A 144179-nucleotide genomic window follows, 5' to 3' on the forward strand; every position below is an offset into this window, starting at 1 on the left:
AAAGCAGTCCTTATTTCTCATGCCAGTCTGAATCTGAGCATAAGGCCAACCGTGCAATGTCTTGCATGTTTGTATAATCATGTACACTAGTACTGACCATTAATTTTTTACAACCTACACCCCTTTCTCCTATATGAAGCCTTCAGCGATGTAAGGTAGTGAAGTCTGACATTCTGACACGGGTGACTGGTGCCTCCTGGTGGGGGGAGGGGGTGGGAGGGAAATCCCCCCCTGACTGGACAGTCAGCAACTGTCCTGAGCAGGGGAGGTCCCCCATGGCCAATCCTGGTGACCTGAAACTGGCAGCACCGTGCCGCTGGCACTTCCAGGTTGGCAGGATTGGCCATGGGGGGGGACCACTTCTCCTGGAGCACTCCCTCCCAGCCGGTACTCTCAGCGGGGACATCAGCACTCTCGCCTACCACCCTGCCCAGGAATGCTGCCTGACAGGGGGTGCACCAGCACTCTCAGGGGGTGCACATGCACCCCCATGAACCGCCTACACATTGCCAGTGCCTTTGGAAATGTGGATAGCTTGACTCTAGGCAAGGATCTATACAGGTAACCCCCACTTAACGGTTTTGCTTAGTGCTATTTTGCTATAACACTCATTTTAAATTCATACCTGATTTCACTTAGCACTCAGCAAGTTTCGTTATAATGCTCACTTTCACCACATTCGGTCATTAAAAACAATTGTGGCTGCTACCTTGGGTCGTCAGATACTTTTGGTTTCACTTAACCCTTGTTTCACTTAACGCTTGCTTTTTCCAAGCGTTAACGAAGTAAGAGTGAGAAGCGGGGGTTGCCTGTACTTCAGACACACGTAAGGAACATGGAGTCTCTCTTCCCCTCCTCTTGGGTTCTCTGTTCACACGCGGCCAAAGGCAGCGTGATTTCATTCCACTCGGAGCAAGGAGGAAACCCATTTTCTATATCCTTTTTTCTTCACAGTCTGCACCGGCAGGGAGGAGCACCTTTCTCAAGTTGTGCTGCAAATGTGCGCAATACCTTTTGGACCGGGGCCGAAGTCTTATGGAGACCAAAGGACTGCAAGCTCACCTGGGGATATACTTTTCACTCCCTTGTCTCTATCAATAAAAACAAAGTCAGTTGGCAACCTGCGATCACTTCTTCGTACGCATAACATCGTTTTACCTCGTGAGAAGACCGGGGCGGGGCCACCGCGGCGCTGGGCCCCACCCGCCGCAGCGCGCCGAGGCTGCCGGGACGGGGGCGGACTCATGGCGGCCCGGGAGATGGAGGCGGCTGTGGATTTGGGCGAGACGGTGGCGTTGAGCGCAGAGCCTGGCTTCCCCGCGCCCTGCTGCCCGCACGGTGGGTCGGGCTGCGCGGCCGTGCTCCTCCCCGGCTGGGCCTCGGCCCCTGCGCTGCTTCCAACCCCGGGAGTCCGCTCCGGTCCCTCGGCTGGGCCCGGGAGTAACAGGACCCGTCCCCAAAGACGCGCCCGCCTGGCGGCCTGGGTCTGCCCGACGTGCTGGTCCCTCCTGTTGCGTGGGGGTGGTTAGGGTCGGGGTCGGGGGAGGTCTCTCCCAGACCCAGGGGATGCAGTGCAGGACCTAAGCGAGTTTCCCTTGGTCCCAGCCAGCAAACATCTCGCCCTAAGAAATCCCTCCCGGCCTCAGGGCTGCACCATTGTGTGGGCACTGCCCCGTGTCTGTGTGAAGTATCCAGTCTCGTGGGCTGAGAGAATCCAGAAGGCCATGGCGGTGGCTCTCAAGAGCTGAAAATATACTCTGAAAAGGAAAGGCAGGTTTTGGGTATCAGTGTAGTACCATAGATGTCATTGGGACCAGCCTGCCAACGGCATAGAAAACTTGTTGTTTCTCTCTTTTTCTGGGCTTTTGTTTATCGTAGTTTTGAGTTCTCTAATGTCAGCATGTTTCTTCTGTAGGTCCTGCTCTTCTTTTTGTCAAGATAAGCCAAGGGAAAGAAGAAGGGAGGAGGTTTTACGCTTGCTCTGCATGTAGGGATAGAAAAGACTGTAACTTTTTTCAGTGGGAAAATGAAAAGGTAAGAATAGACTGCTTAAGGCTGCAGTGAATGTTATTTTGTCTCTTGGATGTATATTTGGATATATATTTGAACTGAAGATTTCTGATCTGGCAAGCAGGGTGGTGATTACTGGCTCCAGTACAAAGCTGTCTTTGCTGCAAGGACACCAAGATAATGTTGTGCTCTGACCTGAATGGACACAACAAAAAGAAGGTCCCTGCTCCAAAGAACTTTTACTCCATGTTTAAGACAGGAGATGACAGATGGGTACAAGCATTTAGGAGAGAAAAGAAACAAAGAGATATTATTGGTCATCTTGATGGCCAGTGATTTCAGAGCCCCAGCCTCCTCCCTCCCCTCATTCGCTGTCTTTGCTCAGACAGTCGTGACCCAGTATTAACTCAAAATCTATGTATGCTTGTGGAAATATCAAGAGCTTGGCACCCTCTCCTAATGCTGAGAGCTTTGTTTGGGAAGCGCAGCAAATACATCAAATAAATAGATGATACTCTTTCGCATGTCAGTATGCTCTGCCTTTTACTGATACAGGATAATTTGGGAATTTCATTTTTTTCCAAGTCTTTCACTGCTAAGTTACAGTTCAAGCCCAGCTGGTAGGTAGTGATAGGAAAGCTGTGTGGTGATAGGAGCTGCTGGGAGGAAACTAATAAGAAAGCTGTGTGGTGACTGGTCTCTAGTTTATATGGACTGGTGATGCAGATGCAACTCCTTCAGGCATGTCTCACTAGAAGCATCACAAATCCTACTGCAGACATTGTTCTACTGAACTTCAGTGCCTGCCTTTAGGGTTTTTTCCAGTGGAGTTGTTCTCTGGCTTCTTTGTAGACGCCTTGTTCTTACATTTACAAGACTTTTAAAAAAAAAAGTTTCGGGAGATAAAATGAAGACTTAAAACCCTTGGGGAGGGACTCTGACCTTCACAACAGCTGAAGGCATTGAAGCCAGTAGCAAACTTCCTGTTTTCAATATTGTAGGATCAGGCCGTAACTTTTTAACCTGATGAGGATCCTATTTTGGCTATGGAAATTCTTTGACAGCACACCCTTCTCACACACCATTGGAAAAGAGCATTGTTGTTTCTGCTTCCTGGCTCTACTCACTGTTGAAGAATTAAAAGATGGGTAGTCATCCTTCTGCACTATTTTTAAATTGTTTCAAATACTTTCCTCTGGAGTATGCTGGATGCCACTGTCATCTCCCCAGAAAATATGGGATTCCTGGATGATGGGGTGTTCTTATGCCAGGAGTATTCCATGAGGTTGTTTCAGAAAGTTGCGATGATTTTGAAGTAAAACCATTCTGTGTGTAATGAGTGGAAAACTACCATATTTACTTGAATCTGAGAGGCGTTCCTCCACCCTACCCCAATCTGCATAGGGGGAAAAGCCCCTTGTATTAGATTTACGTACGAAGTGGGGGCGTAGGGGCAGGCAGCTCTGACTCTGGACCTGAGCCTAGGTTGGGGCCAGAGTCAGACTCACAGCAGCCTTTCCCCCTCCCCTCCATTTGCCCTCTGTAGTTTCTACCCCTGCCCCTTCCCTCTCCCATTACTGTCAGGTGCAGCTCAGCTCCAGCTCAGGCTGGACTCCATCCTGCTCAGTCTGGACAGTCAGCAGTGCTGTCGCTGCTGCATGGCCCAGCAAGAGCAGAGCTTTCATGTGCTGTGCTGTGCTGTGCCGTGCCGTGGGAGGGAACAGGGTCCAGGCAGCATCTGACAAGATGGGAGGCAGAGGTGAGAAATGAAGACTGGGGGGGAGGGAGGCAGAGATTATGGGGAGCTTGGGGGATGGGGTGCAGGTGGCAGGGTGGGAGCGGCCTGGAAGACTGCAGGGGGAAGAGGTGGGAGTGCAGCAGAAGGCAAGGGTGATCCCCTCAGCCATCTGACTCCCACAACCACTGCTTTTCCAACTGTAGCAGTGGGAGGGGGATGCGTTTAAGACATGCCTCCAATACTTGGTTATATTTCTAGAAAATTATAACAAATTAGTACATTTTCCATATGTAGTTAGTTTTTAATTATTGGGTGTTGTTTTACATTCAGGTTCGACTTGAATTCAAGTAAATATGGTACATAACAGTGGGGTACATTGGTAGCAAAATCAAATGTACCTGTTGTTTACAGCTGTGTAAACAAGTGATGTGGTCCAGTAAATTGTTGTTGCGCACACAATGGCTTTATTTAAAAACTAGCAAATTGCCTGTCATGAATTATGGGGGAGGGGACACAGAGTGCTGCCATCCAGTACCCCGCAGTGCTGCTGCTCCACCTCTGGCCCTATGTGTCCTGCCCCACCCCACTCCCATTCCTATATGCCTCCCCAACCCCTGCATCTGGCCCTATGGCCCCCCGCCCCTTGCCATTCCCAGTGCAACCCTGTTTGCCCCCCACCCCCTGCCGCTCCGTTCCATGCCACCGCCGTCTCCAAGGAGCAGGGCCTGGAAGGGTGGGGGCAAAGCTAGCACATCTGGCCTCATTCCCCCACTCTGGCCCCTTAGTCCCCGTTGTCATGGCGATGCTCCGCTATGTGTAGCTGTTTGTGCAGAGCACTCTGGTTGCCAAGACAACCAATCGGAGCGCAAATAAAGTGTTACGGACAGACAGATGAACAGACTAAGGTTTTTATTATATTATAATTGCCATTACTTTCTGAAACACCTTGATAATTTTGAAACTTGTGAGTTTTTTGTTAACCCTTTCCTGATTTAAGAAATTATGTGAAATAGATCCACATCTGTTTGTTATTGGAGCTTTTGCATCTTGTTTTGCAGGTGTCAGATGCTAGACTTGCAGCACGAGAAGAATTTAATAGAAGTAGTCAACCCTCTTTGTCACACAGACAGAATGTGGAAAGGTATTATGTTGTTCATTTACCCTTCTAAATATGAGTCTGCTGTAGGGTTAGTCGCATCAGGGGTTAGTTGCATCATACATAGAGAGCATTCCCCTTTCACATTAATAAAAAATAAATAAAAATCCAGTGAGTGAGACTTAGAAAAACAAGATGTGGTGAACTATGGATGGAAAATAATAGGAAATATTTCCTTAGATCACAATCTTTTCAGGGGCAAGTACTGTATTTTTCTCAATGTGGTAGGGCCTGCATATGTGGATAGAGCACTGCTCTAATAGAAATAATTTATTACGTCAGTAGCAATTGTGGGTTGTGGTGAATACTTTTAGAAAACTCTTTGAAAAGGAAAGTGTGTTGCTTAGTCATGTGAGAGATCGTAGAGTCCAAAGGAAATGTAAACTACTAAGTAATTTAATAAAGGTCTTGCTGTCATTCTGGTCACATTTTCTGGAAGAATTTTTTGACTAGCTCACATTAATTACTGATTTGTATCTGTCTCTTTAAACTTTATGTTGCAGTCAGATGTATGGGCCTACATCTTTAGTTACTATGGCTATTCATGCCTTCACCAGTGAAAATATGAGCTTCCACACTTTAATTAAATAAGTAGTACTTTTTCTAGGAGAAATAAAACAGCCCCAATAAACTTTGACAATATGTAATGTTCTTCTCTTGTCAGGGGATACTATTCCCAAGAGTTCTTTTAAATATTTTTTCTTAGTTATTAATTCAGTGGTCTCCAAACTTTGCTCCATTTGTGGCCAATTGTATAGTGCAAGTAACATGCTACAGACATGCTTAGCCTGTCAACTTGAAGGAACAAACATCTTTGGAAAGCAAATTTCCCTTGGATCCAAGCAGCTTTGGTGGGTCTGGCTAGGATGTTGGGAACCCTTGCATTCAGTGATTCAGAGGTAGCTAATGTAACTATAAAATAGTGACCTTAACATTTCTAAGGTGCATGATTTAGAGTTTGCTAAAATACTAACATTGCACCTTTTTCAAGGTTCTGCTTTGTAAATGAGGTTCTTATTATTTTGTTTGAAGGTATAAGAAGTTTGTTCTGTTGCCGTTATCGAAAAGGAAATTTTGTCAAGAATGCCAGCAGTTATTACTGCCAGCTGAGTGGGAAAATCATTCTGGACATGAAGTACTTACTGACATCACCAATGCTCAGTTAAAAAGGCCCAGTCAGATTCTATATCCACTGGAGAATAAGAAAACAAATGCACAATATTTGTTTGCAGATAGAAGCTGCCAGTTTTTGCTGGATCTTATTACTGAACTAGGATTCAGAAGAGTGCTGTCTGTTGGCACACCAAGGTATGTTAGCAAGCATCAGTGTTCAGCAAGGTATATTTGTTACTCAGGACCTAGTAATTTCTTAGGTTTCCTTAGTATCTAATACAGTGGTTCTCAGTCTTTTTAGTCTTGAGATGTACCTTATTTGACCTGAGACACCCCTCCAGAACTGTGAATGGAGCAGCACCCCATTTAAAAAACTAGTTTATTATAGTACCTTAACTCTTTGCAAAGAATCCAGGCAGTGGCCAAGAAGGGGTAAGTCTGAGCCTGCCCTTACCTCCTCACCCCTGTTTATCTCCTCCCACCTTAACCCTCATTGAAAATCACTAATTTAGTAGAAGGGATCTTCCCTCTGTATGTAGTATAAAAGTGCTTTAACAAACTTAGGTTTGAGGTTCTTGGTATTGTCTGGGCAGCTAGATCTTGTTGATTTTTATAAAGACACAAATAAGGAGGACCTCCTAAATATGGCAAAGCAGCCATTCTTCTTTAATTGGTAAAATAAGCAGTAGATTGACCATTAGAATTGAGCCTATTAAGCAGTGTGATGGATTCAGTAATCTTCACTGATCTATCATCTTATAATGCTCTATTTTAGAGAAGGGTATTTGCATATTAGTGAAATTGGAAAATTGGTTACACCAAAATCTCCCAAACTATGTCCTTATTTCATCTGAAAAACAAGTTGGTTTGTATTCTATAAAAACTTTGGTCTTACTCATCTTGCTGAATATTTTCTGAAACGCATTGTATCCATTAACTTGTTTGCTTTAATGATTTCAGGCTTCATGAACTGATCCAAATAAATGGATTTGAAGAACAGCAGTTCAATGTTAAAAGCCTTTTGTTAGACATTGATTTCAGGTAGGCTTTTTACGTGCTTATCTATATAGGAAAAAGACACAGACTACTCTGTGCACATTTTATTTTATCTTTAGTTTGTGTCATCTACTCCCTTCCTGCCCCTTCCCCCCTGCTCCTGCCCAGCCAAAATCCACACTGTATGCTTATTTTTCAATTCGCTCAGTGGTTTGCCACTATAAGTACTATAAGGACAATCAGTGCCCCAAGGTGATAGTGCTTAATGATTTTTTCTTAATATATTTTCACCAAAAACGTTGTTTCTGGCAGACAGGAATATATTTGTTTTCCATTACATTTAAAACTTGCTTTACAGGTATTCACAATTTTATACAGAGGAAGATTTCTGCCACTATAACATGTTTAACCATTATTTCTTTGGTGGAGAGGTAAGGGCCAGTCAAATTCTCTGAATGTTTTCTCTGAACTACATATAATGTTTATTTAGAACTTGAAATGTTAGATAGAAATGTATTACCAATCTGGTAGAAAATATTGTCATGATCTGAAGATGATCACATTCTATCTTGGCTCAAAGAATAAATGTGCCTGTTTCTTTAATAACTATATACCATTATATCTAATGGTAACACTACCTATAAAACTAATTTTACTTACTGCTTCTTAGACTTTTTAGGAAGCACTTTACTGATGCAAATTGCTTTCTTACAGAAGCAGTGGGAACAAGCATTTTAAATACAAGACCACAGAAATTCAACAGAGTTGGGAATCTTTTAGCTTAGACTACTAGTGCATCCGTTCAGTATTCTGTCTGACTGTGGCCAAAGATAGATCCTTCAGAAGACAATGTAAGAAACTGTATAATATACACTGACCATGCATAGGAGAAACTCCTTAATTTCAGGCAGTTTGTGGTTGGCTCTCTGTTACTTGGTAACACTTGAAAAGATCAATTCTGCTATAGTAGAGGTCGGTAACCCTTGGCACATGTGAAGACATTTTACTTGGCATGACGGCCCTTGGGGCGGATAGTGGCAGAGCTGTGAGCGGCCTGATCCTTCTTGTGGCAGTGAAGCCCCGACCCCTTCCCCACTGTCTGCCCTAAGGCATATATGCATCTGCTGCTGGCAATGAGGCGGGCCAGGGGTCTGCAGACCCTGGTGCAGCTGCTTGTAGTCTTGGTGCAGCTGCTTGCTCTGCTTGCAAGAGCCTGAGTCAGCTGTGAGAGGCAGCTAGGAGGCTGCAACCAGCTGCACCAGAGTCCACAGAACTCCAGCTTGGCTTGTTGCTGGGGGCAGGTACACGTATGCCTCGGGGTGGGCAGTGGGGAAGAGGCTAGACTGCACTGCTACAGAAAGGATTGGGTTCCTCACGGTTCCCCTGCCATCTACTCCTGGCACACCAACATCTTACCGATAGACCTTGTGGGTGTTTTTGGCACTCTGCCCAAAAATATTGCCAACCCTTACCTTCCTGTTTCTGTTAACTTACACTGAGGGTCCAATCTGAAATTTATTTTGTAAAAATGGCACTGCCTTTGAACAAAGGACTTGTATGTATTTAAATGCCTACTATCAAGAGTTGCTTTTTGCTGTCAACCAATGTAGTTAAAAGGAAATGAGCGTCTCTCTTGTACATCATCCAAAGAATTGTTCGGCTTTTCAAGATTTTCCCCAAAGCCAGCTGAGCCATGCTGTTGCCTTTAGTACAGGCATTTGGCATCCTTTAGCACAGATGGGAAAGGGCAGAATAATTCAGTTTGAGAGTTAGAAACTTAGCCCCACAGTGTCATGTCCACAGTTGTTTGCAGAATAAAATCTTACAGTAATACGTAGTATTACATAATATATTATAGTATGCATTATTTTTGTCATTTTAATATATAATTATAGTAACATAGCATTATAACAATATGACAGTACATCTTACAATATATACTATAAAATAATGTAAGTTATACATTGTTTAAGATACTGTATGCATATTTGAAAACCCTCATGTCACTAAACAGTAGATGCTGGTTTCTTTTGGGGCCATTATTACTGCAACCATCAGCTTACCGACACAAACATACTTTTTAGTGATGCCCTGTAGCGTGCTCATAGTGAGTTTCATATTTTTTTCATCCTAAATCATATCTTTTAATATATTCTTATAAATAAAGAAGTATTTTCTAGAATGAATCAAAATGAATTTTCTTGCCTCTCTAGTTTAAATCTAATCTTTTTTATTTTCTTTTAATGTTGCTTTGATTGAGAGAGGACAGTGCTCTGCTGTCTGTCACCTTGTACAGACATTCAGTTTCTCTTTGCAGAGTTGCTGCTCTCCCAGGAGAAATCATGAGTGTACGGATGTTCAGGCTTTTTCTCCCAGGGTAATAATGGCCCCTCCAGGAGAAAGATAACCTGGGAACAACCAGGGTTAAATCACTCCCAGGGGAGTTTCTCCAGTGAGAGTGAATAACTGTATGTGTTAATAGTTTACTGTAGTTATTTTAATTCTGGGAAGTCTGAGGTGGCACTAGAGAAACTTCCCATCTTTGTAATTTGCATGGGAGCGAATATATTTTTATAATTTTGTACAAATTGCAGGCCAAGAGAAAAGAACAGCTATTGACTGAACTGTTCTCTCTTGCCTAGTAACCCCCATTCCTTCAGGTCAATTTTAGGAAATGTAAGAAATTTGAACTGCAGCCTTCCTTGCTGTATCTGCTTTGACTGTGGAGAACTGGTTGCCTATACTCTTAATGTAGTGTTTTATAGCTGTTAGGATGTAGAAGGGACCTTAAAGATCATTGAGTCCAGCCCTCTGCCCTTGGGCAGGAAAGACTGCTGAGATCAGATGACCCCAGCAAGGTGAGCATCAACACACTCTTGTGAGAAATGCTGACTTCACATTTAAAAAGTAGCATACATCTTCATTTTTTAAAAGGGAATTACAAACAATAAACTTACCTTTAAATTGTCCAGTATTATTTAAATGTACTCAACCTTATTAGACTTGAGCCAGCCCTTGTTAGACCTGGGGCACCTCTTGGAAAATGCCAGCACTTAGCTTTCATTAATTTTTCTCCTACGGAAAAATGGAGCAATTCTTCTGTTGGAGAAAACTCAGGAAGACCACAACAGGTCAGAATATTTTTGACACTAGATTTCTATTTGGAATACCTAGATTTATCTGATGAATCACTTTTAGGTGTCTGCCCATCTAGCACAACACCCTGTAGCATGCTTATGAATCTTGTAGCACCTTCATTGAGCATCACTGGTTTAAAAAAAAAATTTTGTGCCTGTTTTCTGGTCAGTAACCTTTATGTCTTTTAGGTTGCACAAGAAGTATGTAGAAAATTCTTGCATGAGGAAAAAGGTGAAGGGGTCATAATGGTGACTGATCCTCCTTTTGGAGGTTTGGTGGAAGCACTGGCTTTTAGCTTTAAGAAGCTGATTGCAATGTGGAGAGAGGCACAAGAGGAAGGTATGTATTAGAAATGAGTAAGATGATGGGAGTTGGTAACTTCGTCCATAATAAATGACTTTATTGATGTTGTGCATACTTCCTACTTGTGAGATGAGTGTTCATCCACTTACATTCTAGTTTCTAAAGCTACAAGAAGCCAAATTACATGTACATTTTAAGTAATAATTCAAATACTCATATTTAAAAATTAAGAGACTGATGCAAATCACTTTTTTCTTAATTCTGTATTTTTATAGTGTAAGATATAAACCAAGGTACTTTTTATTCATCTGTCATGATTGTCTAGGTAGACAATACATATCCAGTGAAATTTACTGATAATGGCTAAATATAAGTATATTGGGCTGACCAGCATCCTGCTTTCTTAATGGAATTAGTTCTAATTTCTGTGGCTGTAAGCAATTGTCACATGTATGGCAACTGGTCTCAATGCACATATATTTGTAAAACCTCACATTGTGCATTCTGCTTTTCTTGATTAAAAAGTAAAAAATTACATCTGAATCTCTCTTCGTTATTAGCTCACAGCAGCAAGGAGATGCCTATATTTTGGATATTTCCATACTTTTTTGAGTCACGCATTCTTGAATTTTTTCCAAGCTTCACTATGATGGACTACCAGGTATGGCCAAATCTAATAAATGCTCCTTAATATCTTGTATAGCAAGTGAACAGCGATTCGGAGGTTATATTCTAGGAAGTGTGTGTATTTCAGATGACCAGACTTCTGTGGAGAGGACCACTGATGGTCAGCATAGTGTGTTGGTGGTGAGCAGCAAATGTTTGTCATTAACTCTGAATCTGATGCATCTAATGATCCATTTATACTGGTTATATTTTTCATAAAATGTGAAGCAGTATGATACCACCTTCTCTTTCTACTAATCTTAGATTTCATAGACATTTGGGCTGGAAGGGACCTCGGAAGATCATTGAGTTCAGCCCCCCGCCCAAAGGGCAAGAAGTCAGCTGGGGTCATAGGATCCCAGCAAGATAAGCATTCAATTTGTTCCTGAAACTGTTCAATGTAGGTGCTTGAACCACCTCTGATGGCAGGCTGTTCCAGCCCTTGGGGGCTAGGACAGTAAAGAAATTCTTCCTTATGTCCAGCCTGAAACGGTCTTGCAGTAGTTTATGACCGTTTGACTTCGTCATCCCTTGAGGCGCTCTTGTGAACAAACGTTCCCCCAGATACTGTGACCACCCCTGATTAAACTTGTAGGTGGCCATCAGATCACCCCCTGAGCCTGAACTTTTCCAGGCTAAAGAGCATCATGGCTCTCAGCCTGTTGTCGTAAGGTCTGTTTTCCTCACCTCTAATCACGCGTGTGGCTCTTCTCTGTACTCTCTCAAGCTTCTCCACATCCTTTTTCAATTGTGGGGCCCAAAACTGGATGCAGTACTCCAGCTGCGGCCTCACCAAGACCGAGTACAAGGGGAGAATGACGTCCCAAGATTTGCTTGAGAAGCATCTATGGATGCAAGCCAGCGTTTTCGTCGCTTTACTAGCTGCAGCATCGCATTGCAGGCTCATGTTCATCTTGTGGTCAATGATGACCCCCAAGTTTCTTTCTTCCGTAGTGCTAGCCAGCGTAGCACTGCCGAGCCTATAAGGATGCTGCAGGTTTTTCTTCCCAAGGTGGAGAGCCTTGCATTTTTTGGTGTCAAACACCATCAGATTCTCATCCGCCCATTTGCTGAGCCTGTCCAGGTCAACCTGCCTGTCTTCTGGCATGGATGCTTTGCCCCAAAGTTTGGTGTCATCGGTGAACTTGCCAGTCCGCTTCTGACTCCAATGTCCATATCATTAATAAAGATGTTAAACAATATGGGTCCAAGGACAGAGTCTTGGAGGACCCCACTGGTCACAGGACACCATGATGATTGACTTCCATCAATTACTACCCTCTGGGTCTGACCACAGAGCCAATTTCGCAGTCAGCAGATCATGGTGGACCCAAGGCCACAATTGGCCAGTTTTGCCAAGAGGTGGTCATGGGGTACCAGATCAAAGGCTTTTTTGAAGTCAAGATATATGACATCAATCTCTTCTCCCTTGTCTGGTGATAGGTCACCTGTTTGTAGCAGGAAATGCGATTGGTCAAGCAAGACCTACCCACAACAGACCCGTGCTGGCTATCCCTTAGGATGTTGGTGTCAGCCAGTCCTTTAAGGCTGGCCTCTTTAATAAACTTTTCAAAGATCTTCTCCAGGATAGAAGTCAGGCTGATGGGCCTATAGTTAGCCAGATCTACTTTCCTCCCTTTCTTGAAGATAGCATCACATTGGCCTTCTTCCAGTCTTCAGGCAGTACACCAGAGCATCAGGAGTTTTCAAAGATCCTAATCTGTCTCACCTCAAGTACTTTTTAAATACAGTTTTGAGTTTGTGGACACCAGTCAGCCATTTCCTTTTCCTCAAAAGTTAAATTTCGCTTGCCCATCAAACCTGTAAAATTTTGAAAGACTCAATCCTAGTCTCTTGATAAGCTCAAACTCAGTTATATCAGAAGCAGTCGGGGTTAGAAATGAAAGTTACGTATAACAGAATAAGCATTTTCAAAAAGAAAATTTCAAAGTGAGGTGCCAGGGGTAAGGCAATGAAGTGATGTCAGCTTAAATAATGTACATTATTTTTGAAATTGTGTGTTGTACATGTTTTTTCTGAATAAATACATCTAGGGACATATCCCTATGAGATTAGTCTTGTCTATTAGAAGTATATTAACATTTATTCTTGTGAAGCAATCATAATATATACAATTTGTTAAATTACACTTGTATTTTTTTAGCCCATTGCCTAAAATCATTCAGCCATCACAATGAAATATTGCATTACTGAATTATTTTCTTATAGCAATGTACTTATTATCATATTTGAACATGTCATGGTACTCGTACATAAACGTATGTGAAGGTAGAACTCTTCTCATCTTTTCAGTTGACCAAGTTTCCTAGTAACAAAGGTGTAATATTTCCTTCTATGCAAGCTTTCATATGGTTGTTTGGAGAATGCAACACACTTTAAAGATGAAAAAAAATATTTTTCAGCTGATCTTTCTAAAATCTGATCCACAATTGCATTTTTTTAATTTTGCCTCTGACATTCTGGGAGTCCTAGGCAAGGAACAGTAAGCCAGTATCCAGGCCAAGCAAACATAGCAGCCCTCTGTACAGCTCAGGTGCCTGCCAGCCCACCTGCTCTTGCAGCCTTACACAGGAGCTCCCTTTCCAGTTCAGGAATAGTACTTATATGCCTCAGTCCAGCCCTCTTATGGCCACCTGATTAGTTGTTTTTGCCCCTCTTTCCCCAGGGCTAGGTGTAGTTAATTACCTCATTAGATGCCTGACCCCTGGTGATTTACTTACTCAGGCCCTTGTGGTAACAGGGGTGGGGGTTCCCTGTTGCACAGACCAAAGAAGGGGAAATTGAGAAATAAAGGTAAAGTGCAATATTTGAAGTGTCAAGAGCCTGTTCTCCATAGCACCGTGAAAATATAATCATATTAATTAAAAATATGGATGACCAAATGCCTGGTCCACAATATTCAATTTAATCTGGGCTTTGTAGTTTCCCTAAAGAATGGAATTTTTAACATAAATATTTTGGAGTGTATAGAAAGAAAATAAGTAGGCTAAATCTCTTTGTCAGCACTTCTTCAATCCTGTGCTTATTAGGCACTTTGGGCATTTATACATATGCTCTGGGAGGTGGTGGTGGGGGCAGAGCGCTTTAATTAAAATACCCAGAGCGTCTCATGTATCAGCATCCTCGCACTGAAAAATAACGGCAAGGTTGCTTTAACTAAAGGTCTTTTGACAGGCTGTAGCTAAAGCACCCACGTTGCCTCTTTCAGCATGGGGACACTGATGGATGAGATGCTGGAGTCTTGTTACCATGAGCATGGAGTAATTACCATGCTCCAGCAGACTTAATTAATCGAGCCTGTTCCAATGTGCTGTAATTATAGCATATCACTGCTCATGTATAGGCACTCTTTAAAGATTTTCTTGAATTTGTTCTTTCTGCCTTCATTTTTTAGGTAGACTATGATAATCATATGCTTTATAAACATGGAAAGACAGGCCGTAAACAGTCTCCTGTTCGTATTTTCACCAATCTATCTCCAAGTACGATAGTACTTCCTATAGAGGAAGGGTACAGGTAAGAGCTCTTAAAACACTCGCACTCTCTTTTAAAAACCATACAGAGGCCTAGATCTGGAGTTTCACAGTGGTACCTTTAGGCATCATGTTCCTCAAATAGAATCAACAATCTTATTTTGACACCTGAGTTCTCCATACAATGGTAGGCACCTTGGGATTGGATCCACAGTGGATAGTATTTGAGAAGAAAGCGGGAGATTTGGATTTGAACCACCTCAGGCGGTGGAGGCCCTAGAATGCAGATCTTCCACTTCCTGGATCACTGCCCTAACAACTTTATTATATAAAAGTGGGCACAATGATCACCTCCACTCCTTGTGTTTTAGAACAAATGTGGCCATTGTTGCTATGTTTTGAGCAGGAATCAATATAGTTAGTGTGTGGTGTTCATGTTCCAGTATTTCCCCACACCTACAGGATCAGCTCTTCGACCTACCCATAACGGGACTGACTTAAGGTTAGGAACATTATCGTGATTCCCAAGTGACTGTAGGCCTAAAATAGACATGCTGACTATGTAACTAGTGCTGTTGTTCCTGGATTTGCATATTTGTGGAATCTTAGGTACATAGGTAACCCTTCTGGCAAAACCTTCAGTGCCTATGGACTTTCAGGCATATAAGTGGTTATGTGGGGTTTTGTGGTTTATTCACTTGCACTTGAGTACTTATATTCTACCTGATTTTCACTTTAGGTGCCTATGTGCTTTGTGGAACTGGAGTTAAGGGATTATTCTAGAGCTTAATAGTGCTGGGTTTTTGGTTGTAACTATATTGGTCTAAGGACATAGGCAGGCAAAGTTCTTTGAGAAGCTGTGATATTTTTTTACTGCACCAACTGAGTATTTGGAAAAAAGTTCTTAGCAAGCTTTTGGACACAATCACCCTTCTTCAGACATAGGGCGTCTGCTGTTTTGAGACTCTCAAAGAATGAGAGAAACTACAAAGTGTGGCAGGATGTCAGTGAGAATGTAATTTCTATTTATTTACATTCTCACTGACATCCTGCCACACTTTTTTTTTTTTTTTTTTTAGCTTCTTTCATTCCTTGGAGTCTCAGAACGGCAGAGACTCCCTATGCCTAAAGACGGGTGATTGTGCCCAAAAGCTTGCTGAGAACTTTTTTCCAACTACTCAGTCTAGTAAGAGATCACATCTAGTCAGAGCGCTTGATTAGTGAAATGTGAGATACAAAATAAATTTGCTACTCTCCTATGCATTGCTTGATAAATTTGTTCATTTATAAGGCAGGCAAGGATTTTAGTGATTTCTTTTATTGGACCAACTAAAAATTTCCTCAGGTCACCTGAAGAAGTGCACTTAATACCCAAAAGCTTGTCCATCTGCTATCCCAACCATGCAGTTGGTCCATTAAAAGATAGCACAGAGAACTCCTTGCCTCTTATCTATTACCTAGAGCAGGGGTGGGCAAAATGTGGCCTGTGGACTGTATGCAGCCTGCCAGGCAGTTTAATTCAGCCTGTGGGTGCCCACCAACTAATTGTACCCCACCTAACCCTTCTGCCTACGAGGGTAGGAGTGAGGTGCCCACATATACCACCTTCCCCACACAACATACCTTATTGCACCTTGTTCTCACCCATGTGCGGAGAAGGGTTTGGTTCAGCCAGCACACAGCTTCTGGGTGGGGATGCTGTTGCTACTGCTGGGGGACCTGCTTGGCTTTCCTAGTGTCCCACTCAGTCTGGGCACCAGGTAGAGAAGTAGTGACAGTGGAGCGGGGATTATGGGGCTGGAGCTGGTGGCAGTGCAGAGCCCACACCAAGAGGTGGGTGGAAGAAGCACGTTGCTCAGGTGAGCAGGGTGTGAGTGTGAGGGAGGGGTGGGGTGGTATGGGGACCCTTCACACACTTCCTTTCCCCCCCCCCCCATGGAGTAAAGCTCCCACTGACGGGAGCAGCAGGCAGGGGTGCTTGGGGTGCTCGTGTGTGGTTCAGGCAATGCCACTGGTGGTGTGCAGCTCTGGCCAGCGCTGCACACGGAGGTGAGGAGTGCAGCCCAGCCAGCCTGGCTCTGTTGCGTGGGGCTCCCTGTTGTGCACGTGCAGCTCCCACACTTGCACATCACTGGGGGAAGCCCCATGCAATGGAGCCAGCTGCTTTCACCACTGCCTGCTGTGCAGGTCACAAGACTCCACCAGGAAGCAGGGGCCGGGGCTCCCCTCCACTTCCAGCACAGTCCCAGGACCTGCGTAGCAGGGAGTGGCGAAGGCAGTCGGCTCCATTGCATGTGCTTCCCTTGGTGCTGTGTGAGTGCAGGAACTGCACATGTACCGTGGGGAGCCCCACTCAATAGAGGCGGGCCAGCTAGACTGCACTTCTTGCTTCCATGTACAACGCTGGCTGGAGACGTGTGCCACATGGTGCCTCGCATCCCACCGTATACACACCTCCACTCACACCTCATGCCTCCCTATACAATATACAAGAGTAAGACTTTATTTTTGAGTTATTATGCAGTCATTTCTATATATATTATGCAAACATAAATCATTATAACAAAAATATTTTTGTAATAAAATTAAACTGTTATAGTAGGTGTTTGACTCTTAGTGTATGATTTTTTTTTTTTTTCTGGTTCCAAGATGGCAAGCCCCTCTCCCAAAAGGAGTATTTCCGTGTGGCAAAGGGCGGGACTTCAGGTGGCAAAGGTCGGGGGTTAGGGGTGGGACTTCTGACCCCAAGATGGCAGTCATGGGGCAGAGCCACCTGCCCCCCCCCCCCCCCCCCCCCCCCCCCCCCCCCCCCGGTCAAGGGGTGGGACTACCCTTGCAACCCTTGACAGCTCACCAAAACCTATTAAGTGGCCCTTCAGCTAAAATAATTGCCTGCCCCTGACCTAGACCATCATGGCCACAGTAACACTTCAACATTATTACTATGTCTTATAAGGCTTTTTCAGCAAGCAGTAGGCCGATACTTTGTAATATTTTTCAGGTTTTGTTCTCTTTGTCAACGATATGTGAGTTCAGAGAACCAGCACTGTAAAACGTGCAATTCATGTACATCAAAAGTAAGTGTGTTTCCTCTCTTTGGACAGACATTTCAGTGAGAGAGTTTGTGGTTTTGCTTGGTTATAAACCTCTTTTGATGTTAATCCTGCTAGTATATCTTTGGTAGGGAGCCATGGGCAGCTCAGTATGGGTATTGTCTTGATTTCTGTGGGCTGCAGATTGGGTCTGGTGGGATTTATTTTCTCTTTCCTAATTGCTTTGGGTTGGAATGAGGACACCAAAAGTTTGTGCCTGTCCTTGTACGCTCCAGACCCCATTCATCAAGAGCCTGCTGCCACATGCTGTTTCTCCTGTGATTGGGAACGTGCAATACTTCAGGGGGCATGGGTTATGCTAACTGTTGCCTGGGGTGCTAGAGCTCACTGTTTGTAGGAGAACTTTCTGACCTTCCCCTCCAATACGCAAGCCATCTATGAATATCTAGGGAGCATGAATATGTAATAGCTAAAAATTGAAGCATTTCATTGGCGCATAATATCATTTTAAAACATAGAGTAAATACAATAAAAGAATAAATTAGTAGTACTTGAAAAGAGCCTGTTTAAAATTAATACACTTCTTATGATTTCATTTTAGGATGGTAGGCAATGGAGACATTGTGTTCTTTGCCAAAAGTGTGTAAAGCCTTGTGAGTACATAAATATTTTTTGTAATTAGTGTTTCTTACTGTGCAAGTTACAATCCAAAGAAATCAAGGCAAAAATTGGGAATTATGTTAAATTTCAAGCCATGATTGACTATGAAGAGAAAAAAGAAATGTGTAACTTCCATTCAAGCCCCCATTGGTCTACTAGATTTCACTATGTAAAAATGTGGTGTCTTGTCAAATCAGGGTATACTAAATTTTCCTTATTCACTATGGCAGATCTTTATTAATTCAATATCTGCTGTCATCCTGATAAGAATTTTGTATATATATTCTTTCATATTGATTTTTTTTTCAGCTGCATTCTGTAAACATATCAAAGGCTTCTAAAATAGTTTTGTGGGAGCAGTCAGGTAAACTCTGATTCTTGAAGGCAAGTGTCCTTGCTTGGAGCTGTTTCAAATAGTTGAGAATAATCATACTTATTAATGTAAGGCTGTAGCTGCCTTTGCTGCTTTTCAGTAACACCAGATTGTTTTAAAAACTGTGCCATATTTTTGTGATTAAAACTGTCATCCTTTTAATGATTGTGTGGCACATGATTGTATTATATCTGAAGAGTGTATCTATTTACTATATTTATAAAAAAGAAAGCTAACTAAGCTTTTTGATGGTGGGGGAAAATTTTGTGACAGCAGTAAAATAACCCAAAGACCTCAAACTGAAAAATAAAATGTAGCCTCCTCTTCCTTTCTTTATCCTACTGCAGCCTGGGTTCACTGTAACGCATGCAATCACTGTGCTCTTCAAGACCATGCTTGTGAGAGCGTGCAGATTGGATGCTTTATCTGTGGCGGAGCAGATCACAAACGCAGCACCTGCCCTCATTTTTCTGTGACTAGAAGAGCTTACCAGTAAGTGTGATGGTGCAGGAATATTTATTTGGAATGCTTCTCTCAAATATGAGAAATGGTTGCTACCATTTGTACTTAAATATAAGATGACCCCCCAATAATTAGATTTATGTAAGAAACATTTATGTTTGTTATAATTTTTCCAGGTATAGAATCTTAAGTATTGGGGAGGATTGTCTTCAATTTCCCCTATTGCTACAGCGGGGAAAGCAGTGGCTGTAGAGGAGGAGGTCAAGTGGCCCTCTTGCCCCCCTGCCACCTTCACCCCCAGCTCCCTCAGTTCTGTCCCAAATCTCTGCTGCTTCATCCCCTGCAAACTCGCCTCAAGTCTCTGCTCCTTCCCCTCACAGTGCCCAGCTCTCTGGTCTCTGCCTCTTTCCTCCCTGTTCTTACTGTCAGACCACCCAGGCTGTTCCATCTTGTCCTTGGAGTACAGCATGTGGAAGCTCAGCCCGTTCTTGGCCATGTAGTGGTGTTGGCACTGCTGATTGGCCAGGCAGGCAGTGCTGCAGGTGTTGGCACTGCTGATTTGCAGGTAGGGGAAGGAATTTCTACATGCTCCATGCTTGGGTGAAACCCCAGCCCAAGCTGAAGTTAAGCTGCACCTGACACTAAGGGGGAAGAAAGTGGTGGACAGGGTGCAAGTAGAAGCTGCAGAGAGAAAGTGGAAGGGGCGGGGGCAGAAGGTTGTGGGTCTGACTTTGTCCCCAGCCTGGGCTCAGCGCAAGAGTCAGAGACACAGCAAGCCTCTTGCTGCTGCTTCTTCATATGCAAATATAAGACAGGTTTTTTCCCCCTTTGCAGATGGGAGGAAAACACCTCATATTTGAGTAAATATGGTATTTAATAAATGTATGGGTACAGTTGTGGAATAACCTCAAATTGCTGCCTTGCTGCATCTGTACTTACCCTTGCTGCAGAGGGGATGGGGATTAGCAACAAGGGTAAGTGCAGGCAACTGGCTGTTCTGGAGGAGTGGAGATTTGTGACCCGTACTGGAGGGGCTGGGTAGCAATGGGTGGCCCATGCTGGCAAAAGGTTTCCAACCCTTGCCTTAATCATTGAGTATATTAAGTTCTTTTTTGCCTTGAAGAGGAGCATAGTCCTGAAAAATGCTTTCTATGTGGACCTTTTTCCCAAAATACAATAAAAAGATCAGACGTTTTTATTTAAAAATATTTCTGTTACACATCTTACTTACCTGAAGTTCTCTGAAAAGCAGTTCCTGCTGTTTCTAAAATTACTTAGCCAGTGCTCTGAGGTTATGACCTGGTTTGGGGTCTCCTTAACTTCTTTAACACCTAACCCTCATTGAAATAAGTTTGATCTGTGGCTTAGACTCTTTCTTCCCCTGTACTTTGGGTCAGTTGCTGCTGCTTCAGCTTATGGTGGAAACATCTTTTACTCTCACCTCTATCTCAGCCTGTTTCAGGATTTTTTCACTTCCCTTCTACTCCAGAGACAACAGCATCCCCTTGAAAAGAAAGGGGAAGCCTCTTTTAAGAATATAGCAACAGCACCCTTCCTCAGAATTGTTTCTTTTATCCCCGAACCAATCTATGAAAGTGATTTTGAGAAGAGTATCATTTTTAAAAAAGCCCTTAGATATCATGGAGTCCTCTTCCTTGACCACAGATACCATACGCAGGTGGAATACAATCTTGGCCATACTGGCTTCTATGGACTTGGCTCATTTTACTCCTCCATTTCCATCTAGGCAGAAGTATGTCCTCTTCTGTTGTGGAGTCTGCAAGGCCATTACAGCTGCTTGTATATTTATTTTCTGCAAGTACTACACAAGGCATCGAGTAAAGAGGGGACAGTAATAGGAAATAGTATGTTCACCCTCAGGTTTCACTTGATATTTCTTCTTTTCTGAATAAGAGTAATTATTCTATTCCTTCTGCTGAGGCTTTAAGAATTCCTTTAGAAGTGGTGCAAGGAGGTCACTCTTTGATATTTTAGCCAAGCTAGATAGTACTTCCTATGTGGTATTTGGAGAGGTCAGTAAATGAGGCATTCTTGATTCAGGCAGAGACCTTTGGTAGACTTCTTAGCCATGTCCAAAGGGTATCAAGTACCATAAAAAAAAAAAAACTTTGACTCTCCAGCTGTGTCCGAAAATTATCTAGTTCCAGAATTAAATTGCAAACTCTTAGGCTTTACTAGCCATGTCATCTCCACTGACGTAAGTTTGCTCAATTTCTGGAGCAACGTGTACAGTTATGTCTCTGTATCTGATAGGCCTGCTAATTGCAAAAAATGGCTCTTCAAGGTCATTTCCAACACCACTATGAGATAAGTGACTACAACTAGGATCTGTTATCTCCTTCTGGGCTGTGCTTCTTAGCTAACTCAGCCTGGATATTAAGAAGTGCAGAACTTTTTCATTTAGAGCAGGCTTGCTTATATAGACAAATGGATGTGTTTCAATGTATACAGCTCAATATGATCCTTCTTCTTGTTAGTCTCCTCTGTATTAGGATTTTTTGTGATCTTTGAAGCACTCAGATCTAACAGTTAGCTCAGGTAGTGCTATTTAGCAGCAATATTTGTTTGCCGTCTTGCGTTACTCAGTCTTTTTCTAATCAAGCAATGACTAAAGTTCCATCAAATGTGTTTCTGCTACTTGATGAATTTTCCCCTGCCTACTACTAAAAAGCAGTCCTTCTGATAGAGCCTCTGTTAAAGCTGCAAATTGTACTCTGGGGCATGCTGCATGCAAAATATGGTATATGTCACTAATGGAGTAAAAGTAGATTAATTTATGAATTAGGAAGTTAATTTAAATCTCACATGCACTTAATCTTTTTTGTTTTTCTTTTTCATTTAGCTTTTTTGTGACCACACTTTTGAATGGTAGCTTCAGTTAATTGTGTTTCTGTGTGCATTTACCCTATTGTACAATTTACTATACTCTGACAATGTATTTGTGATTTGATTTTGCAGAGCTGACGGAAAGCAAAGGCAAATGAAAAACAAGAAGCTAAAAATGAGTACCATTAAAAAACCATCTGTGAAGCAGAGGAAAATGAGAGTCTTGAAAGGAAAAATAAAAAACAAGAAAGAGTGAATCATTTTTTCTTCTTGGCATCCAGTTACTCAAGATTTTTGCAGCTAGTCTTTGATTTAATTTACAGCAAATGTTAGTATGATCTTTCAGAATAAAATCTAGTTGAATTGGAAATTATTACCCCTTATATAATTACCTTAGCATTTCAATGGCACTGGGACAAAAGAATGAAGCTTGTTTATTCTGTTCATGAACTATTTCAAATGAGAGAGAGAAAATAATTTATATATGTCAGCCCATACTGTGCAAAACTTATAAGTGGAATATTATTATAAAATATCACTAAAATAAAGGGACAAAAATTATAGTAGTTTTGGTTAGTTTGGTATTGCCCACAGTTTAGGGAAAAAAAAACAATATATTTGTAATGTTGTCTCTTACAAACATCATTCTACTTCACCCCCACACGCTCACTCTTAAAACCCACTATCCAGCATGGTCATATAGATAACAAATGTTATATAATCCTTTTGCTAGTTATCCACTTGTTTGGTTTTGTCTCTGCAGGCCTGGAAACTAGTTCCAGATAAGTTATGACTTAAGTATATGCTTATATCCATAGTGGATACATTTAGAAAGATAATAGGAACACAGGACATTCCTGCTCAGCTTTTATAATACTTTATTATAAGCTGAACCAAATGTCTTTATTTATTTTCATTTATGAAGAGAATTTTAATAACTAAACTTTAACGTATAATCTTTTCATTGCCCAGTGGTGATGGAGGTTCAGCTTCAAGGCCAGCTTGCCCAGATTATTTTTGATGTTGTCCTTAATGTGTGAATGTCATGTAAAAACAAAATGAAAACTAAATAATAAATAAAATGCAATTACAAGAATGTATTTTTTAACTATAGGTTTTTCATTCAAACCAAACATTCTACAGTACTTAGCTACAACAAACTCCCACCTGCCAAGCCACAATACACAGCCTTTCAGAGAAATACTTAATTTTTTAAGGAACGTACCAAGAGGAGTTCCTCTACTAATTTTCAGACCTAGGTCATTTTGCTGTTTTGTGGACACTATGACTGAAACATATATGAAATGAATAGAGAAAAAATAGTCATAACTAGGGTGACTCTTTAAGACTCAGTGAATTTCATGTCACCTGTGTTCTATTTATAATTTTAAAAGATGTAGTGCAATTGCTGCAGACTCATTGGAGGGGTGTTTTTCTCTTTTGTGTATCTTCACCAGCAATGAAGGTCTTTTACTATTATTAGTATTAATAATAATTCAGTTAGTCATGAATAAGTGAAACATCCATTTTATTACTTCAGACCTGTATTGGCTCTTCAGGACTGAAACATTGGGAAGACCTGGTAGATAAATGTGTGCTCTGTTTTATGCTTACGTGTCACATTTTCTTAGTTTCAGGGGTTTTTTTATGTGAGAAAATTGAGGAAGTTTATGGATTGCATATTTTTTCCAAAATAAGCTGTAGAGCCTATAACTTGGAGTACAGTTCTAGTGTGTGTAAATCCTTTGAGGGGCAGACTTGCATAAGTCATTCTGTGCCTGTCTCAAAAACCTGCCTCAAACAAGACATTTTTCTGAGTTCATTAGATATCTTGAGTTTTTGGAATTGTGAGCAGAGCAGATAGGTTGTGACCACTTGTTGAAGTGTAGGATTGAGGACACAGCCCTACTTACTCCTCTTTCTTAACTGAAGAGCAGTATTTTGTAAATTGTTACACCATGCAGTCCTACCAGTCCTATTTTGTAGCAGTGCAAGACCCAAAATTGTTTGCTAGACCAAATTAAAATGTTGGTTTTATATATATGATACCTAGTGGGAAAATATCTATTCTGAATCCTTAGACTCAAAAGGGTTATGAAAAAGTGCTATCTTTTTATCACAATATACTTATATCTGTTGTATAAGTGATATGAAAACAGAGGAGGGCAAAAATTGCACTGTTAAACAACTAAAAGACTATTTTCCTCAACTTCAAGAGAAGGATTTTTTCCCCCATTTGACATGAAATTGCCTGCCTCCCCCCCCTTCTCAGTGGTGCACTGCCTGCCCCTCACCACTTCTGCGGCATCTGCCCTTGCAGACTTGGGCCCCAGCCCTGCCCCGCTCCGATCTCCCTCCCATCCCCTTTTCCTCCTGTCCCTACTACAATCTCGGGTACCCCTCTCCCCCATGGGGCTAGCTTCACACTGTTGCTACAGGGCTGGGCTGGGGCCACACTGTGCCCCAAGCTAGAGCTGGGATTGAAGCTGCAAGGGCTGGAGCAAGGATAAGCAGAGGGGGAGGAGAAATAGAAGGAAAGGAGGATGGAGGAGCAAATAGGAGATGGGGCAGAGGTTGGGGGAGGGAGGCAGGTCAGGAAGGTAGAAGCCTTCCCCTAACACCTGCCCCCCCCCACTGTCTCCTATATGCCAATAAAGGACACCTGTGGGGTGGGGGGATAATATGATGGGGGAACAGTTTCTAACTGTTACAGTAAATGTAAAACAAAAATAAAGCCACAGCCCACCCCCCAGTTCTGCCAGTGCCCCTCACTCCTGACCTGTAGCCTCTTACTCCCCACAGTCCTGCTAAAGGGGGTCCCCAGCTACCTCCAGCTTGACCAGGCTGGAGCACAGTAGCTTTGACTCATATGGGTGGCAGTGGAGGGAGTTTGGTCCAGCCCCCAGGCTGGAGGGAGGAGGGGATGCCTATGGCACCCTCTGCCCTGGGCAGGGGCTCCTGCATCACACCAGGTGTCCTTGCCATGGCCCCCTGGCAGCACCTCCAGGGTGCCATGCCCCTGAGAGCATAGGTGCCGACCCCGGTGTTGCCAGCCTGGCCATGCAGCTCCCTGGCTCCCTGCCCCTTTCTCCCACTGGAGTGGCAGGGCCCCCCCGCCCCGCTTGCTCTCCTGCCCTGCTGCAGCCCCAGCGCTCAGCCACCTTCCCCCAGTACTACCAGGTATGCCCCCCATCCTCCTCCACACCATATACCCCTGCCACTCCTCCCCCTCCCCCCAGACAGTCCCCAAGCCCTGCTCCTCCAACCCCCACTATCCATAGACTTACCTGCATCCAGCTGCTAGGGCTGCGCCCACCACCCTGCTTGGCTCTGTGCTGGCCACGCATGGCTGTATGCTGTGTGCATGTGTCTCCAGTCATTCCAAGGAGGTCCTTCCAGGCTGGATGGCTGCTAGCCTGCAAGGTGAAACGCTAGGTTTCCTCTAAAGAGGAAAATCCAGGTTTTTCCACAGCACATGGAAAATCTGGATCTCTAATAAATGCATGCTACAAGGGCAAGCTGGGAAATGCAGTTCTACCAGCACTAATTTTGAAAAAGGAGTAGTGGAGCAAAATCCCAGATATTTGTTCATATTTGAAAAAAAATGCCTGAGCAGAGATTGAAGGATCCAAGAAGAGGATGTCCAGGAAAGTCTGAACTTGTGGTAACCATACTCTCCCACCCCCTTCCACTGTTTTGTGTACACCCCCCACTGTCTCCCCTGTTGCCTGACCTCTACTCCAAGTCCTGCTACCATTGCTTTTCATGCTGCAGTGGTGGGGATAAATTTAAGATGATCCTCCAATAATTAGATTTTATACATGGAAAATTATAGCACATTTATACATTTTCTGTGTATAGAACCTAAATGGGGGGAGTCACCTCAAATTCAATGTGAACTTGAATTTGGGTAAATGCCACGTGCCTTTATCCTATTCTCTTCCCAGCAGTGAAAAGAGGTTCCAATCTTTTGCTGCTTTAGGCAAAGGTAAATAAATACTCAGAAAACAGGAATTGCACCAGAAAGGACTGCAGAACACACTGAGGACAATTTACTGTCCTAATCAATGCATGCAAAAGCATAGTTTGATGTCTGCGCTGAGAAGGAGCCGCATGTGATCTCACTACTACAAAATGCTGGAAGATCAAAAAATACAATATCAATTTTTGTAAAACATTTTACACAAGACTTGAACCATCTGAAGTTGTGTGTATGTCCATGTCTGCGTGTGCACGTACGTTTCTCAGATTAGGTTCTTTGGGTTAATATATCTTTTATTAGACCAACGTAATAATTGGAAAAATTGTTCTTTGGAAGCTTTTGGGTACAAACACCCTTCTTTGGGTATAGAGAGAGTCTGCTGGTGTTTTGTGTCCAGGGTGGAACGGAAGCCAATATGCAAAACTAAGGTCAGTGAAAATGCAAATGTGTGTCGGTGAGGATCCAAGGTGATGGCAGACAATAGGTATGGGACAGGTAGGTGGTGGGAAGGGAAAGAGGGAAATGTTGACCTGGTGATAGACTGCTGCTGGTAAAATGTAGAGAGGTTATGAGATGGCAGGTAGGTTATAATAAGCCATCAATCCAATGTCTGTATTTAGTCCAGGGTTCATTCCAACCAGGAATGGCACACACCAACTGCAGAGGCTTCCTCAGCCTGATGAAGGGTTTGGAACAAATTTTTTTAGCAAGCTTTTGGGTTTACAACTATTTAAGTTGGTCTAATAAAAGATATCAGATTCACCCAAAGAACCTTGTCTCCCTATATTTAGTCCATTATTTTTTCTATTCAGTCACTCATGAAGTTCATTGGCTACTCTACCAAAGGTGCTTTGTAAATTCTCTTTGAGAACTAGAAGTGAGAGATTGGAGAGAGAGCGGGTGCCTTGTGAGACGTGTGCATCCACAGGTCCTCACGTATTTTTGTCTTTGACAGATTTTCGCTGTGCTTCATTCTGGAGCTCGGTTGTTTGGTTTCTCCTGCAGGGCCTTTAGTGCACTGGATGAGCTGTGTTACATTTCTGGAGGCACAGGTGTAAGTTCTGTAACTGTTGGTGTATAAGTGTAGCAGGACTCGCAGTAGAGGTGATCTCTTTTATTAGACGGACTAGATTTTTGCAAAAAAACCCCACCAAAATCTTTCATTGCAAGCTTTTGGGCACAAACACCCTTCTTTAGGTATAGGAGAAATCTTAATTTTGTCCTTCAGAGTGCCTAAGTCCCACCTAGCTTGATGGCATTTGTAACTGTACAAGTTCTCCTAGGGAGAAACGAAAGGTGGTATTTCATAGGAGAGTTGAGGGTGTAGTAAAATCTCCTGTTTGCAACAGGGTTTAGTTGCAGCCCTGTTCGTCTCAGGACACGGGCAGACAAGGCTCTTTGGGTGAATGTGATATCTTTTATTAGACCAACTTCAAGAGTTAGGGGGAAATTTTGTTTAGCAAGCTTCCGGGTTTTGCTCAAACGAACTGCTGCTCTTTACAACAGCTCATTTCGTGCGCGTGCCCTGGAGCGAGCGACGCCGAACGAGCCGCCAGGCCCCGCGGTCAGGGCGGGGCCGCCGGCGGGGCAGGGCGGGGCTTTCCCTGGCGGCTGCCGAGTCCCCGAGCAGGGCCAGCTCTCGGGCCAGGGGCGGGAGCAGCGCGGGGCGCAGTGGAGCTGAAGGGACGGGAGCGGGCGGGCGCTGCAGGCCGCCATTATGCCCGCTTTCCGCCAGGTGGGCGAGAAGCAGTTGCCGCAGGAGGTGGCGCTCATGGCCTGGTCCCCCAAGCGGGACCTCATCGCGCTCGCCAACCGCGCCGGGGAGGTAAGCGCGGCTGCGGGGTTTCCCCGCCTGGGGCCTCTCCCATGCGGCAGCTCAAGCCCAGTCCCTGCCCTGGCGCCTGGTCCTGACCCAGCTCCAGCCCAGCACAGCCCCAGCTCGCGGGCTGCGACCTCTGCCGCCACGGGCCGGGCCGGGCCTTGCTCTGCTCTGCTCAGCCGCGGGCTGCAGCCGGGGGGGAGGCTACACGTGAGGGAAGAGGCTGCGGGGGGGAAATGGGTGCAGGGCGGGCAGCTCCGGCCCTGGGCCACAGCAGCCGCCTGCCCCCTTCCTCCACTACCCATATTAAATACTGAACTGCTAGGGACTAGTGCTGCCCAGCAGGGTGTCCAACTTGGCCTGTGATTTCACCCATGTGTCAAAGCTCATCTCTACCTGAAGTTTTGAGACAAGAAATACAAAAAACTAGAGCTCTTGGTTCCAAAACAATACCTTTCATTAGACCAACTGGGCACTGAAAGTGAAGTGCTGTGGTGACACTGGAGCCAGCCGTCCCCAGGTTCTGATGGGTTGTGCACCACCAGTTTAAAATGATACAACCTTAAGTACCACCAGCAAATGTTTCAGTTCAACTTTAAGTATCACCAGCAAGTTTTTGTCATATAAAGGAATTATAATAATTCTGTTAATGCATACCACTGACACATTGTCTGCGTACCGCTAGTGGTACCCATACCACAGATTGGGAACCATTATTTTAACTGAATTTTCTAGATGATTATAGAAAAATAGGGGAACCTCAGTATACCATCCAGTTCAACCTGCTGCTCATGGCAGGATAATGCCAGGCAAATGTTTGTCAGCCTGAAGTGAAAAGACCACCACTGCAGAGATCTACAAGTCCCTCTCTGTGATTGTTCCAATGCCTACTCATTTTCATGGTTATAAAGCTTTCCCTCAAATTCAACTTACGTTTTCCTGATGTCAGTTTAAGCTCATTACTTCCTATCCTGTGATGTATAGACATGGGGGAGTAATTGCCATTCGCTAATTGACTTGCATACAGCTCTCCTTTTAATACAGCCCATTACTGCAGAGAGAGGGGGTTGCAGCAGTATTACACTGTTGACTCCAACTTCTGATCCAGGCTGAAGTACTTCAGGAAAGGCCATGATTCCCTGTGTTGTATTTTGTGCACTTGGCTCTCCCAGCCTATGTTTAGTTCTTTGTACTTGTTCTCACTGAATTTGTTCCAGATTATTTCAGGTCTTTTGTTCCAATTAAGGTTATTTTGAATCTTAATTTTGTCCTTCAAAGTGCTTTAAGTCCCACCTACCTTGGTGGCATCTGTAACTGTACAAGTGTACATTCAGTTCTGCTCTCTGTGTCATTAATAAAGAAACTGAACAGTATTGGACCCAGGACAGACCCTTGGGAAACACCACTTGATTCCTTTTTTCATTTGGTTTGGAACCACTGATTATTGTTCTTATGTTTCATAGGCATTAGGGCTGGAAGGGACCTTGGGAGATCATCGAGTCCAGTCTCCTGCCCCAGGGGCAGGAAGTCAGCTGGGATGAGAGGAACCCAGCAAGATAAATGTCCAAATGTCTCTTAAAGGAGTCCAGATGTAGGTGCTTGCACCACCTCTGGCAGCAGTCTGTTCCAGGCCTTGGGGACTCGGACAGTAAAGAAGTTCTTCCTTATGTCCAGCCTGAAGTGGTCTTGGAGGAGTTTGTGACCATCTGACCTTGTCATCCCTTGGGGCGCTCTGGTGAACACATGTTCCCCCAGATCTTGAGCCTGTGCTTTTCCAGGTTGAAGAGTCCCATGGTTCACAGCCTCTCCATAAGGCCTTTTCTCTTGCCCTTTAGTCATGCGTGTGACTGTCCTCTGGACTTACTCTAGCTTCTTCACATGCTTTTAAAATTGTGGAGCCCAGAATTGGATGCAGTACTCCAGTAAGTACTGCTTAATCATGATTATCTAACCAGTTATACATCCATCTTGTATTTAGTTTATGTATGAGTTTGTTGTGGATGATGGTGTCCAGCACCTTATTAATGCCTACTGCCCCCCCTTTTCCCTGTCTTCAGGTCCCATCGCTTTATTAAGGAATTATTTTCTCTGAACAGATTTTTGGTGGCTGTTACTTATCTTGTTATCCCCCAAGTAATTACAAATTAATTGTTTGAAGATACCCTCCAATATCATAAAATATAGACTGACTGGTTTGTAGTTCCCAGAATCTCTTATACTTTTTTAAAAGATAGGCACCATATTTTTCCAGTATTTTGGGGGCTCACTTGATTTACATGAGTTCTGAAAGACAACAGTTAATTCATCCAGTTCCTTAAATGCTTTAGGAGGGATGTCATCAGGCCTAAACGCGTATCTGACTTGTCATTTTAGGTGCTTCTTCCCCATCTCCTTTCATCTCCACTTACCCCTGCACCCCCACTTTTTAAGCTAATCATGCAGTCATCTGACAGTTGACCTCCGTGATTATTTTCTTTGGCATCTTCCTTATTTGTTAATTCTTGGAGGCAGTACTATTAGCTGATGTTTACAGGAAGGACCTCACCCACTAGGGAAGGCTTATTGGGTCTTACTCCATTTCTTTTTGTGTTTTTATTAAAACAAACCTTTCTTTCTGTGCTTTGCTGTCTCCAGGAGGAATTTGGCCAAGGATAGGATATTCAACTGTAATGTTTCCATAAGACAGTTTCTGTCTAAGTTGGAATGGGAGCTCTCATTTTAATTACAGTCTTCAGGTCTACACAGGACGGTTTACTTTCATTGCTTCATAGTAAAGAGTACGCTCTCAAACTATGGAAAATAACTGGTCTTTCAATGGGAACACTCAGAATACAGGATTTGTTTTAGCCCAACAGAAAGTGCTGCTTTAGTTGCTGGATTACAAGATTCAGTTAAAGGAAGAATGTGCTTTCTTTGACTAAATTTAGGCTTTTTTTTTTTTTCAGGTTTTACTTCACCGACTAGCAAATTTTCAACGAGTTTGGAGTTTGCCACCAAATGAAAACACAGGAAAAGAAGTGACAGCCCTTGCTTGGAGACCAGATGGCAAAAGTAATAAAATCATGATGTCTTCATCTGCTGTAAAAATGTTGTTGGGAATTAGTGGATAACTTTAGGGAGTATAGCACCACTTATTTTCTTATCATCTGGCTACCAGTTAGTGATGGGGGAAGGTGGATTCTTCATCCCTACATAAGCTGAGCCACACCACAGAAAGTAATGCAAGATTCATGATGCCAGAAACAGAGAACAGGGTGGGGAGCCTGACTGCATCCTAATGGTTAGGATGCCTGTTGGCAGAAAAGGAGGTGGCTGTGGGTTCTGGTCTGTGCTCCATCACTGTTCGTGCATTTTACAGTAAATAGTTAATGAAAAAAACTGAAATAACTATGGGAGCAAGAGCCAGAATTCAAAACTTTCTCATCTCAAGTAAGCTCTAACCATTAGGTAAGGGGTTGTCAACTGGGGGGTACACATACCTCTGGAGGTAGTTGGAAAGGTGCTAGGGGGTATGTGGGTGGGTGGGGATGGAGCGCTGCCACCACCCTGTACTGTTGCCCCCCAAGAGCAGAGCTGGGGGGCACAAGGGCAGTGGCTTCCCTCTGCAGGCTGCACAGGCACCACCCAGCCAGCCAGACCAGGATGAGTGGAGGGGAGTGGGGACTTACGCGGTGGCAGTGGCCACTGCCATCCACCACCTTCTGCCATGTGCAAGTCGTCCAGTCCCACCCCCGCTCTGCATCCAGCAGCTGCCACTAAAAGGGGTACACTCCTTAAAAAAGGTTGAAAACCCCTGCATTTAGGGCACAGTCAGTCTCCCTCTTGGATTCTGTCTTGCTGGCCTCATTGATTTTGCATTCGTTGTTGCATCATGGTTCTGTTTTGAAAAAGGAGGTATCCAGTTAAGCTTATGGCCTGGTGGTTGGGCATTCTCTTGGGAGGTGGGAGTTGTGGATGCGTCACTACTATCTCTTCCAGGTGCATTTTAGTAATTAAGCAATTTAAGCTTCCTTTTGTGGGGGACCCAGTAAAGCAGAGTGTTCCTACTGGATTAGACTTCTTGGGTGATGTCTACATTGCTGTGCCTCGGTTGTGGGTTGCAATGGAGTTAGTTAGGAGTTGGGTTCCTGTCTGTTCAGGCTGTAGCAGTTCTGGGTATGCTGATCTGCAAATACTTTCAGGCAAAAGGGGAGACAGCTAATGAGATTTAAGCATTGTGAGTGTTAGGTGGCTGCTGAGCAGGGTTTTTTAATTACAGTCCTGTACTTGGGAGAAAGGCAGACTTTAGATGCCTGTTTTATGTGCATATCTTTTTTTTTGGAACTAGTTCTTAAGATTACAGACATTGACACAAAATAAATTGGTATAAATTAGCCATTAATAAATTTCATAAAGGACTTTGTAGTTTTTCACTGTTTCAGATATACTGAAATTGAAATTTTGAACCCCACACACTGAGCCTGCAGGTGGAGGGTAGCAGGTCAGGAATAAGGGGCACTGGCCATTGATGTTCACAAATGGGTCCTGGTATGGAAAAGGTTGAGAACCACTGTTTTAAAGTATGTAAGGCTCATTCGAAGTATTAGCATTGAAATTTGAAAATGCAAGTTGTTTAACTTTATACTGCTTTCCTCTAGTTTTAGCTTTTGGTCTTGCTGATACTAAGCGGGTCATCCTATGTGATGTAGAAAAACCTGAAAGCTTGCACTCTTTCTCAGTGGATGCTCCTATTACTTACATGCATTGGATGGAAGTAACTGAAGAAAGCAGGTAGCTCTAAGGAAGTCTGCAATTAAATATACATGTATAGTATAATATCACCCTATCAATAATTTATATATAATATAAATTATATTTCTATATAATATAAATTATAGTGGTTAAGCAGGAAAAATGTAACTTTGTCTCGAAGATCAGTAAATTTTCTGGGCATGTCATAAAAATCCTTATAGATTATTTTTAAATATACTTATAAAAATGACATGCTAATTACATTATAATATTTATGTAGTTTTATAAGTTATAAAAAGAAGAGCACCCTTAAAAGGACCTTGTAATCTAGGTAATATTACAGATTATTTATTTAGATTTGTGAGTTATTATTAACTTGCATAATTGCTACCTCTAACTCACTGTCATCTGCTACATCTGTAACCCCCAAAGAGGTTGTGATTAAGACTGGGTTATACTTTGAAGGGTCCTTCTGGCTGACTTCAGTGAGCTTTAGAAAAGGAGCAGTTATTTCTTTGATCTGTGGTTGTATAGTACACAGTGGGGTCCTGGTTTATGACTAGGGCATCTCAACAGTACTATAAAAACTAAGTAATAGAAGGTCTGGGGGCAAACCTCTGAATTGGCACATATCAGCTTAACGTTCCTGTCTGGAGAAATGGAAAACTAAGACGACAGATTTTTAAAATTAAGTGGCAAACTAGCAACATAAACGTGACATATTGAGTCTAAACTTCAATCTGGAATTGGAAAAAAATATTTATTGTGGTTTTCCTTTTTTCACTTTGGAAACAAAGACAAAAAGTTCTTAATCACTTTTTCTTTTTCAGTGTCCTTACCTCATTTTATAATGCTGAGGATGAGTCAAATCTTCTTCTGCCTAAATTACCTGCACTGCCAAAAAAGTGAGTTTTAGGTTAACAAGACTAGAAATCTTCATGTTTCAAGTATTGTCATCTTTTTGGCTCGTCATGTTTAATACTCTGCACCTGTTATGGAATAAATGAAGCACTCATTTTCTCACACTTATACTTTGTTCTTTAATTTAGCTATAGCACCACTGCAAAAATCTTCAGGTAAGAACTGATGTTTTTTTCTTTCTCTCTCTATTTTTTTAGGAGGCATATGAATGTCTATTGCTTGTTCTAAACATATTTTTATGCTTTCAGTGAAGAAAAATCAGATGAAATTATGAAACTGCTAGGGGATGTAAGGTAAATATTCTTTGAGATCTGTAAAATAGTAGAGTGTTTGGTTAAAAATTACTTTAAATCCATGTATTTGGTGATAACCTACAGAAATGGGGAATGTTTCTATATTGTGTGTCTAAAAATAATGCAAAGAAGTCAAATCTTTGCTTTTTTTATTAGAGGATTCTGTGAGGCTCATAAAGTGGGAACTTTGTTCACCTTAGCTTGGAAGGAGTTGAATCTCCTTCAGTTTTCTTTTTTTTAAGTTAAAAATATGATAAGCTAAACCAGAAAGCATTACTTGCTGGCCAAACTATGAATGCATCTATCTACATTCTGCACTCCCTTGGGCAGCAGAGCTCCAAACTAAATGTAAAGATGCATATAAAGCTATAACAGCTAATTCTACATTACTGTCGAATGTAACACTTAAAATACTACATCAGGATTTCTTTATTTTAGGTACTATAATAATATAATGAGACAACCGTAAGCCTCAAAGACTTTACAATTGTAAACAGGCAGACAAGATTAGGGAGGAAATGGGCACAGGGCGATGAAATAAGTTGCCCAAGATATCACAGTGAGTAGCATCAGGATGTGAAGAACATGCAAGCCTATTCAGTCTCAGTCCAAGGATCTATTCCCTGGATGATTTTCTCTTTTCTAGCGCTGTTAACATGGGTGGCTGTCCTCGGATGCTATATTTAATTTAAATTTTCATCATCTTTGTATTTGAACTAAGTAGTGCCGCTTGACTACCACAGAATAGCAGTTAGTTTAAAATTAGCTAAATAAAAGAGTAGTTTTAAAAGAATAAATACGTTATAGTCTGCTTTTAAGAAAGTGGATTGATAATTGCATATAAAATAGCTAATATTTAGTGACATTAGAGTTAGTAACTTTGTATTTTCTAATTTCTGTTTAAACAGTGTTTTAAAGTTACCTTTGTGGTTTTTTGTTTTTTTTTTGTAATGACAGCTACATACAAAAATCAATATTCTTAATGTGAGCTTTACTTTTAAGCATGACATTTTGGAAAAAGGTATTGAAATGCAGTAGAAACTAACTATTGCCTTACAGGCTTTTCTTTTTGGTTAACTGGACTGATTGATTTAGATACTTTACTTATTACTAGGCTTAATGCCCTCGTCCTTGGTGGAAACTCTGGTTTTATTGAGGTTTATGCTTATGGGATGTTCAAGATTGCAACAGTAACAGGGGTACGTTTTACTTTCATTTCTTAAAATACCACAAATTATGAGTGAATTTAAACATTGCTTTGGAATTCAACTTTGTGTGCAATAGATCCTCTGTTAAACATAGCTGAAGTGTTAAAGTTGCAAAGTTTATTGCTCTTTATTGCTGATATAGCGAAATTGCTATTCTGACAGAAAATTTTCTGTTGATGAATATGCTAGTGCACTGTATGTACTTACCCACTGAGAAGATATGTGATATTTCATCATCTTAAACTTGGACTTTTTCAGGTGACAGGTTCTTGTCGGGGGTTGTGTTTGTCTAGTGATTTGAAATCACTATCGGTCATTGCAGAGATGCAAAATTCCTCAGATGGTCCATTGGAGATGATGTATTTTCAGGTAAATAAAATACAGACTGAAAACACGAAAGTGACTTTTGAAATATCTTTTTAAAATACTTCTTATTTTTTCACTAGTATCAGACAATTCTAGCATGCATATCTGTTTCTAATTTGCCATAACTATACATTATTTTATTTCCAGGTTCTGTAATGTTCATCTTTTTAGTTATTAGGTTCTTCCTGTTTACTTAAATTCTGATTGTTGTAACTGGGATGGTATTTAAAGCTAGGAGGTGTCTGAGAAGTTGCACTAGATATACTATTATAGGAACTCAGGTTGCTAATTTGATGTTATGATATTTATGATATACTTTATGATGTACTTTAATGATAGTGCATAAAAACTTGGTATCTCTCTCGTATGTTGGCTGTCAGTCGTAGTGTATTAGAAACACTGGTCACAAATTTTCCAGACAATACATGAATGTTGGCATAGGTATATTAAAACACATTGAGTTATTGAATGTTCTAAGGTTAGGTGAGAGAGAAATTAATGTAAAATTGTCAATTCTTTGTGGAGTTTCTTTTTTTTTCTTTGATGCACGTGATCCAGGTTTATCATTACAGAGAAGAGAAAGACATCTATCTAACAACAATTGTCTTTCATGATATAGCTGGATACCAGTCTACTGTCCACCTATTTACCTGAAGTAACTCGAATGGCCAGAAAATTTACTCACATTTCTACTCTGCTACAGGTAAAGTTTTGTTGTGACTACTTTTTAATACTACAGTTCTTACAGGTTTGGTAATGTAAAGCACTCTTCTGGTAAGAGACATAAGGGGATTCTAAGTTAATACAGAGCACTGATTTAGAAATGTAGCTTAAGATTGAAATGCATGTTAGCATGATTGACTGTTTAGTGAAAAATGTTAATATTGTTTTTTAAGGAGAGAAGACTGACTTTTAAAATGTTTGTATTGTAGTATATAAAATTGTCACTGACCTGCATGTGTGAAGCATGGGAAGAAATTCTGATGCAGATGGATTCGCGTCTAACCAAATTTGTCCAGGTATTGTATAGGGAATTATTTGGGGAAGGTGGAAAATTCAAGTATATGACAAAGCTATTACATATTTTGGTTTTGATGCATAGTTGCTCTTCATAATATCCTCTGTAAATTAGAGAGGCAAGTTCTTTGAGGTTAAAAATACCATTTAAAGTTTAAGTAGTTTTGTCCTGTGTCTATATTCCCATAATATTGATTTGTTTTGTTTTTATTAGTTTAATGGATTCAGCATCATGCTGTAGTTGTGGCTTGTACTATTTGTGGCTAGTGGCTTTCTCGTTAGATTTGCATCCTCTAACCCAGGGTGTCAGACTCACCCCTCTTCTGAGCCAGATCGGACCATAGGGCTCTTTCTAGGCTGAATCCAGCCCAGGGCACAGGGTGACTCTGGAGGTTTTTGCAGTTCAAGCCCCCTCCCCATGCATGCAGTAGCAGCTCTAGCTGCTGCCTCATGCCAGAAGTGGAGCTGCTGCTGCTGACACATTTCATGCCTTGGCAGCAGCTCCCACTCTGGCACAGAGCACACAGTGGCAACAGCTCTAACTCCAGATCTGGTATGAGGCACACAGCAGTAGTGGGGCTGGCAGCTGTGGAGCAGTAGTGGTGGCAATAGGTGAAACTGCTGGAGGACGACTGGATCTGTATCAGCCCTTGTTTGCCCTTCTGCTGAAAATCTCCAGGTCCACCAGGGCCCAATGGCCCTGGGTTCTTCAGCAGACAACACCCCCAGCTTCTAGTGGCCTGTTGGCTGCCCAGCAGGCTGGACAGAGCAGCTCCATGGGCTAGATCTGGCCATTGGGCCATATGTTTGACACCCCTTCTTTAACCCGTTGAATATATTGCTCTTGACAGTAAGCTATCCTTTCCATGAAAATACATAGCTTCAGTATTATGTTTGAAGCTCTAGATTTCTGAGTGGCTTAACTTTATTTTTCTAATAAATAAATATTCCTGGGTAATTAAGCCCTCCTGTTGTAACTACTGTAGCTTTTGAAAAGCAGCACTTGGAGCCTGCATCATCTACTTCAAGTAAACAAGTAGAGCAAAACATGCATAATGGAGCCATGACCTAGATACCATTGAGTGATTTAAGTTTTGTAGTAGTTGTTAGACTTTAATTAAAAAAAAAATAGATGAAAAATTGTTTTGTAATTGTAGGTTTTAAATTAATTAAAATAATGCTCAGAACTAACTCTCTTTGCTGGAGAAAATTTAGAAATAATGAATTCTTTTTATTTTAGTCATTGAATTTCCAATGATTTCAAATCTATTTTTAGCATTCTATGAAGTATTTTGTTTGTGTGTATTGTAAACTTTAAATATAACAGTAAACTTATGATTTAGATACAATTCTATTTATTTTATTAATTTTGACTGACAGGAAAAGAACACAACCACATCTGTTCAGGATGAATTTATGCAGCTGCTGCTTTGGGGAAAAGCAAGGTAGTTGTTTATATTCTTAAATTGAATTATACCTCAACATTGTAAATGAATATTCTGATAAAAGAAAAAAATTCTTGATTTTTTTTTTTTCTTCCCCGCTTAGCCCTGAACTTCAGGCACTATTAATGAACCAACTAACAGTGAAGGTATGGTTCATCTTTATAGTTTTCAAATGATGTTTCAGTACCGTATGACACTGTTTTTACATACTTTAATGCAATGTCTCTTCTGTCAGGGTTTAAAAAAGCTTGGTCAGTCCATAGAGTCTTCCTACTCCAGCATACAAAAGTTAGTCATAAGTCACTTGCAGAGGTATGTCATGCAACATCTAATGGATTACAGATATAAAATGTCGTAAATATGTTGCTCTATGTTTGTTAAAAAGAGGTAGCAGCTGCAACTAGCAGTTATGCATGTTTTAGGCATATTGAAGCACAGGTATTGCAGTACTTTTTATTGTAGTCATGGAAAATGTTTCTACTGGCTTAAGACCTGGAGGTTTCTGGTTGGAGGATCTTGCCCCTCTGTTTATAGATTCATAGGAAATTGGGGTTGGACCTTAAGAGGTCCTCTAGTCCCTGCTCAAAGCATAACCATCCCCAGCTATACCATGCCAGCCAAAGTTTTGTCTAGCTGGGTCTTAAAAAACCTCAAAGGATGGAGATTCTACAACCTTTCCGTGTAACCTGTTCCAGTGTTTTCATAGATTTTATAGACATTAGGGCTGGAAGGGACCTTGGAAGATCATCGAGTCCATCCCCCCACCCAAAGGGCAGGAAGTCAGCTGGGGTCATAGGATCCCAGCTGGATAAGCATTCAATTTGCTCCTGAAACTGTTCAATGTAGGTGCTTAAACCACCTCTGCTGGCAGCCTATTCCAGACCTTGGGGGCTCGGACACTAAAGAAATTCTTCCTTATGTCCAGCCTGAAACGGTCTTGCAGGAGTTTATAACCGTTTGACCTCATCATCCCTTGGGGCGCTCTGGTGAACAAACGTTCCCCCAGATACTGGTCGTCACCCCTGATAAACTTACAGGTGGCTATCAGATTGCCCCTGAGCCTGAACTTTTCCAGGCTAAAGAGCTCCATGGCTCTCAGCCTGTTGTCGTAAGAGCTGTTTTCCTGACCTCTGATCACGCTCATGGGTCTTCTCTGTACTCTCTCAAGCTTCTCCACATCCTTTTTGAATTGTGGAGCCCCAAACTGGATGCAGTACTCCAGCTGCGGCCTCACCAAGGCTGAGTACAAGGGGAGAATGATGTCCCGGGATTTGCTTGAGAAGCATGTATGGATGCAAGCCAGCATTTTGGTTGCTTTACTAGCAGCAGCATCACACTGCAGGCTCATGTTCATCTTGTGGTCAATGATGACCCCCAAGTCTCTCTTCTGTAATGCTAGCCAGTGCAGCATTGCTGAGCTTATAAGGATGCTGCAGGTTTTTCCTCCCAAGCTGGAGAACACTGCATTTTTCAGCATGAAACACCATCAGGTTCTCATCCGCCCATTTGCTGAGCCTGTCTAGGTCAGCCTGGATCGCCCTGCTGTCTTCAGGTGTGGATGTTTTGCCCCAAAGTTTGGTGTCATCGGCGAACTTGACCTGTCCGCTTCCGACTCCAGTGTCCACGTCATTAATGAAGATGTTGAACAATATGGGTCTAAGGACAGAGCCTTGGGGGACCCCACTGGTCATAGGGCACCATGACTTGGTTTTCCTGGTTTGCTCCCTGCAGGACTGGACCAGTGCAGTATATTCCTCCTTGAAAGTGAATCACATCCTCCATTGTTTGTAGGCCTTTCTTTTTAGCCTCAGAAGGTCTGCTAGATCCCTGGAGAGCCAGGGGGGCTGCTGTTCCTTCTTGCTGCCTTTCCTCCGAGACGGAATAGAATTAGCTTGTGCGTTGAAGATCGCTTCCTTGAAGAGCAACCACTCTTCCTGAACTCTCCTCCCCCTGGGGTCATGGTCTTTTAGGGCGTCACTGACAAGCCTCCTGAGCTTGTCAAAGTCGGCGTTCCTGAAATCAAGGACTTCAGCATTGCTGACTGACTTGCCATCTTTATGGCAGATGGTGAAAGTGATCAGCTCGTGGTCACTGTCACCCAGGTTCCTTGTCATTCTCCCCTTGTACTCGGCCTTGGTGAGGCCGCAGCTGGAGTACTGCATTCAGTTTTGGGCTCCACAATCACTAGGTCGCCTATTAGGTCATCCCCAGTAGCCAGTATGAGGTTGAGCAGCACTTTACCTCTCATTGGCCTGTAGACTTCTTGAGTCAGGTAGAGGTCATCCACACATGATAGGAAGCTTTGTGACCTCTCAGATTTTGCTGAGTGGTCCTCCCATGAGATGTCCAGGTAATTGAAGTCACCCATGACAACCATGGTCCTGGAGTATGAGGCAGCCATGGTCCTGGAGTATGTGGCCTCAGCCAGTTCCCAGGCAAACTCCTTGTCAAGCTCTTGACTTTGGGTGGGAGGTCTGTAATAGACTCCCACTGTTGTGTCCCCTGTGCCATGTTCCTATGGATTTTAACCCAGAGGGTCTCCAGTCGTCCACCCTGGTCACCAACATCGGCTTGCAGGGACTCGTAGCTTTCCTTAACATAAAGAGCTACACCTCCACCTCTTTTATCTACTCAATCCATCCTGTACAGGGTATAGCCATTTATACCCGTGGTCCAGTCATGGGTGGAGTCCCACCAGGTCTCTGCTATCCCTACCACGTTGTAATTATTTTCATGAAGAAGGAGGACTAGCTCCTCCTGCTCATTCCCCAAGCTCCTGGCATTTGTGTACAGGAGGCAAGTGTCCCCTTGGGGGCTTTTGCCTTGCCCCCAGATTGTACCAAGGCTGGGGCAGGGGTGGGCTCCCTTAAGTGCCTTGGCCTGCTGGCTTTTGCAAGGGTTGCTCAGAGGGCCAGCAGTGGTGGTAGTCTCCCCACCCCCCAGTGGGCTTAGTTTAAAGCCCGTTGGAGCAGGTCAGCCAGTCTGGCTAAGAAGAGCCTCTTCCCCAGCAGAGAGAGGTGGAGGCCATCTCTTCCCAGCAGCTCGCTGCCTCTCTCACCAAAGAGCAGGCTGTGGTCATAGAAGCCAAAGCCTTCCCAATGATACCAGTGCCACAGTCTTTGGTTTACTACCTGGATCGTCCTCTGCCCCCTCAGCCCATACCCCAAGACTGGAAGGACACCACCTGTGCCCCCAGACCCAAATCCCTGTAGTGCCTCATGACCCGGCTGGGAGTGCTCCAAGCTGTGTCATTGGTGCCCACATGAATAAGGAGCATGGGATAGTGGTCTGAAGGAGCTTAGGGATCTTCTCTGCAGTGTCTCGGATGCGGGCCCCCAGGAAGGAGCAGACTTCCTGGGCTAAGGGGTTGTGGTGGCAGATTGCCCCCTCAGTCCCCCCTCAGGATGGAGTGTCCCACAACAAGCACTTCATGTTCTGCTGCTGGTAGGCTGGCTACGGCTGGGACTGTCTACCCTAGGGGGCTTGCAAGCAGGGCCTTGGACCCTCCCACGCACCCTCCCATGCAAACTCCATGCTAACTCGTGCGCCGGCAGACAAGTGCACCTGTTTGTGCAGCCTGTTCACGCAGCGATGGTCGCATGGCTCCCTGGGGGGCTGGGTAAAGTAGGGGCCTGGGCGGGGCGAGACCCAGCTCTGCTCCCACTCAGCCTCTGCCTCCCACTATCTAGGGGTTAACCTCCTCCCACCATGGGCCTCGCTTACCTCTGGCTGTGCTGGGGGTCAGCGGGGAGCTCCACAGCTGCTGGGAGGTCTCTGGGGGGCTTCAGGGGAGCGGGGGCACAGTGGGCTTTCACTCACACGTCTTGCAGCTCCTGGAGTGTAACTGCAGCTTTTTTGGTGTTGGTGGGCCCTTTTAAACTGCGTGCATGAGCAGTGGGCCCACCCTCAATGAAACTCCTCTTGGGCTAGGGATTTGGGGGACCCTGCCCCACTGGAGAAGGACTGTGAGTACCCTCCCCCACCTCTCTCTCTCCCCCTGGAGGGCTGGGCCAAGTAGGGGCCTGGGCAGTGCGAGACCTGGCCCGGCTCCCACTCAGCTGCCTCCTCCCACTCTCTAGGGGTTAACTTCCTCCTACCATGGGCCCCACTTACCTCCAGCTGTGCTGGGGGTTGGCAAGGGGCTCTGCAGCTACTACCCTCCTAGTGAGAGAGTTTTTTTATAATATCTTACCTAAACTTCCCTTGCTGCAACTTGAGACCATTGCTCCTTCTTCTGTTATCTGCCACCATTGAGAACAGTTTAGCTCTGTCCTCTTTGGAACTGTGCTTCAGGTGTTATTAAAGACTGTTATTAAAATCTCCCCCCATCCCCACTGTCTTCTGTTTCCCAGACTAACTAAGTTCAGTTCCCTCAGCCTCTCATAAGTCATGTTCCCCCTAACCATTTTTGTTGCCCTCCACTGAAGTCTTCTAATTGGTCCATATCCTTTCTGTAGTGGGGAGCCCAAAACTGGATGTAGTACTTTATATGTGGCCTCACCAGTGCCAAATAGAGGGGAATACTTACTTCCTTCAGTCTGGCAGTACTCCTGCTAATGCAGCCCAGTATGCTGTTAGCCTTCTTTGCAACAAGGGCATGGTTTTGGATCATAGCTTATTGTCCACTGCAACCTCCCAAGTCCTTTCCTGCAGAGCTCCTGCTTAGCCAGTCAGTCCCCAGTCTGTACCAGTGCATGGGATTGTTCTGTCCCAAAAGCAGGATTTTGTGCTTGTCCTACTTGAACTACATTCCCCACCAATTATTCCCTGGTTGTAAGCAGCAGATCAAGAAGAGCACTGCCCCTAGTTGGCCTCCCCAACATTTGCACCAGGAGGTTGTCCCTAGCACTCAAAAAACTTCCCGGATTGCCTGGCAAGGCTCTTTGGGTAGACGTGATATCTTTTATTAGACCAACTGAATACTTGGAAAAATGTTCTTTGCAAGTTTTCAGACACAAACATCCTTCTTCAGGATTGCTTGTGCACTACCTTGTTGCCCTCCTAGCAGATATCAGGGTGATTTTGAAGTCCCCCATGAGAAACAGGGCCTCTGATGGGAAAACTTTTGCTAGCTGTTTGAAGAAAGCATCATCCACCTCATCCTTCTCATCTGGTGGTCGATAGCAGACACCCACCACATCCACATCACACTTGTTGATGACCCTAGCATAGACACTTTGAACAGGCCTGTCTCCATTTTATACTGAAGCTCTGAGCAATCATACAGCTCTTTTGCATAAAGAGCAACTCATCCTCTTTTCTCCTGCCTGTCCTTCCTGAATAGTTTATCCGTCCATGACAGTGCTCCAGTCACATGAACTATCCTACCAAGTCTCACCGTAGTTCTGTGACTGTGTGAAGACTTCCGATTCTTCCTGTTAGTTTCCCAGGCTCTGTGTATTTTGTATACAGACACCTGAGGTAACTAGCCAATTGTCCTACTTTCTCAGGAAGAATACAAATGAGTCCCCTGTTGTCCCCTTGCTTGTGCTTCCTCCAGGTCACCTGATTTGGCACTTACCTCAGGGCTTTGGTGTCCATCCCCTGGTGAACCTAGTTTTAAAGCCCTGCTCACCAGGTTAGCGAGCTTGTTTACAAAGATGCTCTTTCTCCTCCATCATGTGCATACTATCTCTTCTTAGCAATCCTTGGAACAACATCCAGTAGTTGAAGAAGCCAAAAGTCCTGCTGGCAACACTATCTGCACAGCCATGTATTGATATGCAGGATGCATCAACTCCTTCCCAGGCCCTTCCCCTTGCCCAGGAGGATCAAGGAGAACACCACATGAAACCCTCTCCCTCTCACTGCTGTACCTAGAGCCCTGTAGTCAATTGATCTGCTCAGTCACTTGGCAGTGTCATTGTTGCCTGCCTGTTGAGCAGCATGGAGTAGCTCATGATCAGATCATATTTGGGATCAGGGCTGAATTATACCCTATAGCCAGATTAGTATGGTTTGTGTTAGGGTTTTTGCCTTCCTCTGTAGTGGTGGGGGACACTGACAGCTCATATCTCTCTGCTTTTTCTGTGACAAGTCAGGGTGCTCGTGTTTTTGCGCAGTGTGACAGGTTGATTTGTTTAGTTTTTGGAATAGTGTAGGCAGGCACTTATATGGGATGGTTTGGATAGAGATAATCCTGCCTTGAGCAGGGAGTTGGACTAGATGACCTACTGAGGTTCCTTCAAGCATTATGTTTCTATGATCATTTGCAAATTAAACTCATTTCACTGGTGTTTCAAAGTAAAACTTACTTCCTGGAAGACTGTGAGGGAAGAAAAACGTGGTTTATATGAGTGTCTAATGAGAAAAAATTGATATATGCTGTAATTAAGGTTAATGCCAGAGGTTATATTCAAAGTATGGATAACATGTAGAGTTCAAAAAAGTTTTTTTCCTCTGTAAAATGGGAATAATAATAGAGTGCTTGAGGTACACAAATGAGAGAGGTGCCAAATAAGAGTTAGATACAGTTGATAAAAAAAAAAATCTATGTGCAAAGAATAGACTGAAAATTTATGCTTTTCTCTCTCACATTAATAGTGGTTCAGAGGCCTTGTTATATCATTTAAGTGAACTGAAAGGAATGGCATTATGGAAACAAAAATATGAGTCGCTTGGATTAGATGCAGCAGGAATTGAAGGTATAATAATTAGCTTACTACTTGCCATACTGATGTTAATGTTAAAAACTGAAAGTAACAGTTGTTCTCTTTATAGATGCTATTACTGCTGTTGGTTCTTTCATCCTAAAAGCAAATGAGCTTCTTCAGTAAGTATTAAGCTGGAAAGTTGCAAGCCAGTTTGTTTTTTTTAATCATAATGTAATGCACAATTGAATTGAATAAAGATTTTTTTTCTAAAAAAGTAATTATTTATTGGAAAAATTTACTCCAGTAGCTGCTAAAGCACCCTTCTTATTCAGTATGTAACTTCAGTCATGGTTGCGCAACTGGCAGCTTGTGGGCTCCATGTAGCCTGGGAGGAATTAATGTGCAGCCTCTTGGCTCTTGTGCAGTTGTTGTTCCCCTCATTGCTTAAGCTACAATAGCAGCCAGAGTCTCCAGGTTTCTCCTTCCCTCCTCTGGTTGCCGCTTCCTGCTTTTGCCTCAGGAGGCAGAGTGGTACAGGAGTTGGGGGTGCAAAGGGTGAGTTTGGGGTTGCGTGCTGGGGGTTGGGATTGTGCTTGTATAGTAAGTCTGGGAGAAGCCCATGTGGGTTCATATTGCAGCAGGGGGAGGGATTGTGCTCTTATGCCAGTGTGATGTAGCAGTGGAAGCAGGTGCTTGCATGGGCACGTGGTACAGTTGTGAGTACCTTGGGTGGCCTGGGCAGCCATTGTACATAATTGCATGCTGTTTTTTCTATAGGACCCCTTCCTCACTTACTGTACAGGATGGATGGTACTCAGTTAATACGATTTATTCAGCATTTTCTGAGTCCTAAGTCTTAGTATGCACTAATCAGGCAGTTAGTGAAAACTGACTTATTTTCTTGTGATCTTTTGTATGGTGGCTATTAATGTATCTTAAGGATGTTTCGTATGTATTAATCATGCTTTTCATTGTCCTCCCTGTGTGTGGTAGTGTGTGGTTTTATCACTATTTTGCAAAGGGGAACAAGCACAGAAGGATTAAAGTCAACTGTTTCCATTAAATGTAGATATTTCACCGGAGATGACTTTTAGGACCTGTTTTTTCAGACCCCTGGCACATGTTAAAATAATGGTACCATTGGGATCGGAGAAACTTTATGCCCCATCCTAATACATATCTAGCTATGCCTGACATGCATGGCTGCATACTTGTTTGGGAAGAGCCATAAAGTACCCTGCTATCCCAGTCACACCACTGCATGGCTGCCGTGTGTCTGATCCCAGCTAAGCAATGGTGCCAGTCCTGCTTATACTGAAGTTGAAACATCTACTCATCCTGCAGTTGCTTGTGCTCTTTGTTTAGATCTAATCTTTTATCTTTTTTTCATACAGAGTTATAGACAGTAGCATGAAAAATTTCAAAGCATTTTTCCGTTGGCTTTATGTAGGTAAGCTTAATTATATGCTAAATGTTTTGCATCTGTTTTTAAATAACTTGGTTTGGTGTTGTCCTAGCATCTCAAAGTATTTGCTCATGAGTTAAAAGTTTAGCATATTTTAATTACTTCATGTGATAAGTCCCTTGATAGTGGGCTCTTTAAAATTAAGACGCGTGTTGAAGATATAGCTCAGGGGCTAGATAGATCCAGCCCACCAAGCCCCATCTTCTGGCCCCTGGTGCTGCCTCTGGGTCTTGAATTGACCCAGACACGACATGCAGGGCCTACTCTGGCGAGTTTGAGCCCTGTGCTGCACACAATGTCTACTCTAGCTGGTTTGGAATCTGTGCTGCATTCAGTCTCCCCCATGGGTGCTCCAGGGCAGGTTCCTCATGCAGTGCATGCCCCAGGCTGGACAGAGTGGGTGTTGTATGGTGTGTGTACTCCCGACCAGGCCTGCACCAGATGCTGTGTGTGATGAAGTCCTGGACCAGCCGGAGTGAGTGCCATGTGCATTAGCAGGGCAGTGATCCATGGACCTAGTCTGGCTTGTGGGGGCAGTCACGTGCCATTCGTCTGGCCCCTGAGGCTAAGTGAGATTGACACCCCTGAATGCAAGGATGAAGTGAACCATATTTACTTATTATCATGCTGGCAAAAGTAGGTTAACTAAATATATTGGTAAGTATTGCAGTTATGATTTTCTATACTGCCATCACTGGAAACTCAGAAAAGGAGGTAGTCACTGTGTTTTTCCTTGTATGTTTGTAGCTATGATTTTCTTCCTGAGTGTCAGTTCTTAGCCCAGCTACATGAAGGTCTCATCTTCTGTCTTTGTGCTAAACGCATGATACTGAACTTCAGTGATACTGCTGTTAAAACACTTTCTTTTCCTTCCCAGCTTTACTTTGGCTGATTTTGCAAATGTTTTAGTCAAAGTTAAGTTAAGCACATGCTTAGTTTACTACTTTTTAGTGGTCTCCTGCATGTGCACATAAATTTAAGCATATATACATATACTGAAGGCAATAAACAGCCTACTGTGCAATATTTTGCCATAGATATTTCATACTTGAACTATTTTTGGTCTCAAGTTACATATAGATGCAATTCTTATTGCAAACTTTCCAAAAATTTGGAATATAATCTAACTACTTTTTATCCTGTCATTCCTACTTTTCTCCAATGATATCAAGTTCTCAAGGAGAAGGTTTTAATACATCAATAGTCTGGAACTGTGTGGTAGGCCTAGCCCTGTGGGGTGGGGGCCATATATCCCAGCAATTTAACTAGCCTGCTCCTTTCCTTTCTCTAGCTTCTCCAATCTGATCCACCTACTGCCCTCTATCTCGCCTGCCATGCCTTGATGGAATCAATTAAGCAGGAAGCATCTGGAGCCTTTGAAGTCCCTTGTGTGGCTTAGCCTCCCATTGCACACTTGCCCAGGCCATACCCTCTCAGCTGGGGCCTGATGTGCTCTAGCTGCTCCCTTTAGCCCTGGACCTACTCAATCCAGCCTCAGCTCTCTGGTAGCAGCAGCACAGCTGGGAATTAGGCTCCACAGTAGGACTCTGGCCTTCAGGTTCCCCAGCCTGAGAGAAGTTAAATCTCTCACTCTCTTTTTCTCTTGTTTCTTTCAAGAGCTTGCAGTTGTACACGCACTTTTTCTCTTGTTATATGACTCCTTGCCTTGCAAGCAACGTCCACCTCCCCTCAGTCACTCTTGGTCCTCTGGCTCTCCAATACAAAACAAAAAGGAAAAAATCCCAATGGAAAGTTCTTCCTCTGCTTCAGGGTAACAAACACAGTCTTTACTCTGGGCTTTGCTCCATGGGCCTTCTACCTAACTCAACCAGAAACACAAAAGGAAAACAGCAGCAAAACTCAGTCCCCCTTCTGGGGCTGCTTAGTGTCCATATGCACTTTCTCTCCTTCTGGCAGGGAGCCTTCTGCCCTCTCTGTGCTCAAGGCTCCACTGCTGCTCCAACTGGAGTGTAGGCCTATTTATCCCCTGAGCTCTGCCTCTTCTGGCCAGCCCAGCCTACTAGCTATCCGGAATACAGGGTGGTCCCAGGCTCCAAATCCCTTCTCTTACAGGGCCTTTGCCAGTTCTGCTGGCTTTGTAGCCCTGTGCCAGTAACAGGGTGAGGGTTCCTTGTTACAAACTGCCAACTAAACTTACAGCTAGGAAGTCCTAGATACAACATAAAGAAATAGGAGTTAAAAGTTTATTCTTGTGTATTTTTTTTGGTGCGCTGGTCATGAAATCAGTGTAATCATTTTACATTGTTTGCTTTTTATAATTGTTTTCTTAATTATTTAGGAAAACAAGACTTTACCAGTTTTACTATGCAAGCATCAGAAATGCAGATATTTAGCAGAATATAGCATTTAACAAAAAAAAATTAATTGCTACTTTCAGTTTACAGAAATGTAATGAAAGGTATCTGATTTTCCTATATTACTGTGTCATTAGCTTTATAATGAATACATTATTTAAATGTTGCTTGGACAGATTTACTCAACTAAAGTAAGTCTTACTCTCTAATTCCCAGTAACAACATTATTTCTATGCAGTGTTCTAATACTTTCATATTTTGGTCCACAAGAGCTAATGATATATGTTAAACCTCTGTTTTTAGACGAGTTGCATACTTTTTTTTATAAACATCACTACATTTCATGACATCTTTGTATGAGAAATTTTTTATTTCATTTTATAAAAGAGACAGTGGAGATGTAAAGGGAAAGTGAGTCGTCCCTCCATTCCCCACAGTCAATTTTAAGTGAGAGGCAGAAATAAGACTAAAACAGAAATCTTTCCAAGTCCTGGGCTCCAGTCCATAGTGCCTCCAATAAGAGAAAATTCCACTCTATCATCTGGGTCTTGCTATTTTGCAATAGGCAAATGAAATATGGAAAAATCTTTTTTTTTTTTTCTTTCCTTCTTTTTTGTTGTTGTTAAACTGTTAATTTTCCTTCCAGCTATGTTGAGGATGTCAGAAGACCATGTGCTTCCCGAACTGAACAAGGTGGTAGCAGCATTTTTTTTATCAGCTATTTTTATAATATTTCTATATCAGTTTAATTCTGCTGGTGGTCCATTCTACAATGCAAATAGGAACAAAAATAAGCCATGGGTGGGTTTTGGGTTTTTTAGTATTTAGATTTAATAATCATGATCTTGCTGTTCTTCTGGAATAATTAGTGTATTAAGTACCCTCAGTTTCACAGTAATATACATGCTCAGCCTTATATTTAATGCATTAAAAAAATTCTCACTTTTCTCTTTCTGAAGTTTAGTAACTAAAGTCTGGTGACAATATGGGTGGGGTGGTTATATAGACAGTCTTTCAGTGGCTTGGATGAATGTACTTTGTGTTCCACTCTCCAGTAATAACCTGCTTTCTTCCCTCCAGTGATAAGCTGATGTCATGCTTTTCAATGGTCACTTTTAGCAGCTCCACAAGCACTCTCACAGTCAGTCCTGTCCATTCCTTTCTGAAGTGGTTTCTAGGCCCTGTGTCGCTAGTACACATCGTCCCCGCAAAACTAGAAATAAAATTTTCACTCCAGTGTGTTCACCTGGGCCAGGATTTCACACAAGGGGCTCCCATGGTTTAATAAGGCAGAAAGTAAGGCAGGGTGGCACCTTATAATACCTAATAGTTCAGAGAGTAATGAGCTTTCATAAGCAATCCTCATATCTGATTTAAATATGTATAAATAGATACAGATAAATAAAATAGATGTAAATAATCCTTATATGCCAGATACAAACGTATTTTTACCCAAGCAAGTCCCCTAGTGCAAAATGCTTTTAAAGGAAAGTATATTATTGTAAGGTATGTTCTCTTTTGGCTGAAGTAGAATATTTATTGCAACCCAGAAAGTGGCAGTAAATGAAGTAAAACTCCATGTGACAGGGAAATTGTGTCAAAAGTATAACAAGGTTCCTACCCTATCGTTTACTGCTGGCCCATATCTACAATGGCCAGTTCAGTTCCCAGCGGACTGGTGTCCAATCAAAACTTTATTGGCAGAAATTCACTTTAAAGTGCCTTTAAAATAATTCACCCTGATTCTGAAAATGGATGGAAAAAATATTCTTCTGGCTCCAGGCTTTGAATGTAACCATCTATTAATAGTTTCTGTCTGTGAAATTCCTTCTTTCTTAAAAGATCACACAAGCTTTTACTAATGTATAGCTGTTTTTAGCATTCAGTTTTTCTTAAGTGAAATTGTTGCTTCTGTATATTCATAACCAGATGGCAAAATTACTACATTGCTCTCACGGTGAAGCACATTATATATGTTTTGAATTGAATTTATTTTGTAGTCTAATTTTTCCCATTATATTTCTGCTAGATGACTCAGAAAGACATAACATTTGTTGCCGATTTTCTTACTGAACACTTCAATGAGGTAAGGTATATTAGTTTACTTAAAGTTTTTATGCATGCAACCTAATTTTAGTTTTTCCTGTTGATAACTGAATTGGAAAGACTAGTTGCATTATTTATCATATTGAGAAATATGGATTTTTAAAATTTAATTTCATGGACTGCAGTATTGTCAAGTCAATACTTTTGCATTTTAAAATTCGGCTTTACATTTGTTTCAGGCACCAGAGCTCTATAATCGTAAAGGAAAATACTTCAATGTTGAGAGAGTTGGCCAGGTAAATAGTGAATTATATACTGAGACAAGAAACACAAAGGATATGAGTAAACACAAGCTGGGATAGATGGACAAGAGAAGATGGGATCTACTAATAAGAGAATGTGGTTATTGAAACTATATGTGCTGTGCTTTAATTTTCCTTCATGCTCATCTACCTGCAAAGAGAGAAACTGGTCTACCTCTTATAGGAAAGACTGTTTTTTTTTATTTTCCTCATCTCCATGGTACTTTAGAAAAGCTGGGGTTGGTGGGGTCAGGAATAATTTTATAACTAAAAATGGTCAAATATAATTGAAATCTGCTTGTGCAATGCCTTTAGATCATGAAGCCAGTAGTATTAGAATTTTAAATTGTAGGTACATAGAGCAGATTTACAATCATATTTGATTTGTTACACTTGTTTGGATAGCATGACGTTGAGAAACCAACAGTAACTCAATTAAGAATTTAGAAGAAATGTTATTATCTAGACATTGTACAAAGGAAGCATAAAATATGAATAATTTTTTATTAAAAAAAATCAAAGCTAATTAAGTGAAAATATTTTGACATTTATCCAGGGAATGAATCCTAGTTATCTTTATAATAACTTCTTGGTATGAATTTATTATCTGATTCCAGTACTTAAAAGATGAAGATGATGACCTAGTTTCACCACCTAACACAAAGGGAAACCAGTGGTTTAACTTTCTTAAAAATAGCACACATCTCAAAGGTATTGTATTCTGTTCCTATGCTGTGAATTGGAGATATGTTTGCAAACTTGACAAAATTAAAATCACACTTGTATAAGCATGAGTACAAGCAGTGTCAGTTTTTGAATCTCTGTCTGTGTAGGACAAAATATAAGGGCTTATTTGTTTCCATACAAGAACAACTGTATAAACTGTTCTACAGCATTGTCAAGAAACCTTTGATTGAGCTAAGCCATAGTGTGCTTCATGTTTTCTCTATGGATTAGAACATTTCTTTTCCTATACTTAAAAAGAATGAATAAGTAGGTCTGGAAGGTGCCTCAAGATGCAGGGCAAATTATTCTGAGGTAGGATTTGTGTGTAACTAGACCAGGGGTGGACAGTTATTTCAGCTGGAAGGTTGTTATTTTGCAAGTGGTAGGCAGACCTGCTCCCTGCTTCCCAGTGAAGTCATAGCAGCTGCATTTGGCGGCAAGGAGTTGGGGCCAGGCTGCCAGCTCCATTACATGAGGCTTCACCCCAGTGGCATGAGAGTCCTGGGAGCTGAACGTGAGTCCTGCGTGATAAAGGTGGGCTTGCATGGCCCTGCTCCTTGCTGGCATGTGCAGCTCCTGGAACTGGCTGGAGCCATTTGTCACTGGGTGGCTGTGCCTGCATGGGCCTTGAGCACCCCAAGGGCCCACCACCCATAGCAGGGGCTATGCACCATAGGGAGGGTGTGTGGGGTGGTCTCCACCCCCTCCCTCCCCACACACCCTCTCTCATACCCCAAAAACCCCACACCCACATTCTGCCCACCTGAGCTCCATGCTTCTGCTGCCCTGCTGGGCATGGGTGTTGGCCTCTGGACTTCTGCCCAGCTGTAGCTTCCTTACCTGCAAGTGCTGCAGCTGGGACATGCGGAGGAGATGCTGGAGGCCAAGGAAACTGAACAGGTCTCCTGGTGGCTGCAGCAGTGGAAGCAGCAGCCCTAATGGAAACTGTGTACTGGCTGGGGCCCTCCCATGCATTAAGGTGGTAGTGAAGCGTGCGGAGTATTGGTGAGTGCCTGTGGGCTAGATGAAATCACCCCTGAACTAGGCCATTCCTGACAAGTATTTGTATGACTTATTTGTAAGCCTTCACTAAAGAGGAGTTTACAAACTTTTTAGGTAGCACTTCTACATCTTTTTGTAAAGTACTAAACCCCAAATTGGATGTGGCACTCTAACTGAGGTCTCATTAGCACTGAGGGTAATTATCATATGCAAGGCACAGGAGATCATCTCACTAATTATCTCTGAATCATACGCTTGTTTTCTTTGCAACAGTATTATATGCCTGGCTTATATTCTGTATGCTATCAGCTATACCCCCAGGTCATTTTCTGCATCATGGTTGTTTAGTGAGATATTCCTAATTTTGTATTGGTGTCTTTGATTATTCCAGTGAACTGCTGATAACTGCTTCTTCAGTATAGTTTTTCAATCAGCGTGGTACCTGCTTCATTGTAATTTCACCTAGGCCAAATTTACTTCGTCCTTGTTATTGTATACATTAGACAGAGCTGCATTATGATGAACATCAGCTACTAACTATATTGGTGGTAAAAAATAGGGATTCTAATTTTCACATTATAAGAGAAACTGTCCCTCAGACCACTGTCTGATCATTCATGATTTACTGATATCCTTATGGCAACTATATCAATTATTTACATGGCAAAGCAATAGCAGGGTCATTGTATATAGAATGCATTTATCCAAGATTTGACTGGAAAAAATCTGTCTATATAAAACTCTTAAGTAGTAAGATGTATGTCAAAAATTAGGAATGAATGCATTTTAAATATATCTTCCTGCAGCATAAGGTAACTGAAAACAAGGAAATCCAAGCTGAAAATTATTCCAATGTATCCAGACAATAGATACTGTGAGAGACAAGAAACCTTTTTTGTTGTTGTTGTTCAGCAGTGTGCTTGATGACATTGTACATCCTAATTTTTTGTTTGAATTAACTGACATGGAAGATGTCTGCAAAGAGAGTTCAAGTTCTGATTCTTGGATTCTGTTCCATATTCCAGCACATTGTACTCTGACTGGAATGGAAACTCATATAATTGTAGCTTTGTGAAGAACATATCTTTTACTAATATTAAATGATTTTTCTGCAGAAAGCCCATTGCTGTTTCCCTATTATCCCCAGAAATCGCTACATTTCGTCAAAAGGCAAATGGAGGGGATCATTGATCAGTGTCTACAAAAACCAGCTGTAAGTCCTGATCTGAAAAGAGTATTCAGGGTCTTTTGAGGCCAGCCATAGTTGGTACTCTGATCATTTACACAAAAGTGAATTAAGCCCTTTGGACACTGTTAGCCTCGTAGGCTGAGGTCCCTTTTTTTAGTCACAAAACAGCCACAAATGGCAGTATTGCAGCTTTCCCCTCTCTAGTGTTTCAGTCTGCCCTGGTGCATTCAGAAAAGGTAGTTAAGTCTCTCTGCCTGTTATGTTCTTTGCATCTCCTGAGCATCATAAATGATCAACAACCATTTTTAATTTCAGTTAATTTTGTTTCCTGAGGAACAATATATTACTTTGTACACTTAAATTTAAACCAGGAACGTCACATGATAATGGCTTTTGTAATATAGACATCTCACTAGAGGTTGGGCTGGGTTTTTTCCTTTTTTTAGTAAGAGAAGAATATAATAAAAGAAACTATATGTGAGTAGCTGAGTAATTTTATTTTCAGTATTTTTGTAATGTTTTGATTATATGCTGTAGGATGTGATTGGAAAGTCAGTACATCAAGTAATCTGCATTTCCCTCTACAAAGTGTCTCAGAGGTATATATTTTCACATTATATCTAAGTTTTATTTGCACAAAACTTGTTGTCTTCTAACTTGTTTTGGTTTTCCTTTTTAGTGAGGAATCCATACCTCAATTATTTAAATTACCTTTCCTGTAAGTATATTGCTGATTTTTTTTTCTTTTCCCTATTGTATTCTATTTGTAAAATATTGAATTTGATCTAAATATTATTTAACGTTTTAGGTGGAATAACAAATCCTCCAGTACACATTATGTTCTCTTCACCATGGCAGAAAGTTCCATTTCGAAAATTTACATTTTGAGGAGACATACGGATACTTCTAGGTAAGAAACTGTCTGGACTGTGATACTGCAGCCAGGTCCATGTAGATCCAATCATGCTAAAAATAACTAATTGCCACAGTATTGAGTTTAGTTGCATAGAAATTAGGGACTGGAAGGAGTCTTGCATTTGCAGGCAACCATTTATTCAAAGCATCCACGCAACTCTTCTTATACATTGCAGCTGGAAAAAACCCAGTAAAAACCTAGGAGGAACAAAAGTGCTTCTCATGTCTAATTCACTGGAATGGAAAGAGTTATGTAAAATAAGTTCAAATGATCCTAGGAAGTGGACCTTCCCTATGCTAGAAAAGAAGGCAAAAACACACGAGTGATCTTTGCCAGTCTGAGCTGACCTGCCAGAAAATTCCATCCTGATCCCAGATCTGGTAATCAATTTGATCCTGGCCACAAGAGCAAGATGAGAGGGTTCTTAGTACTATTAGGAGTTCTAGTTTATCAACACTGCAGTCATGATAAAGAAATGGTTCCTTTGATAAGGAAATGGCTAAATATATGCTGCCCCTTCACATCAGTAAGCAACAATGGTAACCATTGCATAGGTTTATCTTCCTTAGTAAGTATTCATTTTGTGAACCCCAGGTAGCTTGTGATTATTATTAAGGCTTTTCATGATTGTTATAGAGCTCAGCACATTGAAAAAGGAACTCATTTATACTAATAAAATTATGCTTATTGATTTCTTAGAGTAAATGCCAAGATTCCAGCATAACTTTGTAATTTTGGTCCTTTTTTCCCATGTTGCCATAATCAACCCCAACTCCATTAGAGCTGTTGGGTAAATGATAAGGCTTTACTAATCCTGTTCAGCAGCTGATTTACGAAGAGAAAATACATAGTCTAACAGAACTTGGTTCAGAGTATTTGAGGTTGGGGTGTAAGACAGGAATTATTGTTTGGTAAGATCAGTTATGTTTTTGAGGCGAAGCCCTTTAGTATAAATTTGCCTGAGGCTCTGTCCTTTGCTTCTTCCCCTTGCACACTGCACCCATTTCCTTTAATACTGGATGTCCCTTATGCACTGAGTCTCTGTCTAAATCTAAATAGGCTGCATAGTCTCTTCCAGCCGCTTTCAGTTTTTGAATTTCCAGTACATTAGTATGATTTTTTTAGGAACTATTCACATAGATGAGGTTTTTTTCCTCCTCTTCCCTTTAGGTCTGTTAACAATGGGCTACTTGCTGTGGAGTTTGGAACCTTCTTGAACAACAGTATAAATGAAAGCTCAGAATCAAGGTTAGTATGTCTGGAAAGTAGCAGCTTTGTTAACTTGTGCCCGGGTTCTTTTAAGTCTTGTTTATTCTACTTGTTAATAGCTCTTTTTTCATATTTATACTTTGCCTCTGATCCTGCAAGTTGCCTTTGGGATCCTCTTCTTAGTTGCAATCCCATTAAGTCAGTGAAGATCTTTTTGCTGGGCTTTACCTACATGCAGTAACTTGCAAGAGTGAATGGAATTATTTTGTACTTAAATTATTATAGTTATCAAGATAGAAACGCAATGAAACTGCTTTTGCCTAAGCATGGAACGCTTAAAAACAATAAGCCAAAATGAGATCTTACCTTCTAATAATGCACTGCAGAATTTTGTAGTGATGCTGGTGACAATGATACCATATTTACTTAATTCCAAGACCAAGTTATTTCCCCATTCAACATAAGGAAAACCAGCCCTCATATTTGAATCTGGTATCGGATGGCTCCAGCTGGGGAGCTGCCTGCTCATGGGGCAGCATCAGTGGCACTCAGGTTCTTCCTTCCAGTGTCTGCTCCCTTTCTGGCTCCTCTCCCAACTCCCTTACTGGAAGAGAACAGATACTGGAAGTAGGAATCTGTGTGTTAACTGTTTCAGTCCACAGGTGAGCTGGGCTCCCTGTACAGCCAGTTCTCCCAGCTCCCAGCTAGAGTAGTCCAACTCCCAGCTGATTTGGCCATGGGGGGAGCCCCAGAGCCACTTCTGCTCCCTGAAGCTGGGCTCCCTGCACAACTGCTCCCTGCAGTGCAGGGCAGAAGTGGCCTTGTGGCTCCCTCCATGCCTGCTTCAGCAGAGGACTGCAGCATTGTCGCACATGTTCCTCCTTCCAGTCCCTGCTCCCCTCAGCAGGGGGGACACACGGGGTCAGGAAGGGAGCTGGGCCAGGAGCAGGAGCTGGAAGTAATAATGTGTGTGTGTTGACCTTCCCAAGCTGAGCTGGGCTCCTAATACAGGTGTTTCATGCAGTGCAGGGCATGAGGAGCTCAGGGGCTTTCCCTGTGTCTAGATAAGCCAGGGACAACAGTGGAAGTGTGGTGGGGCAACAGGTAGGGGGGAGGAGAGAGGGAAACTTTGATGGAGGGCTCCAACCCAGGACTGTCCTTTTTTTCCCTCAGAAAAGCTATGTCAGGTCAACTTACCCTTCTAGCAAAGAAGGGATAATGATGGTGGCTGTCAGAGCCCACCAACCAATGTCTCTTTTAGCAACTTCAAGAGTTTCCTGCCCTTTTGGAGGAAGGGACAAGCTTTGTACCTGCCTATTACATTGCTGACTAAACAGTAGGCTAGCCAACTCTAAATCTTTCTATATTAAAGTATATTAAAGAATATTAAATGTAATGAACATTCTGCAACAGGAGTCAGCAAACTTTTGAGAGTTAAATTAGGGCAGCTTACTCTAAAGGCAGGATGTTACTTTCAACCCAGCTGCCACCTCTCCCGCTGCCACCAACTGTAAATACGGTAAAAAGCTATTTATACTTTTTGTAAGGCATTATGGAATACAATTAAATACAGCATCAGTTTTGTTATAGGATCTACAGTTGTTTAGATGCCCATTTTTATGATGATGAAACTGTAACTGTAGTTCTTAAGGAAAATGCTGAACAAGAGGGGAAAGAGAGAATCTTGGCTCAGTTGCCTTTATCTTCAGTGTACATTGAGAACCAAGAAAGGAAATTCAGCTGGGATCTAAGCAAAAGGTATTGCATTGCTTTTATTAATTCCATGAAAATGCAGAACTGAAAGTAGAATTAACTAAAATTTCAGCCATAATTATCTGAATATAAAAATAAAATACAATTGCTTAAATATTGTCTAAAATATAAAAGGGTTATATTTGCAGGTTTACAGTATGCACATTTTAAAGACAAGACTTTCTTTTGGGAGGGAAGCAGGTTACATAGTTTTTATAGTTGTAGGGTTGGAAGGGACCTGAGCAGATCATTAAGTCTGACCCCCTGCCATGGCAGGAAAGAGTACTGGGGTCAAATGGCCCCAGCAAGTCGATTGTCAAGCCTTGTCTTAAAGACCCCCCAAGGTAGGAGCCAGCACCACTTCACTTGGAAGTTGGTTCCAGATCCTACCTACCCTGACAGTGAAGTAGTGCCTCGTGATGTCTAATCTGAATTTATCCTCTGCAATCTGAATTAACCCTCTGAGTTACGTTTGATTATAACTTGCAAATCAATTTTTCAGTCTGTTTATGTATGTTTAAAATCATAGCTTGTGTTTGTGTGTTCTTATCTGCTCTTCTGACATGGGGGTACCAATTTTGAGAATGCTTTGAGGAAGCAAGAACTTTTCCCACTTCTGAATACAAGGGCTTTAGTTTGTCTACTCCTAGCACTTCTAGAGGCTCTTGAACAGGAGTGGGTGCACCAAATTTGCAATGGCACTGATATCAACAGGATAATATAAAGTTGAGAGAGATTTCTTGCTTATTCTCCCAGTGGTTGCCAACTGAATATCATCCACATCTGGTGAATAGAACAGAATGAAATAATCTGTAAAACAACTTAATCCATGCCTTTCTACATTTATATTGATATAATAGCAGATGAGAGAAATATTGGAGGAAACTATAGAAAAATCATATATTATTGGACAAATGTAGTATTTATGCAGCAAGAAAATTATGGTCTAAAATGGTTAGAGATGTTTTTCTTTGACACGCTTAGGTTGGATGAGCAATGTGATGATATTTCTACACGTACTGTCTTTTTGGAGAGTCAGTGGAGAGTACTGGAGAATATGAAAGCCCAGTATGTTGCTGTAAATGGCATTAGAAAAGTTTCTTGTGTGGTAAGTACCACGTTTAGAGAGAGCATGGAATTCTTTTAGATAAATATTTTGCTTGTTATGACTAAAGAAATTGATGCTATATTTTTTTTTGTTGACTTCACTTGAAAAAAATATCAATGTCCTCCGTACTGCAACAAAATCATTAGAAGAAGTAACGATAAATTTTTCTCTAGTCCATGATGCAGAAAATTTATTAGAATATTTGTAACTTCTATTTAAAAAAAATGAGAGGGAGGGATGAATTGGTTTGTGTAGACATACTTACCTAGCTCTAAATCACTAACGTGCATGAAGTAGCAGAAATTTTAAAACAAGCTTACTTCAACTTTTTACTCTGGTACCTCAGGACTCAATTTAAAAGAAAATACAGCTTTTGGTAAACATTAATTTTAAAAGCATGACCCACATCTTCAAGACGTTTGTGTCACGCACGCATGTGTGTGTGTATGGTAACACACTTCTTTGTTAATGAAAAGTTTTAAATATTTCTATAGCTAAGTTCAAATCTTCGTCATGTGAGAGTGTTTGAGATGGATGTAGAAGATGATGGAGAAGCAGAGGAAGAGGAGGAGGAGGAAACTACTCAAACAGGAGGTGGAGAGCATGAGCTGAATCAGTCAACAGATAACCAAGACAATGTGTGTGGTGATTCTGCTGAACTGACAGAAGAAACTGGAGAACTTGAATCAAACTTGGATTCTGGACCTGATCCTTGTCATTGGTACAAAGATGTAGGGGCAACCTCACTAGTTTCAAACAAATGACACTTTTTCTTTATACTGTATCCATGTATTGAGCATGTGAATCTTGTGGATATTTTAGAATATACTACTTGACTCCCTAGATAAAGCCATTTCTTTTTTCTTTTTTTTTTCAGTTCCACCTATTGAATGTTCCTTCTCTTAAAATTTTAAACAAACAGTATTTTTTTCTGGAGTAATGCAGTGTGGGTGGGTGGGAAGGAAGTGAGCCTGGAAACCACCTCAGATACAGCTCCCCTGTTAAGTATGAAAAACATATCTGCCTTCAGGTAAGGGTCAAGTTTTCATGTATGTAAACCAGGCATCTGTTTAATATTCCTGTCAAATTTCAGAGTAATTAAAATTTGGACTCCATAGACATAGACTTGTTTGGTAATGCAAACTTGTAGAAAGTTTAATCTAGCTGTAAACATTTGGCATACGTTTTTAAACCTTCCTTAGGTTACCAAGAACACAAAAACAAAACCCTCACCAACTAGTTAGGGTCTTTAGACTGTCTGTGTGTATATATTGTGACACAGAAGTATGTAGTTCTGAAAATCCCATTTTCTTGTATTTAATGTAAAATTATAAAATTGCAGAGAATATTTTTTCCATTCTGATGTCTGTTTATGTGCCCCACAGTTTTCATCAGTTTTACCATATTCATTTTCTTTACTAATTTATTTGTATTTTAGAAATGTTACAGTGCTAACTGATGAAAGCTAAAACCTTTTAAAATGTGAAATTTGTGACTCCTGCTGACTAATTTTACTTCCTTTTTATAAGTGTAGTTCAGCTTTTTGAAATAATGGTTTTGCTAAATACTTAATCCTCCCTTAGAGTGGTAAAACTGTGAACTTGAGATGGGGGGGAAAAAGCGTTTTAGGTAGGTTTGCTTCTGCATTTCTTTCAGTTAAAATACCTAAAACTTAGAGCTATTCTAAACCTCTTGTCTTTGTCTACCTGATGCTCTGAACTGACAGCAGTGAGTAAGTCTAGAAGTTCCTGTTCTCCATGATAGTAATATGTTAATTTAAAAGTTGACCCTCCTTACCTGCTGTATAATTTTGAGTTTTAAAGTTTCTGAATTCTTTCATACAAAAAGAGCCTCATTTACATGAACTTGAGCTCCTTAAAAATCACAGTATAACGATGGAAGGAGATAGTAAGTGGGCTAGTTACATAAGAGGCATGGGATGTGTCCCTTAGGGAAAGACAGAGGGAGATGTAGGCAGACTCCCTCCTCCTCTTGTATTAAGAACCTCCTTGGAGAAGAGAGAGTTGCAGGGAGGATGAACCTCAGTAAAGGGAGTGGAAGAAACTAGTAATTGACAAAGCACTAACAGAAGGCGTATGGCCAAACTAGACTGATTGCACCTGATCTCGGAAGCTAAGCAGTTCTGCGCCCAGCTAGTACCTGGATGGGAGACCGCCTGGTCTTTGGGCAGATGAGAATAAGATGGGATTCAATACTGACAAGTGCAGGGTACTGCACCTAGGGAGAAAGAACCAGCAGCATACCGACAGGCTGGGGCACTCCCCTCTCGTCAGCACAGAGGCAGAAAAGGATCTTGGAGTCATTATAGACTCCAAGATGAACATGGGCCACCAATGTGGGGACGCAGTCAGGAAGGCTAACTGCACCTTGTCATGCATCCACAGATGCATCACAAGGAGGTCCAAGGAAGTGATCTTCCCCCTCTATGCGACACTGGTCAGGCTGCAGTTGGAGTACTGCATCCAGTTCTGCGCACCGCACTTCAGGAGGGATGTGGACAACATCAAGAAGAGGGCCACTCTCATGATCAGGAGCCAGCAGGGCAGGCCCTATGAGGAGAGGCTACAAGACCTGAACCTGTTCAGCCTCCACAGGAGAAGGCTGAGAGGGGATCTGGTAGCTGTTTGTAAACCGGCCAAGGGAGACCAGCAGGGAAGGAATAATGGCCATAACTTGACTGAGAGTAGATTCAGGCTAGATATCAGGAGGCACTACTTCACAGTCAGGGTGGCCAGAATCTGGAACCAACTTCCAAGGGAAGTTGTGCTCGCTCCTACCCTGGGGGTCTTCAAAAGGAGGCTAGTAATTCACAAAGCACTAACAGAAGGCCTATGGCCAGACCAGACTGATTACACCCCATCTTAGAAGACCCCTGTCATTTGACCCCAGCATTCTTTCCTGCCATGGCAGGGGCTTGGACTTGATGATCTGCTCAGGTCCCTTCCGACCCTACAAACTATGAAACTAAGAGAAGTGGAGAGGAGGGCGATGAGTTAGAGGGAGAGGGCATTATGGAGCTGAGAACGCTAGGTCTGTGAGGTGTGTTTAATTATATTCCCCTAACATTTACCTGAGGTGACGTAATAAAGGTAATCATATCCAAGAGAGCCACATGGGAACTAGACAGTCCCACAAGAGAGACTTTTGGTCCTAGCAAATGGCTGATTTTAAGATCAATACTTCACTTCGGGCAGAAATGAAGCCTGGCATTCTCCTTTCCCCCAGGGGGCACCAAAGGGCTGCTGCTGTGCTTGGGAAGCTGCTGCCTGAGAGGATGCGAGCACTATTGCGGCATGCCCGCAAGGCCTTCAGGTGGGAACACTAACATTATTGCCTCAGGTGAGATGAGAATCCAGTGCAGCGAGACAAAGGGCATTCATAGGAGGACCAAAATAGCAGTAGCCCCCGCCTTCTACGCTGTCCCCTTTAACTTAGGGCAGGGCAAGTAAGGGCTAGTTAGATGGAACAGTAGCAGAAGTGTCTGGCCGTGCGGGTAAAAGCAGCCCAAGTAGGTGAGTGGGCAGCCAGGGCTCAAGCTGCAAAGGGATTCATGCACAGCAGTGCCTGACTTCTGGGTGCCGTGCTGGTCTGTGGGCTCTCCAGGCTGCATGGAGCAGTGTGGGCAGGTTTGGCCCTCACAGAAATGTGCTGACAGATACCAGTAAGATGAGTGTGGGAATGCTGAGGTGAAAGTAGGCTTAAGCCCCAACCCTCAACGGTATTTAGGCCCTGAAGTCCAGGCCAGAGAGGGCCCTGCCTTTGTCACAATGAGTGACCAATCCCACTATATACAGTAGCTCTGTGGTCAGGGCTACTGCTACACATGGTTCATGGCCCTGCCAGCAGTTGTCAAATGGCTTGAAACCAGGCTTAATTACCCTGATTAAGCCATCAATCCAAGTTTAGTAATGTATAGATTAATGGATTAATCCCTGAGCTTAATCAGGATAATTAAATTATGGTTTAGGGCCAGCCTCTATCAAGCAGCTGCACCAGACTCTGCAGACCCCCAGCCCAGCTCAGCTCCGCTCCTTGCCAGCAGTGGGTGTGCATATGCCTCAGGGCCTACATCGGGAATGGGGCTAGGGCTGTGCTGCCCCTGGCTCCTCTTCCTTTGGCCCTGAAGGGCATGTGCACCTGTGAGCAGCAGGGAGCTGAGATGGGGCTCTGTGGTTCCCAGCACAATCATTTGCAGCCTCCCAGCTGCCTACCACAGCTAGCCCAGGCAGCCCCTACTGCCAGCCATGGAGCTCAGGCTGCTTATAGCCTCTCTGTTGCCTGCTGTGAGCCCCACCCCATGCTCCAAAACTGTAGGGCTTCTCTCTGCTTACCAGTAAGTTTTCATGGAGCCTGCCATTTTTCTCAGAAAACATCTGATTACTTATTTTCTGCACAAATCACATAATTACGCTTTTGGTAAGACCCTATCAATGCTTATGTTCTGTATATTTAGCCTGTAAGCTCATTTGATTATGTTTTACTTTTAATTGAATGTTTCACATTATTGCAATCTCACAGAGTTGAGCTGGAATTGGCTCTGAAAGTGTCAAAGCAGCAGTGTTGAAAGCAAAAAAAGGGCAAAAAAATCAGAGAATCTTTATTAGGTAAGTTGTAATACTTAATTAGAATTTCCATATGGCTATAGCAGACTTAAAGAATAACGTATCATTAAGAATAATACATCACCTAAACAAAATACAGTTGATTAGGCAATTAGGTAATTCAAGCACTGAACAGATAAGGGTAGAATCTGATAACTTGCTAAGATATATTTCAAGTCAAAGATCCCATTTTAATGCTGCTATATCCCCATTTATGTTACATGGCCTATTGCATTAAATCTATCAACACATGCTAATATAAGTTAAGAATAAAAAAGGGAAAATGTAGGGGGGAAACAAGTTATATTTTAAACCTTGCCAGCTGCATTTTTATATATGCATTTATTTATTTACCAAAGATAAATCAGTTCTAAAATTTCTCTTATTCTAAAATTGAAATATTCTTGCTTCTTCAACTTTGCTTTTTATTTAACCTAACTCTTTAGCTTTACTAAACCTGTACTCTATAAATAATTTAAGTTAAACATAAAACTTAGTTTCTCTTAAACTTGCTTGGGCAACAGTGCACAATTCCTAACATGAACAACTAGATCCCACTCCTTCAGTAGAGGTGGCCTTTTCATAGTTTCATAGTTTCTAGGGTTGGAAGGGACCTGAGCAGATCATCTAGTCCAACCCCCTGCCATGGCAGGAAAGAGTAATGGGGTCAAACGACCCCAGCAAGCTGTGCATCTAACCTCCTCTTAAACACCCCCAGGGTAGAAGCCTGCACCACTTCTCTTGGAAGCTGGTTCCAGACCCTAGCCGCACTGACCGTGAAATAGCGCCTCCTGATATCTAACCTAAACCTACCCTCTGCCAGCTTGTGACCGTTATTCCTGGTCACTCCTGGCGGTGCTCGGGGGAACAGTGACTCCCCCAATGCCTGCTGATCCCCCCTGACTAGTTTATAACAGGCCACAAGATCCCCCCTCAGCCTTCTCTTTTGGAGGCTGAACAGGTTCAGGTCCCATAGCCTCTCCTCATAGGGCCTGATCATACAAGTGGCCCTCCTCTGGACCCTCTCCATGCTTTCGACATCCCTCTTGAAGTGTGGCGCCCAGAACTGGACGCAGTACTCCAGCTGCAGCCTGACCAGTGCCGCATAGAGGGGGAGGATCACCTCTTTGGACCTGCTCGAGATGCATCTGTGGATGCATGCCAAGGTGCGGTTGGCCTTCCTAACTGCCTCCCCGCACTGCCGGCCAATGTTCATCTTGGAGTCAGTGATGACCCCCAGATCCTTTTCCGCCTCCGTGCTGACAAGAGGGGAGTTCCCCAACCTGTAGGTATGGTGCCGGTTGTTCCTCCCCAGGTGCATCACCTTGCACTTGTCTGTGTTGAAACCCATCCTATTCTCGCCCGCCCACCCTTGTAACCTGTCTAGGTCTGATTGTAGCCTGTTGCATCCTTCCAGTGTGCCCACATCCCAACACATCTTAGTGTCATCAGCAAATTTGAACATGGTGCTTTTTACCCCCTTGTTCAAATCACTGATGAAGATGTTGAACAATGCGGGCCCGAGGACCGAGCCCTGTGGAACCCCACTGCCCACGTCCTTCCAGGTTGAGAAGGACCCATCTACTACCACCCTCTGGGTGCGGCCCTCCAGCCAGTTGGCGAGCCATTTGACTCTGTGGGTGTCTACACCACAGCCCCCCAGTTTCTTAATGAAAACGGGGTGAGAGACAGTGTCAAAAGCCTTCCGGAAGTCCAGGAAGACTATTTCCACTGCTACCCCTGCATCTAATGATCTGGTGATCTGATCGTAAAAGGCCACCAGGTTGGTCTGACAGGACCTGCCACTGATGAACCCATGTTGGTTGCCCCTAAGCATGCAGTCCCCTACTGGGCCCTCCTGGATGTGGGGGACTTGGATTCCTTCTCTTTCCCTACAGATTTAAAATGAGTTGGGTAAGATCAAGGGTGAGCTCCTATATAAAGAAGTCCTGTAATGAATGCGTAGACCTGTCCTAGGATGCACTCAAAACAGCCTTTACCTTGTCAACAACTACAGATAAGAAGGTAAGGCAAAGGTTTGGCTATTCTGGTAACTTATTTATTTTAGACCAAATGGATGAATAACCTACAGTTTCCTTAGGTTAACTCAAAGAGCAGCTGCTTAAAATGCTTCAGTAAAATGAAAAATAAACTTTCTGTCTTGGATATGGAATAAGCAGAATTTCTATTTACTGGTTTGTGAGGACTTAGATCTGAAGCACACGATAAAGTTTTTCAGTTTTCTCTTTTAGAAATATATGAAATGTCTTGCCTTTCTAGAGTGTAATAGTGTCAGGACTAACTTTTAGTTAGTCCTCTTCCATCTCCCAGTGTTCTGAGAGGTTTGGGATTTGCAGCATTTTGATGCAGTATTATTAAAATATGATTTGTTGATTGTTTTCAAATAAATTGCTGATTTAGATAATTTATTTTGGAATGTATGTGCAATTAACATGCATTTTTTCTGATAGTTTTAAGAAAAGTATCAAGATAAAAGAGGGAGTTGGCGAAGTGAAGCAGATAAGAGGTAAAATATGTAAATTGGTCTATCTTCTAGAGTTTACTCCAATATGCATTAATCATTTGAGATCTTTAAGTTATACTATACAATCAAGATAGATATATGTAAAATCTCATGGGAAGAGTGTTAGATTAAAAATAATTGTTCAGGGGTAGATGGCCAAATCCTGTTTCCCCATTTCTCACTCTTAACAGTGTACAGGTAAATTAAACATTTTAAAGATCTATTTTGCTTCACATTAGCTGTGATTGTAGTTCACTGGTTAGTGTTCACTAACCTTTGCTATCCATCAAGGAAGGAGAAGGTTTATTATTCTTCATTTCACTGAAACATTTTAAACAGCTGCTCTTTGAGTTCACCTAAGGAAACTGTAGGTTATTCATCCATTTGGTTTAAATTAAATAAGTTAACAGAATAGCCAAACCTTTGCCCTACCTTCTTATCAAGGAAGGATGGATAGGGATGCAGTGGAAACAGTGAGAGCTGGCTAGAAATCTGATGACTTAGATTGCTGTTGGAAAAATGAGTATTTTGGGCAAGAGGGGATATAAAATGAAACTGGAGACCTGGAATATGAAGCAAAGCTTGTTAATGATGCATTCAGTGAGAGAGAGAAATGTTGTCCAAGATTGTTTTTTCTTAGCGCTTTTTTTATAGTACCTATTGGTTTCTAAAGCTTAGATCCACAAAGGAAATTTTCTAGTTCTTAGGCATCCAGGTCTCTGAAATTAGTTCACAAAACCCTGTTTTAGGCACCTTAGTTCTGCTATACAACTGTAACCCTTCTGCCAGGCTCTGGTGGCAGTATAAGGGTATATTTCAAGTTTTGGGGGTTTTGGCTTGAGCCTCCGTCCAGAAATGTGGGAAAAATCTACCTTACTGGAGGTCCTAAACAAGTAACTTCCACACTCCCAAGCAATTTTGTACAAATACAACTGTTTATTTAAAGGTAAATTAAGTAATTAAGCTTTATCCAACCTCCCCCTTTAAATAATATGTTTACTATATACCCCAAAATATCAAATAACACTCCACATAAAAAAAACATTCCAAATGGTAAACTCACCCCAAATGACAAATCCCCTGTATCTTGTAGGTTTCAGTTTTAGAGTTCCCCACCCTGGAAGCTGTACCTTGCCCAGGGTGGTTGAGGGGTTGGGGATGGGAAGATACAAGTCTCCCTCTGGATTGCCAGATGGAGATCCTGTAAATATCCACATGCCACTTCTTAGGATTGCCTGCTGCAGCTGCTTTGGTGTCGCTGCTCTGCTGCTTTATTACTGCTGCTAGGGAGGTTGCGGCCACCAGCACTTAAGTGCTACCACTACTGATCCACCACCCCACCGCTGCTGCTCTGCCTGGGAAGCACCACAGGATTGCTGCTGCTGCTCAGGTCAGCACTGAGGTCTGCTGCCAGCTGCCTTTCCAGAAAATGCCACCTCATGTCACTTGGTTGTAGTCCCTCGAAGTCACTGCTCAGGGCGCCCCCTCCTGGATTTTAAAATCCTCGTAAAATTGAGAATTTTACTAGCCTCACCAAAATGATCTCAGAAGGGAACTCTACACTGGGGTCTCTCTGGGCTCTCAGTCACAGCCCTGAAGCTTTCTTTCTCACTCACCTTACCTGCCCCTCGGGTCCTGCTGCGGCCATAGTCGTTCTGTTCCCCATTTCTTCCCCACAGCTGTCACAGAACCTTCCAGCCCCCACACAATTATCTCCTTCAGCTTGCTGTGTGCCTTCCAAGTGAAAAAAAAATCAAGGTGTGAGACCTAGTGGCAAAGTTTTGGCTCTTGGTTGGAGCCTTGTATTTAATCTTTTAAGGCACAGTTCACTGGAAGGGCACAAACAAGCTTTTTAACCTGCATACCAAATAAAAGCATGAAAATTTCAGAACACAACAGTGGAACAGAGCTCTAGTATCAGAGCACATGATCCAAAACATTCATTTTTATTTTTATATATAAATATTTAGTGTGTCTGTGTATAATATAAAAGCAGGTCTACAGTATGAATAGAGTTCAGAATGGGTTTTCCAACAGCCAGCACAGTGAACAGGAGGATGCCTGAAATGGCTCACAGAAAATAATGAGTAAAGTAGTATGTGAAATACTGTTTCTTTTGCAGAATTGGGCACCTGGGTAAGAGTTGAATTTGCAACTGTCTATTATATAGAAGCCACCACTTATGCTTCCAGCCTTGTTTTTAAATGGAAGTAGCTATGGCTGCTGCACTATGGGGACAACTCAGTACGATTAGTGTGTGACTAATAAGTTGTCAAAGCATAATTATCACATTGTGTCCTTGTGGGAACACATGGCTTGTGAATAACCAGTGAGAGAGAGGGTTTGAGATGAGCAGCAGCCCTCTTAATTGTCAGTGTCTATGTAAAAGCTGTACCAGTAGCAGCACTCCCAAGTGCTCAGGGAACTTTTTTGACCAAAACTTAGATGCCTAAGTTTTGAATATTTTGTGAATTATTCACTTGGATTTGGTGCTTCAGTTCTGCTCAAATGGCACTTTAGTTGTCCAAGTCCTTTCTCAGATTTAGGATGATATTTTAAACGAGTGAATCCCTACAAGCCAAATTCCATCTTCAGTTACACCTGCAAAATCTCACTAAGGATGCTTGTGTGTAACTGAAAGCAGAATGTCCTTACCCTTCCCATCTTTATGACAGCAATCTGCTGATTATTTCATTTTAGTTACACCTAGCCAGTTTATCAGCCTAGGTTCTCTCCAGCGCCAGGTAGGCAGTACTTGTTGCTATCCAGAGTCAAGGACACAATAACTTGTAATAAAACTGAACAAAATAAACAGTTTGCTAATCTCTTTATTATCTCATATCCCATATGAATATCCAGACTGCAATGAAAATATAGAGGTAAAACAGACCTAAGTAAATCTCTCTAAATTTAAAAGGCTTCTAAAATATTGAGTTACCATTGTAACAAATGATCACCAACACCTTTAGTTCCCGATTACACATTCTGCTTCCAGTTTTCTGCCTTTGCAGATTAGGCCGTGTGTTTTCCTGCACGCAGATACTTTGTGCAATTTACTAAGGCTTAAGAGCTGACAGGCCCTCACATGAGGCTTATCTGTCATTTTACCCTAGATATTTTTGTGATATCTAATGGACCATTATTTAATATTTATTATATTGCAGAGGCACCCAGAGTGGTCTCAGTGTTGTATAGGCAAATGGGAAGACACTATCACAGAAATCTCGTAAAAGCCAAAAAATCAGATGTAGGGTGGTGGAAAGGGATCTAAAAAACAAGCAAAGCATGTAGTGCTTTAAGCACTAGTGAAAGTGAGTAACTGCAGAGGAGATTACTTCTGTTTTCTTTCGTAGAAACCAGTCACGTGCGTAATTTTGCTTTAGTGTGCAAGTGTGTTTCCAAGACTGGATCCAAAGAAATCAGTGTCATAAATGGTATGAGTCTACTCGCCCTGGGAGGGCTTTGCTTTTATTATATATCTAACCATTTCCAGTGGCTTGCTAACCTCTGTCAGTACTGGGTATTTTTCTTTAAGGAAAGCACATATGCAGGAGGTTCTCTCAGCTCAGCTTGTTGTGTACTTCTCAGTGAGGCAGTATGTTTTAATTACAACTAATGTAAGCCAGAAACTAGTAAAAGAAATAGGTAGGACCTCAGAGTAGCCCAGTCTGGTAGGCATGCTTTAACAGGCCCTCACATGAGGCATGCATTGCCATTTTTAAAATGTAGCTGGAAGAAGAGGAAGTAGGTGGTGATGGTAAATTCACTAAAATCTACTATTAATCCCCACATCCACCCCATTAAATAATAATCCATGAAATCTATGAAACCTCAAATTAAGTAAGTCCCTATCTATTATGTAAAATGTTGGCACTATCTCCTCTTTCAGCACCTTTTAAAGGCATCTACATATGCCGAAATAAGACACTTCAGCCCAATTGAAGGCACATTGAGGGTACATGTCTACTCATATGCGCCCTTAATGCACCTTAAAAATGGAAATTTAAGGCTATTCGCACCTAAACTTGATTACCTGCAAAAGCGAAAATTTAGGTGTGAATAGCTAAAGCGCTTTAACATACATGCAGATGTGTTAGATACATTAATGCTACATATGGACTGATGTGGGACCATCTTTAGCCCCACATCAGTTTGTACACACAGCACTAATGCACTTTAACGCATGCACGTGTAGACGCAAGCCTAAATCACCTTTATACACTTGAAGCTAATGCGCATTAAATTTAGGCACACCTAAATGCATATGTAGACATGACCAGTAGTCCTATTCACTTCTTTCCAAGAACAGGTGCAGTTGTCTACCCTTGTGAGAGGATCCTGGGCTCTGGGACCAGAGTGGACAGAGGTGCCTCCCTTCAGCTTCAACTAAGGTGCTACAGCTCTGGAGACAGGCAGTGTTTGAAGCATGCCCCCCTCACTGACTCCTGTGAGGGCCTGTCACCCACTGTGAAGCATTTAACTGCCCACGTACTGTTCAGGAAGCCCAGGCACCTAATTCTGAGCTCTGGATTTTACTCTAGGAACAAGAGGCCTAAACATTAGGGGTACCTATACATGTGCTCTGACTCATTCTGATTAGAGTGCATTGGAGCAGACTTCATTCAATCTAGATTCATAGATGTTAGGGTTGGAAAGGACCTCTATAGATCATCGAGTCTGACCCCCTGCATAGGCAGGAAAGAGTGCTGGGTTCAGATGGCCCCAGCCAGATGCCATCCAATCTCCTCTTGAAGACCCCCAGGGTAGGGGAGAGCACCACCTCCCTTGGGAGCCCATTCCAGATTTTGGCAGCTCTAACTGTGAAGAAGTTCCTCCTAATGCCCAGTCTAAATCTGCTTTCTGCAAGCTTATGGCCATTATTTCTTGTGACCCCCAGGGGCGCCTTGTTGGGTAGGGCCTCGCCAATTCCCTTCTGCACCCCCATGATGAATTTATAGGCAGCCACAAGGTCGCCTCTTAACCTTCTCTTGCGGAGGCTGAAGAGGTCTAGGTGCCCTAGTCTCTCCTCATAGGGCTTGGCTTGCAAGCCCTTAACCATAAAAGTAGCCCTTCTCTGGGCCCTCTCCAGGTTATCAACATCCCTCTTAAAGTGTGGTGCCCAAAACCGGACGCAGTATTCCAACTGCAGTCTGACCAGTATCCAGTAGAGGGGAAGTATCACCTCCTTGGTTCTGTTTGTCATACATCTGCCAATGCGTGATAAAGTGCAGTTAGCTTTTCTGATGACTTAGTCACATTGATGACTCCTGTTCATCTTGGAGTCCAGATTAGGGGTCTAGGATCCCTTTTCCGCTTCTGTGCTGCCGAGCAGGTCATTTCCTAGGCGGTAGGTGTGCTGGACATTTTTCCTCCCTAGGTGCAGCACCTTGCATTTCTCCTTGTTAAATTGCATTCTATTGTTTTCTGCCCATTTGTCCAACCTGTCCAGGTCTGCCTGCAGTTGTTCCCTGCCCTCCGGTGTGTCCACTTCTCCCCATGGTTTTCTATCATCCACAAACTTGGACAGAGTACACTTCACTCCCTCATCCAAGTCACTGATGAAGACATTGAAGAGTATCGGTCCAAGGACCAAGCCCTGCGGACCCCACTGCTCACTGTCTTCCAGGTCTATACCAACCCATCCACTACCACTCTCTGGGTACGACCCTCTAGCCAATTTGCCACCCACTGGACTGTGTATTCATCCAAGTCACAGCCTCTTTTAACTTGTTCACCAGTTTGGGGTTGGATACCGTATCAAAGGCCTTCCTGAAGTCTAAGTAAACGATGTCAACCCCTACTCCTGCGTTCAGGTGTTTTGTAACCTGGTCATAAAAAAAGACCAGATTAGTCGGGCATGATCTACCTGCTACAAACCCATGCTGGTTTCCCCTCAGCATAATTTTTCCTGCTGGGCTCTCACATATATGAGCCTTAATAATCTTTTCAAAGACTTGATTAATCGAGCCTGTTGGAGTGTTCTAATTAGAACACTCCAGTGTGCTGCAGCATCTCGTGTATTCAGCATCCCACATCTCAGAATGGTGGCAGGGCTCTTTAAATAAAGCTTGTTGAATGACCTTTAGTTAAAGTGCCCCCACCACCATTTTGAGACTTGGGATGCTGAATATATAAGACACTGTGGTGTTTTAATTACAGCAGCTCCTGAGAGTCGCTCTAATTAAACATCCCATCCCTACCCCAACCCTGGAGCATGTGTATAAGCGCCATAGATTTTTACAGTACCCCACAAGCAGATGCCTAAATCCATTTTTGGCTAAAGTTTGAAAATAATTCAGTATAATTCAGGTTTTATGATGTGTGTAACTACTTCTCCACATTTCTCTCATTTGGACTTGGGACTGACTACATGTTATAGTTTGAAAGCCTGGGCACTGTTTAAAAGATGTTTAAAAACCATGGTAGTGTTGCAGTGATGTTGTAGTCCTGATGATCCAGGAATAATGCAGTAAGGAAGAGTTTTTTTCTGGGTGATATCTTTTATTGGACCAACTGCATAATTGGGGTGGACTTAGACCAGCTTTCTGGTCTCACAGTACCTTCCTCAGGTTTCTGTGAAAGAAACAGACACTTTCTTTTTCAGACTATCTGTAAGGGTACTGTGATGCCAGAAAGCGATTGGCCTATATAACAACAGCACCCACAAAAATTCTTGCCCCTCACATTTGAAAACTATAATTTGTCGAAAAGTTTGAAAGCAGCTCAGTGAGTTTTAGAAAATTGGTTTATGGGACGTATCCAGAGAGTGGTAGTGGATGGGTCGGTTTCTGCCTGAAGGAATGTGGGCAGTGGCATCCCCCAAGGCTCTGTCCTGGGACCAGTACTGTTCAATATCTTCATTAGTGACTTGGGTGAGGGAGTAGAAAGCACCCTGTCCAAGTTTGCTGATGACACCAAACTATGGGGGGAGGTACACAAACTAGATGGCAGGGAGCAAATCCAGGCTGATTTGGACAGGCTGGGGAAATGGTCTGAACAGAATAGGATGCAGTTTAACAAGAATAAGTGTCATGTGTTGCACCTGGGGAGGAAGAATCATCGAAACTTCTATAGCCTGGGAGGTACCACTCTAAATAGCACAACGGTGGAAAGGGATCTCAGAGTCATAGTCAACTCCAAAATGAACATGAATCACCAGTGTGATAGGAAATAAGTAAAGCTAACCACACCCTTTCTTGCATAAGTAGGTGCATCACAAACAGGTCTAGGGACGTGATACTTCTGCTCTATGCAGCATTGGTCAGGCCGCAGCTGGAGTACTGCATCCAGTTTTGGGCACCGCACTTCAGGAGGGATCATAGAATCAATGAGCCGGAAGAGACCTAGATCATCGAGTCTGACTCCCTGCCAGGGGCAGGAACAAGCACTGGGGGTGGGAGGGGTCATAAGACCCCAGCCAGGTGCCTGATGTGGATGGCCTGGAGAGGGTTCAGAGGAGGGCCACTCGTCTGGTTAAAGGCCTACAGAAAAAGCCCTATGTGGACTGATTGGGAGACCTGAACCTTTTCAGCCTTCACAAGAGGAGGCTGAGAGGTGATCTCATGGCCACCTACAAACTCATCGTGGGGGGCAGCAAGAAATAAGGGATACGATGTTTACCAGGGCGCCTGTTGGGGTAACTAGAAATAATGGCCACAAGCTGGAAGAGAGCAAATTCAGACTGGACATCAGGAGAAAATTATTTACAGTGAGGGTTGCCAAAATACGGAATAAGCTTCCAAGGGAGGTGGTGCTGTCCCCTTCTTTGGAGGTGTTTAAAAGGAGATTGGACAGACACCTGGCTGGGGCCATCTGACCCCAGCACTCATTCCTGCCCAGGGCAGGGGGTCAGATTTGATGATCTAATAGGTCCTTTTCATCTATGAAATATCACCCTTTAAAATGTAACTTGTTTAATACATAAATAGTGCCATTGTTTATGTTAGACTACTCTTAAGCAGCAAAAAAGATCTACACCAGTGACCATCAACCTTTTAACAAGCTGCAAGCCAGATCCAGCCAACTGCCATATGCTGCCAAACCCTAATCTGTACAATTGCTTCTGTTGCCCTGTATTAAAAAAAATTACTATTCCTACATCTTGACATTTTTATAGGTTTCATAGACAGCACAAGGGATGGCCATCCCATCTCAGAGAAAAAGTAGCAAAAGGGTGCAGCAACTCCCTTGACTCAGCAGGGAACTTGAGGACCTCCTTCCCCTCAAAAGAGAGACTTATAAAGGATGGAAGGCTGAAGTTACCACCAAGGAGGAGCACTCAGCACTGGTCTGTACCTGCAGGGAGCGGATCAGGAAAGCCAATGCTGCAACTGAGCTCCATCAGGCTTTATGTATCAAGGATAACAAAAAGTCATTTTTCAGATATGTAGGGAGTCAGAAAAAAGCAAGGGTAACATTAGACCCCAGGTGAACCAAATAGGACAGCTGGTAACTGACACCCAGGAAAAGGCCGATCTGCTTAATGGGTACTTCGCCTCAATCTTTCATTAGTCCAGTGGGACTGCTCTGCCTAGCAAGATATGGGACAGCTAGGGTGAGGGTGTGTTTATATCCAGGATCAGTGTTGATTTAGTAAAGGATCACCTTGAGAGGCCGGACACCTTCAAGTCAGCTGGTCTTGACAGATTACACTCTAGAGTACTCAAGGAGCTGGCAGCTGTCATAGCCCAACTATTGCGAAAAATATTTGAAAACTCATTGTGCTCAGGTAAAGTACCTGAGGACTGGAAGAAGGCTAGTCTGGTACCCATCTTCAAAAAGGGGTGGAAAGTAGATCCTGGGAATTACAGGCCAATCAGCTTGACCTCAATCCCCGGTAAGATTCTGGAGAAAATTATCAAGGAGACCCTTCTGGATAACCTGGCTGAGGGCAACATCCTGAGGGACAGCCAACACAGGTTTGTCGTGGATAGGTCTTGCCTGACTAATCACATCTCCTTCTATGACCGGCGGACCTATCCCCTGGACAAGGGAGAAAGATTGACGTCATATATCTGGACTTTAAAAAAGCCTTTGATCTGGTGTCCCATGACCTCCTCAAGGGAAAATTGGTCAACTGTGGCCTCGGCTACACCACAGTCCAAGGTCTAGGAAATTGGCTCTGAGGTCGGACCCAGAGACTAGTGGTCAGTGGTAGCGAATCATTATGGCACTCCGTGACCAGTAATGTCCCCCAAGGCTCTGTCCTTGGACCGGTTCTCTTCAATATCTTTTCAGTGATGTGGACATTGGAGTCAGAGGCCTACTGGGGCCAATGACACTAAACTTTGGGGCATAGTGTCCACACCTGAGGACAGGTTAGTGATCCAGGATGACCTGGATAAACTTAGTAAGTAGGTGGATACCAATCTGATGACGTTCAATACCAATAAATGTAAGGTACTCCACCTCGGGGGGGGGGGGGAACCCGTGGCATACTTATAGGCTCGGCAGCGCTACGCTTGCTAGCACCACTGCTGAAAGAGACTTGAGGGTCATGATTGACCAGAAGATGAACATGAGCCACCAGTGCAACGTCACAGCTGGAAAAGCAAACAAAACTCTGGCTTACATCCATAGATGCTTCTCAAGTAAATCTCAGGATGTCATCCTCCCGCTGTACTCGGCCTTGGTGAGGCCACAACTGGAGTACTACATACAATTCTGGGCTCCACAATTCAAGAAGGATGTCGAGAAGCTTGAGAGAGTCCAGAGGAGAGCCACGTGCATGATCAGAGGGCAAGAGAATAAGCCTTATGGGGAGAGGCTGAGAGCCATGGGACTCTTCAGCCTGGAAAAGCACAGGCTTACGGGGGACCTGGTGGCTGCTTATAAGTACATAAGGGGTGTACATTAGGACCTTGGAGAACGTCTGTTCACCAGAGTGCCCCAAGGAAAAACAAGGACCAATGATCATAAGCTCCTACAAGACTGTTTTAGACTGGACATAAGAAAAAATGTCTTTACTGTCCAAGCCCCCAAGACCTGGAATAAACTCCTTCCAGTAGTGGTGCAGGCACCTACTCTGGACTCATTGAAGAAATGTTTGGAGGCTTATCTTGCTGGGATCTTATGTCCCTAGCTGACTTCCTGCCCCTGGGGTAGGGGGCTGGACTTGACCATCTTCAAGGTCCCTTCCAGCCCTAATGTCTGTGAAATCTATGAAATTTACTGTGCAGTAAATTAGTCCTTGTTGGCTGTTGTGTGTCCTGACGGTCATGGGGCCAGGAGAGCTCCACCTGCTGCAGTGACAGCTCTCTCTGCCCCATGCACAACAGCTCCCCTCCCAATGTGCATGGAGCCAAGAGACAGCTGCTGCTGCATTCAGCAGAGCTCTCCTGTGCCCCTTGCCTAAAGGTCCTCCTGGCTGCTGCAGTGGGGAGAGCAGGGTGGGAGCAAATCTGCTCCCAAGAAGGAGGCATATAGACAAGCTCCCAGGAAGCTTTTACTGTGCAGTAAGCCTACTGTGAATTAATAGCATGTGTAGACATGCCTTGATATTACTAAATATGGATGCTACTTTATAGATATAAATACTCAGATGAGCTTAAAAAGGAGAAAGGGGAAAAGTATTTCTGTAATGTTATAAATAATGAAATCATCAATTAAAGTAGGGTCCACATATTAGCTCTGTTCAGATTTAAATTCATACAAATATGTACTGTGATTATGCAAGAAACATTAGTTTCCTTTGAGGAAAAACTACTTGTAGCTGTAAGGTTCAAATATCTACTTAAATTTTCAGCAATGTTGAACTCCATTCAGTTGTGACAGACTGTTAAATCTGTCCAACCTTTGTACTGTGTGTACTACAAATATTAAAAGTGTTAATAATTGAACTTCTGGAGGTATATGTCCGTGTAGTTTCCTTTGTCCTGAGCTAGGTTATCTGTGCATAGAAGGGTTCTCCATTTTATGTGGTACTGAAATAGTCTAAGAAGTGTCAGATATGATTCCTGAAGAATGTAGACAGCTTGAACCTTAATATTTCTCCCTTTATTTTTTTCCATTAAAATTTCCAAAGAGTAAGGTGAGTCTGAGGCAAGCCTTGGAATTATTTGAGTGGTGATGAGTGCGTCTCAACGTGGAAAAACTACACTTTTACTGATATTCAGTGTAGGTAGTCATACTTTTTGACTGCAGTATAGACATGCTCAGAGAAACTAAAGTCTAGATCGGGGCAGGCAAAATATGGCCTGTGGGCTGAATCCAGGTCACCAGGCAATTTCATTTCACCCGTGCCTACCAACTGATTGTATCTCACTCAGCCCTTCTGCCTACAAGGGTGGGTGTGAGGTGCCCACATAAACACCCACTCCCCAACATGCCCTATTGCATCTTGCTCCTACCCATCTGTGTGGAAGGGCCCAGCTCAGCCAGGACACAGCTTCTGAGTGGGGCTGCTGCTGATAGGGAAGTGGCGGGGGCAGCTGCAGCTGGGTGGGAGGGTGGAGTATGGGGCTGGGGCTAGTAGCAACATGAAGTCCATGGCCAGAGAGGTGGCAGGAGCACAGAGCTCGGGTGAGCAGTGTGTGGGTGTGGAGACCCCCCACCACACACTCCTCCACATGGCATAGAGCCCACAGGGGTGCTTGGGGAGCTCATGCCCATTGTAGGCGTTGCTGCTGGCAGCATGTGGCTCTGGCCAGTGCTGCACACAGGGGCAGGAAGCAAAGCCCAGATAGTCCAGTTCTACTGTGTGGGGCTCCCTAGGGCACAAGTGCAGCTCCCGCATTCACACATCACCAAGGGAAGCCCTACATAAAGCCAGCTGCCTTCTCCTCTCTGCCACACAGGTCCCAGGACTCCGCTGGGAAGCAGGGGCTGGGGCTCCCTTCCACTTCTAGCAGAGTCCTGGGACCTGCGCAGCAGGAAGAGGCAAAAGCAGCTAGCTCCATTGCACGGGGCTTCCCGCTGTGCCACGTGAGTGCAAGAGCTGCATGCGCACTGTGGGGAGCCTCACACAACAGAAGTGGGCCGGCCAGGCTGCACTCCTCATCCCCTCCCATGTACAGCACTGGCTATAGCCATTGCCCACTGGCAGCAGTGTCGACACTGGGCACGAGCTCCCCAAGTGCCTCCACCTGCTGCTGCTGCCGCTGTGGGGCAGCAGGGGCTTGTGCACCATGGAGGGCAGTATATGGGGAATCCCTTTACACCCAACAAACCCCACATATGCACACCCTGCCCCATAACTCCCCCACATGCACCCCCCAATATACCCTATTTCCTCCAACACCTCCTCATAGACCACCCCCACATAACCCCTAAACCCCACACACATTATACAAGAGTAAGGCTTTATTTTTGAGTTTTATTATGCAATCATCTCTATATACGTTATGCAAACAAATCTTGACAAAAATATTCTTGTAATAAAATTAAAATATGTTATAGTAAGAATTTAATTTTTATAGTTATGATTTGGCTTTTTTCTGGTTCCAAGATGGCAACCCTTCCCTCCCAAAAGGAGTATTTCTGAAGGGCAAGGGGAGGGAATTCTGGTGGCAAAGGTCAGGGGTTGGGGTGTGACTTCTGGCCACAAGATGACAACCATGGGTTGGAGCATCTGTCAAGAGGCAGGACTACCTTTGTGGCCCTTGACAGTTCACCAAAGCTCATTAAGTGGCCCTCCAGTTGAAATAATTGCCTACCCTGGTCTAGATTTAGGAAAACAGAGCCAGGAATTTGATGGCAATGTCATATGCATGTGCAGAGTTTTTAGTGCTGTAGAACTTAAAACAGCAATGAAGGACTGAACTTTCCTTCTGGTTCATCTTCAGAAAAGCTGCCAGTTAAATTATATGTACATACTTCTTGTGGCTGGGTATGGTATAGGATCTGGAGGGGAAAAAGTTTGATTTGCATATCACAGGTTGAGGTGAAGGAGACCTGTTGACAAGACCTGTGCACTCTCTGTGCTTTGCCCAATGTAAAGCCAGGCTATAAGAAATCTAGAATAATATAAATTGGGTATGTTAGACTTGATCTGTTTCTCTTTTTTGACATTCCTCCAAAAAGGGGGTGTTAAAGCTTGTATAGCAAGTGGGAGGGGTGGATGGCAGCATGGGTTTTGAAGCTGAAGGTCTCAAATAGTTTCTTGAATGCTGGTTAAAGTGGATGCACTGGGACAGGAGTTTTCAACCTTTTTTTAACAAGTATACCCCTTCTGTCTCAAAGTTTCAGCTCATACCCTTTATATAGGGACCAGGGTTTCACTGGGCTCTTCCCGGGTGGGGCTGGGCCAGGCTGCACTCCGGGCGGGCAGTGGCAGTGCTGGGAGGGGGGCTACAGAAGGGGCTGCAGCCACTCCAGAATTCACCATAGCCCACCTAACCCCCCTCCCAGCACCGCTGCCACCACCTTCCCTGAGCAGAGCACAGCCCCAGCCTGCAGTGGCAGCCTGCCTTCCCTCCAGCGTGCAGATCTAGGGGAGTGCATAGTGGTGGGAACCGCCCCCCCTTGCGTGCAACTCAGTCCCACATCCCGCCCCAGCTGGGCAGGCCCTGTCCCTGCCCCAGCCCTACCCACAGCCCCAGCCCCACTCCCTCTTGCACCACTGGGGCCTTGATTTGCCCCCCATGCCTCTTAGCTCACAACAGACTTACCAACCAGACCTGGCTGCTCTTCATGCTGCTGGCCTGTGCTCCTGGCCACCAGCGTGCTGTGTTGTGGCTGCATGTACACACACAGGATTTATTGGCCACATTATTGGCCACATCAATTGTACGTACCCCTTACGACCTTTTTAAGTACCCCCAGGGGTACGCATTGCCCTGGTTGACAACCACTGGACTAGGATTTTTGGAAGTATGCCCTCCATCCTCCATAAGGCTCTTTGCAAACTTGGTAGCAGGTTTTGGGCAGCAGTAGGAACAAAAAATACTTCTTTCTTTATAGCAGTGGTTAGAAGACCATTTCTCTTGTGTTTGACAAATATCTGGCAGTACTGATCTATCCATTCTTTACTGCAGACTATATTGTTGCACTTCACTGTTTCTGGGATCCAAAGACTTGGTTCTGTACCAGTGAAGTGGCTTAGCTCCCCAGTGGGCTGAACCATTTGACACCAAATCTTCTTTTTCTTTTTTCCTTTTTTGGTAGTCTACCGTCTTCTATGCTAACTTAATGCCTGTAATTAATGGCACATTCTGATCATACTCTTTAAGGTCATCAGTGGACCCTGATGTGACCAGATCAGGGTCCATCAAGAATGCCATGTTCTTTGGGGTTAATGCAAGTGCCAAAACCTCTTGTAAAACTTGAAACCAAGTAAAAGTGTGTGCATACACCTTATCAGGTAATGCTCAAGAAACAGCACTGAAGTGACAACACCTTGCCCACTCACTCATACTCCTGGGTGTGGTAAAAAAATCATGTAGTTCTTTCTTGGCATGTACCCAATGCACACCCAGAGCTGTTCTCAGTGTGGGGTCTGTCTGTGAAAGCAGCACGGGGCATACCCTGTTCCACTCTAGCAGCAGCCAAAGACTTTTTTTTTTGACACGGAGCATGTGCAGAGCCAAACTGCAAATAGGCAGGACATATTTTCATGGTCACGCTCCATGGCCCTCTGAAACAGTTAAGATATGTCTAAAATGTTCTTGGCTGAGAATGTTCTAATTTGGAATAAGCCACCAGACAAGAGCAGATTAAACGAAAATGTACCCTTTTGGAGTGTGCTCTGAAAAATCCATGCTTGCCGCAGTTTTTCTGCACAATTGAGGATAAGGAGCTACTGTATTTACTCAAATATAAGATGAGACTCCCCCCTCTCCGCCCTATCAGCGTGGGGGAAAAAAGTACTTTGTCTTGTATTTGCATACAAAGTAGAGGGGGAGCAGACAGCTCTTGACTCTGGGCCCAGGTTGGAGGCAGAGTCAGGCCTACAGCAACCTCCTGCCCTACCCCTGCTTCCTCTCTATAGCTTCTGCTCCCACCACTGTATTCCCCCTTACTGTCAGGCATGGAGCACATGGAAACTCCTTCCCCTGCCCAGCGCTGACTGTATGGCATTGCCAGGCAAGGGCTGTGCTTCAGGATAGAGCAGGGACGGGCAATTATTTCTGGTGGAGGGCTGCTTACTGAGTTCAGCAAGCCACCGAGGGCCGCATGACAGGCAGCCAGGGGCAGATAAATATTAATTTTCTAAATTTTTTAGGAGCACCGTGGGCTGGATAGAATGGCCTGGCGGGCTGCATCCTGCCTGCGGGCCACATTTTGCCCACCCCTGGGATAGAGCAACCCAAGCAATGTGTGACAGTGAGGCAGGGGGAGGGGATGGGTCAGAGACTTGTGAGTCGGGGGGAGGCATCAGGACTAAGGATGTGGAGGGAGGAGCAGAGACTTACGAAGGCAGAGGGGTCGGGGTGTAGATGGCAGGCAGGCAGGAATGCTGCAGGGGGAAGAAGTGGGCAGGGCAGGAGGCAAGGGAGCCACCTGACCCCCCGCCCAGCCACTTTGTTCCCTGATGTAGCAGTGTGGAGGAGGGTGGGATTCAAGACAACCTTCCAATACTTAGGTTCTATACCTGGAAAATTATAACAAATGTAAAAATTTTTCATATATAGAATATAATTATTGGGGGGTTGCCTTATATTCAGGGTCATCTTATGTTTTATTTAGGTAAATATGGTAGTGATAGTCAGGCTTTACCCCTAGACACATTCACTCTGTCCTCCCTCAGTCAAAAACAAAGCAAAGAATATGAGAACTCGGGAGAGGAGAAAAGCAGCATTTACTAACAAGTATTTTTGACAGCGCTGAGATCAGTGTATTTTGTGTTTAGATACTATAATGCTGGCATTCTCTCAAACTACACATGACAGTCAAACATCCATCCTAGTCTCTTGTACTTACTAGCAGACTTTGTTACTATCCATGGTTCGGTTCTGTAGAGCTGCCTGAAAGACCTAGCTGGGAGCAGAATTACAGTGAATAGGATCAGTATGATTTTGGAGTTCTTTTTTTTTCTTATCCTTCCAGGCTGCTGATGGGCAGCTGTTCATCTGCCTTTAGTTGTGCAGGTGACAGTCCTGTCACTTCACTTGTTTAATGCCTGCGGGTACAGAGGGAAGCACACAAGATGCCAAGGGTCCCACCAATATTCTGAAAGCATCTATGGCTGTATCATGAATACCCATAGCAAAGGCTGTGCTGATTTCTTGTGTTCCCTGTACTGGGTATCAAGCTTAACTTGCATAAGTGGGAGAGCTGATACTGGCAACAAAGCAAGCATGTTAAAGTTACTAGAAGCTTGGAATGACTTGACTAAGCAGTAATAGCCATAATTGACTTATTTGTCTTTAATGGGGAAATGAGATCGGTTATCAAGTTTTAACGACAGTAATGGATGTTGTCCAGTCTCTTCAAGGCTGGACTATTGCAATATGCTTTCCTTTGATTGATCACCAGAAAGCTGCAGGTGACTCAGCATGGAACAGGCTGCCTGCCAGGCATAGCAGACAGTTAAAAAAAATATTACACTATGGAATTTGAAATCTCTTTAATGGCTACTCTAAGGTCCTGTCTGTGCTTCTGTTTCTTTTTCCTCACTCCATTTTGAAACTCTTTGTTTTTGAAATGCTACAATTGAGACCAGTGATTCACAGGTGCCAGAATCATGGTGCCCTCAAGTGAAGGCCCTTGGCTACAGAATGTGGTACTGCAAGAGACTATGATAAGCTTGAAATCTCTACGGCAAGGTTAATTTCTGAGCGCATTATCTAAATAAGCAAATAAGATGCATCAAGGACCTATAAAGATGCCTGAAAGGACCCATCTAACTACTATATTTTTAGAGTCAACAACTTCCAAAGGCAGAGGAAGAAGGTTATGATTTCCTATAATTCGTAATCAGTCTTCTTACAAGTTATGCATTGGGGCCTTGAAACTAATAATGGCTAGAAATAGACTAGCAAATTGCCTGAATGATGGGGGAGGGGGGCAGGTGGGGACAGAGGCCTCGGGCCGGGGCTGAGGCTGCTCCCTGCCTACCCTGCTGCTTCGGGCTTTGGCCTGGGCTGTTTCCCTCCTCCCCTTCAGCAGGGAGCAGCTTCAGCAGAAGCAATGCAGGGGAGGTGGGGATTGGCCCAGGCCCTGGCGCCGGCCCAGAGCAGTAGGGGGAGGCAGGGAACGGCCCAGGCCCCAGTCACTCTGGGCCTGGGCCATTTCTCCCCTCCCCTTCAGGTCAGGGCCGGGGCTCCTCCCCACCTCCTGCTGCCCACCACTTCAGGCCAGGGCCAGCACTGCTCCCTGCCTCCCCCTGTCACTTCTGGCTGGGCCGGCACCACTCCCTGCCTCCCCTCACCACTTTGGGCCAGGGCCTCTGTCTGGGCTGGTTTCCCCCTTGCCTTCAGACCAGGGCAGGGGACATTCCCACACCCCCCCAGCCCCTCCTTGTTGGCTGTTGTTGGGGAGGGGTGCCAGGCCCTGGCTCAAAGAAACAGACCCAGGGGGGTGGGGTGGTGAGGAAAAATAGAGGACGTAAAGGCGTTGGGTTTCGTAACAATAGAGGACAGAGTAGTAGAAAACCGGACTATCCTCTATGATGGCCACCCTAGTGATAATATGCTTCAAATTCATGCATCTGGGTTTGAACTCATGAGCTAGGATGTCCTTGGAAAACTCTTTCTAACCCAAGGAGAAAAAGGTTGCAACCGCATGATCCAATCCACTGACTCAAAGTAAATCTGCCTCAATCTTGGAAATTTTAAGCCAGGTCAAAGCTAGAAAAACTTTGGGAGCAGCCATTCATTTGTGTGTAATTGCCCCAAGTCTGTTAACTTTAGGCCTTAATTCCATATTCCTTTTCTCAGGACAAACCCTCTTACCAGAATCATGGCCTTAGTTCATTTGATTCCATTTCCTGTGGGGAGAAACCCTTTTGTTCCTCCACTTTTAAAATGTCATTTACTGTCCTCAGTGGCTGTATTGCTACAAATTACTTACCTATTTAATCCCCAATGGGGTGACCTTAACTGTGGAAAGTTGATCTCTTTGTGACATAACCCCTTATCTAAAATTAACTTTGTTAGGAGGCTGCAATTATGGTACTGTAAGACTAGATGACAGTAGCTGCCTGTAAGAGATTAGTTTAGAAAAGGGAGGTTTGCAGTAACTGCTAGAAAATTTGCCTTGTCTAAGGCACAATCTGCCAGAAAGAATCAGCTGATTCTGATATTTTAATGGCTGTGTCAACTATAATTTTTATAGTGATACAACCATATAGTTTTGGGGTACCGTTCTGTGACCACTCCAAATTTCCTGTTCATTATTTTTCTAAGCTCTGGGTCAGGGATCAAGTTTCTCTTTTCTGTAAAGTCCTGAATACACATTAGACTGTATTTATAATGATGATAATAACATTTGCAATTCAATTTTTAGTAGTCAGTTGTTAACTCTTCTTTGGGTAGAGTGCTCAATAGCATTGAAGAAAGTTAGGTATTCCGCTCCTGTTAAAATAGTCTACTGAATTACTAGTGTATAACTCTTTGATGCAGGCATTCTGTTTCTGTAGTGTCCAAAATGTTTGTCACAGTATATTTTGAGTATTCAGGTGCCAAAAGACATGGGGAATATTTTTCAGCCTAGTCACTAAGCTGGAACTATCATGGGCTCATTTTCATTATGTCCTTTTATATTGTGAAAAATGGAACCTATTATCTGATTCCTTTGAGTTTGTTGTTCCTGTTGCTATTCTGTTTTGTTATTTATCACATCTGGAACTATAGGATTTGCCAAAACTCTGACTTGTGGATGACACTTTCATGTAGGCTAGGCCTGTGTTCTCTGCCCTTTAACCTCTGAGGTCTTACTAGGTAGCCAGTCTGGGATGATGCAGAAGCTCCTGGATCCGTTTAAAATGTTTAAAATAAAATGTTAGTCACTTGAAGAGTTTCAGTACATGTTTATTCTTGAATAGTTTCACCTATTGCATAAATCCAAGAGTGGCTATTAGCAAAACATTCTCCTTGGTATTTTCCTTCTTTATTCTTCTCTACCCAGTGGCACTGTCCTAGGATCCTGAGCATGACTCCCACCAGGAGGTTATGAACACTGATACCTGGGTCAGCTGGATGGTTCTTTGACCCAGGGAAGTGAGCACTTTGTGAGGACTCTAAAGGAGAAAAGCCCATGTTTTGGATTCATATAATTTTAAACAAAGTGTATACAAATATTTTAAAATAAGAAAGGAGTTGAAATCCTAATTTTGTTGCCACAGTGTGCCAGAATCCATTTAGTCCAGGTTATTTTTCTCTAATCAGTGCAATGACCAGCTTCTTCCACAGAAGTTTGAGGGGAAAATAAGATGTAGATCGAAACACTAGGTTTGAACTTGATTTTTGCAAAATCAACATTTGGTTAAATGATTTGTAAAGTCCCAAACTCTCATCTTGATTTTTGCCCATGTCTGGGTCTGGAGATGTATTAGTTTTAAACGAGATTTCTTGTTTTCCTTTATCTCTTAACACCTCACAAGGTGTTGGATACATAATGGTCGCAACACCATGGAAATATAACATAAATGCAGTTTCCATCCTCTTCTTAACTGCTCTCACTTTGATAAGTTTTAATAACTATTGCAGATTTTTTTTATAACCTAGCTCTGGAGATTTTTAGCCAGGATGCATTCTGATTATATTAAATCTATATTGCAAAAGAAGTTTGTTATGAAATAATCTTAAGAAAGTGAATAATTACTTTCAAAGTTTTAGCGTTCTGTAAATGGTAAATTGTATGGCTGACAGCCAAAGTGCTGTGGGCTTTGTCAGGTCTCACAAAGTACAATTGTTTGAGTCGGGAGTTCGCCACCTCATTCTTTAAGGTTGAGAAATAACTGTGGTGCAGAATTGTTTATGGGATATGCAGACTTCCTTGTTCCTATTTACTTCTTTGATTATTACAGTAGTCCCTGAGGAGACTATTTCCAAAGTAAGGCCCTACCTATACTAATAGTTACTTGAAGAGTAAGTAAAGCTCAGCGTAGCTAACTGCATTACCTCTGCTATAATTGCATATATTTCTTGTTGCCAGTGGCAGCCATCTGTGACCAGCTACCAACATAGCTGCTTTGTTGCAAATCCCTAGTAAGACACTGGGGTAAATTTAATTAGAGCACCCCTGCCTTCCTCTGCTAGAGATTTGCATGCTTATAGCTACCCCAGTGTATGAAATTGGATTCAATCCCTGTTATAAGCAGGGCCTCTAGGCATAGAAGACATAGAAGCTGTGGTCTTATTACCCTGCTTATGCCTGAAGTAAGCAGAGAAGGAAATTTTGGCTATCCAAGGACTGAGCAGTTACTAGCCAGAACTCCCACTGGGCTTTCTCTAAGGGATGTTCTAAAGCAGACACTCAGCTAATGTTTTTATTATAGGCTGAATTAACAAAAGTCCTTGACTTTCAAACCTATTTTATGGTCATTCAAACCACAGGAATTAATGTAAATAAATATAATTTGTTTCCTGGTAGCTCAGAGCTAGCTCAGCCAGCACCATGCCTTTGCCACCTGCCCAGCCCCAGGCTGCAGAGGCAGTGCTGTTGGTCATGGCCACAGTCGCAGTCACTCGAGGCCGGCTCCCCCTTCTTCCTGCTGGTGCAGCCCAACCTGGCTCCACAGAGCCCCTGTCAGCCCAGGCCCCCTGCTCCTGCTGTCCTACCCTGTGCCCGTGGCCCCAGGGCACTGGTGCAGGTCCCGGGCTCATGCCCACCTGCTCACTTGCTGTCACTTGCTGCTTCTTGCTGCTACCGCTTCTCCCCACCCCCCCTGCTTGCCTGCCAGCTGCTGAGTGCTAAGTGGAATCAGGTATGAATGTAAAATGAACATTATAATGTGCCAAGCAAATCAGTGTTAAGCAGGGGTTGCCTGTATTTCTTTCTTAACTTGCCAATCAATATCCAAAACACAACTATATTACTAATTATTTAAAAATACATTTGTATTTTTTTAGGTCCTAAATTTGACCTGGCCTGTTCCCCTAGATGCTGGAGTTGGTATTAGGAGTTTCTCTCTGAAAGCCTAGAAGTCTTTTGGGGGTCTAAATGCTCTGAGGCAGGAATCAGGGTTGCCAACCCAAGAATTTATTTTTTTTTTACTGACAAGCTGCAAAAATTTTACTGATCTATGTTTTACATAATATAAATGTAACTCCTCTGTCAGACCTGCCCTGCTGCCAGGTCACAGTTAGAAGGGCTTTAAAGGTTTATTATACTATAGTTTATAGTACATACTATAGTTTATAGTATAGTTTATAGTAGTTTGTTCAGTCTTTTGGATCAAGATTGTAGTATTTTTATTGTAACAATGAAAGGACTGAAGCATAAGGAAAGACTCTAGTAATCTGACTGCTGCTTTCCATATAGGAGGATATGAATGCATAGGAGAACGCTACTGAATTGCCTGTCAAAAATGACCAGGAGGCAAGGGGGGCAGGTGGGAACAGAGTGCTGCCACCCACCACCCCGTGCTGCCGCAGCGGGGGCTTGCCATCAAACTTTTCCACATTATATAAAGCTAAAAAACAGTTTTCTTGTTCCAGTCAGCTATATAAATTTTCTCCCATCATTCTGTTGCTTTTTCTTTTCATTTTTCCCTGAAAACTTAAAGTGCAGTTTTAGGTGACAATAACAGTAAAATAATATTCTTTGATGCTCCTAAGATTTTAGTGTAGTTTGAGTTTTAATTGGAATCGCTGGTTCTGTCCACCTAAGTATATTCTTGAATTTGTATACACAAGCAATTAATCCTCTCCTTGCTTGGTAACTTACTTAAATTATGCTTAACCTCAAGCCTGGCTATAGTTTCACTGCTAAATGAATTTGGAGGGAACTGTTGATCTAAGACTACCAACCAGCCACATTATTGTGTTTTGTATTGAAAAGCACAGTATTTTTAAATGCTGGAGGTTTTCTCCATATTTTTGTTTTTCTAAGTGTAATTTTTTTCCCAGTCTGATATTTTCTTGTCTTGTAGGAATTTCTAGGGGGAAAAAAAGTAATTTTCCATAGCATGAAAGTGATATAACTAGGCAGAAAAAATATTTTTGTGCATTGCATGAAGCTCACAAATATTGTAAAAAGGTTGCTTACTTTTTCAAAGTTGACAAATTCTTTAACTTAAATACTTTTACTTCGGCAAAAGCAGAAAACAACTTTGGAGACATTCAGAACTAATGTGAATAAGAACATTAGGAGCAAACAAAACTGACAGGCTGAGAATTTTTTCTCCAGCTTTTTCAGATCTCCCTATTTTCATTTCTCACTGCAAATCATGATTATGGTATTTGAGTCATTTATGATACTAACAACTAAGGGAGGCATTATTGTAATTGCTTCTTACTGGAAGTTGCTTCATTGTTGGGATGGAATGTAATGTTTTGCTCAGTAATGTAAATAGTTAAAAAAAATATTCTCAGTTTCAAATATCTCAAAATAATGTATTTTTCTTTCAAGGGAGACATTTTTGGCCGACATACAATTTTATCTAGTTGCACTATCCTTTCTACAATTGAATATTGTCTTTAACTAGGTAGAAGTACAACACAATGGTCTTTCACTGAGCAAAAGTACAAAGTAAAATGGTTTAAATGCAGGTTCCCATCCAAGCTCTGCTAAATTGTTGTAGTTCACACCAGGAACCTGAAGAATGGAGCTGATTTTGTTGAGAATACTCTTACACATAGTTGGATCTGGGCTTATTCAATATTAATTCTTCTCTAAGATGGTTGATATCAGAAAAGATGGGGGAAATGAAAGGTTAAATTAATAGTTTCTTTAAATCAATAGCTTTAGTAATCATACTGTTTCCTGATTCTAATAAAATTCCTTTCACTGTTTCTATTTCTGTAATTCATTACCATTGTCTAAGATGACACCAAGAGTTGTCTCTCTAAGTAATGGTTAACTATGTAACGTTTTGGTATGTGCTGCAGGTAATAAATTCAAACTAATTATAATGGCTGAACAATAGAGGTGCATGAAATGGAATGTGGGAATTTCACATTATTTTTCCGTATTGCATGCAGTGCCAACCATGTGCCTGACAAACTGCAGCTGCAAGTCACTGTAATATAATACAGAGCAAATACCACCTGGAGTGTGATTGTTAAAGTAAAATATTGCTCAGAATGGGTGTGTACTCAGGAGTTTTAAGGGGGCAGGTGTTTGATGAACGCTGTTTGGGAGGTATTTCTCAGTATAATGGATGTATTAAAGAAATCTCAGAGTTGGGAGTGGGAAAGGGGTAGTTCTGAATGGCTTGGGCAAAGCATGGAGAGTGGGTGGTGGGTGTAGAAGAAAATGGGGAAAAGACATATGTGAGTGCAGAGCCAGGCGAAGCCTTGATGTGAGAAGGGGACCTAGTGAAGGAATGCAGGAGTGACCAAGACTTGGCTAGCCAACATACAAAAATAGCCTGAGCAGTAGGTTTTCAGCCCTAGGGAAATTATTTTCTTGAAATATTTCACTGAGGCTAATTAACCTGAGGTTGTTTTCAGCTGATTTCTGCCAAGCTCATCTATTATTACTTGGGGACTAGATTTTGTGGATACAAATTTCATTTACATTCATGAACCTTTCTTGTTTAAAGCATGCAGGTGTCTAAGTAGTGGAAAGACAAATGTTACATGATATAAGAGTGACACAAATGTAGTTAAATGTCCTGTTTGGTCTGTCCTTTATACCAACGTTATTTAATGAATGTATATATATTTTTAGATATTTTTGTATGTTCGTGTTAAGTCTTTGATACTGAAGATTAAAAAGAAATGAAATTTGAAGGAAGAATTTAAGTTGTAGGTTCAAATCTAGTTTCAGTCAGAGGCTGCTTTAGAAAGTTTTAATTCTTCATCCTCTTCATGTGTGGGGGGGGAAAAAACATTCAGAGATTAGGAAAAAATAGTTTGCCACATTTGGGTTTCCAGTCCATTCATTTTTCTTCCCATGAAAACTGAAGATTTTTGAGTATGTAGTGTGTTCTGGGAATGTTTCTTCAGGATTATTTTTATAACATATTCAGAAAATTTCAATTAAAAAAATATCCCTTTTCTCAAAGAACCTCCATCAGACAGGTGAAACAAAACACTTCTTTTCTTGCCCAGAATTGGTATAAATAGATTGGGAATTGTGTGGGGAACACCGTGTGTTTAAAAGTTTACTATTAAAAGAACTATGAGGATGTAACTTAATTTGTAGTGATGTTATCAAAGCCAGACAATGGTAGCTATTATGGATACATACAATTGCTAAAAGAGATTAACTAGGATTAAGCTCTGTGGTATTGTTTAATTTATTTATGTACTCTTAAAGGTAGATTAGGGGAAGTAAGGGTGTGTGAAGTTTTCCTGAATCTAAATATTAGTTTCTGGTAGTAGATAGATGAAAATCAATAATACCATATTTTTATTCGGAGAAAATACTCTGCAAATAAATTGGACCCAATGAAAGATCTTTTTTCAAAGTGGTACAGGCAAGTTCTGATATTTAAGAGTGTACTAATGTACTAAATGAACAATGTTTTTTTTTTCCTGTATCTCTGGTAGAATACGACCTGAGTGTTCTGCTCCTTCCAGTGTAGTTATTCATTCCTAATGCTAATACTGATAAACTGGATGTGGCATATTTTGCCACTATGATTTAATTTGTCATTTGTTCCAATTCCTAGTGCTCTCTCCCATCGTTACCAGCTGCTGCTAATTGGTCAATACTACACAATTCATCATTTGTTTTTTCCCATGGAGTGGTGAATTAAGTAAAATTTAATCAGTCTCTCGATTATCAGCTTTGCACAGGGTGGCTCATAAACTGAACACACAGGGACTTGAGAAAGGGCTCCTAGATGGCCTGTGCTGAGTCTGTCACTCCTCTGTCTGCCCAGGATTTCTTACTGCATTCATTACTGGAGTAGGTTTAGCATGACAAGTTCTTATAAAAGAACAACTTGTACTTTGTACAGATATCGTTCTGATGGGCCCTTTAGATGTGTGTGTAGTAGTAATACTTGCCTTTCATGACTCTGACACTGGGACTGAGGTCAAACTCTTTAATTTGAGGAGACTACAGACAAAGACAAAGGTACAAGAAGTGACTGTGATCTTCTGTTTGTTGATTACTGTTCCCTAAATGCTATATCTCAGTCTGACATGCAGCTGTATGGAGCTGGACCATTTGAGTATGGGCCATTTATCTTCAGTTTCTGACAACTTTGGTCTCACAATCAACACTAACATTAATGGCGCGTGCTCCCAGAGGTTGTGGGGGCATGGCTGTGCCAGTGGCGGTGGGAGTGCAGTGGCAGTGAGTGGGGAGCTCCCACAGATGCCACTGACATTGTTGGCAACGGAGGGGGTAGGGGGCGGTGGCAAGTACTGACCCTGGGTTGGTAACCACCTGCAGGTGCCGTTGGCAGCATCAGCAGCCGCTAGAGCTATCATGGACCACCCACAGATGCTGCTGGCGGTGCTGGTGGCTGGGTGGCCACCACCTGGGGGTGATCAAAAAGGTTGATCGCCTTTTTGCAGGGGGTGCACCACCACGCACGGAGGGTGTGCGTGCACCCCCTCTGCATTGCCCCTGAACACTAAGAAGACAGAAGTGATGCACCAGCCTGTACCAGGAAAGCCTTATATAGAGCCTACCATCGTACTGAATGGCCAAACCCTCCAGGCAGTAGACAAGTTCAGCTATATCAGCAGTACACTGTCATGTGTAGTTCACATTGATAATGAAACCAAAGCCAGAATTGCTAAAGCAAGCATAGCCCTTGGCAGACTATGTACAAATATGTGGGAGCACAGAGGCATCCGTCAACAAACAAAACTGAAGGTCTACAAAGCCATTGTGTTGCAGATACTCTGGGCCTGAAGTATGTATGTGAAACCTGAACCACTTTCAGATGGGCTGTCTGAGAAAACTAATGAGGATGTGATAAGACAAGGTCCCAGACCCTGAGGTCCTTACCTGGCCAGGCATTCCAAGCATCCACAAGCTGTTGATGAAATCACAGATGAGATGGGCAGGCCATGTCACCAGGATGTCAGATGAGTGACTGCTAAAGAAGATCTTTTACAGTGAGTTAAAGGAGGAAAAGCACTCTCAGGGCAGCCAGAAGAAATGCCTCAAGATATCCTTGAAACATTTCAACATTGATCCAAAGTCTTGGGAAGATCTTGCTCATGTTTGTTTCACCTGGAGAAGCCTCATCCATACTGGAGCTGCTATTTATGAGCAGAGAAGAACTGCTGAGGCAGAGCAGACGTGCATACAGCGTAAATCTCACAAAAGCAGCATGTCGGCTGATGATCAAGCAACCCAAAGTGGCATTTCTTGGTTAGTGTGCCACAGACAGTTCAAAGCACAAATTGGCTTGATCAGCCATTCACATATTCACAGAAACCAAACCAATTACTGATGTCATGGTCATTTGTGAACTTGAAGGATGAACAACAACAATACTTGCTAGCTTTGCTATATGATAGTAACCTGTGTGGGTTCTAGTAACTCTTATCTAGATGCACAAATCATGTCTTCTGTCTGTGCATTAGAGGTTTTGTGCACAGAAATGTGTGCTTCTGAAACTCTATCCTGTAGTTGTTTATTTTTCCCAAGCAGGAATTTGGATGGAGTATGCATGTGCTTCTGTCTGTTTCCCAAATATATCTAGGCCCAACCAGAACACTGTGGGCCAGATTGTGCCACATATATTACTCTAGAGTGAATCTGAAGCCACTGCATTGTCTTCACTAGAATTATTCCAGATATACACTGTATCTGAGATCACAAAATGGTGTCATGTCTGAATGGTAGATATGTGTCTTCCTTCTAGTGTGACTTTACTCATGGACTTCTTGTCCACAACATAATTTTGTGTTTCTGAATACTTCAAAGACAAAGTCTTTCTCCTGCTTAAGAAGCCTTTTAATATGCTAAGCCTGTGATTCTTTTTTTATACATTAGAGCTTGAGAGTTGTAGTTGTAATGGTCTTGGAAATACATAAGATGTAAGGACTTTTATAGTATCTTTTATTAGACAACTGTACAGTTAGGAGAGCTGTTGGACAAGCTTTTGGGCATAAAGTGTAAGCAAGAAGCAGACGTAGGCTGAGTTACATAGCAGAGAAAAGATACCACATAATGCAAACTGTCTTACTTGAGGCATGGAGGAGGACTGTGAACTTGATGTGGAAAGTTATTAGGAGCCATTATAAGACACAATGTTTTTTGGTCCCTTGCGTTTCAGTTTTGCCCCTTACTTCCACATAAAAAGGAACAATGCCTGAGCAGTTTCTGATGATAAGGAAGGGGAAGGGCTGCAGGAAGGAAAAGGTGGGAGGGCAGAGGGCAAGGAGGCCACCTGACACCCCTTCCCCCACCAGTCTTTTCTCTGCTGTAGCAGTGGGAAGGGGGGAAAAAAAATCAAGGCAACCCCCCAATAATTAGATTCTATACCTGAAAAATTATAACACATTTTCCCTATATGAAATTTAATTTTGGGGAATAGTCTTAAACTCAGGGACATCTTGGATTTGAGTAAATATGGTATGGCTCAGTTAAAGTTTCAGCTGCTGGAATACTGCTGTCCAATTTCAAAATCTGCGTGATGTCACAGACTGGCTGGCCCTTTAATGAGAATGAGGCCTAGCTGTCCTTCTAACTCTACTCCTAGCTGATTCTTTTTAAATAGGGATAAGGTAGCCCAGGTCGCTGTAGTGATGAGACCCTACTCTGATGGAATCCTGAGATACCTACAAAGGGTGAAAGAGAGTAAGAAGAGTAGTAGAAGGTTGGCTGTCCCTGAGAGAAGGGAGATACCCAGAGGGTTGTTGTTCTCTAGGAAAGAGTGCCAAAAGACTTTTTTGATTTAAGCTTCTTTAGGGGCTCTTGTTAAGAATATATTCTGCAACCTCTGTGAAAATGTTGAATTATCTGGTTGCCTGTTTAAAAGGGAAGATAAATCTGAGACTGAAAGCCTGGATGCAAGGGTGATTACAGATCCTTATGAAAACTGAGGTTGGGTGAGTAGTGCCAGAACAGCCCATGAGGTTTGTAGTAGAGGCCAGCCCTACCACAGTGATTTTATTGGACATCTTGCCCATGCGGTACATCTTTCTTTACTTGTACATGTTCTGTTTGTCCAGTCATGCTTCATTGTGACTACTCAGATTTATAGGTTCTAATTGTTATTTTTATGAACTTTGTTTAAAACTCATAGTTTCTAAGAATGATAATAACAATTATAAGACATCTTTTAGATGTTTGCCTCACAATTTTATACAAAAAGATAAAGTGAACTTGTTAGAAAATATTGAATTAGTGGAGAATAGAGCACTATACTGTGAACAACAGAGGCAAGGAGAACATCTGTATATCAACTTCTATCTGGCTTAATTGCAGGAAAACTCTGATGTTTGGAAGCTCTAAGAGGGACATCATGGGTTCCCTGTACACAATGCACAGTAGCATTAAGGTTAAATTGTATGCCTAGTGACCTTCAGAATTACTTGTTAAAGACTGATAGTTTACAAAAATAATAATTTCTTCAGTTGAACCTGAAGGCTATTGAACAAGAAGCCTCCAGTCCAGAGAAATGAAGCCAACTGAGGTCAGTTTGGGCTGCTTTCTTGTCAACTGGTAATGAATGAGCATGTCTACACATGCATTAAGGTGCTTTTTCTAATGCACATTAAATTTAGTACCTCCAATAGATGCCTTTAGATGTTGTGCAAGGCTGCTCTGACATGCTATAATTACAGTGCATCAGAGCAGACTTTGCCACATTGAGTCTGCTGCAGTGTGGTAAGTACTTGCGCTCCAGACAGCATCTCACGTATCAGTGTCACCACACTTCAAAATGGTGGCTTATTGAATGAGCTTTAGTTCAAGTGCTGCCACCACCCATTTTGAAATGCAGGGACAATGATGCACAAGACACTGTGGTGTTTTCATTAAAGTGGCTCTGAATTAAAGTGTCCCTTCCCCCACCACCAGAGCACTTGTAAAAGTGCCCAATGTAAAGTACTAAAGAAATGCGCATTGGATTGTCTTAATACACAGTAATGAATGTGCATGGTTTTTAAGTGATGCTTAATGCACAGTAGCATATTTTACTGCACATTAGATTCATAGATTCATAGATGTTGGGGTTGGAAGGGACCTCAGTAGATCATCGAGTCTGACCCCCTGCATAAGCAGGAAAGTGTGCTGGGTTCAGATGACCCCAGCCAGATGCCTATCTAACCTTCTCTTGAAGACCCCCAGGGTAGGAGAGAGCACCACTTCCCTTGGGAGTCCATTCCAGATTTTGGCCACTGTAACTGTGAAGTTCTTCCTAATGCCCAGTCTAAATCTGCTTTCTGCTAGCTTATGGCCATTATTTCTTGTAACCCCCAGGGGCATCTTGGTGAGTAGAGCTTGACCAATTCCCTTATGCGCCTCCATGATGAATTTATAGGCAGACATGAGGTTGCCTCTCAACCTTCTCTTGCGGAGGCTGAAGAGGTCCAGGTGCCCTAGTCTCTCCTCATAGGGCTTGGCCTGCAAGCCCTTAACCATACGCGTGGCCCTTCTCTGGACCCTCCAGGTTATCCACATCCCACTTAAAGTGTGGCGCCCAAAACTGGACACAGTATTCCAACTGCAGTCTGACTAGTGCCCAATAGAAGGGAAGTATCATCTCCTTGGTTCTGTTTGTCATGCATCTGCTAATGCATGATAAAGTGCAGTTAGCTTTTCTGATGACTTCGTCACACTGATGACTCAAGTTAGTCTTGGAGTCCACTAAGACTCTGAGATCCCTTTCCGCTTCTGTGCTGCTGAGCAGATCATTCCTAGGCAGTAGGTGTGCTGGACATTTTTCCTCCGTAGGTGCAGCACCTTGCATTTCTCCTTGTTAAATCACATTTTACTGTTTTCTGCCCATTTGTTCAACCTGTCCAGGTCTGCCTGTAGTTGTACTCTGCCCTCCATTGTGTCCACTTCTCCCCACAGTTTTGTATCATCTGCAAACTTGGACAGAGTACACTTCACTCCCTCATCCAAGTCACTGATGAAGACATTAAAGAGTATCGGTCCAAGGACCGAGCCCTGTGGGACCCCACTGTTCACATCCTTCCAGGTCGATACCGACGCATCAACCACCACTCTCTGGGTACAACCCTCTAGCCAATTTGCAACCCATCGGACTGTGTAATCATCCAAGTCACAGCCTCTGAATTTGTTCATCGGGATGGGGTGGGATACCGTATCAAAGGCCTTCCTGAAGTCTAAGTAAACAATATCTACTCCTACTCCTGCATCCAGGTGTTTTGTAGCATGGTCATTAAAAACAAGACTAGATTAGTCAGGCATGCTCTAGCTGCTACAAACCCATGCTGGTTTCCCCTCAGCATAATTTTTCCTGCTGGGCTCTCACATATATGAGCCTTAATAATCTTTTCAAAGACTTTGCCAATGATGGAGGTGACACTGACTGGCCTGTAGTTGCTTGGATCCTCCTTCCTCCTCTTCTTGAAAATAGGGACCACACTGGCCCTTTTCCAGTCCTCTGGGACCTGGCCCATGCGCCACAAGTGCTCAAATATTCTTGCCAGTGGTTGTGCAATGACATCAGCCAGTGCCTTCAGTACCCTCGGATGGAGCTCATCCGGACCTGCCGACTTAAACGCATCCAGTTCTTCTAAGTGACTCTGCGCTATCTCAGGGTCAAGACTTGGTGGTCTGGCACCCTGCTGTTGTCTCTCTACAATCCCATTGTGAGACTTGTCTTGCCCCTTGTTTAGGAGCACTGATGCAAAGAACTCATTGAGGAGTTCAGCCTTGTCCCCCTTGTCTGTCACCAATTGCTTTTGCCCATTCAGTAGTGGTCCTATACCTCCCCGGGCCTATTTACTCCCTATTTATCTGAAAAACAAGTTTTTGTTATCCTTAACTTGGGATGCCATGCTGAGCTCCATGGTAGCTTTGGCCTTTCTAACTGCCCTCCCTACAACTGCAAGCTGAGGAGGCATACTCCTCTTTAGTAATCTCTCCCTGTTTCCACTGCTTATATGCCCCCCTTTTTGCCCTTAGGCTGCTCTGGATTTCTCTGGTTAGCCAAGGAAGCCTCTTGGCCCCTTTCTCCCCTTTCCCCCACATTGGGATCGTCTCCCTCTGTGCCCAAAGGATCACTTCCTTAATGCACAGCCACCCTTCCTGGCCTCCCATCTTGCCAAATCTCTTACTCTACAGTGCGTCATTGACTAAATGCCTGAGTTCGCTGAAGCCAGCCTTCCTACAGTCTACCACTTCCACCCTACTAGTTACCTTACCCACCTTATGATGAATTCTATTATTTGGTGGTCACCGTCCCCCAGGTGACCACTGATCTGTAGGTCCCCTACCATGTCATCCGCTGTTGCCAGTACCAGGTCCAGTAAGGCATTCCCCCTAGTGGGACCATGTACCTCCTGGATCAGGTGGAGGTCCTGCACACAGGATAGGAACCTGCATGAAAGGTGGGAATTTGCTGTCTGTGTCTCGCAGCAGATGTCAAAGTAGTTTAGGTCCCCCATGACTACCACCTCCCTCGTCTCTATGGTTTCTGAGAGCTGCCTCAGGAGTTCCAAATCTAGTTCTTCCCCTTGGTGTGGGGGTCTGTAGCAGACCTCTACCACCAAATCCCTTTCCCCTTGATCTCCATGTATCCTAACCCACAATTCTTCTACTTTCTCCTCTTTCAATTCCATTTTTAAAAGGGGTGATGTATAACACTCCTTGACATAGAGTGCAACCCCTCCCCCTCTCCTCCCTACTCTATCCTTTCTGTACAGCTTATAGCCCTCAATGTGTACTGTCCAGTCATGGGTAGAGTCCCACCAGGTTTCTGTTAACCCCACTAAGTCGTAAGTGTTTTCTGCAAACAGGAGTGCTAGTTCATCCTGCTTGTTCCCCATGCTCCTAGCATTAGTGTATAGGTGCTTGAGCCCTGTGACTGGCACCTTTGTTGCCCCCTGGCTCTGATGCCCATTGGGCCCCCTATTGCTTACCTGCTTATTGCTAACCTGTGCTATACTGCAGGGCGTCCCATGAATTGCAGGTTCCTGATGTTCTCCTTCTGCCTCCCCATCCCCTGTCTGAGCTAGTTTAAAGCCCAATGTAGGAGATCAGCCAACCTGTTGGAAAAAAGACTTTTTTTTAGTGTAACAGCATGGTTTAACAGCATTAGTTTAACAGCATGTTTTTTATGTGGTAGTGCACAGTAAAATAAGCTACTGCACATTAAAGCACATGTGTAGACATGCCCAGTAATGTATAGTTGCTAAGTCCTTTTCAGTCCTTTGCATATGCAGTGCAGCATGCTGGACTCCCATATCCCTATTTAACCTTTCCTATATATTCTGCTAATCAAAGCTCAGAGAAAATCCTTGTGGTCAGGCCAGATTCAGATTTCAGTTTTTCTGATATAGCTCTGAAGTTTTCCCATTAACTTCTGTTGAATGAAGATAATGCTGTATTTACATTAGTATATATGAAATCACAATTTAGTGTATAGCTTGAAAATCTAGAGTTAAAATACTCTATTCTCAATATGCAATTAAAACAACTGGATTGCAATTGAAAGGTTGCTCAGCTGTTGAGCACACTGCATTCAGGAGTTTTTCAGAACTGCAGTTTATCAAACTTCACTGCAGGGTTTAAAGTGCCTTTGTCTGGTCAAGCTATTAGTTGATGTAGGACATGACAGCCAGCAGGTGCAGTGAAAGTGCTGAAATCGTACAGGACACCAGAAGCCAAAAAAGCAGAATCCATGGGGCAGGAGAGACAAAACTGTACCCTTTCTCTTTCATCTGCACAATGCAGGAGAAGCACTGTCTCAAGCAGCAGTAGAATTGACTTTCTTGGATTGGTGCTACTTTGGAGCGGGGTGCCAGGCTGGTGATAAGACAAGTAAGAGAACCTGCACAAATCCTACTTTACAGCATGAACTCCCTGCACCCACCTTGCACGTGTTGCAGTATCAGCTCACCCTGCAGAAGAAGCCATGCCATCCTACAGATTGAGTCACATTGCAGACAAGCTTCTCCACTGCCCTTGCAGCTGAAAAATTGATCCCTGAATCATTTCAGGTTTTAGCACACAAGATAGTAGGACAAGGTGAAAGGTGAGTTCTTGGCCATGTTGTGTGCTTTGTGCCAGAATGTAAGTTAAGAACCACAGACCTAAAGATCAGTGTAATAGCTGTGATGCTAATTTCTATCATTCTGACATTGAGTTTTTAAGTTTAATAGTGCAAACTATTTCTGTGTTTGAATGATGTTAATTTACATTTCTAAATAAATAACCGTCCCATAACAGAACCAAAGAAGGAGTTATATATTAGCCATTTCCAAAAATAGGAAATTCAGTGAGAAATGAGCCAGTCCTTGAAGTGAGTCCATGTTAAGGGAACAGATTAGTGTCTGCTGTTCTAAATTTGTAGTTATTTTGAATTGTTTTGGAGATTTGTTATAAATTTGTTTTATAGACCATACAAATTGATTTGTTCACTCAGTTGTGTCATATAACTATGCTAATGAATAATTAAACTCCCTAAAGGAATGATTTTCCCCTGTAAACCATCCCCAGAAGTTTGACAAGAATGTCCTGCTGATACAGAACTTACAGTGCTAGTTTTGAAAATATGCAAAATTTATGAGAGAGACTTTTGACAATACATTGCTGACAATAAATTAGTGTTGTTTCTTCCTTGCCCTTGAAGTTTCATTTGGACTTTAAACTAGAAAACTTAATTAAAGGTGGGTCCTTGACTTCCAACTGAGAGTAAGCAAGATAAAGGGTGTGGTCTCCACATTTATCTGACAGAATCCTTGAGTGATAATTATTGGGTGTCAAACAAGTTCTGAATTAATTAGTCTCTCAGCAGATGGTCAACAAAGCTTTCTGCCAATCAGATGAATAATGCTTCTGCATTTTAAGTTAATATGTTAGACTAATAATAATTCTTTATACTTCAGAAGGAAACAGCACTTCTCTAGCATATCTTTAAGCACCAAAAATGAGGGGAGCAATATAAATACCTAAGATCCTGTGGAATGAATAAATCCCTTGGGATTTGCATTCTGTTCTTGCTCCTGAGTGCATTTTTCCACTGGCAGAGATTTAAAAGTACCTGATACATCTCTCCAAACCACCCAGTTTTCTCTTAAAGCTGAATTCCTGTCAAAAGCCCAGTATTCCTGTAGTTTGTTACTAGGATGATCCTTTTCTTTTCTTGTTCTATACAGGTAAACATTCCTCTACCAAAGCCAGTTCACCCCTTCATTATGGCTAAGTACAGACTGTCAAAAAGCCTGAGGCTGAATCAATTCAGTCTTTGCAGGTGAGTCTAAGATTTGTTGATTGAACCAGTAAGCAGGTGAACAGACACTAGAGCACACCTCCCTGGTGGGCTGGAGCAGACAGCTTGGGCAAAGACTAGCCCCTGTCTTCTTTCCCCCACTGTGAAGGGGACTTGTGGGGGAGGTGAAAAGCAATGTGGGGACTGAGTTAACTGGAATCTGGAGGGGATCTTATTGCAGAAGTTCAATAAACTGATTTAACTTAAATCAGTTAAGTTTGATACTACATCCATCCAGGTTTATCTTAAACTGGTTTGGGCCATTTTGAAAGAGATTTATGTGCACTGAACTTCTGTTGTGTTTGAGGTTTGAACCGGTTTCCAATCACTTAAACCAGTTTATGTGTAATTTCTGTCCCTAGCCTACAGGATGTGCTTACTCATCTTCTGGCAATATCACTGTGCTCTCCTCCTCTTACCTGTTCCACTCCTTCCTCTGCATACATAGGTAGATCATGTTATGAAATGCTGCAGGAGGGTGGCTGGCTATATTATGTCAATTTGTACAGCTTGGAATGTGCCATTCCCTTTCCTGTTACTATTGCATGAATACTAAAGCAAATTATTATTTATATGGATGCTGTCAACTTAAAAAGAGGACAGTTCCCACTGATAAAAGAAATTTACCTTGTGTTAAGATTCTTCATCTGCTTTTCTTATTATATGAAGCTCAAGGGATTTATCAGTAGATAAGACTTTTATACCTATTCCAGCCTCAGTATGCAAGCCTTACTATCCCAACTTCATAATACTGAAACACATTTCTAGACTCTAGTTCTTTGAATCTGTCTTTTATTTATAATTACAGTCACAACAAATGCATCTGTTCCTCACAAATTTTATAACTAGATATATAAAGTACCAAGATCTGCATATATCACCCATCTAAGTGGGTTGAATTAACAGACACTTAATATGTCTGCAGCTCTAGCTGAATTTTATTGATATCTAAATATTGATTTTGATACAAAGTTAAGAAATGGTTCCTGCTATGTATAAAGAAAATTAACGCATGACTGGGTGGTGAATATCAAGGGCTATAGGCTGTACAGGAGGGATAGGACAGGGAGGAAAGGTGGGGGCATGGTGTTCTACATTAAGGAGGAATACACATCCTCATCAATTAGCGAAGAATCAGAAGAGGGGCACTCTGAAGTGTTCTGGGTTAGAATACAAGGCAGTCGAGGGGAAAGAGATTTAACGGTGGGGGTCTACTACAGACCACCCAACCAAGGGGAGCTAGACCAGGAGTTCTTAAGTCAGCTCACGAAGGTAGTTAGGTCAAAGGACGTGATCATCATGGGTGACCTGAACTTTCCAGACATCTGCTGGGAAGAGCAGTCAGCCAGGTCTGACCGCTCACGTAAGGCTAGGTTCCTAGCCAGAATGCAGGACCTCCATCTAACCCAGGAGGTACACAGCCCCACCAGGAGAGATGCCTTGTTAGACCAGGTGCTGGCCACCGGCAACAACCTGGTGAGGGGGCTGCGGGTGCTCGACCATCTGGGCGACAGCGATCATCGCCTGCTGGAATTCACCATCCAGCGCAAGGTGGCAAATGCCTACAGCAAGGCAGCAGGCCTAGATTTCAGGAGGGCAGACTTCGGTGAGCTAAGGAGAATAGTTGGGGAAGCAGTGAGGTCCCAGAGGGGAGGGGAGCCAGGTGTCCAAGAAGAGTGGTTGCTCCTTAAGAAGACGATCCTCCAAGCCCAAAGGGAGGTAATCCCAACATGGATCAAAGGGGGCAGGAGGGCGCAAGAAGCCCCCATGGTTCACCAAAAGCATCTGGGAGTGTCTCCTAGCTAAAAGGGAGGCGTATACCCAATGGAAGGGAGGGGCCATCACCGGGGAGGATTATACTGTGGTTGCTCAGGGATGCAGGGGGGCAGTCAGGAAGGCCAAGGCAGAGAAGGAACTGGGACTAGCTTCCCAGATCAAGGACAAGAAGAAGTCCTTTTTTAAATACATAGTGGGCAAAAAGAAGGTTCTGGGTAACGTGGGGCCCCTGCAGGACATGCTAGGAAACTTGGTAGTCACACCAGATGACAAAGCTAACATATTTAACGATTTCTTTGCCTCCGTTTTCCTGAGCAGGGGCCGGAACAGCCACCCCACCTCTGGGCCCCTCTTAGACCCCAGGGGAGGCGCATCTAGGCTAAGGGTTAGTGAGGAGTTGGTTAGGGAACTTCTGGAGGGACTGGATGTATTCAAATCAGCTGGTCTGGACGATCTCTACCCTAGAGTATACTGAGAGAATTAGCTGAGGTCATTGTGGGACCCCTGGCACAGCTTTATGAGCACTCGTGGTGCTCTGGTGTGGTGCCAGAGGACTGAAAGAGGGCCAGTGTGGTTCCCATCTTCAAAAAGGGGAGGAAGGAGGACCCGGGAAACTATAGGTCAGTTAGTCTTACCTCAATCCTGGGTAAGCTTTTTGAGAGAATTATTTTGGCACGTGTCCACGAGGGGCCAGCAGGGGAGATTATGCTTACAGGCAACCAACACAAGTTCATTAGAAGCAGGTCCTGTCAGACCAACCTGGTGGCCTTCTGTGACCAGGTCACCAAATCCTTAGATGCAGGGGTAGCAGTGGACATAGTCTTCCAGGACTTTCAGAAGGCATTCAACACTGTCTCTCACCCCGTTCTCATTAAGAAACTGGGGAACTGTGGTGTTGACACCTACACAGTCAAATGGGTTGCCAGCTGGCTGGAGGGTCGCACCCAGAGAGTGGTAGTGGACAGGTCATTTTCGACCTGGAGGGATGTGGGCAGTGGGGTTCCACAGGGCTCGGTCCTCAGGCCCGACTGTTCAACATTTTCATCAGTGACTTGGATGAGGGGGTAAAAAGCACCCTGATCAAATTTGCTGATGACTCTAGGATGTCGGGGGATGTGGGCACACTAGAAGGGAGGAATAGGCTGCAGTCGGACCTAGACAGGTTACAGGGATGGGCGGATGAGAATAGGATGGGATTCAACACCGACAAGTGCAAGATGATGTACCTGGGGAGGAACAACTGGCACGATACCTACAGCCTGGGGAACTCTCTTCTTGTCAGTACAGAGGCAGAAAAGGATCTTGGAGTCATCATTGATGCCAAGATGAACATGGGCCGGCAGTGTGGGGATGCAGTCAGGAAAGCCAACCACACTTTGTCATGCATCCACAGTTGCATCTCAAGCAGGTCCAAGGAAGTGATACTCCCTCTCTATGCGGCCCTGGTCAGGCCACAGCTGGAGTACTGCATCCAGTTCTTGGCACCGCACTTCAGGAGGGATGTGGACAACATGGAGAGGGTCCAGAGGAGGGCCACTTGGATGATCAGGAGGCAACAGGGCAGGCCCTATGAGGAGAGGCTATGGGACCTGAACCTGTTCAGCCTCCACAAGAGAAGGCTGAGGGAGGATTTAGTGGCCTGTTACAAACTAGTCAGAGGGGACCAACGGGCATTGGGGGAGTCCCTGTTCCCCCGAGCACTGCCAGGAATGACTAGGAATAACGGTCACAAGCTGGCAGAGGGTAGATTCAGGCTAGATATCAGGAGGCGCTACTTCACGTTGAGGGTGGCTAGGATCTGGAACCAACTTCCAAGAGAAGTGGTGTTGGTTTCTACCCTGGGGGTCTTTTAGAGGAGGCTAAATGAGCACCTTGCTGGGGTCGTTTGACCCCAGGACTCTTTCCTGCCGTGGCAGGGGGTTGGACTCGATGATCTGCTCAGGTCCCTTCCAACCCTACAAACTGTGAAACTATGAAAATGCATGGTATTGACCAAAGCTTAGCACTGAGAGAGGTGTGAACATCTCCCATATTTTTTTTTATGGTGTAGTGTTAAATCTAGAGTTTACTTACCACAGCCAACATTGTCTCTTGACCTTGTATGGCACTTCTTGGCCCCATTCCCTCATCAAAGGCCATGTAAAACATATTCTGATTGCAACCCAAGGTGGATTTTAGCATGTACACATTTTCAGTAGAACCACCTTATTTGCCTTGAAATTTATCATAGATAATTCAAGGGAAACCGCTATAGGAAGTACAGACCATCAGTGGCCCCATGGAAAAACAGCTAACCCATGTGTTCTTAGAAAAAAAATTATAAGAATAAGAAAAAGCTGCTAGTACATTTTATGGCATAAAATAATAATGAAAGATTTGTCATGTAATTTATTAATATTTAGGTCACATGATTGATGCTTGACAAGAATTATTGTGATGTATCCTTCTGTCACAAGAGAAAAATTAATAATTCAGGTTCAAGATCCCTATATCCAAAGACAATTAAAGTTTTGTCACTGAGTTTAATGGATAAAACCTTTAAGCATGTAAACTAAAGCATATGTTGTCATCAGAATAAGGCCAGGGTTTAGTCTTCAGATAGTCCACCATGAAGACAAAAAAAAGATACTAACACCACTCACAAATCAGAAATAGTTTCATTTAGAGGAATTTTTTTCTGTTACAGAACCTCATGTACAATATTTGAAGAATATTAACACCAAAGACAAGATAGGAGGAATTTTTAGGGTGAAATGAGGGATATAGGTAGAAGAAATGGAATTGATCTGAGAGGAGGAAAATACAGGTAAATTTTACAAGACAGGAAAAAAAGTCTACGTCTATACAATTAGGAATGTTGACTACTTTTTCTGTGGGGACAGACCAGAAGGCCTTTTCCATTTCAATTATCTGTGTGCCTTTCTGCAGCCTCCCATGCCTCTCCCCCGAGCATTGCACATTTGGGTTCTTCATGAAGAACCGTGGCTTCTTGAGCTACATGGCCAGGCTATTGAGAATGCCCTTGGGTCAGTTACCAAGGGGTCTCATCTGCCACATCTTTGATTATAAGTCAGTTTCTACTGGGAGGACAACATCTGGTCCTGCCTCCCCTGGTAGTTTCCCTCAGCCGTCCCCACCGTTGTTCCTTATTGAGGCTCCACCTCCCCTACATCCCATCTAACATCAACTGTGATATTCATCAGGGCCGGTACTTGGAGCCCCCCACTTTTGGCTTGGTTTCTTAGGGGCTGTGGTCATTAGCTAGTGATGGTACTCGTACCGAGTGCTTCCCATGGCCCCTCTTTTGCTCTCAGTTTTGCTCCCAGCCTCCGGCCCCCCTTGATGCGTTGTTTGCTTCCCAAGTTCGGTACCTGGTACCTGGGTCAGGGTCCTGTCCTCGTCATCTTCACTGGCATCCCAGTCGCTGCGCTGCCACCCTCAATCCACACTGGCTCCATTAGCGACTCCTCGGGCCGTCACTAGCCCAGTGTTCCCTTCCAAGGGAGCCACCAAGTCTCCACCACTGGATCGTTCGCCTGCTCTGGGCCAGCCGGGGACACTGTTTCCGGTCCCCCCAGCTTCCTTCTGGACAGACCTTTTCTCTGGGGCCAGGCACCCACCCAGCCAATCAACCACGGCACATTTCTATAAAGCATGCCCAGGTGGACACGGGAGCCATTCCCGGCTCCACTGTGGTTCTTTTCTTTGATCTTCGTCCGCGGCTGCTCCAGCCACTGCAGTTTCACTTTCACTGCAATCAGCTGTTGACATGGCACCCTGCCGCCTCTCCCTGGACTCTAGTAAGTTTCCACCATACTTTCTTTGGTGAATAGAATATCTTAGATATTGGTTCAAATATATCTTTGTAGATTTAGGTTTTGGTTCAAATATATCTTTTTAGATTTTTGTGTGGGTACTTTTATGATTGGTATTGTTTGTATCTTTTTTTGCTGAAATGTAGCTACTCAGGATACAGCAGTACAGTCTTCTCCCAAGAAAAATCCTTCATGTAGAGACCCTCTCCCCCTTACATATGTAAGTAAGAACCACAGATTCCTATTCAAGAAAAAAAAAATCACAGTTTTTTTGGGGGTGTCCTGGTCAAAATGACCTGTGAAAAATCTGAGTCAATATACTATACCATTGATGGCAAAATGAGCCTTGAATGTATTCATTGTGGGCTTGTGAGAAGGCTCTATTGTCCACCCAAGAGGAAATAACATCTGTGATGAAGGTCCTGTTTATGAGATCCAGTCTTCTTAGACTATCAATTAGACCAAACAAACCTTAGTGGACTACATGTATACAAAGAGGATTGACAAATTTTGGGTAAAAAGAAGTACAGCATTGGCTAGATGGCTGTTTTGTATGCTATTTTCTGAACTTGACCTCATATTTGCAGACCTTTCTTTTACTAGCTACTGTACTGTGTACTGTACTTCTGCACTTTGTTCTGAGGAAATTGTTTTAACTTGTTGAGCTCAGTTGTAAAATGTTCCTTTTCTAATTGATCTATAATAATTGATAGATCCTAACAGATTGCTATAATGTAGTCTGAAGTATGTAACTTCATGAACTGAGCCATATTAATTACTAGATAGCAACATTCATTTTTCCTTTTGCAAATCATTGCATTTTATTACTTCTATTGCCTATTATTAGAAATGAATGAACTATGTCTTTCAAGCTAATTCCAAGTGAACTCTGTTCTAGGCATGCTATAAATGTGGTTACTTTCCTATGTGGTTACATTTTCTATTTTCCATATGCAAGTTCTGACACAGGTTATAACAACATGTTTTAAAAAGTATACAGTATGCATACTAATAACTATACCCTGTCATCCAAGAATCTGAGTAACTAGTAAAACATTAATGAATTTGGATTCTTAATATTTCTGTGAGGAAAGAGGAAATTTCTCATCTACAATTCTGTTTCTTTGAGAAAATAATCATGTCTTAGCTTCTTGGGGGTGGGAGGCCAAAACTCTTCTAACAGTATTTTCAGCCCTTTGAGACATTGATAGCTGGCTCATTATACGATATTCTGTGCCAACCATCTTTGCCTTTTCTCCCTTGAAAAATAATCCTCAGCAGTGTGTACAGAAAAATGAGTGCTGTGCTACTAATGCCAGCTATATGCAAACCTCAGTGAGTATCATTCAGAAAGCACAAACTGCCATCATCTAATGGAGCTAATATCAGTTCTCTAGGTATCTAAACTGAACGTTACGAAAATAAAACCACAAAGGAAAACTACATCGAAAAACGTTTTCCAAACTAAAAGACTCTTCCCACCTAAAAAAAACAAACAAAAAAAATGGTAAATATGATTAAACGCATCCCATCAAACACATACCGTTCTCCCCCATGATTGATTAATGCCATTTCTTACTTTATTCTGTATTTCAGGAATATCCAAATGGACCTTACTTCTATGTATGGTATGTTCTAGGGTCTCAATTAGCCTAATAAATATACCTCTTTACAGGAAGTCTTTGACTTGCAATATTTTGAGTTACAACATTTCACACTTACAACATTTATAAATTGACACCATTTCAACTTTCTGACATCAGTTTTGACTTTACAGTGCTTGATCTGATGCCACGCCAGTGAACAAGTTTGCTGCGTTGCCCATCTCCCTGGAGAACATCTGTTCAAGCTTCCTTGGACACTTACTTTAAGCAGACAAGACTCCAGAAAAATGTGCAGCCAAGACTCCTGAGAAGACTCCAGCCAAGAACCCTTCAAAAAGTCCAACCATGAGCCCTTCAAAAAGTCCAGCAAAGTCACCTCAAAAAAGTCACCTCAAAAAGTCCAGCAAAGTCCTTCCAAATCAATATGATTGCTATTTACAATATAAATACATTAATGTAGCTATATTACTCATTGAGTACAAAATTCTGGGTTATTTTTAATGGAAATAGGGCATCAGGCCTTGGTTCAGGAACCAACCCCCATTTATAACATTGTTTCCTATGGGAAAATCGGTTCCAAGTTACAGTGTTTTGACTTAAGATGTGGGCTTCAGGAGCCAATTGTGTCCCAAGTCCAAGGACTTCCTGTACTGGGATAACACACTTAACTTTTCCCCCAAAACTAGGGTGTGTGCCTTAAACAGGGAAGTTGATTTTCTGCCCTGAATAGAAGCATGGAGAAGCTGTAAGATGAGTTGTTGGATGGTAGTCTAGTGTTCAGCAACAGATACAATTTTAATCCTTTTACAACTGAATTGGAGCAGGGACAGTCTAATCTTCATCTTACCCTCCTTTTCCTGCCTAGGCAAAGCATGTGAATGGTTAGAACTGTAGCTTTTGCCTGAGAAATAGGAGACTCAGATGCTGTTTTCTCTTCAGCTTGACGGGGTTTAAATCTTCACTGTCCATCTCCCAGGACGTCACTTGCAGACTACAGGCAACGTGAGGGAAGGGGAGCACTCTCCACTTCTACTGAAGCTGTATTCCACTGAAGCCAAGAATGTAACATTTATAAGGTCAGACAGACAGCAAAAGGGAGCATGACTGTAGCCTAGAAATGAGGAGGGAGTTCTGGGATTCAGGGCTACTTATGTCATTAACATAAAAAATCCATTGGCTAAAATACATAAACAATTTCAATCAAGGCCTGGACTCCCTACAGCAGGTTAATGTCCTCATCACTTGACTGCGGTGTCATGCTTCCTCTTGCCTTCTCCTTTCCTTTGGCCCCATAACTTTTGTGGTTGTCTTTGTCTAGTGGCACCTTCATGTCTTAGTCTAATAACCTTGTCCTAGAAAAATAATTCTTGTGTTCTCCTACTCACATTCTGTCTTCTCTTTTCCCAAACCACACAGCTTTCCTTACTATGCTACTTTTACACTAGCAGAAGTGTCATTGAAAGTATGGCAGATGCAGCTAGTCTGCTGTCATAATGCCTATATTCCTTAGCCTACCCCTAGCCTGGGAGGATGATGACAGGAAAGTTTGGCTTTGCCCTGCAGTCCTAGGCTGGAATATGGGTACAGGCAAACAATTAAATTAAAGTGAGTTAATAGAGGGGCAGGGACTTACCATGTTCCACAGTTAACTTCACGTGTTGACAACAGACCTGGGGTAAGTGATTGCTAAACCAGGGAAGCCTTGCCTTGACTGAAACCAGGATAATTGGAAAGAGTCATTTATGAGGATAGTACATCTGCAGACCAGTCACATGTAGGAGTTGTACATGGGTGGTACATGCTTAGGAGTCTGTTATGTGATCTGATCAGCCTCTCCTTTTCCATTTTAGTTCTTTTGGAGGACTTCAGTTATTCCATTGCTCTTTCTCTAGTTTCCACAGTTCCACATATTCTTTGAGACTGTTTTAGTTATATACAATGTGGTAACTCAACCAGTGCAAAGGCACAATCTCCTCTTATTTTTCAGTAAAAATAGACTATATTTTGGTTTAAGCACAGAGGGTGAATTTTTAACCTCATTGATGTCAGTAAAGCTTGGATTTTACTCATAGAATTTAATATTTTCTAGACAGGTTTGTGTGCACATTCCTTAAAAATTGATACTATACCTTAAAGGTCTTGTAGGGGTGGATCCAGAGGGGATGCAGTAGCATGGTCACACCCCCTTTCAGACCACATTGTGGAGCAACAATGGGGAATTTTTAAAGTCCCTGAATCAGGTGAGAATCCTTTTGCCTCTGTGCTCAGTGGCATCTCCCTACCCCTTTCTTCCAACTTCTTGCTCTGCTGCTGCTGCCACTGTCTCTCATGTCTCCAACTGTCCCAGGGGTAGGGGGAGCTCCACAGCCACTCCAACCCCACTCCAGGGGAAGCCAGACTCAGCCTGAGGCAGGAGCAGAGTGGGGGTTCCTTCTCCCTGCTTGATTCTCCTGGGTCTTCCCTGCCAGCCTGGGAGCAGATTCAGGGAAGGGGAACCTACCTGCCACTGCTGCTCCTGCTGCTGCTGTTCTTGGTTAAGCCTGGCTCCAGCCTGACTGGAGTAGCACAGGAGTGGCTCTGGAGCACCCCCTGTCCCTGGGGCAGCCAGGACAGTAGCAGTGGTGGTCAGGGGAAGGGGTAAATGAGAGGAGAGAGGAGGGGAATTGCTGAGAGCTGAGGTAGAGGATTCTTACCTATTTTAGAGACTTAAAGTCTCCAGCTCCTGTTTCTACAGCATGGTCTTCCTGTCCTGTACAACCACCCCTGCAGCCTTGGATGCCATTCCCTCACCCTCCTTTACAAAATCCTGGACATGCCTATGCGGTCTTCATAGAATAAAATATCATTTCTCAAACAATACTGTGCAGCAGCTCTTCCTTTATTTACTTCCTATTTTGTATCTGAAGTTGTAGAAAATGTATATATGTAACTAGTCATTCCATAATAGATGGTAACTAGAAATCTGTGCTTTTATTTTTCTAGAGTGAAATAGTTAGTTGTATTAAAAGTCAGACGTAAGGCAAGGTAGAAGTGCATCTTACAGACTAATTGAACCAGAGATGCATACGCTTTTGTGAGCCACGGCTCAATTGGATGCAAACTTTTGATGAAGTGAGCAATTGCTCGCAAAAGCTTCTTTGGTTCAGTTAGTCCAGGAGTAGGCAACGTTCTTTGGCCAGAGTGCTGAAAAAACCACAATGTCTACCTTGGATAAGGTGCCAGAGTGCCGGCATGCCAGAAAAACAAAATGACAGCGGGGGCAGGAAGGTACATAGCAGGATGCACTGCATAATAGTATATTTAATAATCATAAATGTTGCCTTTGTTGTTGTGTATTCCTTTTTTGTTGAGCATGTTGCAATGAGAAAAAAAGAGACAAATAAGAGAAAGAGGAGAGAGCGAAAGAGAGAAAGAAAAAGAGCAGAGAGAGAACCAGATACACGCACACACTCACAGAGAACCAGAACACACCCAGAACAGACACATGCACACACACATCCAGAACCAGATACATGTGTGCACACACAGACGCACAGAACCAGAGGCATGAGCACACGGAGCTGGGCTCCTGGGCCACTGGACAATGTCCACTCCGAGGCATGTGTGTACCCGCTTGTATGGAGCTAATGCCGGAGCCTGGAGCAGATGTTTGCAGCTCCCTGGCTGCAGCCAGCCCAGGCTCTGGGTAGCTGCTACCAACCACAGCAGGGCTTGCAACCACCCAGCTGCCTGCTGGGAGCAGCCCAGACTTTAGCTGGCAGCAGCTGCCTAGAGCCCAGGCCGCCGGTGGCATGCCGAACAAAATGGCTTTGTGTGCTGTGCTCAGCACATGTGCTAGGGGTTGCTGACCCCTGAATTAGTCTGTAAGCTGCAAGTCTACTCTGCCGTATTTTTCTAGTGCAATATAGCTTCTTATCATTTAGGCCTTCATTCCACCAATATATCTTTTCCATTCCATGTAGGGAGCTAGACTTGATAAGCTAGTTCTTTATTAATAGTTACTTAAGACATCAGAAGAGAAATACTCCCTTTCCTTTGCCTTTATGCCAATGTTTTCTTTGTCTCCAGTACCTTTCTGTCTCTCTCCTCTATTCAGAATTCCATTTTCCCCCACTGTTGATATCCTTTGTATTGACTAAAAATAGAAAAAAAAGTATTAGTAGAAGTGAACTTTAAACAAGTGCTGTTGCCATTTGAACAGAGCAGAACTCTCCTTCCACCTCTTCTGTTAGTGAATGGTGGATAAGGACTACAATAAGTATACAGTTTACATGGAAAGAATCAGGAAACAAATGTTTGGATACTATCCCAAGCTGCCTATCTATGTGGGGACTAATAGTTCCGGGAACAACTTTGAGCAGATCAAAAGTGACTACGTAGCTCTGAGTGTGAGGGCACAAGGGGGGTGTTCTTAAGCCTTCCGAGTAACCTCCCAGTGAGAAGCAGACATGTACTAGAGATCAACATGTGGCTGAGAAGATGGCATCACCAGCAGGGCTTTGGCTTCTTTGAGCATAGGGTGGTGTTCCAGGAAGACAGATAGCTGGGAAAAGATGGAGTCCCCCTGACAAAGAGAGGGAAGAGTGTCTTTGTGTATAGCCTTGCTAATCTAGCAAGGAGGGCTTTAAACTAAGGTCACTGAGGGATGAAGAGAAAATCCCAGAGGTGAGTAAAGAGTCTTGAGACCTGGATAAAAACTTAGAAAGTGGAAACAATAATAGAAACCTAGCAAAGTTCTCTGGGCAAGGATGGGATAGTCAGATACTTGACATTTTTATACATTAATGTGAGAAGTATGGGAAACAAGTTCAAGTTCCTAACAGGAAGAAGGAAGGATACCAGAATAAGGATACCAGACTTAAGAAAAACAGGTTTAATGAACTCGGGGATCCCTTTGTTAGCCATGTCTGAGAGGAAAAGGAGTCCAAGAAATGTGGCTGTACTTGAAGGAGGCTCTCTTAAGGATGCAGGAGTAACATCAGCTATCCTGATGAGGCAGAAGAATGGGGAGGGCAACAGGAGAACAGCCTAAGTAGACAATGATCTCTTCAAGGAATTGAAGCTCAAAAAAGGAATCTACAGAAAGTGGAAGCTTGGTCATAGTACTAGGAAACATTATAAGAGTTTCACACAGGCATGCAGACAGAAAAATAGGAAGGCCAAGGCACAATTTGAGATGCTGCTGGCAAAGGGCACAGAAGACAATAAAAGGGATTTTACAGGTATGTCAAAAGAAAGGGGAAGACCAGAGGAACCACAGGTCCCTTATAGAAGGCTGAAAGCAATTTAGTTGCAGAAATGCAGAGAAAACAGAAGTATTTAATAACTCTTTTAACTTCAGTTTTCACAAATAGGGGCAGTTACCAGATGGTGAATGCAGTTGACAGCAGAGATACAGGAGGAGTAATGGCAGAACAGGTTAAGGGTTATGTAAACCAGATGTTTTGAAGTCAGCAGGGCTGGATGGGATGCACGCAAGGGTACTGCAGGAACTGTCTGAGGTAATTTTGGAATCACTGGCTATCTTTTCTGAGAACTCATGGAGAGTTGGGTCAGGTCCTGGATAACTGGAAAAGGGCAAATATAGTGCCCATCTTTAAGAAGGAGAAAAAGAAGGATCTGAAGAGATATAGACCAGTTACCCTAACTTCTATACCTGGAAAGATCACGGAGCAGGTCCTCAAGGAGTTCATTTTGAAGCACCTAGAGGAGGACAAGATGACCAGGAAAAGTTAGCATGGGTTCACTAAGAGCAAGTCATGCCTGACCAATCTGATATCCATCTATGATAATGTGATAGGCTGTGTGGATGAGTGGAGAGCAGTGGATGTGGTATACCTTAACTTCAGCATGGTGTTTGACTCATTAACAAGGTAAGGACATACAGACCAAATGAAAGTACTGTACAGTAGATGCATAACTGGTTTGATCATTGTACTCAGCAAGTAATCCTCAATGGCTCAATGTCTAGCTGGAAGGGAGGTATCAAGTGGGTTTCTCAAATGGTCTGCCCTGAATCTAGTATTGTTCAACATTTTCATTAATGATTTGGATGATGGGTTTGATTATACACTTAGCAAATCTGCAGATGACACCAAGCTGAGTGAAATCGCGGACACTCTGGAGGGCTCAGCTAGGTTCCAGCATGACCTAGATAGACTGGAAAAATGGTCAGCAATCAATCGGGTGAGATTTAACAAGGACAAGTGCAGAGTCCTGCATTTGGGGTGGAATAACCACATGCACAAGTATGGGCTGGGGAACACTAGCTAGGCTCGTAAAGAAGGACCTGGGGGTTACGGTGGACCATAATTGGTTATGAGCCAATAGTGTGCTCTTGTTCCAAAAAGAAACAAACTGTCAACAGCAACCTGGGGTGTATTAACAGAAGTATCACTTGCAAATCAAGGAAAGTAATTCTTCTATTCAGCACTGGTGAGGCCTCACCTGGAGTGAATGTTTAGTTTTGGGCCCCACACTTCAGTTTGGGCAGTTTGGAAATAGTCCAGCACAGGGCCTGGGAGGCAAGACTTAAAAGGAAAGGCCGAAATAACTAGGTTTATTTAGCTTAGAGAAGAAAAGACAGTGGAGGGATCTGATGACAGTCTTCAAACTGAAGCGTGATTACAGGGAGGATGGAGATGGGCTTTTCTCTGTGGCAATAGGAGACAGGACTAGGAGCAATAGCCTCAAGCTACAGCAGGAGAAATTTACTTTGGAGATTCGGAGGAACTTGCTGACAACGAGGGTGATCAATCATTGAAACAGGCTTCCTAGAGAAATTGTGGAATCTCCATCCTTGGACACTTTCAAAAGTAGGGTAGACAGGCAAGGATGGTTAGTCAGGAATGATCCTGCCTTCTGCAGAATGATCCTGGACTAGATGACCTTTGAGGTCCCTTCTAGCCCTACTCATATGATCCTAAGTAAATCCTAAGTAAATATTAAAAGAAAAAGTAAGAACTGGTAACAACAATCTCTTTGGTTCACAGGGGAGTGGTCACTGCCCTAGAATTCAGCCCTTTGTTTGACTTTGGGGAAGGCATTTGGGGCATCTCTGTACAGAAAAAAGTAGCACGTGCTTTCTATCCTATTTTCCCCATCTGACAGATGGAGGAATAAACTACCCTTGTAAAGTGATTTGAAATTGGTATGTGCCAAGTGTTATATAATTGTTGATTAATTAATTTAGGCCAGATAGTAATATCCTTATTTATGCTGAATAGTATCTTATACAAGGAGTTGCTTTACTGATTTTAGTAGGTCTACCTTGCTGATAAATGTGCCACTCCTTGTGAGTGATAGAGAAGGAAAAGTCCTTTTTCAAATACATAGGGACATGAAGAAGGCACCGGGTAACGTGGGGCCCCTGCAAGGCACGCTGGGCAATCTGGTGGTTGCGCCAGAGGAGAAAGCGGAACACTTTAATCAATTTTTCATGTCCGTTTTCTTGTGCAGGGACCAGGACTTCCACGCTGGGATGCCAGATGGACTCGAGGGGAACGCCTCCAGACATCAGGTTGGGGAGGACTGGGATAGAGAAGGAAGGAAAGGTGGGGGTGTGGCACTCTATGTCAAGGAGCACTACACATCCTCTGCCAGCAGAATGGAATCAGAGGAAGGGCAGGCTGAAGTGCTCTGGGTTAAGATTCAAGGGGACCGTGGGGAGAGTGATTTGACGGTGGGGGTCTACTACAGACCCCCCAACCAAGGGGAGGAACTGGACTGGGAATTTTCGGGCCAACTTGCAGAGGCACTTAGGGCAAGGGATGTAGTTGTCATGGGTGATTTTAATTACCCAGACATCTGCTGGGAGGAACAGTCAGCCAGGACGGACCATTCCAGGAGGTTCCTAGCTGAGAAACAGGACCTCCACTTAATCCAGGAGGTTCACAGTCCCACCAGAGGAAACACCCTGTTGGACCTGGTCCTGGCCACAGGCGATGACCTGGTAAGGGGCCTCCAGGTTCTTGATCACCTGGGCGATAGCGATCATCGCTTGCTGGAATTCACCATCCAGCACAGGGTGTCAAGGGCCTGCAGGAAGACAGTAGCCCTAGACTTTAGGAGGGCCAACTTCAACAAGTTGAGGAGACCAGTGGGTGAGGCGCTGGGGTCCTTGAGGGCAGGGGAACTCAGTGTCCAGGATGAGTGGTCGTTCCTTAAGGAAACGATACTCAGGGCCCAGGGGAGTCCATCCCAACAAGAAGCAAGGGGGACAAGAGTGCCCAGAAGCCCCCCTGGCTCACCAAGGGCATCCGGGAATGCCTGCTTGCCAAAAAGGTGGCATACACCCAGTGGAAGGGGGGTGCTATCTCCAAAGAGGAGTATACCTCCTCTGCTCGGGCCTGTAGGGGGGCTGTCAGGAAAGCTAAGGCAGACATAGAGCTAGGACTAGCGTCCAAGATCAAGGATAATAAAAAGTCCTTTTTCAAATACATAGGGAGGATGAAGAAGGCACTGCGTAACGTGGGGCCCCTGCAAGGTACGCTTGCCAATCTGGTGGTTGCGCCAGAGGAGAAAGCGGAACTCTTTAACCAATTTTTCATGTCTGTTTTGTTGTGCAGGGACTGGGACTTCCCTGCTGGGATGCCAGATGGACTTGAGGGGAACGCCTCCAGACCTCAGGTTGGGGGGGACCGGGTTAGAGAGCTGGAGGGGCTGGATGTGTTCAAGTCAGCGGGTCCAGATGTTCTCCACCCCAGGGTGTTGAGGGAGCTAGCAGGGGTTATTGCAGGGCCCTTGACACGGCTCTATGAGCGCTCGTGGTGCTCGGGCCAGGTGCCAGATGACTGGAAGATAGCTAATGTGGTCCCCATCTTCAAAAAAGGGAAGAGGGAGGACCTGGGCAACTATAGGCTCGTCAGTCTTACCCCTATCCTTGGGAAACTCTTTGAGAAGATTCTCAAAGAGCACATCTGTGATGGGCCGGCTTCAGGGATGATGCTCAAGGGCAACCAGCACGGTTTCATTAGGGGCAGGTCTTGTCAGACCAACCTGATTGCCTTTTACGATCAGGTCACAAAGGCAATGGATGCAGGTGTTACCGTGGACATAGTCTTTCTAGACTTCAGCAATGCCTTTGACACCGTCTCCCACACCATCCTCATTAAAAATCTAGGCGACTGTGGCATTGATGCATACGCAGTCAAATGGATTGCAGACTGGCTCAAGGGTCGTACTCAGAGGGTCGTGGTGGATGGGTCATATTCGACCTGGGGGGAAGTGGGTAGCGGAGTCCCCCAGGGCTTGGTCCTGGGGCCTGTGCTGTTCAATTTCTTCATCAGCGATTTGGACGATGGGGTAAAATGCAACCTGTTTAAATTCGCTGATGATACCAAAATTTGGGGTGATGTGAGCACACTAGTAGGGAGGGAAAGACTGCAACAAGACCTGGACCAGTTACAGGAGTAGGCTGACATAAACAAGATGCATTTCAATACTGACAAGTGCAGGGTGCTGCACTTAGGCAGTAGAAACCAGCAGCACACTTACAGAATGGGAAACTCCCTTCTTGAGAGCACGGAGGCAGAAAGGGATCTTGGAGTCATTATTGACTCCAAGATGAACATGGGCCGACAATGCGAGGTCACGGTTGGCAGGGCTAACCGCACCTTGTGCATTCACAGGTGCATCTCAAGTAGAGCCAGGGAGGTGATCCTCCCCCTCTGTGCGACGCTGGTCAGGCCACAGTTGGAGTACTGTGTCCAGTTCTGTGCGCCCCATTTCAGGAGGGATGTGGACAACATTTAAAGGGTCCAGAGGAGGGCCACACTCATGATCTGGGGACTACAGGGCAGACCCTACATTGAAAGACTGTGGGATCTAAACCTGTTCAGCCTTCACAAGGCTGAGGGGGACCTGGTGACTGTCTGTAAACTCACTAGGGGGGACCAGAAGGGTTTAGGGGAGACGCTGTTTCCCCTAGTGCCCCTGGCATGACAAGGAATAACGGCCACAAGTTGATGGAGAGTAGGTTTAGATTAGACATCCACAAGAACTACTTCACTGTCAGGGCGGCTAGGAGCTGGAACCAACTTCCTAGGGAAGTGGTGCTGGCTCCTACCCTGGAGATCTTTAAGAAGAGGCTTGATGACTACCTGGCTGGACTCATTTGAGTCCAGTCTTTTTCTCCCGCCCGGGCGGGGGGTCGGGCTTGAAGATCTACAAGGTCCCTTCCGACCCTACTTCTGTGATTCTGTGATCATGATTCAACCCCTTATTGGCCATCTCTGCCACAGTATGTCATTGTATATTATACAATTTGAACACAGAGCGCTGTAAGGAACACAACCACAACCATATATGGATGCCCAGACTTAGGCACCTAAAGCCTAATTTTTATTCATGCTGTTCTTTCACAGCTTAGTTAATATGCATCAATTAATATTGCTAGTGACTGCAGTTCTGAAGATTTGCAGTGTTTTAAAAACATGGACTACAGTTTTTACAGACATCACTTCTTGTGTGCATAAATTCCATTTGTGTGAAGCTATTTTTGCCTTGCATGGTAGACAAAGTTATTATTGTAAAGAGCTGAATTATTCCCACCATTATGTATATGTAGTCAACTGGAGACAAAAGAACATTACTGACATTGAAACAAGCTTATGTTCAGTGACCTGGAAATCAAGGCTTGTGGGTTCTATCTAGCTAGGCTTTGCTACTACCTATGTGACCAGGGTCAGATCATAAGAGTATGTTCATAACGGAGGAGCATTCTGGTATTTATTTGTATTTCATTGAGTAGATCCTCATCCCACCACTGTGTTTAACATTCTGTAATATCCCATATATAAGGGTTGGATTTATCTGTATTTTTAGCCAGAGGTAGTTTGCAGATGTGGCTGTCTTTATTTTGTTTGTTTGTAGAGAAAAACACATTGTGCTAAAAATAATACTGGTAATAAAACTGAGGCATAACTAGATACCTGGGAATGTTGAATATGTGGTTCTTCAGGTTTGGGTAGCAGTTGAGTATTGGCATTTTCCATCATTTGTTTTTAGTTTGCAATAAATTAAAACCTTGAATTACAGATTTCCAGTCAAGATGACTTATTTTGAAACTCAAGCATAATCTCAAAAAACCATAAAATCATAGAATCATAGAAAATTGGTTGGAAGGGACCTCAGGAGGTCATCTAGGCCACCTGTTTCCATGCTTTACCCCCTGCTCAAGGTAAGACCATCTCGCATTATATCATGCCAACCAAGGCTTTGTCTAGCCAGATCTTAAGAACCAAGCATGGAGATTCCACAGCCTCTCTGGGTAACTTGTTCCAGTGCTTTACTTCCCTGATCTTGAGAGTTTTTTCCTAGTATCAAACCTAAATATCCCTTGCTGCTGCTTGAGACCTTGCTTCTTGTTCTGTCATCTGCCATCACAAAGAACAGTCTAGCTTCATCCTCTTTGCCACTCCCCTTCACATAGAATCATAGAAGTAGGGTCGGAAGGGACCTTGTAGATCTTCAAGTCTGACCCCCTGCCTGGGCAGGAGAAAAAACTGGGCTCAAATGATCCCAGCTAGGTAGGCATCAAGCCTCCTCTTAAAGACCCCCAGGGTAGGAGCCAGCACAACTTCCCTTGGAAGTTGGTTCCAGATCCTAGCTGCCCAAAATGTGAAGTAGTTCTTATGGATGTCTAATCTAAACCTACTGTCCAACAACTTATGGCCGTTATTCCTTGTTATGCCAGGGGGTTCTAGGGGAAACAAGGTCTATCCCAAACCCTTCTGGTCCCCCCTAGTGAGTTTATAGACAGTCACCAGGTCCCCAAGGTAGTTGAAGGCTTCTATTAAATCCTCACACAGTCTTCCCTTCTTTAGACTAAAGAAGCCCGGTTCCTTCAGCCTCTCTTCAGAAGTCATGTGCCCCAGCCCCCTAACCATTTTTGCCATCCTCCACTAGACTCTTTCCAGTTTGTCTACATTCTTTATGTAGTGGGGGGCCAAAACTGTACACAGTACTCCAGATGTGGTTTCACCAGTGCCAGTCAGAGGTGAATAATCACTTCTCTTCTAGCTGGGGTGGGGCGGGGGGACAGCAGGTTGCAGGAGCCTGGCAGGGCTTCCCCCTGGGTCCTCTTTGACAGGAACCAGGGACAGATAAATATTAAATTTTCTAATTTTTTAGGGTCCGCATAGGCTGGATAGAATGGCCTGGTGGGCTGCTAAACCCATACTGAGATTCTGGGAGAAGTTCTTCAGCAAGTGGAAGGAGATTGTTCAGGAGGGTTCTCGCAAGCATCTTTCTTGTGCTGGACAGCAAGGTGATCTCTGTAGTTTCCATAGTCAGACTTGTCTCCTTCCTTGAAGATTGTCACAATCATAGTGTACCTAAGGTCATCTGGAACTTCCTCATCATTCCAGATTCTTAAGATGAGGGCATGAAGTTGTGATGTCAGCTTTACTCCCTGTGATTGAAGATTTCAGCAGAGTTTCTATCCACTCCAGAGGCCTTGTTATTCTTCACTTGCTTGATAGCTTCCCTCAACCCAGCAAGGATTGGAGAGATTCTGAGCTTATCTCTGACTGGGTGTTGCAGGATGGAGTTGAAAACATTGTCATCAACAGCAATCTCAGTTGAGAAGGTCTTCAATATGCTCTTCCAAGGGGCATCAGTGACTCCCCTTCCCTTCATCAGGTCTCGTCAACAGTGGAGCAGGGAGAAGAAAATACTAGAATCTCAATGGTGGCAAAGGGAAATGAAAGATGCAGCGGAATGAGATCCCCAGTTGTCTTGACCTCCCTGCCATTGGATCAAAGTCCCATTCTGTCAAAAGCCATGTGGAAGCTGTTGTGCAGCAGCTTCTCCACAATAAAAGAAGTTATGTATGGACATCTTCCATGAAAACAGCTTTTCCAGCACATTTCTCAAGCCCTTTGGAGACCAGCTAATGGCAATGGGAGCAGGATTGTGTGGTCTGGAAGCTCCTAGTCATGATCTGGCACATGAAGGTAGCAGTTACAAAAAGGTTGTCTAGCACTTCAATGAGATAGGAGTGTGATTCGGCAGCTGTAACTGACCAAGCAGCCCTCTTCAGGATGCACTCTGCTCACCCTGAATGAAGAGGAGACTAGAAAAGGTACCCTAAAAATAGCCTGTTTACCTTCTGCTTGCCTAGATAACCACATCCAGTGGAATCACCTTTACTGCAGTTGAAAATACCAGAGAAGATGCTCCATCGTTTTTGGCACCTGGAACATCAGGACCCTTATGAACAACCCTAATAGTGAATGCCCAGAATGCTGCACTGCAACCATACCCTGTGAACTCCTTTACTTGGAAGGGTAAACAGGAAGGAGTTGGTTTTGCCATTAAGAATGAATTCATAAACCAACTCAGTGAGTTCCCTATTATAATTAATGAGAGGCTCATAGTTCTATATATTAAACTGGTGGGGAGCCAATATGCCACTGTCATCAGTGCATATACCCTTACTCTTGATGCCACCAATGAAACCAAGGAGGAATTCTATGCCAATCCTGACCAAGTCCTTTCTGACATTCTAGAGGGAGACAGACTTATTCTTCTTGGTGATTCAGTGCCAGTCAGGGGGGACTCTAACCTCTGGAATGGAACCGTCAGCAAAGAAGTAGGAAAGGTCAACTCCAGTGCTATTCTCCTTTTGACCAGATGCGTAGGACATGGACTTGCTATCACCAACAGTGTTCCACCAGAAAAATAGGCACAAGACATCATGGCAACACCCACAATCTAAACATTGGCACTTGATTGACTGTGTCATTGTCTATTCCCATGATTGCAAAGGTGTCTGCATCATCTGAGCTATGGTAGGAGCTGATGATTGCTGGACTGATCACTCACTCATTCACTCATTTATGTCACTTAAACTGGGTCCCAAATTTTGGCTGCAGCAGAAGCAATGCTGATGGAAGATCAATGCTAAGTTAGACTTCTTCCACCAGTGCCTCAATGAAATGGTGAATTACAATCAATAACAATTGGAGAATGTCAGCTGTGTGTGGGGTTCCCTCAAGGCCACGGTCATCAGCGCCTGTGAGGAGACACTTGGTTTTTATACCAGGAAACATCAAGACTAGTTTGATGAGAATGACTGGGAGATCTAAGAATTGATAGATTGCAAATGCAAGGCCATTTGTACCTGGCAAAATTGTACCAAGTCTAAGCAAAAAAACCTGCATCTCCAACAAGACAAGGCAGAGGTCCAAAGAGGGACCCATGATATGAAGAACAAATGGTAGGAAGACAAGGCTAAGGAAATTCAACATCTTGCTGACATCCATGATATGCGTGGCTTCTTCAGTACCACTAAAGCTGTCTATGGGCTGAGCACTCAGGGACCAACCCCCTTGAGACATAAGGATGGGGGAGACCTGATCAAGAATCTATTTATCTACTCCCTCACTGGAACAAACTGCAAAGTATAAAAAGGATCAAATTGAAGTTCTGGTAGAGGTAGAATAAAAATATATCCATGACTGACATTTTTGAGCCTCTTACCCAGTATATGAAACAGATGCCATCTCTGTTTTAAATTATGTTTAATGCAGTGTTTATGCATTATTTTTCAGTGATTTCTATAGCACCTTCTCTATGATTGCTAAGAGCTTCAATTACAAATGTTGATGTTCACATGAGAATAAACCAAAGCCTCTTAATTGCAAATAATAAATAATGAACTTGTCTTAAATCATACTCTTAAATTGTTACACTGGGGTTCTGAGGGAAAGTTTGTTGAAAAAATATGGTTGAAAGGAAGAGAAGGGAAATCAGAATCATGGAAGGAGAATTGAATGCTCTGCAGAGTTTCTTGTTCAGGAGTATAACCTGATGCATGACTTCCCTACTGCTGGGTACATTTAATAGCAGCCAGATAAGGATCCAACAAGCATTTCTTTTCTCCACAGCTGTGGCTGGTGCAAAACCAAAGTGAGGAGAATTCTGCAATGCAGGTTGTTGGTGGGATGAATATGAGAAGAATGTAGAACTCAGCTGGATTGGTTCTAAATCCCAGTTTCAAACATTAACCTTCTCCAAATTTCAAGCCTCTCTCCATAGAAAACTAAAAGCTTCTGAATCCTTATTCAACATCTACTATTTGGAGGACACCTTATACAGCTTCTGCCTGTTCTTGGGAAGAAGGTGATAGGACTGGTGGGCAGTATTGTTTATGTCTGTCCTTTACAATGTAACTTGCTTTGGAACAGAACATTTTAATTTTGTTTATTGTTCAGAGAAAAAAGTTAGTGAAAAATAATTAATAATAATTGCAAGTATAAGGAAAACTCAGAAGTAGCCTAAGAGGCTTGCCAAACGGGGTTGTGAGCAAGTGTTGCTTGACTGTCTGCACTTCCAGAATGGAAAATGGTCATAGTAGTAGACCTAAGCGTGTGCAGAGATGTGTGCAGGAATGGTGTTTTATGAGCTTAAGGACATGTATACATTGGCACTGCACCACTCTTGAGGCTGCTGCTAAAAAATAAGTTCAGCCAACTTTCTCCCACATTGCACACTGCAAACCTGGAACGGAGACAGTGAGAACTCTCAAGGTGCTTTCCAGTCATTTTGAATCATTTAAACACTTAAAAGTTAAAACTGCTTTAATCTTGTGAATCAGTGTATTCCCAACTGCTTCCTTTAATCCTAAAATCAATTTCACTGAAATCAGAAAGCACACAATTAAGGTGATAGAACTTAGTTTCTAATATTATACATTTTGACTTAATGAAGGGATTCATGTTTAATTATAACTAACACACAACTGTGCATGCTTTTCCCATATTTATGGATACAAAAATATGTCTTCAATGAATGCAGCATAAACAGTAAAGTTTTGCAATAACCTTGTATGATCTGTAGTTGGTATTTCCTTATTTATTCCCTGTCAATGCCTCTCTCTTAGAATAACAGCTATGGCATGATTTGATTGCATTGGTGTTTTTTTCTTACTTTGGAGCTCTTATACTATGTATGGTCAATGATTATTTGGAGTTCTTATACTTTGTATGGTCAACGATTTTGCATTTAAAATAGCTTAAAATGTGCATCAATCCTTATTGTAGTATTTTACATAATGATTTTTAGAGACTTACACATAAACCATCAGTTGGAGTATTCTGTATGGATAATCTGTATGTATTACCACTTATGCACAGGCACCAAAATTAAATAATATTATTTAAAATAATAATAATAATATTGTAAAAGAGGATCAATTAAAGTATTACTATGACATAACAGTGGAAGCTGATTCAAGATAAACACTAATATTTTTATAGCAGTTGCAAGAGAATTGCAAGTGCAGTATTGCCACTTAAATGTATATTTGACATGTTGAGAATACAGGGTTGAGACCACCACTATCAGCGTGATACAACTTCTTCATGAATACAGGAGATCCTTTTCTGTACTGCTCTAAACATCAAGGCAGTGATATATGCTGAATATGCTTCTGTTATTGTTTCTCTAAAATACAAAAAAATCCAAGCAATAAAACTGAATGTGGGTGGAGTCCCACTGTGTTTTGAATAGGAATGGGCCATACCTCATGACTACTTAAAATATTGTTGCATAAAAATAAGTCATGCTACTGTGAAATGATCAAAACGTTATAACAAAACATACTAATATATATGTATGTATAGATGTATGTGTATTTATATGTATATGTATAGTTAGCTTGTATATACATGCACGCACACGTACTATTTGTGTAGCTACAGTGTTTTAATACATCATATGTCCTTGTATTAAGTATATTTTAGAATAAGACACTGTCCTTGTTTGTGACAGAAAAACAATTTATGTAGTAAGTAACAGGGTAGCAGCAGCTAGGGAGCCAAGCTGCATCTTGTTCTGCTCTGTGGATTGTGTGCAGGCTTTTGCTTTCACCCAGCCAAATTTTAAGCAGCAACAATTGCTCTAAACATATTTCCTCACATATAATGCACAGGCCAATTTATATCAGCTTCTTTTTTTTAAGTTGCATTTATATTTCATAGATTTCATAGACATTAGGGCTGGAAGGGACCTCGAAGATTGTCAAGATGCCCAAAAATTTAGTGTCATCGGCAAACTTAGCCAGTGCACTTCTGTCACCAATGTCCACATCATTGATAAAGATGTTGAAGAGAATTGGTCCAAGGACAGAGCCTTGGGGGACACCACAATGCCATAATGATTCACTACCATTGACCACTAGTGTCTGGGTCCAATCTCGGAGCCAATTTCCTAGCCGTCAGACTGTGGTGTAGCTGAGGCCACAGTTGGCCAATTTTTCCATGAGAAGGTCATGGGACACCAGATCAAAGGCTTTCTTAAAATCCAGGTATATGACATAAATCTCTTTTTCCTTGTCCAGTTGATATGTCCAGTTGATAGAAAGAGATGAGATTAGTCAGGCAAGACCTACCCATGACAAACCCATGCTGGCTGTCCCTCAGAATGTTGCTCTCAGCCAGGTTATCCAGAAGGGTCTCCTTGATAATTTTCTCCAGAATCTTACCAGGGATTGAAGTCAAGCTGATTGGCCTGTAATTCCCAGGATCTACTTTCCACCCTTTTTTGAAGATGGGTACCAGACTGGCCTTCTTCCAGTCCTCAGGTACTTCACCTGAGCGCCATGAGTTTTCGAATATTTTTGCCAATGGTTGGGCTATGACACCTGCCAGCTCCTTGAGTACTTTAGGGTGTAATCTGTCAGGACCAGCTGACTTGAAGGTGTCCAGCCTCTCAAAGTGATCCTTTACTAAATCAACACTGATGCTGGGTATAAATACACCCTCACCCTGGCTGTTCCACATCTGGCTAGGCAGGGTGGTCCCATTGGACTGATGAAAGACTGGGGGACTGAGGGAGCAATCTGCCACTCCAACTCCCTAGCCCTGAAGGTCTGCTACTTCCCAGAGGCCTGCATTTGGGACATAGCAGAGAGGATCCCAAAGATTATCTGTCCCTCCGACCACTACCCTATGCTCCTTATCCATGTGGGCATGAATGACAGCTCAGCCGGGTCCTGAGAGACTACTGAGGACGGAGAGACGGGTCAAGGTAGTCGAGCAAAGCACTGCAGTGCTGGTGTCATCATGAAGGCTTTGGCTTCCATGATCACAGTCCACTCTTTGGTGAGAGAGGCAGTGGTCTGCTGGATAGAGATGGCCTCCACCTCACTCCGCTGGAGAAGAGGCTCTTCTCAGCCAGACTGGTTGACCTGCTCAACCAGGCTTTAAACTAAGCCTGCTGGGGGTTGGGGGGATTACCACCACTGGAAGACCACTGGGCAACCTTTGTAAATCCAAATCAGGGATGGTGGGACTGGGAGCATGGCACAATATAAATCCACATATATAGAAGAAAATATGTAATATAGTTGATATTTTATTATATGGTAAATACATATATATTTTCTATTGTATTTCTTTTTCTTTTTTTAATACTTCAGGGTTTTGTTACTGTAAATTTGGTCCTCAGATCACCCATCAACAGGCTACCAGTATGGTCAAAGCAGTTGTTTCTGGATCTCAACTGAATGCTTACTTTCTTATGTTTTAAAAAAAGGAAAAGGTCTCTGACCTAATTTCATTATTTGTTATTTGCAGCAGTACAGGGATGTGGCTGGCCACCTGGGCAAGGTAGAAATGGCGACTTCTGGTTGCTGCCGCAAATGTTCAGTTGTTGGCAGTAGCTACTTTTAGCCCCTATCATACCCCTAGTTATGCCAAGATTATTTGTCATCCTGTATCATGGTATAATGCCATTGTCTGGTAAAATGGACAAATGTCTACTTCTGTTGTGGCTAATCCAACCCAAGTTTTTCCAACAAATCTGTAATTCGTAGGAAAATAAGAGGGAAAATAGTCCTTTTTTTTCCTTTTTTTTTTTAAATTTATTTATTTTGGCATATAGCCACAAAACCTTGGTAATCTCATTAGAATTGAGTAGGTCAGCAGAATTGCACAAGATAAAATCCAAGTGGCTACAGCATGTACTGCTGTTGACTGAATAGCTGTGAAACTTTTCTTTGTCATGTCTTGCATGCCATTGGTTAAGGGAGGAGATGGAGGAGGTTTTGCTTCTGTCTTACAGACCAGACAAACTGAGGTTCTGAGCACCTGTGGTGGTAAAAATCCCATGTTGCATTTCTTCTGAAATATCTTCTTAACTGTAACTGAAAATCTCACACACAGTCTTTCCTCTTCCTGATCCCTGTAGGCCTCTGATGAGAGCTGCACCAGGCAGTGCATTCAACTGAGGCTTAACTTTAGACATGTTTAGGAACAAATCTTACTTATCCTTTCTTCTTCTTGCAAAACATTATTTATGAGGGTGACATCAATTAAACTTATCCACCCTTCTCTTTGGCTGGCAGCTCAGGTATAATGCTTTGCTTCTATCTTCTCATTTCTTCTATCACTTCCCCTCTGAAAAGCAGAAAAGAACTGAGTTGACAATTAATCCTCTGCCCTTCATACAGCTCAGGTACCTGCACCATTTTCACTCAGTTCTTATGTCCATCTTCCTCCCTCCTGTCCCAGCTGGCAGAAATAACAGTGCTGTTGTGCCTGATGTCATTCTTTTGTCCACTAGGTAGGAAACCAGAACCATTTACTTGCCCAGACGGCCTTTACTCATCACTGGCTTCTGGGAACTAGAGTATTAGGATATTTTCCCCAAAATAACGTAACCTTTGATCTTAACTCAGCATCATGTTAGTCATAGTACACTGATTTTTATCAAAAGGAGAATTAGTCAGCAGTTAAGAATGAACTGATTCCCAGTACTATTGTCCTAACCTGTCTGCACAGAACAGCAACTAATACAAGTTCTTGTTACATCCTTGCTGCAAATTGTTGCCTCTGGTCTGATTTAGCAATAGGTCACAGTAGGGTGAATGGTTTAGACCACTCGTGCATATCTTAACTTCATCTTTTGCCTCATCCTTTATTTTTCAGTGCAGTGCATATTGTTACTTGCTGTTATTAGAAGATGACTCCTTCATTTTAGCTATCAAAGTGATAAAATATTCTTCTGGAGTGCATTTGTTCATTCCATGTTGTGTGTGAGTAGTTTACATTAGAAGGGACCTCCTGCATCACTGAGTCCAGTCCCCTGCAATTGCAGACAGCTGAATTGCATAACTCCTTTTCATAAACTGAGCAAGCTCTGTCTTGAAGGTAATTAGGTTTTCCCTTCCAGTACCTCAGCCTTTTGGACAAAGATGCCTCTGTCTTTTGCCTCTTGTTCTGAGTGCTCTCTATATCTCCTACTTCATAGCTGACAATGGCTGTGTGTAGACGAAACAAGAGGTGTGCGTGCATAACACTTTAAAGTGGGCTAGATACTTTTGCACCACTTTAATGATGTCAGTGTTTGCATGCCTCGGCAGTGTATTGTGCATTAATTCCAGCCGCTGTAGGAAATTTGGCAGTGTAAGGCTCCTTAAATCACTTGGGGTGCAGCAAACTAAAACTCCTTGAAGGAGTTTTAGTTTGCTGCCCCTACAGCTAGAGTGTGAAGCACTGGGCTCTGCAGTTTTGTGGCTCTGTAGGAAGCCCTGCAGGCAGCCTGGCAGCAGCCTGGGAAAGCAGGATGCCCAAGAAAAGCAGCGAGCTTGATCTTCCCCCACCTTTGGAGCCTGCTTGCCTGAGCTGTGCAGGGGCCCGGAGCTTCCCTCTGTGGCTGCGGTGCGCCCCAGAACTGCCTGAGATGTGTGCCTGTGGGCAGATGCTGCCAGGGGGGGAGGTGACCACTGCCATGGAGGGAAGCAAAGTCCCCCCCACAGCCCAGGGACCGCTCCTCCTGCCGGCTAGTTGCCCTCCCCTCCCCAACGGAGAGGCAGGTAAGTTAGCAGAGTGTGTGCATGGCACGGACGTTTAATGAGCCCTAAATTGAAGCAGTGTTTTTTAAAACCCACAGCTTCAGTTTAGGGCCAGTGTGTCAACATTTTGAATTATTTTACTGCTAACCATTTTAGCAGAAGCATCTAGCCCTCGACCTCACGCCTCTCTAAACAACTTAGTCTCTGAAGTACCACCCTACCCTACCCTGCTTTCTCCTTTACTTAAAACTAGCTTGGGTAACTACCTCTCTCATCTTCTGCAGGTAAGTTTTCTTGAACCACATGTTATGTACAACTCACATGTTTTGGTAAGCTCAAGCTGTACTGTTGATATAGCTAAGGACCTGGGAAGGGGAACTGTGACAGGAGTATTGCTACTCCTCCCTCCTGTTATGGGCCAACCGCCTGCTTACCCCCTGCCATGCCTTGATCTTAATTGATTAATTGATTGATGTAATTAGCAGGAGGCTGCCCACTTTATGCACCCTGGTGCCAGGGGACGCTATCTACAGCTCCTTTTCCTCCCCTACACAGCAGCCCAAGCCTCGCAGATGGTACTGATGTGGTTTTGACCTGGGCCCTGTTGTGACTTGGCCCTCTCCTTCACCTCCTTGAGGCTTCTCACAGCTCCCTCCCTTGCTCTGGGGCTTCTCACTGCCCCCTTGCTCTGGGGCCTCTTGCTCCTCGCAGCCCTCTCTCCAGGCTCCTCACTGCCCCCCTTGCTCTGGGGCTGGGGTCAATGCATCCCAAATGCAGTGCCCTCTCTGGTGCCAGGGTCCCCATGCTACCGTGGAGCTCCTCCAACCCCTAATAGCCTCACCCCGTCCTCCTGTGCAAAACAGCAAACACAAAAACACAAAGCCCCTGGGCTATAACATAAAAAGCTAGACTGTCCGGCTAAACAACATTCAGTCCCTTACGCAGAAAACACTCCAACCCCCGGCCGCGACCAGGGGCTGCTCTCACAGTCAGGGTTCTCCCCTGGCCAAGCTCCTCCTCCCTTGGCCGCCAGAAGGGAACTGCCCTCTTGGCCTCCTGACTGGGCTTATATGGGCCAGGCCCTGCCCCTTCCTGTCAGCTGGCTCCCCAGTGGTTGTCCTGGCAACCAGCACCTGTTACTCTGGCTGCCCTGGTAAGTGGCAGCTGGGCCTCCCCCTTTGTGCCACTAGGGGTCTCTCCGAGCTGTTTTCTGCTGTCAGGTGCAGGGCACCTGAGTGCTCTGCGACAGAACTTTTCCACTGTTTTTAACCATCTGCCTGAGCTTACTTTCTGCAGCAGCTTCTGCACAGAAGCTCTTAAGTTGTCAAAACAAAATTCTGAAACTGAAAATGTTATCAATTTAAATTTGATTTCAAATTAAGCTGTGTAAGCTGAGTATAATTTTTATTATCCAGGTTCATATTATTTAGTGAAAACCTACATATTTTAACAAAAAAAGTTTCAGATTTTGCACTGTGATGCAGCATAGTGCCACAATAACTTGCAAATCTTTCAGCAGAATCACTTTGCCCAACAAAACATAAGTTCTAATTAAAAACAGCAAAGGGAAAAGGTATAACAATGTGGTCCCTACTAGATTTAATACGTGTGCTACGTGGGAAATAAAGAATGAGATAACATTGCCATAATCATCATTACTCAATTAGGCTTCAAACATGTTATTAAGTGGTAAATGCTATTTGAGGGTAAAGTTTTGTTCCCATGTATATATGAGACAAGTTTTTCAATTAATTATATATCTTTCTTTCTTTATGCAGGTGATTAGTGTGTGGCATAGTGAAGAGGGCAGTGGACTGTGATTTGGGAGCGGTGAGTTCCAAATCCAGCTCTGCCATTGTTTCTTGGGTGATCTTGAACCAATCACTTGCCTGCTTATGTATTGTTTTTTTATTTAAGGATAGGAAGCAGTGATACTGACCTTTGATTGCTTTGAAATGTAAGGATGAAAAATGCCAAAAAGAAAACAAACTAGGTATAATCATCTTCCCTGTCAGGCTAGGATTCTCTTGGTCTGCTATCTGGTACCATATAAACCAGTACAGCCTGTTCAATGGTTGGGTTGTCAGTGACTAAATCATCACCCCTACCTGGGCTAGCCTGGGTAAGGAGGGTGTGTGGGCACTTAGCAGGATTAAAAACAAGACCTGTCAAAGGGTGGATGAGCTTCCTGCGAGCCAATGGCCATCCATACCTGGACAGGAGATGGGTGCCTCCAGGTCACTCTGCCCGAAGAATCACCAATGATGCAAAATAACTCAACTAACTTAGGGGCGTTACAGCATCTAAGGTGCCCCAGCGGTCATAGAGGCCTCAAGACTGACTTGACTCACCCTGAGAATCATCTTCAGTGACTAATGTATCTATCTCCATTTTCTATTTTATTGACAATCAAATAGCACCAAAACAGAACTACTTTAGTGTTTTTGTTCGTATCTTCTGCATCAAGCAGCCAGAGGAGAGGCACACACTTCCCATAATATGTAAATAATAATGATAATATTCAGTGCTTACATGACTCTTCTTCCATAAATTTCAAGGATAAGGCCATGATTTATGACGAAACTGTGGAAATACAATGTCAGGAGGTTTCACAAGTCACAGAATTTGGTTAGAACAAAATCTCCTGACTCTTTGTATAGCTCCCAATGCATTATGCTGTCAGTGGTTGGTATTCTGCTCCTCTTCAGGGTCAATATATTAAAAAGGTGTAGCTTGAGAAAGCTTTGAGGGAGAGCTCCTAATTATTTGAAGATTATAATAGGTGCTTTTCTTTTGGTTATCCTAAGCAAATGTCAAAGTTATTCAGTTCATTGTTCAGAGATTTTTGTCATTTTGGCCTCAGTCTTCTCTTGTCTTGTGATATATTCATCTACCACATCTTCAGAAATTTGTACTTGCGTTATTTCCTTCAGATTTTAGTTATGAAGCAGAAAGAATAATTCAGTGGAAACTATAAGATAGTCCACAGCTGATAAACTCTTGCTTTCAGATAATAATTTTGTTTTCATTTCCTACTAGTGAATACTTAAGAAGCTGTAACAGCAAGTAAGGAAAGAAGAATGAAGTACCAACTTGGAAGGAGTAAGAGAATGGGATAACAAGTCTTCTGCACCCTGGTTCTCTTGAACCAAATGTTGAGACTTTCTATAAGTTGAAACTGCACTGTATATTTTAAGTTAGGGACCACAGTTAAAATCCTAATAGTTTAAGCTCAGTGCACGGGTATCAATTATATACATTTCAGCAAAATAACTTATCTTGTAGGCTTTATTTCACATTTTCTAATGTGTTATAGAAAATGACTGAATGCCTATACTGTCTGTCTGTCTGTCTGTCTGTCTGTCTGTCTATCTTCAGTTTTGCAAATTTTCAAAACCTATCTCTAATTTTGGATGTCATGGTTGCAACCTTGGGATTCTGAGGAGTTATCACTTCTGAAAATCAAGGTATTTTGTGCATTGTTATATATGCACAAATTTTAGTTGCCTGTTTTGGCACAGCCACATTTGCTAATTTTGGCAGAGGTAGATATACATGAGATTCCCAAAACTTTGACTCCCAAAGTTAAAGGTCACTTTAGTAAATTGGGTTGTGCCTAGGCATTTTTCACAATAGATTGCAAGTCCAGATGCTCTTCACCTAGGGGTGCTGATGGAATTGGCAAGGGTCATAGCAGGGGCTCTGGCCAGGTACCAGAGGATTGGAAAAGGGTCAGTGTGGTCCCCATTTACAAGAACGGGAGGAGGATCCTGGCAATTATAAGCCAGTCAGTCTCACCTCGGTCCTTGAGACGATGTGGGGGCGGTGGGAGGAATAGCAGGTGTGCCATGACTGGGAATTCCTCGTTCATGGGGAATAATTGCAATCCCCGATCCCCATCACGAATCCCCATCAACAGTGGTGGGGGGAGGGGAGGAGTAGGCCCAGGCCCGATGTGGGGGAGGAGAAGCTGAGCTACTGCGGTGTGGGGAGCAGCGGGTCTGGGCTGACCTGGAGGTGGTGGGGGGATGGAAGGAGTCGGCTTGGAGTGGATGTGGGGAAGACAGGGGGAATGGGGAAGGAGTGGGACTGGGCCTGAGTGGGGGAGAAGCCGGCCCACCACAGTGGGGGGGGAGCAGTGGGCCCAGCCCGATGCAGCAGCAGGGGGAGGGGAGGAGTGGGCCTCCTCCCCTGCATCGGGCCTGCGTCCACTCCTTCCCCACCCCCCACTGTGCTGGCCCACCACCACTGGGTTGGCCTGGGCCTGCTGCTCCCCCTGCTGTGGTAGCCCAGCTTCTCCCCAGCCTTGGCCCTGGTCTTCCCCTGCAACGGGCCAGGGTCTGCGCCTCCCCTCCCCCTGCCGCTGTGGCGGGGAGTGGGGGAATGGACCTGGACCCCAAGCAGCAGAGGGGAAGCTGGGAGCTGGCCCAGATGGCAGTGCAGGCCTGGGGCTCTATCCCTGCCTGCTCTCACCCCGCTGTCATTCTTGATGGGCGGTTGGCTTGTATAATCATAATTGGCCCACATGAAGATCCTTCCATCAGGCCCCATGTGCTCATGTACATCTGTTCCATGCTGTTGAATTCATAATAAATGAAGAAAACTCAAGTTTAATGCCAGCCCAGTCCATTAAAATTAATGGATTAACTTTGTATTAGGGACATAGGACAGGAAGAGACCTCTTGGTTAAGGAAATGTAGTCCTTTGCTATTGTAAGCCACCATGTCATATGCTCTCTTTCATAAATTGGTCAGGTTTAATCTTAAAAGCAGCAAGTTTCTTTTGATTTCTCCAGCTTTCATTGGAAAGCTGTTAGAATCCTCACCTCTAAATAAACTTTTTTGTTCCAATGTCCAACCCATGATCAATTTATACTGATTTTTTTGTGTGTACATCCTTTAGTTTAAATAGCTTTTCCTGGATTCTTCTGGTGTGTTTTTAAAGAAAAAGAATCCTTTCCCCTTTCTACCTTTTTGCTAAGCTAAACAACCCAGTCTTTTAGCCCCATCTCTGAACATAGGCTTTCTATTCCTGCTGATCCTCCTTGGAGCTATTTCTTTCACCTATTCCAGTCTGAATTAATATTTTCTTGACCATATATTAAGCAGGTCTTCACAAAGGTGAAGTCTCACTGGTGTCTTATCTGCTGGAAATATTTTTCCTAGGATGTCATTCGGCTTTTTCGTGGCCACTTCATTTTTGTGGCTCAGCCTGTGATCAACTGCTGCACAAGGTCTTATTCCTCTGTCTTTTCCAAATGATAAGCTACCTGCTAAATACTAAAATTATTTTTTTAATCCCTCTAAATATTACTTTGCAGATTATACAATATTTAATCTCGCTTCTGTTGTGGTCCTTATTGTCATTCACATCTTTCTTAGAACAGTGTTTAGATGACTATTATGTAATATCTGTATGATGAATCCAAATTTTGTGTTGTTAGTCCATTTTATTAGCACACTTCTAATTGCGTGTCATGGTCATTAATGAAAATAGTAAATAAGGTCAGTTCCAAGGCAGATCCTAGAGGAATGCCATTAGTAAGCTCCCTCCAGCATGATAACCTATGTTTCAGCAGAACTTTGTCTCCTTTATCATATGAACATAGGAATGGCCATTTACTAGGGGAAATCATATGTTCATCTTGCCCAATATCTTGTTAGTTACACGGTAGCAGAGAGTGGATGGTAAAAGGAAGAGTGAACAGGGGATGACCAGGGTATTTCCCCTATTCCTCTCCCATTTGCAGCCTCCAGCATTTAGAGCGTAGGAAGTTCTGATTTGCAGGCTGTATCCCATGGTCAATAACTACTGACTTACCTTTCCTCTAAGAATTTGTCCAGTCCCTTTTTGAATCTGGTTGAACTCTCAACTTCCGCAACATCTTGTGGAGTTCCACACTTAAATTACTACCTACTATTTCTAGGTAGTATAATTGTGCCTACTAGTTTAAACTTACTAGTTTCATATTATGACTTCTAGTTCTTGTATTGCGAAACTTAGTAAATAAAAAAATCCCTATTTACTTTCTCCTCACTATTTAGTATTTTATTAACTGTTATCTTCAGGCATCTCTTGCCTAAACTGAATAGGCCTTGCTTCTTTAGTCTGTCCTCATATGGAAGCCCCTCCATACCACTAATCATCTTGTTGCCCTTTTATGTACCTTCTATCTCTTCTATAATGTTTTTGGCATGTCCCCACAGGCAGGGGTGTGCACTTGCAGCTGCAAAAATAGCAGTGTCCATAGTCACCAAGTTTTATTTTGCTGGGGAAGGGGGCCTAGGATGATGACACCCCTGCAGTATGGCTGGAGCAGAGCCAAGCAAAGCCTATAGGGTGGAGGGGCAGATGCAGGCTGCCCATTGTGAGCTCAGGGCTCCCCACCCTGCTGCCCTCCCCCCAGCAGCCCCATGCTGCCATGGCAAAGAACCCTTTGCCTACCTGGCAGCAGCAGGAGGCACAACTCCACATTGCTGCCCCTGCTGCTGTATGGTAATGCCCTGGCATAGGGCTCCCAGGGGGCAGCAGAGAGGGAAGCCCCGAGCCCCCACTGGGCAGCCAGCATCCGCCTCTGCCCCATGCACAAATCTGCAGAGCATGTGCCCCCTCATGCACTGCTCCCTGGGAGTGCACCAAGTGGCAGGAAACTGCCCCTCCTGCCCCCTGGATGAACCACCTGTGGCTCTGTCCCACTCCCTGCCCCAGGCCCCATGCACTGTCCTGGGTGGGCAATACCCTCTGGCCCAGCCTCTGCTCCATTCCCTTCGCCATAGGGGCCTCAATCCATGCCCCCCCCACCCATAGGCTTACCTGCAGACAGCTGGGGCAGCTGCTCTGCAGTCCCGCCTGGGTCTGTATTCCTGGCCACAGACAGCCTGGCTTCTGAAGGATTGGGCCTTTGGCTCCCATAGGTGTCAGGAGTGTAAGGGGAATCACACCCCTATGAATCCACCCATGATAGTTATGAAGTCCACTTCAGCGAACAAAGCACTTTGTGTACTTTTTTTCCAAACTTCACTCTTTCAAAGTTAAGATGTTTCTGAACTCCTGCAATGTGAAAAGGGTTCTGTCATTTTCCCTATGCAGAATGGAGCCATTGATAAAGTTTCTGTGCCTATTTGTTTCCTTAATTGAGAGATCTAAAAGTAAAGAGATATCAGCATAAAGACTGTCCAGGTAGATAATGGAGAATACTAAGTTTTGTAGGAGACCACCAAGGTGGAACCAATATTTGTAGTCCTACTAGAATAAAGGTAGCTCAATAGCATCCTTCCAGTATGCTTCTGTAACCAATATCTACGGGGTACTTGACCATGCTCTTTGCAATCACAGAAGCCTCCAGAACAGATGCTACATTTACTAAGGTACATCAGCCTTTGCTCACCTAGAGCAGTGGTGCTCAACCTTGTGGCCCCACAGGCCAAATGAGTGGCACAGGGCTGGTCTGCAGGCTGGATTGGATCCCACATGCCAGAATTGAGCCCACACACCCAGATCAGGCCCCACACAGTTTGGCTGAACCCCACATCCTGGGATTGGGTTCTCTGCTGCCTCTGCATGCTGGGATTGGGTGCTGGGGCCCCACACCACATCTGCCCAGTCTCATGTGCCAGGATCAAGTTCTGGGGTCCCATGTTGCACCCATCCAGCTCTGCATGCCAGGATTCAGCTTCAGGGCCCTGCCCTGCCCTGCCCAGCTCTGCGTGTCAGGATTTGGCTCTGCAACACTTTGCACATCTGATATAGTGTGCAGGGCCACAAGACATGGTGCTGGGGCTGGATCTGGCTTATGGGTCAGGAGTTGAGCACACCTGACTTAGAAGATTCCAAGACCCACCCCCTGTATGAGGGCTATGGCATTACACCTAGAGTGAGGCTTTGCATATAGACACTCTCTCAAAGGAAAAAGATTAGTTACTTGACTAGAAACTAGAGTTCTTTACAATGTGTTTGAGGTGTTCATTAAATTAAAGAAGTTTAAGGAATATGATGGTAATTTAAAATCGTAAGTCTGAGTACAATCTTTGTAAATCTGAGTATTTTTAGTGCGTATTTAAAATATTCACTAGATTGTATTTAAATTGTCTAATGCAAAATATTTATTGTCTAATGTGCATTTCTCCATGTGTTCTTTTTAACATTTCTGCATAAATACCTACACTTTTTTATCCTTCTCTCCATTTTTACTTTAATGTTTAAATGTAGTTTTCGGCTTTGTATCATGACCTTTTTGCTTGATTTGAGTAGAAATGATGTTGATTTGTTAAACTCCCTGCATGACATTGCTAAATTATAAAGTTTATGTTCACACTCATATTCTCAATTTTTCTGTATGCAAAAGTGAAGTATGTCTGACTGGATGATGAAACAAATGTGCCATTGTTTTTTATAAGTTGTTGCACTTCCTGAATGATGAGGAAAGTATGAATGTCTAATCTTCTTGTTTTTTCTCCATAGTACTTGCTGATAAAGTGGAATTGAAAAGAATCCCTCTAATCCAGGGGTGCTCAGCCTCCAGTCTATATGCCAAATGTGGTTCTCAGAGCCCCTGCATGTGGCCTGCAGGACTCCCTACAGGTCAGGAAATTTGGTGGTGGAGGAGCAGTGTCAATGAATATGGCTATCCTTCCCCTACCAAATTTCTAAGGCTCACATGGTGGGTCAGAGCCTGGCCATGCCCACACCCTGCACAGCTGGATCAGGGTTGGGCCATGCTCCCTCTCCCCCTTCTTCTTCCCCTTCTTCTTCTCCTCCTCTGCAGCTAGATCGGTGTTGAGCCACACCCATTCTCTCCCTCCATAGCTGGATGGAGCCAGGCCACGTGCTCTCCCTACCACTGTAGTTGCACTGGGGCCAGGCTATGGCATGAAAGAACAGGTCAGGCACTGTTTAGAAAAGTTGGGCTTATAAAAGTCCATGGGACTGAAAGGGATGCACCAGAGGGTGCTGAGGTAGTCAGCTGATGTGACTGCAGAGCCTGGCCCAGTAGCATAACAAAGTGAGGTGATGGGGCACCAGCCTTAAGTGCCGACACTGGAGGGTGTATAAAAATAGCAGCAGCCAACAACACAACCATTAAGGTTTCATGAACCACTATTACACTGAAGGTACCCCTCCAAAAATGCCAGATATTTACTTATTTTTTAATTACAGAAAAATAATAGAGCAATTGTTTGGGTGCAAAGAACTTAGAGACCACAGAGGTCAGAATGTTTTAGGATCCTCTGGGTTTATCTTGTGAACCTTGTGAAACACCTAAGAGTGGTATTATTGTGCAGAATTCTTTAAATGATCTCATGGCACCCCAGAGTGCCTTGGTTAAGAATTGCTGATTTAAACTTTTTTTGTAAAGAATTTTGAGCATCTTGCAATTAAATCCAAGTCAAAGATCTGCCCAAGTAAGAAAGCTCAGCATTCAGGCATGGTTAAAGCACTAAGTACAACTTTCAAACCTGGACTGAGGCCTTGAGCTGAGTTCATATGTGACTTCCAATGAGCCGCCATATGGACATGTACCATAGTTTGCCTAAGGTCAGTGGTTCCCACACACAGGAACCTGCTTAGCAAACTTCTCTTTCTTCTTCTTAGTGCTATCACAAGAGTCACCTCACAGGCAGCACAGCCACAACACAGGTGAGAATGAAACCAGCAGCACCTGAATCTTTATTCATCAATAACAAAAATATACCTAATTATGCTCTTACCCAAGTACCCTTATGGAGCTCAATGGAAATACACCAATGCACAGTCTGTGGAGAATCAGGCACACTGCCCCTAATGTATACAAACTTAAACTTGCATCTATGTAGAGAATTAACTGTGTGTCAATACAATAAATAAATAGGTATTAATAAATTAGCATTTTTATGTTGCCCTAAATCAATGTATCAATATTTATTTCAAAATAAAAAGTCCTGCTTTGATTTTAAGTGTCTTAAGTAACTGCTTAAGTTTGGGTGAAGACTAGTGACACTCAATTTTGAGGAGAGATACAGAGTTATTTTAAATAGTGGCCTTACAAAGCAGATATAATACCACTTTTTTGTCTGGTGTTGGATGGCTGTCATCAGGTTTTTCTGCAGCAGCTTTGGGTCTGCTGGATAATATCAAGCTTGTTTATAATCCATTACTTGATACACACTAATCTCTGTACTTCACAAGTGATATGACTGTCCTAAATTATCTTGTTCTTTTCCTTACCAGGCTTTTAGTGTGAACTTCTCTACACATTACATTTATGCCATGATTAATGTGTTAATCATGGTGTAAATGGTTGCTACATATGCAACCAATTTAAGCTGTCAGGCACAGGGGTCAGAAATTCTCAGAGGAGCAGTTTAATTCTCTAGTGGGGGAAGCCCTTCCCCTAACTGGGAGCCCCTGATCCCCTACCCAAGCTGCTGGGCACCGGGTTTTGATAACTATCTGAATGTCAACCCCTGGGTTCCAGACATGGGGCTGTTTGGCAAAAGCCAACAATCAACTGATTGTCTTCCCAGACAGCCTTGGGTGAACTGGACCTGGGGCTGTCTGACCCAGGGCTGACAATCACTTGATTCTCAGCTCTAGCCCCACACCAGTGAAATGAACTGGTTCACTCCAGGACTGATCAGCTGATTGTCAGCCCCAGCCCAACTTGCTGGTGCAGGGAAAGCCCAGCAACCAGCAAGTAATAATGGTAAATTGGGATCTGATCCCCAATCCCAAAATCATGCCTCCTGCCATGCATGTATGGCATAGCAGGAGGTGTAATTGTTGGGAGCAGGGATGGGGTCCATCAAGCCATTAAATGAGTGTATGCGGCATGCCACCATTTTGCCTGTCTGTTAGCTACCAGATAATTTTTCTTATATCCTGTTTTTTATTTTCATGTAAGAGTTTTACATGGGTCCTTGTTCCATCTGCTCTTTAGCCCTGCTGTGTCTGCTTCTCTCCCAGAGACCCAAGGAAGTGTTCTGGGATACCCAAAAGCTTGTTTAAGTCTCTCCAAGATATCACCCACAAGAATTCTTGCCTCTTACATATTTCCTAAACTAGGCATTTTCAGTCCCTGGCCTGTGGCCCGGTGCTGGGCCATGGCAGGTCAACTGCCAGTCCACAGCAGGGTTGGCTGCTGGACCAGAAATGGCCACAGACTGGCAAATTGTAGCGCCCCCCCCAGAGCTGGGCAGAGAGGCAACAGCTCCTTCTGCAGGGCCCACGGCAGCACAGGATTTGGCCCACCCTCCCCGCCCAGGGGTTGGGGATATCCTTACCTGGCTGCTGGCCAGAAATTCCAGCCGCAGTCGGCTGTGACTCCTGGGCCATGTTTTGCATAAAAACTTTGAGGACCCTGTCATAGACCATTGCAACTACAATATCATGTCACCACTAGCCTTCAGTAAAGCATTTGATGCAGTGCTAATTTGGAAAATTATTGAACTAGAAGGGAGGGAGATTACTACAAGAGTTGTGGCGTGAGTAAGGCAATGGCAGAAGGGAGGATGAGAGTAGGCTGTGTATTTCATCACTGAGGAACCACTAAGGGGAAGAGAGGTTGCTGCTCAAGGATTTGTCTTGGAACTGATTTTATTAAATATTTTCATCAGTGATCCTGTCACAACAAATTGGAGTGCGATAAGGAAATTTGCTGATGGCACACATCTGGGAGATATTTTTAATTCACTTTCTTCAGAAAGATGTATGTAAATCAGTACAATTGGATTGGATTGGAATAACATAAATGAAAACCTGGATGACTTGTAGTAGCCATGTGTCCATCTCACAAGACAATAAAATTGTGCTGAGTGAGACAGCTCACTGAACATGAAAGATGAAGCAAAGCTGGAGTGACCTCTCCAGGATGTAAAAGTCTAGGCAACGTAGATAGAGACACCAAGTTGCACACACACTAGCATCTTCCTTTCAGCCTTGCTGCTTTACTCCAAATGAAAGGCAGGTGCCAGTATGTTTGGAACCATCTTGGCTGCAGGAGTTTCGAGAACGCAGGAGATCATCCATTTGTCCATCTATCAGGTCTCCACTCCTAGACTTGCTGCCAACTCAAGTTAAAGAGCCCAATCTACCCTATTACGGAGTAGACCTTAGTTCTACAAACTATTGGCAGTATTTTCTCTGCCAGGAGTAAGACTAATACCCACGTTTAAGGTGCTCTTCTAGACATTTGCATCCTACAGGTTGCCAGGTTATTTAACTCCAAATACTGGGCAGTGGCTAGCAGTAGCAGGTAGTTCCATCTACTGTAAACTATGGTAGCAGGCAAACCTGACCTGATTTAAGGACTGACTTTAAGGACTGGAGTAATGGAAATAAGAGGAAATGTAATTGAACAAAGTTCTCCCAGGGACTGATAACAAGAATCTTGTCCAAAAATCTTGTCATAGAAAGATTACTTGTCCTCTGGAAATGACAGGGGAGGAAGTAAGACCTGGGTGTATTAGTTGATCATTGTATGACTGTGAGACACCAGTGTAATGTGCTCATGAAAAAAGCACATGCAGTCCCCGGGTACATTTGGTGAGCTATTTCCTAGAGAGTTAGAGAAGTATTAATGCCTTTGCAGAAGACGTAATGAGGTCTCATCTTAGCTGTTGTATGCAGCTCTGTTCACTAATGATCCAACTAGAGGCGCTGACAGAAATGACATTTGTCACATGATTGGCCCCTTGAAAGTGCTCTACAGCCATGCCTTGATAGAAGAGAATGGCTGCAGAACACTTTAAAAGTACCCAGTCATGTGACAAATTAGCCCTCATGTAATGAGGGTTCAGATGAAGGTGCTCCAAAGAAGACTGCCTTCATCAATTTCTGGCTGATTGGGGCTGGGCTGATGCTGCCCAGCCCCACCTCTAGTGCTATCTGCAGGATGAAAAGGGAGGGGAGGGAGCTCAGGCTGCGGTTTGCCCAGCCTGCACTGGAGGGGAGGTGGGTACATTGGCGCCCCTTCCCTTCTCCCTGCTCCCATCCTGGAGATCGCACCAGAGATGTTTGGGTGGTGGGGCCTCAGACAGGCAGCTCCTTCTAGATGGGATCAAGCTTCACTTCAGAACCACACCCCACCCAACCCAGCAGTGAATGTCTCTTGTGTTTGGGACGGGGGGGGGGGGCAGGGAGGTTGCTGTAAATGATGGCACTTTCTGTGAAGCAGCATGAGTTACACTGGGGATTTGCATGTCTGTCAGTGCCCTAAAAGACCATGGGTTGCTTAGCTTAGCAAAATGAAGGTAGAGAAAGGGATGCGATTGCTTTTTATAAGTTAAATTGAGTTGGGTTGTAAACACCAGACAGAGAGAAGACACTTTGAAACAAAAGGACAAAGTACAAATAGCTGTAGGTAGTTTTTGTATCTTTATGGCTTGTGTAGTCCTTGAAGCTCTACCGTAAACTATGTTATACACATTCTTGTTGAATGTCTTCTCATAAACATATAGTAGTTCTCAGAGATTTTGTAATTACTTGCAAATGTAAGTGGCATTAGGTCACACAGCTTACCTCCAAACGAAGAAACACAGCTGGCCAAATTAATAAATGCTCATACTGTGGTGAAAAGACCTTTTTATAAGCATTGCTTGGTCTACCAGAATTCAGATTAACTTGGAAATATGCTCAGTATATAGACAATCTTAACTTCAAAGACAGCTGTAATCATCTCTTTCAAAAACTTTCAAATCATCATTTGTATCACTTTGTGTTAGATCCATAAAATCTTAACCAGAGAAGCAAGACTTTTTCTATGTGATTTATCATTTGACTGTATTTGTATCATGTATACATAATCTATGTATATGTGTGTGTGTTTGTGTGTGTACAGATCAAGGATACAAAGTCTGTATAAAAAATGGTAAATGAAAAAGCAATTGATTTACCATTAAAAATATATTTGTCTTTGTCATTGGCAACCCCCACTGTTACCCAAGTGTGTTCCTAAATAAATTTCTAGCATTTCCCCCCTCCATCTTTTAAATCTATTTACTTGGACTTCTATGCTGGGCTAAACAGTGGTGTCTGAGCATCTCATAACTTTTTTTTAGCCACAGTAGATCATTTTCTCTTGCATTGTGGCCTAGTAAATATGGGGAGAATGTTTTTCCTTCTTTCTTTCCCTCATGTGCCTTCTTATTGTATTGTTATACCTGTATGAAAATTAAATCAGACAAGTAAGTGTTGCACTTTATTTTGAGGGTGGCAGATTTGTGAATTTTTTGCTCTTCGACTCAGGGAAATTTATCTCTTTTTTTGAGTTTCATCTTTGGTAGGATTGAGAGTTTCATTAGTTCCTAAATAACATAACTGTTGTAGGAGATCATTAGTGTGGCAAAAGAGAGAGCACGTAAAGCAGCTTGAGCCATACCAGGAACTTTTTGTTTAAGATATACCCTGCCCTCCATTAACGCTGACCTCGTGAAGGAACACCTTGAGAAGCTGGATACCTTCAAGTCAGCCGGCCCTGACAATCTACGCCCCAGGGTACTCAAGGAGCTGGCGAGCATCATAGCCCAGCCTCTGGCACGGATCTTGAAAACTCCTGGTGCTCTGGTGTAGTGCCCAAAGACTAGAAGAAGGCCGATGTGGTGCCAACTTCAAGAAAGGGAGGAAAGTGGATCCAGCTAACTACAGGCCCATTAGCCTGACCTCTATTCTGGGGAAGATCTTAGAAAAGTTTATTAAGGAGGCCATCCTTGATGGACTGGCCGACACCAACATCCTAAGGGATAGCCAGCACGGGTTTGTTGTGGGTAGGTCTTGCTTGACCCAATCTCATTTCCTTTTACGATCAGGTGACCTATCACCTGGACAAGGGAGAAGAGGTTGATGTCATATATCTTGACTTCAAAAAAGCCTTCGATCTGGTATCCCATGATCACCTCTTGGTGAAACTGGCCAGTTGTGGCCTTGGGTCCACCATGATCCGTTGGCTGGGAAATTGGCTCTGTGGTCAGACCCAGAGGTTTGTAATTGATGGCAGTCACTCATCATGGTGTCTTGTGACCAGTGGGGTCCCCCAAGGCTCTGTCCTTGGACCCATATTGTTTAACATCTTCGTTAATGACATGGACATTGGAGTCGGAAGCGGACTGGCCAGGTTTGCTGATGATACCAAACTTTGGGGCAAAGCGTCCATACCTGAAGACCGGAAGATGATCCAGGCTGACCTGACAGGCTCAGCAGATGGGCGGATGAGAATCTGATGGTGTTTCACATCGAAAAATGCAAGGTTTTCCGCCTTGGGAAGAAAAACCTGCAGCATCCTTATAGGCTCAGCAGTGCTGTGCTGGCTAGCACTATGGAAGAAAGAGACTTGGGGGTCATCATTGACCACAAGATGAATATAAGCCTTCAGTGAGATGCTGTGGCTAGTAAAGCAACCAAAATGCTGGCGTGCATCCATAGATGCTTCTCAAGCAAATCCTGGGACGTCATGCTCCCCTTGTACTTGGCCTTGGTGAGGCCGCAGCTGGAGTACTGCATCCAGTTTTGGGCTCCACAATACAAAAAGGATGTGGAGAAGCTGGAGAGAGTCCAGAGGAGAGCCACGCGCATGATCAGAGGTCAGGAAAACAGACCTTATGACAATAGGCTGAGAACCATGATGCTCTTTAGCCTAGAAAAGTGCAGGCTCAGGGGTGATCTGTTGGACACCTATAAGTTTGTCAGGGGTGACCACCAGTATCTGGGGGAACATTTGTTCACCCGAGCTCCCCAAGGGATGATGAAGTCAAACGGTCATAAACTACTGCAAGACTGTTTCAGGCTGGGCATAAGGAGGAATTTCTTTACTGTCCGAGCCCCCAAGGTCTGGAGCAGCCTGCCTTTGGAGATGGTTCAAGCACCGAAATTGAACAACCTCAAGAGTAAATTGGATGCTTATCTCACTGGGATCCTATGACCCCAGCTGACTTCCTGCCCTCCAGGCGCGGGGCTGGACTCGATGATCTTCCGAGGTCCCTTCCAGCCCTAATGTCTATGAAAACTACTCAGGTTAGACTAACCTGCAAAGATTGAATCAATTCAGGCTCTGACTTTTTGAATGTCTGTCCCTAGCCATAAGTATGTCCACACCTAGAACTTTTAAGGAATATTTGTACTTGTATAATTTTGAGGTATGTAAGCACTTGGAATTTTGCATGGCTGAAAAGTGTCAGAAGTCCGGACAAATGAGTGAAGTTTCCAAGCTATGTACTGGGTAGTGGGGAGCTTCTTTGTAACAAACACACAACAGCTAGATTCTGACTCGCTCCTTTTTAAAAAGGGT

The 144179-nt window shown here is 43.4% G+C and overlaps 2 protein-coding genes and 1 long non-coding RNA gene across 3 annotated transcripts; all 3 read left to right on the top strand.

The window, feature by feature from the left end:
• The first annotated feature begins 1190 nt into the window (after positions 1–1190).
• On the top strand, positions 1191–23109 carry ZCCHC4 (zinc finger CCHC-type containing 4). Its single transcript, XM_090035717.1, has 13 exons — positions 1191–1338; positions 1916–2034; positions 4807–4889; positions 5937–6212; positions 6978–7058; positions 7372–7444; positions 10340–10490; positions 11015–11115; positions 14536–14657; positions 17616–17691; positions 18269–18320; positions 19048–19192; positions 22142–23109. Exons 1-13 carry the CDS (start codon positions 1245–1247, stop codon positions 22263–22265), a joined length of 1497 nt encoding a protein of 498 aa, XP_089891843.1. The 5' UTR covers positions 1191–1244; the 3' UTR covers positions 22266–23109.
• Positions 23110–27551: 4442 nt separating this feature from the next.
• ANAPC4 (anaphase promoting complex subunit 4) lies at positions 27552–65943 on the top strand. The gene is made up of 28 exons (XM_090035719.1): positions 27552–27816; positions 30756–30861; positions 32448–32580; positions 33372–33446; positions 33591–33617; positions 33711–33755; positions 34870–34954; positions 35222–35332; positions 35949–36032; positions 36262–36348; positions 37727–37791; positions 37895–37937; positions 38027–38103; positions 44335–44435; positions 44512–44563; positions 45779–45834; positions 48811–48857; positions 50194–50250; positions 50450–50506; positions 51130–51223; positions 53356–53453; positions 53967–54028; positions 54109–54147; positions 54238–54339; positions 55516–55593; positions 57145–57312; positions 58291–58414; positions 58909–65943. The coding sequence occupies exons 1-28, from the start codon at positions 27709–27711 to the stop codon at positions 59176–59178; spliced, it is 2451 nt and encodes an 816-aa protein (XP_089891845.1). The 5' UTR covers positions 27552–27708; the 3' UTR covers positions 59179–65943.
• A 32393-nt stretch (positions 65944–98336) lies between these two features.
• On the top strand, positions 98337–109930 carry LOC149870167 (uncharacterized). Its single transcript, XR_016440428.1, has 4 exons — positions 98337–98693; positions 99817–99911; positions 105667–105740; positions 107298–109930. It is a non-coding gene; the product is annotated as an uncharacterized LOC149870167 (long non-coding RNA).
• The last annotated feature ends 34249 nt before the right edge of the window (positions 109931–144179 follow it).

This window comes from Crocodylus siamensis, chromosome 2 (assembly GCF_052110815.1).
Source record: "Crocodylus siamensis isolate JL-2025a chromosome 2, ASM5211081v1, whole genome shotgun sequence".
In the NCBI taxonomy this organism is placed as follows: Eukaryota; Metazoa; Chordata; order Crocodylia; family Crocodylidae; genus Crocodylus; species Crocodylus siamensis.

Bases quoted from the DNA above. Each gene is read 5' to 3' on its own strand.
- ZCCHC4 (XM_090035717.1), top strand. From the start codon at position 1,245: ATGGCGGCCCGGGAGATGGAGGCGGCTGTGGATTTGGGCGAGACGGTG. The intron at 1,339-1,915 runs GTGGGTCGGGCT...TTTCTTCTGTAG, and splicing joins CGCGCCCTGCTGCCCGCACG to GTCCTGCTCTTCTTTTTGTC. The intron at 6,213-6,977 runs GTATGTTAGCAA...TAATGATTTCAG, and splicing joins CTGTCTGTTGGCACACCAAG to GCTTCATGAACTGATCCAAA.
- ANAPC4 (XM_090035719.1), top strand. From the start codon at position 27,709: ATGCCCGCTTTCCGCCAGGTGGGCGAGAAGCAGTTGCCGCAGGAGGTG. The intron at 36,033-36,261 runs GTAAAGTTTTGT...TTTGTATTGTAG, and splicing joins ACATTTCTACTCTGCTACAG to TATATAAAATTGTCACTGAC. The intron at 36,349-37,726 runs GTATTGTATAGG...TTTGACTGACAG, and splicing joins GTCTAACCAAATTTGTCCAG to GAAAAGAACACAACCACATC.